At 40.4% G+C, this 135,453-nt stretch overlaps 1 protein-coding gene across 5 annotated transcripts; it reads right to left on the bottom strand.

The window, feature by feature from the left end:
* Nucleotides 1-50,691: 50,691 nt before the first annotated feature.
* DUSP22 (dual specificity phosphatase 22) lies at nucleotides 50,692-129,768 on the bottom strand. Of its 5 annotated transcripts, XM_020976666.2 has the most exons (9): nucleotides 129,427-129,767; nucleotides 118,658-118,691; nucleotides 100,371-100,453; nucleotides 73,145-73,194; nucleotides 60,458-60,532; nucleotides 55,220-55,391; nucleotides 53,401-53,473; nucleotides 51,635-51,765; nucleotides 50,692-51,318 (listed from the first exon to the last, which is right to left on the bottom strand). In XM_020976666.2, exons 1-9 carry the CDS (start codon nucleotides 129,445-129,447, stop codon nucleotides 51,301-51,303), a joined length of 657 nt encoding a protein of 218 aa, XP_020832325.1. In that variant the 5' UTR covers nucleotides 129,448-129,767; the 3' UTR covers nucleotides 50,692-51,300. The 5 variants fall into 5 exon arrangements, with proteins under 5 accessions (XP_020832325.1, XP_020832324.1, XP_020832328.1 ...); XM_020976665.2 differs by having other exon boundaries at nucleotides 50,692-51,765; nucleotides 129,427-129,765; XM_020976669.2 differs by lacking the exon at nucleotides 51,635-51,765 and having other exon boundaries at nucleotides 129,427-129,764.
* Nucleotides 129,769-135,453: the final 5,685 nt, after the last annotated feature.

Genomic DNA, 135,453 nt, shown 5'->3' with positions numbered 1-135,453 from the left:
CTTTGCAAATAGTAAGCAATAAATACTTCTTGTCTTCTTGTTTGTTGGATTGTTTACCTCGTAGGGTTGTTTTGTCATTTCTGTTTTTGTCATGTAATCATGTTTTAGGATAATGAACCATGCCCCTTAGTAATCATAGGTAAGTTAGAAGCCTTTAACAACTTTAGATAAGTTAGTACTTAATAAATACTTGTTGAGTTGAATTGAATTGAAGCAGGCTACATTCCTAACTATTCATTTCATTGTCAATCAACAGGTTTTCTTTGTGGTCTGCTCTAAAGCATTTATCTTTTATACAAATGCTATTCTGAATGTATGCTGAATGGAGCAACCAAAACCAATATCTGAGCACTAGACAGAGAATCAAGAGACCTGGATCTTATACCTAGCTAGGAGTCATTTGTAAAGTCACTTTCTTTCTCCTCTGTTCTTAGCTATAAAACAATGAGTGAAGTTGAAGTAGATGAATTCTAATTCTCAAAAAAAAAAAGAATTGTCTTCTAGTTTATTCTTAGAACAATCAGTCAAAATTCATATTGTCCCCTTGTTATTATAAATATTCTAAGATTGGGGGGGAGGAAATGTATTTTTGTGACCACTCTACTAACCATCAGTCTTGACTTCATTCTTTTTAATCCAAGTGTATTCATTGCCAGAATGACAGAACTAACCTAGGTCCCTCTCACTCCAAACCCAGCATACTTTCCCCCCCTCACCAAATTGCTTCTCTATTCCATATAAGCTAGGCATAAAAGTGTCAGAATTCAAAGGGAAAGGCCTCTGTTTAAAAGCTTGCCATTGCCCTACATTGGATCAAAAAAGAGAGGGAGAGAGACTAATAATGGTTTAAAAACTGACAATTTCAAAAGCAATCCAAATAAGCAATGGTTTTCTTACAATAGGGTACACGTATGTAACTTTTTCAGATAAGGGTGCATTTTGTGTATAAGTGTACACTTAGAAGTTTCTCTGAGATTCCTTGATGCAAGACTTTTTGCAAAAATGCAACAATAAACATTCTCCAGAATACTTAGGAAGTTAAGGAGGTACATTAATGTTTTTAGACTTCTACTTTTGTTGTGATGGTAGCGGTTGGAATGGGCAGGGGTGTTTTGGTTTGTTTTGGGGGGAGGTCCAGATTTATGATTTCATTTGCGCAGAAAACTCCCAGTATCAAACACCGCACCCCCCCCCAGCAATTCAGATCAGCAACTCTAGCTTTTTTAGACAGTTAAACTACCAAATATTGGTCCTCCTTAAGTGCCTAACCTACTTAGAGTAATTTAGACATGTAGGGAATTTGCCTCACATTTTAATCAATTCAGGAACAAATGCTTTAAGCTGATGGCACAAACAAACAGTTTCATTTTGCTTTCTCTTATTTATTTTCTTCTATGTTTATAAAACAACCATTGCTTTTTTTCCTCCTCCTGCCTTGTATTCTAAGAATTTTTCTCACAATTCTTTCTTTCCATTTGAATTATTACGTGCTCTGCATAAGTAGTGCCAGAACTCCTAACTAGAAACAACTTGACATTGCCAAGTCATTTCACCAAGCCATTGAAGAGCAGGTACTTGGCAATCACTCTGGGCAATGTTCTAGACACTGAAGCAACAATTTAAAAGTAAAAGTAGGGGAAATGCTGTAGATAAAGGAGACTTAGATTTCAGCAAAGCATTTGACAATCATTCATGTTATCCTTAGGAACAAGATGTGGACCAGATAGATAGTACATGTAGGTCTATTAGGAACTGGTTGAATGATCAGATGAATTATAATACCACCCAAGTACTCATGTTAGCTACATAAACACCCCTGGGAAAATACACACACACACACACACACACACACACTATACCCTCAGCATATATACACCCTGCCTCCAAATCACCCCACAGCAATGGCTGTACCTTGGCCAGCTCTGGGCCCAGAATTCATTACTGGTAAGAGCTTCACATCCTGCCCACCACTCCACAATGAGCAGTATTGTCCAATATTGAAATTCACCTGATGCAGTTCCTACATGATCAAAGGTAAGGCAATAAGGATTTGTTAAGCACTTACCCTGTGCTAAGCTTGGAAATACAACCATGAGCAAAAAGAAAGAGAGTGCCTGCCCTCAAGAAGCTTACATTCTAGTGGGGGAAGGCAATACCCACAAGGGAGCTGAAGAAGAAGTTTACTGCATTGGGGCATGATATTGAAGTTCAAAAAGAACATCTGGGAGGGAAATGAAGGTTGGCCAGCTGCCTGGATTCCTCCCCAAAATGGAGTCACCAGAGGAAATCATGAGAGAAGGGGCTGGCATGATAGAGGGACATACCACACTGAGAAACTCAAAGGGATGGATAAACATTTCAGAGTGAGGAGAGCCCTGGCAGAGGGAAATTCCAGAATGAGATTGTAGCTGAAGCATGGTGTTGAAATTGGGAAAGATGTGAATTATCAGTGTCTAACAATGATTATTTATAAGTCTGCCCTATCCCTCAGGACATACCTAAGGATCTGAAAAAGTGAGAGGACTATTCTTCCTGGCTGTGGATTATAGTAATAGTAAAAATAGCTATTTATCAACCTGCTGAGAACAGTTTTTAAATTTTGCCCTTTTGATTTTGCTATTTATTTGGTTTCTTATCTAGAAATAAGAAAAAAGTGACTCATGTTTAATATGCAAATTGACAGCGGTACCTTTACTCAGTCTGTATGTCCCCAGATCACAAGAGTTGTAAGTGTAATGGAGAGGTGACCAATGAAAGCCTTCCCCTCATGAGTATATACAGTGTGCTGAGCCTGATGAGATCCCTCACATGAATTGGAAGGCATATGTGAGCATTCTATGACTGTTTCCATTCTACTCACGTGCTCTTGAGCAAGAACCGAGCATGTAAAGCCCCCCAAACTAGACCTTATTCTCTTTGCTGCTTGGCTGCATTCAAGTAGAAGACAATTAACTCCCATTTAAGTCAATGGCTAGGGAGAATTCTAATAGCTTATTCTCCCCACTAGGACTACACAAAGAACATGGTCCTGCTGTTGCTTCTGACCCTGTTGTTTCTATTCTTTCCTGCCTTCAGCGAAAGATTATTGGTGATAGAAAGGTATAGGCTGTGACCTTGCGAGCTTTGAGAGGTCTGGAGAGCAGGAAGGATCCGGACACTAGAGTCCATGCCAATATCTTGGGCAGCCAGTCTTCAGGAAGAGCAAAGTCCTGAGCATTTTGGTTGATCTAAGCCAGGCACGCCATGAACATGGAGCACACAGAGATGCTGGTTTCTGCAAGCAAGCAAACATCTTCATTCATCAGCTGTGCCAAATTCAGATGTGAACTTGGTGGAGTGGATGCCCTGTAACAACCACTTTAACTATAAGCCAACTCTTCCCAGGGATCAAGAAGGTAGAAGGGAGATTGTGCCTCCAGTTCAAGCAGGAGGATGTGTTTGCACTTCTGTGCTTTCTCAGTGACCTGGGTTTGACCTTAGCTTAAAAAGGCCAGAGTCTCCCACTGAATCCAGAGTCATTGTTAATTGTCTTGACCCACTTCTTGCCACTGGACTCCCATGACTGAAGGAGAGAGTGAGGCTGATGACTCTACACAGCTCTGCCTCATTTCAATCCAATTCACTTACAAGTCAAGACATCACCCTCCTGATGTCATTGGTCCTCTTCGAGGACCAAGGAGGAACAACAATTTTCTCAGTAGATATTCCTTTAAGTAAAAGCTGATCGATTTTAACTGATTAAATGATGGTGGGAATCACTGGGGATTGATACTGCAGAAATCAACAAGCACTATCATGTGCCAGGCACTGGGCATACAAATACAAGGAAAAAGAAAGACAGGCTCTATTCTTCAGAAATATGCATTTCAGTGCAGGAAGATACATATAAAAGGGCGCTGAGGGGAGAAGAGAGAAAAGGTATTGGAGGCTAGGTGGAAGGTCCAGAGAATCAGGAGTAGAGCTGAGAGAGGAGTGGGCTGTGACTGGCCAAGGCATTTCCTTGCATGGAAGAGCTGAGTAGGTACTCACCAATAGGGGGAGGGGGGAGCACAACTGTAGGGGTAGTCATTTGCACTGGTGAGAAGGCCACTGCAGTAGAGGTAGAAAAGTCCAGACTCAGGAGCAGATGTGGGAGAGAAGTGAGAACTTGTCAGAATAGGATCTCAAGTTCATAGTATTAGAAAATAATCCCAAGGCCCTCAAAGACACACCTAGGTCCCTGAAGGGAAGATATTGCCTTGCTCTCAGAGACCTAACTCATCAGTGGAAATGAGAGTTGGGAGAAGGGTTTACAACAAGCTACACTTGGAGTCAAGATACTTTCATGTTATTTTGATGTTGAAACCCTTTTTACACTTAGTGGATACGTGAAACCTGTGACAAATATTAGCAATAGAATAATCAAATACAACATTCAGAACTATCCCAGATCAGTGGTGAATGCAAGCATGGATGTAGGAGGAAAACAAGAGAGAAATCGGAGACAGAGGAGACCTGACTTGACTTCCTACCTCCAAGGCACTGGATGATCACGGGCAAGTCCCAGTCTCCCCAAGTCTTAGACTTTCCACTTATAAAATGGATGAATAATTCCTATAGCATCTGGCTCACAGAGATGTTGAGATGATCAAAAGAGATAATATGTGCTAAGTGCTTCGTAAACCTTTCTTCATGCCAGCTACTATTATACAGCTCATATCCTGCTGTTTTCAAAGTTAAGACTGTGAAAAAATACTTTTGCCATATGCAACCAAAATTGCCTGATGGTTCTTAATGATTTATTCATGGCAGCATGCATAAATTCTTAGGTTTTGCTCTTTTAAATTGTTTGGGTAAAGTATGCCCAGCCTATGTGTTGCACAGTTTAACATGTAACTTGGAAAAGGGGGGAAGATTGAACTTAAAAATTTTACCAGGACTTTTCTCCTGCTAAATGTAATACCCACTCTTCTCTGTAAGGCTGTTACTGTTTCTTGGCTTCCTATTTTTGGCATCTACTATCTGAAACAAAAAGTCCCTAACACCCACCCCCAACCCTGTAAGTTATGGATGAGCCGTCTTTTTTTGTAATAAGATTTTTCCAATACCCTTGTGGTTTCTTTCTCTTTTTAATAATTAAGATTCAGGTCCATCAATAAAGTCAAGTTCCAGAATTTGAGATTTACTCATCTTGAAATCCCGCTTTTAAAAATCAAGTGGATCCATATGTATTTCTGTGGGTGTCATTGTTACATTATCCTCTTGAAAAGCATCAAAACGAAAAAAAAATCTAGTCTTGAATAGTTCACTTGTGGTATTGAGTGCCAGAAGCGCTATCTTTAGGAGAAGCATGATGCTCTTCATCTCAGGCCTTTCTATGACAGGGACAGATGTATAGCACCAAAGTTTCCCTCAACTGAAGTAGCCTCTCCTCAGCAACCACGCTGCCCATACTGAGGTGTCTCGGGCTGCTTTCAAGAAAATTAGGAGTTATTTAACAATAAACTAGGATTTGTGTGTTGCCTAGCAGGAGACCCTCTGTGAAGCTGACTCTCAGAATGTGAGTTCTGTTCAACTGTCATGTACGCAGTTGAGAATGTCTCCATTTGAGACACTCCTTTGATGTCCTGACCTCAGATAGAACAATTACAATGGAGGTGTAGCATTCCAGTGGACACAGATGATAGTTCTACCTTACTCTACCCTGGCCAGGACACATCTGAATACTGTGGTCACTTCTGGGTATTACATTTTAGGAAAAAAAACCAGAGGAAGATGACTGGAAGGGTGAAGGGTGACTGGAGATCACGTCATCTATCCCAAAGGTGTACTTTTCTTTTATGTATTCTCTCCCCCAGATAGATTGGAAGCCCCTTGAGGGCCAGAACTGTCTCACTTTTTCAGATTTTATTCCCAGCACTTGGCACATAGTAAACACTTAGTAAATGCTTTTTCCCCCCATTCATTCATTCTTTCTTTCAGAGACATTTAGCACAACAAAAATATAATTTAAAAAGAAAAGCAAGGAATTTGCCTTGTTTATAATAAACACCAAGACTGTGCTGTTCTCAAATGCTATTTTACTATGCTAACTGCTCTCACTAAAGATGCTATATAGTAATAAATAACTACCTCGATTCTAGAATGCCCTAACTCTGAGAGCCAAGAGTTTGGCCCCTTTAAATTCAAGAGGGAGCATGGCTGGATGTTTTGGTTTTTTTTAAAAGGAAGATGCATCATATATAGTATAAGAAAAAATGGTTTCATTTCCCCTTATTATCCTGATCTCTCATACCTTATTAAGTGATCTCAATTTGCTTTTGGCTTTTTGTTTGCTTATCCCCCTTCCTGATTTCCCATGCATTTATATTAAATTGGCTTTGGCTAACTTGTATCTCTGTTATTGGTGTCACTGTATTACTGTACTCTTTCACTGCTGCTGGCTTTGACGTGATTTGGGGGTATGAGCTCCATTTCTTCTCTGCTCATATTTCCTGGTGTTCCCACTGGCTGATTCCATCATTCTATCAGTAACTTTTATGTCCTAGTACAAGTAAATTTTTATAGCTCCTTCTGGGACCAGAATCTTCTGATATCCTTCCTACTGGCAGCCTATAGCTTATTCTAAGTTCTTCATGATTATAGATCAACTAACAGAGAATCCAACAGTCTACATTAGGCAGGATAGCCCTGTCCCTACTGAAGACTGCTAAAACAGTTCTCAATAGAGACAGTTGGTTCCCTAATGGCAGCTAGGTATAATAGTGGAGAGACTACTATGCTGGATTTGGAGTCCAAATCCTATCTCAGGTACTTATTAATTGTGTGACCCTGGGCAAGTCACTTAACCTCTGTCTGCCTCAGTTTCTTCATCTAGGCAGCTAGGTAGCTCAGTGGATATAGTGCTAGGCCTGGAGAAAGTAAGACATGGGTTCAAATCTGGCCTCAGAAATGTACTAGCAGTCTAATGTTGGGCAAGTCATTTAACCTCTGTTTGCCTCAGTTTCCTCAACTGTAAAATGGGGATAGTAATAGCAACTACCTCATAAGGTTGATGTAAGGCTCAAATTAGATAATATTTGTAAAGTGCTTAGCATAATGCTTGGCACACAGTAGGTGCTGTGTAAATGTGATGATGACGATGATGATTATAGTCTATAAAATGGGGATAATATCTACTTTACAGGGTTGCTGTGAACATTAAATGAGATAACATATGTAAAGAGCTTTGTGGACTTTAAAATATTATTTAAATTCTGCCTATTATTATTCCCTAATGGACCCTATTCTCTTTCCTTCTCTCTTTTCCTTTGACATGTTATTTCTTCTACCATGACTTGTCATATTATGGAATTTTAGAACCCATATTTTAGCCTTCCAGGTGAACTTCATGGTTAGTTCCAAGTGTAAGAAAGCCCCTTTCCCCCCAAATGATAGCAGATTTGGGGGTACTTTCAGTCTGCCTGGAGACAGGGAAATTGTAGAGACGCCAATGTGAATTTCTTCTTTGAGAAGAAATAGTAACAGGGAGAAAGGAACTTGGAACAAGTCTTATTGAGTCATGATACTCTAGAAGGGAGTGTCACAAAAAAAACTGGGGGGGTCTGTAAATGATCTCTGGGTACAGAAAGCAGGACAAGTTGGCTGATTCAATTAATATATGAAAGACTGGAAAATTCTGCTTCCTAGAAAAACCTTTAAAACTGAGAGAAGACAGAAGAGATTAGAATTTCGAAGGATGCTAATGGAGAATGAGAGTTCATATCAAGGATGTTATGTATAGGTGTTTTGTGTGTAGAACAGAGGAAAGGTCTCTTTAGAGAATTTCTATGAGTAGAATGGTAGACAACCAGTTAAGTTAGCCTTTAAAGAAGAAGAATTTTCAGGGCAGCTAGGTGGCGCAGTGGATAGAGTACTGGCCCTGGATTCAGGAGGACCTGGGTTCAAATCTGGCATCAGACACATAACAATCACTAGCTTGTATGACCCTGGACAAGGCACTTAACCCTAATTGCCTCACAAAAAAAAAAAAAAGAACAGTTTTGACATGAAGCCAAAGGTTTACATAGTACCGGTCAGAAAAGGAATTTGCTTGTCCAGGAACCAATGCTGTATAAATGTGAGCTATTATTATTGGGAGAAAGAATTTAATGGATAGATATATTTAATAGATAGTTTGATGGCTTTCTCTTATACCTCTCCTACCATGACTGTGGATGTGATGAGGCAAGCAAAGTCAACAAGCATTTATTAAGTGCCTACTAAGGCTACAAAGAAAGGCAAAAACAATTCTTGTTCTCTAGAAGCTCACAGTCTAATAAGGGATTCAACATGCAAACAAGAATGTACAAGCAAGGTAAAGCCTGATTTAATCGGAGATAATCAATAGAGGGATGACACCATCGTTAAGAGGATCAAGAAAGTGTTCCTGTAGAGGTGGAATTTTAGGTGAGACTTGGAAGGCAGGAAAGCCAGGAAATAGAAATGAGGAGGGAGAGGGGCTATCACTTTCTGGGCACATGCAACACACAAAAAGGACAGGGAACAGCCTTGATCAACAAAGGAAACCAAGAGGCTGGGTTTAGGACAATGCAAATCAGAAGGAGATGATGCTACTGAACAAAAAGAAAGCAAAACTGGGCATGCTAGTGTCATCGTTGAGGTGTTTCAGTCACGTCCAACTCTTCGTGACCCCATTTTGGTATTTTCTCGACAAAGATACTGGCATAGTTTGCCGTTTCCTTCAGCATAAGTGACTTTCCTAGAGTCACACAGCTAGTGTCTGAGACTAGATGAGTCTTCCTGGTTCCAAGCCCACTGTTCTATCCACTGCGCCACCTAGCTGCCATTCTATGCTGGTATACTTTTCCTAAAAGAAGTCTCTCGAACCCAAGTGAGCAGACATTTTGAGCTATTATCAGACTGAATGGGGAACATAAGTGGCTAGGAAACACTCAACTCAAGAAGTATTTATTAACTGCCTTTTAAGGCTTTGCGCTCGACATTGAGGATGCCAAGATGAAATCCTCTTTCTTCAAGGAGTTAAAATTCTTCTGGGGCAGTGGTGGTATACAATATCTACACAGATAAATCAATACAAGGAGATTGTGAGAGTTTGAATAATTTAGGGGGTGGGGTATCAGATCATCTTCCTGTAAGTGAAAGAGGGGGCATACGCTGAAGGAAGACAAAGATTCTAAAAGGTGGAGGTGAGAAGGGAGTGCGTTACAAGCAAAAAAGGACAGACAATCTGCACAAAGCTATGGAAGCAAGAATTTGAATGACTTAGTTCAAGTAGCAATTACTAACCCAATTTGACTGGAATATAGAATACATAAAGGGATATAATGTGAAATAAGTCCAGAAAGATAGGTTAGATTTAGATTGTGAGGGATTCTAAAGGACAGGCTAAGGAATTTTTTTTAGAGGGTTGAGACTTGAGGCAAGGTGACCAATTAGGAGGCCACTGCAATGGTATAAGAAGAGGTGATGAGGGCCAGAACTAGGGTGGTGGCTGTGTCAGTATTGTGGAGATAGAATCAACAATATTTGGCATCTAATTGATTATGAGGCAGAAGGCAGCAGGGGAAATGGAAGAGACAAGGATGACACCAAGTATGCAAACTGGGTGACTTGGAAGGATGGTAGTGCCCTTGACAGAAACAGGGAAGTTAGGAGGAGGGTGGATTTGTAACAGATATGTTGCATGCACAGTGTCTATGAGATATCAAGTGGAGATGTCCAGCAGGTAGCTGATGATCCAAGATTGGAATTCTTGAAGTCAAGAGTCAACCTCATGGAGTGGATAATATTCTAGACTTGGAATCAGTCACACTTGGATTTGAATCTTACCTCTGATAAGAGGTGCATGACCATGGCCAAATCACCCTCTGAGCCTCAATTTCCTCATCTCTAAAATGGGGATGATAACTGAGATGATTTCTTTTCCAGGTGGATTCCATGAAAGAAAGCAAAATAAAGAATGCTTCCATACATGACAGTCATTCTGGGGTGAAGAGACCTCCAAACCCCTTCTAACAGAGAGTCCAGATCCAGAGCCCAGGTCCTCTCAAATTCAGCAGTGTTAATAATGATAGTTATCATTTACAGAATGCTTTAAAATATACCAGACCACATTAACATTCTACATGTTATTTCCTTTGATCCTTACAACAAACCAGGGAGGTAGGTGCTATTGTTATCCCCATTTTACAGATTAGGTAACTGAGGCTGAGAGAGGGTTAAAATAATGTATCTAGAGTCACATAATTGGTCTTTCTGACTCCAAGTTTGTGCTCTAGACACTGTGCCTGTAGCCCTGAAGAGAGATACTCACCTGTATCTGAATTTCAATTCTCTAAGTTTTTGGAATCTTCCTTTATTGGAGACAGCTCCAGATGCTGCCTATCACGACTGGAGCCTCTGGGTTTATGCCCACTGAGAGAGAGGATGTGGAGGGCCCTAAGGCTGGCCAGAAGGAAGATCCCTATAGACACAATGCTTTGAAGCACCATCTCTGAATTACACTTGCTGTTTACCAGAAAGGAAGAAAGTGAGGGTACTGCTTAGGCATTGCCGTCATTTACTGCACAAGTAAACAGATATTTCATCTGCATTTCCCTGAACCCCCTAGCTGGTGTACAATTCAATTCCCAGGGCTGTCTTTGGACTAAGCAATCATGCAACATGTCCTTCAAGAGGACATCTTCCCCTCCCTTCCCTGGAGAGTGTAGGGAGAAGACTTGTGCCGAGAACTGGTTTTGCAAAAGTAAAATTGGCCAGGAGCACCACAGGGTAAGTCTTATGCTCCTTTCAAGCATTAGGTTCTTTTTAATTTTTTTTCCAGTCTGAAAGACGCACCATTTAAAGATTCTCCATAAACTGAGAAGTTGATCATGATAAATACATCGGATATTGTAGTTGGTTGTGAGCCTCTCTATTTTTTACTTTTGAGATTGGATGGCTAGGGAAAAGTTAGAGGGAGTTAGATAATTAGTGATTTCACGAGAAATCACTTCCTAATAAATACAAGAGTAAGCAAAGGATTCCCTCTTTTTCCACTGTTATTTGATATAGTTCTAAAAATGATGGCAGTAACAGTAAGACAAGAGAAAGAAATTAAAGGAGTAAAGAAAGGCAAAAAGGAGACAAAATTATCCCTATTTGCCAATATCATCATGATTTGCTTGGAAAACCGTAAGGAATCAGAAAAAAAAAAACTGAGACGATTAAAAGCTTCAGGAAAATAACAGGTTACACACAAAATAGACTCACAAAAATCAGTAAAATTTTTATTCAGCAATTAAAAGAAAATTCAGAAGGGAATAAAAGAAGGGCAAGATACCATTCAAGACAATTACCAAATGCATAAGACTCAATCTACCAAAGCACACTCAATATCTATATGAATACAATTTTTGAATGTTCCTCAAAGAAATAAAGAATAAATTGAATAATTGGAGGGATTTTTAGTGTCTTGGTTATGATAATGCCACCTAAATGATAAATGCTACCTAAATTAATCTACAGACTTAGTTCTGTACCAATCAAATTACCAAAGAGATACTTTATATAATTAGACAAAATAATAACAAAATTCATTTGAAGGAACAAAATGTCTAGTAAAGCTCCTCCTGGTAGCATAATCAGTAGGCATTGCAGCCAAGTTCATGGAAGTTTGAGGTCAGGCTGCCTTAGGACATGAAAGATAAAGGGTCTCCCCTATCCCACCCCAAACATTTCAGAACACATATAGCTATCCTCTGATTGCTTATTGTTGGCCATGATGTCTAAGAGATTCAAGCCAGAAATCCACAGACAAACCCTGAAGCGTAAGGATGACTGTCCAAGCTGCCCATGTGCTCATGGTCTCAGTGGAGCTGACCTCCTGACTGTTCCACCCACACATCATCTCTTGGCTCCTGGCATTTTCACTGGCTGCCCATCATCCCTGGAATGCTCTTCCCTCCTCCTCTCCCACTACTGACCTCCCTGACTTCTCTTAAGCCCCAACTAAAGTCCCACCTTCTACAGGAAGCCTTCCCCAACCCCTCTTAATTCTAGTGCCCTCACTTTGCTAATTGTCTCTTATTTATCCTGAATATATCTTGCTTTGTATTCATTTGTTTGCTCGCTTTCTTCCACATTAGAGTGTGAGATGCTTAAGGACAGAAACAACCTTTTGCCTTTCTTTGTTTTCTAAGCACTTAGCAGGGGTGTATGAGGTGTTCAAGAAGGACTAGCACCTCTGGCGGAAGGGCTTGCCCAGCCCTTTGTAGGACTGCGGTTCCACCTTTGGTATCTACCTGGCACTCAGCACTCACCTGTGGTTCCAAGAAGATATAGCATGTGCATCAGCTACACGCTGGTAAACACGCTGGGTAGATGGGCTAAACCAGGTGGAGAGTGAGCAACAGGCGTCCAACCCACTGGTGAGTTAGTGGGGTGTCTACGCCAAGCATGGCAGAACGGCAAGTGAGAACGATTTGTTTCAACGGCCATGAAGGCAGCTGAAGCAGGCACTGTGGAACGTTTAGAGCTCGGGCAGACATCGAAGATGTCAAGGTCATCTCCTCCATTCCAGACCATCAGCAGTCACCCTGACTTTTGTCTTGCCAATGGACTCGGATGACTCTGGAAGACAGCGTGAGACCGATGACTTTGTGCGACTCTGCCTCACTTAAATCCAATTCACCCACGAGTCAAGACATCACTTGTGACGTCATTGATCGTCTTCAAAAACGAAGGACAAACAAGAGGAAGGACTTAGCACAGTGTCTGCCACATACCAGGCACTGTATCTGGAATGGAGCCTCCTCCCATTGGGTTCTTCTTTCTTTGATACAGGGCTTTGTGAGATATTTAAAAAGCAGCTAACACCTTTCTCTTCCAGGCACCCAAGCAGGGCAGTGTCTACCGAGCAATTGCTGCAGAAATAGCCACAAAGGAAAACCATACAAAAGAAGGAAAAGTCACTACCAGAGATGGTGCCCACCCTAAAGAATCTGCTTGGCATTTAATTGGTCTGTACTCAGTGAGGTAAAATGTAAACTAGCTAATTAGCAGCCCGCACAAAGAAACTGCAAACCTTTCAATGAGCCGCGAATATCAGTAACCATTCTGTGATTTTAAAAAATTGCTTAACATTCCCTTTTCTGTGTGGAAATAAAACTACCTGTTCCATACCTGATCATTTCTATATTCTGGATACCTTTTCTTTTCCCCTGACCATCCCCACCCACCTTGATGGGGAGAATTCCTTAGACTAGAGCCAAAAATAGAATTGCTCTTCAGGAATATGAGCGAGGGGAGCAAATGTGACTGGGGACCTTGATTTTTCTATTGAGAAGACAAGGCAAACCCTGAGGGTAGGTAAAGGACAAGGAATGGTGAAGTCCCTTTGACTTCAGCCCAGTGGTGTCACCAGGCTAAAATCTGAAGGAAAATAATTTCTTGAAAGCAGGAAAGAGGAGAAATAGCACTTTTAGACCTCAGATTATATTATAAAACATAAATCAACAAATTGCTGGGAAGTACAGTGGATAGAGCACTGGGCCTGCAGTCAGGAAGACTTCAGTTTAGATCCCACCTCAGTCACTTAACTAGCTTTATAATCTTGGACAAGGCACTTAACTTCTGTTTGCCTCAGTTTCCTCAACTGTAAAATGGGGGTGATAATATCAACTTCAGAGGGTTATGAGAATCAAATGAGACAATAATTGTAAAGTGCTTGGCACATAGAAACCACTATATAAATAAATGTTAGTTATTATTTGTACTTAGCATAGTGCCTGACACACAGTAGGTACTATATAAATGCTAGCCAATTTTATTATTAATTGGTGAAAAAATAGAAATGTTAATTAACAGAACAGCAAGGAGGCTCCTCTCAGAAGTTATTTGGCTCTAGGGAGTTGGGCCTTGAATTATTGGTTTGGCTTCCTAACCCCTTTAGGCACAAAAGGCTCAGCCTATGGGGAATTGGTTACTCGACAGGTTTCAGCGGATCTCCTGTACCATAAGAACACCTTTATAACCAAGTGTAGATAATTGCTGGGTTGAATGTGGAAGCAGATGGAAGTAAGTGTTTCATTTCAATTACAGCATTTTTTTTAACCTAAATTATATCCTTTTATATTTCGTTATTAATAAAGTCATTTTAATTGTATTTTATGGCCCACAAGTTTCTCAGTGCCTTCTAATCCTAAACCTAAATCACTGGACTAAACTCAAATATACTTGGCCTAGAATAATAAGATTATAATAATAGAATAATAATAATAGAAGAAGAAGAAGAAGAAGGAATCAGAAGGAATTGAACTCATAATGCAGTGCTTAATAAACCTGGAAATGATAATTTGCTTAGGAAGGAACTCTATTTGGTGGAATTTCTGGAAAATTTCTGGAAAAACAAAAAGGCAATTGGACAGAAATTAGGCCACTGTCTTACACCACTACTAGGCACATGCCCAAGGAGGTCAATGAAAAAAAAAAGGCCAAACAGACACCAAAAGATTGATAGTAGCACTTTTTGTTGTAGCAAAGAACTAGAAATAAAGCAGCTGCTCATACATTGGGGCACAGTCAAATCAGCTGCGGTGTGTTGTTTTTGTCGTTTGTCCATTTTCAAAGAGAACCAAGGACAGGTTGTGGTAAATTAGGATAATGGAGCACTACTGGCTGTAAGAAACAAAAAATATAATAATACAGATAAGCATGGAAATATTTCTAAGAACTGATACACAGTGAAATAAGCTGAACTAGGAAAATGACTTACACACTGACGCCAACAATATAAAGGAAAGACCAACAAAATCAAAATGATTGAAACTAAAGACAGTGGGCTCTCTCCCTCATTAGTGGGAGATCTTCAAGAAGAGGCTAGATAACTGCTTGTCCACCATGTTAGGATGGGTATTCCTTTCACGTATGGATTGAACTAGATGGCCATTGGAGTCTCCGCCAGCTCTCAAATTCCGTGATTCTACAGTTCTGTGAGTGCTGTGAAATGATAATCTATCAATCAGCAAGCATTTACTAAATTCCTACTACGTGCCGGGCACTATGCTAGATGTTGGGGACCAAATATAAAGAAGGAATCCCCATTCTTAAGAAGCTTTCATGAAAATAACAAAGTTGGCCCCAAAGAAGAGTTATGAGAAGGTACTTCCTTCCACTTTTTTCTTATAGGTGGAGAACTATGAATGTGGAAGACTGAATACATCATCAGATTTTTTAGTTTTGCTGGGTTAGTTTTGCTGACCTTTACACACACACACCCCCAATTTTTTTATTCTTTTATTCCTTGTTTCAAGGGATTAGTCTATGGACTTAGGAGAAGAGATATATTTGGAAATGTAGTCAACATAAAAACAAGAGATATCAAATTTTAATTCCTTTTTTGTTGTTTTAAATCCTAATTTTGCTTATTTTTTGTTACATTTTAAGTTCCAAACTGTCTCTCTCCCTTCCTTTGCCCCCAGGCCAGCATGAGAGAAGGCCACCATATGACATACATACACACACACACACACACACACATATGTATATATATGTATGTATGCATGTATATGTATATATAGATATATATATAAAACCATACTATGCATACTTCTGTTTATCAGTTCTTTCTCTGGAGGTGGTACTTGATTTGATTACTTATAGTACTTAGAATTACTTAGTAACTTCTTTACAGTTTTCTCTAACAATATTACTGTTACTGTAGCCAATGTTCTCTTGGTTCTGCTCATTTCACTTTCCATGTTTTTTCTAAAACAAACCTGCTCATCATTTCTTACAGCACAGTATTATTCCATCGCAATCATATACCACAGCTTGTTTAGCTATTCCCCAATCAAGTGGCATCCTCTCAATTTCCAGTTCTTTGCCACCACAAAGAGAGCTGTTAGGAATACTTTAGAATACATAGGTTCTTTTCCCTGTTCCCTGATGACCTCAGGAAACAGATCTAATAGTGGTATCGCCGGGTCAAAGGGTATACACAGTTTTATAACTCTTTGGGCATAACTCCAGATTGCTCTCCAAAATTGTAGGATCAGTTCACAGTTCTACCAACAGTGTATTAGTGTCCCACAAAATGTAATTTCAAAAAGGAAAAGAAGATACTTCTTACTAGATGGATAAATAGATAGATAGACTGATAACAATTTAGAGCTTCTTGGTGATGAGAGTAATACAAGCTGAAATTGTCTTAAAACATTCTCCATCGTCTTTGCACAGGTGAGGGACTGTGGGCATAGAATATCAATTATATTGTCAAACACAGTTGATGTCTTGGTTGGTATTACTGAGTTTTTGTTCTTTTTTAGTTAGGGGAGTGGCTCACTAGTTAGGGAAGGAGACATCAGCCAACAGGGGAGTTCCTCATTTCCAATCTCTTTTTTATCCTGGTCTTCAGGGACACCTGAAGGACCCCAACAATCCTAATTAACCCCATAGCTCTCTTATTCTAGTATTTACTCATCATCATCTCCTCTTTCATTAACTCTTATTCTACAATATATCTTGGACCTGTCCCCTTCCTCTTTCTTTAGATAAGAAGAGTGTGACATATTGGAGAGAGTGTTGGACTTGAAGTCAAGAAGATTTAGCTTAGGATCTTGCCTTTCACACTTACTGGCTGTGTGACCAAGGGAAAGGCATTTAACCTGAGTATCAATTTCCTCATTTATTTATTTGTTTGTTTACTCATTTATTTATTTAGTTAGTTAGTTTTTGTTTTTTGTTATTTTAGGCAATGGGGTTAAGTGACTTGCTCAGGGTCACACAGCTAGTTAAGTGTTATGTGTCTGAGTTCGGATCTGAACTCAGGTCCTCCTGAATCCAGGGCTGGTGCTCTATCCACTGCACCACCTAGCTGCCCCTAATTTCCTCATTTATAAAATGGAAAAATCAAGCTCAGAGTACCTGCCTCACAAGGTTGTTGTGAGCTACAACTGAGAAAATGGATGTAAAGCATGTCATGGACCTTAAAAAGTTACACAAATATCAGTTATTATTATAGCCACAGTTTTGGACCAGGGCCTAGCCACATCAAGCTTCAGCTAATATAATAGCTTTCTAGCTGGTTTCTCTTCCTCTAATCTATCATAACAAAGTTTTCAGAATCATCTTCCTCAAGTATTGTTCCCCCTTTTCAGAAGCCTGCAATAGCTCGATTTCCACTTGATTTAAGCAAAGGCTTCTAACCACAGGCTTCAAATCTCTCCAAAGATCGTCTTCACCAACATTCTATCACCAGCTCTCTAGACCCTCCTTCATCTCTGTTACATAATGGCTTAGACCAGTGGTTCTCAAAGTGTGGTCTAGGAATCCCTGGGGATCTCTGAGAGACCCTTTTAGGGAATCTACAAGATCAAAACTATTTTCATAATAACACTAAGATGTTTACACTTCTAATGTGGAAAATGCTGATAGATATAGTCCACATAAACAAAAGCTCTTAAGGGTCTTTAGTAATTTTTAAGAGTGTAAAGGCATCCTGAGACCAAAAAGTTTGAGAATTATTGGCTTAGACCTTTTCTACCATGAAAACTTAATTGGTGCTCCTCTGTGTCTTTCTAAATAATTCTCCTTTCCTGTTTCCAAGATTTCATGCATGCTAATCTTCCAGATCTGAAAGCTTTCTACTCAACCACATCCCTTTCAGTCTTGAAAACACTGTTCCCCAACTTATCTTCCACCCAACTTCCAGATGGTTATACTCACCCAAGCCCTGATAGCCATCCTCTGAGCAGAAGTGAAACCTATCTGAGTAGCCGTGATTGGCCATGGGCATGATTTCATCTTTGCTTTTATATTTTTATGTTTTTCCCTCTGTTTGCCCTATGCCTCCCATTAGATTAGGGAGCACATCCCTTATGTCCCATATCTGGGCCTCATCTGTAAAATGAGGATGTTTGACTAATAGGTAGTCACTGCAGTCCCTTCCAGCTCTAGGGCTGGTGACATAAGACTTACCAATTGATACAAAAGGAAGAAAGTAGGACCAGGAAAACAGTATACAAGATAGCTAAAATAACATAAATCTAAAAGACACACACACAAAAAACTGAGCAAATGTAATAATCCATCTTGGTCCAAGAGAACAGGCAATGAAATGAACTTCTGTCCTTTGGCCAAGGATGAGTGGACTACAGGTGGAGGGTTCATATATTATCTTTGTTAAGGGGTCAGTTGGTTTTGCTTAATTTTTCTTTGTTGTAAGGAACAGTTTGATGTGGAAGGCACCATGATGTAAAATGACTATGATGTAAAAGGGGAAAGTATCAATAAAACTTACTTAAGAATTTTTAAATGCACCGGGTGGGTGGGTTAAATGACATCTAAGTCATCTTCCAACTCTCCATCCTTTCAGTACTGAATTAGCCAACAGACACTCAGTGGTTTCTTTCACCTTTACTCCATCTTCCTATCTAGCATCTGCCAGAATTTAAAAGCACCTCTTCATCCATGCACCCTGCCTACATCCTTAGGAAATCCTACTTCATGATCACATCTCTAGGGCTACAAAAATCCAGTGGAGATAGTCCACTCTGGCTTTTTGCTATCTGGCTGGATGGGTAATGGTGAGTGAAATTCTTACTCCCTATTTCCCAGAGAAGCCTGCTCCTTTTGAAGCAATTCCAGGTCCTGCCAGCCTGGGGAGCCTGAAACCAGGAATCAAACCTCTGTCTGAATTCTGTTAACAATAGTATCTAAGGAAAACAGGCTCTACAGAGCACTCTGCAGAATCCCAGCCAACCTCCCTTACTCCATGGACCCCAGTGAGGTGATTATGATGAAAGCTGCTGTGGATACAAATTCCAAGTGATTTACTTCCTTGTGCTCAGTGAGTAAAGATGGCAAATTAGGTAGTGTGCCATTCAATAATAAAACATAGAACAAGGTTATAAAGGAGCTATAAGATTGAAATTTTGAATCCCCTGAAAAATGCTTAATCTGGAAGACTGAAGCATTGTGCCTGTGATTAAATACTGTGTATTACACTGAATAAAAGGTGCAAATACAGAGTATGTTTTCATGCAGGCAGACGGATATATTCTGAGCTAAAGCAGGCGAACTATCTCAATTTCAGAAATGAGATCTAAACTACATAAGCTCAGAAAAAGTTCTTCTTTTATTGGCTTTTGCTAGAAATGAAAAATAAAGGGGGGAGAGGCAGAATTCAACCCGAATTATTGGACTTAGAAATAGCATAAAGGTAGAAAGAGCCATAGTTTGCAAAGATGCATGAAATGTAGCCTCACTCCTACACACTGAATCTTTTCTCTTGTGAATGCTCTTCCTTCTTCATCTTTGCCTCTTAGTTTTCCTGGCCTCTGTCAAAACTTAGCTGAAATTCCACCTTCTGCCGGAGACCTTTTCTAGTCATCTCCCCTCTCTCCCATCCCTCAGATTATTTTCATATACTCTGTATATGTCTCATATGTACCTAGATATTTTCCATGTTGTTTCCCCAATGAGAATGTCTGCTCCCAATTATCTCAAGATATGGAGGTGATGGATTCACATTTTTTTCTGGACACAGTCAATGCAATTTATTTTGCCTGATTCTACATGTTTGTAACAGGTTTTTTTTTCCCTTGCTTTCTCAAGGGTGGGGTGAAGTGGGAGGGAGAGAATAAAGACCTGAAAAGAAAAGAAATTTTAATTTAAGAAAATAAATAAAAGAGGGAAGGAAGAAAAAAGAAGAAGAAATAATGCATGCTTCTGGAGAGCAGGGACTGTGGGGTTTTTTTGTTTGTTTGTTTTATTTTGTTTTGTTTTTGCCTGGCACATAACAAGTTCCTAATAAATGCAGGTTAACTGACTAAGAGACAGAGGGGACAAGGGAGTGCATTCCAGAGATAGGGGCTAGTCTGGATAAAGGCAAGGAAACACAGTAGATAGAATTCCATGGGTAAAAAATAGCAAGTATATAATAAAGCTGGAAAGGTAGGTTGGGGCCAGATTGCGAAGGGCTTCAAATACCACACGGAGAGTTTGTATTTGAGAGGCGACAGAAAACTGCCAGAACATCTTGAGCAGAGGAATGAAACAGATACATGTTTTAGAAATATCATAATTAGAAGATAGAGCAATTTTCCTAAAGCCCAGATCTGACCAAGCCAGTTAACTCCAGTCATTTCCCTAGCACTTCTAGGAGTAAGTATAAACTCCTCTGGTATTCAAAGGCCTTCACCACCTGGCCCCAACTTACCTTTCCAGTCTGAAGTCTCATCCCTTTACCTCCCATATTATATTTTCTACATAACTACATATGAAAAGATTGTCTCCCTCTTATTGTTTTTATACTGTATTACTGTTTTCCTTTTGTCTTTGTATTCTCAAGGTACAGCATAGTGCCTGGCATATAATAAATATTTAATAAATGCCTGCTGATTGAGTTCTTGATTACAGGCACTATGACTATATTTTTCTACCAGACATATCATGGCCCTCACTGTGTCTCCTCATGGCTTTTCCCCAGCTCCTTTCAGGATATAGATGGTTAGTGTGCCCCTTCAGGCATCTGCATTCTGAAGGGGGTTGGAGACAGGGCATAAGGAGAGACAGTGAAGGCTATAAGCTATGAGGAAAGTTACGAGTCTGTAGTATGGGTCCATCAACTCCATATCACATTGGGGAAACCTTGTTCTTCATCCTCAAAGAACAGAAACTCTGAGGATGGGGTTGAACACCATGGAATCTTTGGACACATATAAAGGAGACGCCCTTGGCTAATGCCAAGTTTGAGGGTTGTGAGTGAGAGCTCATAGAATGTTAAAGCTGGAAGGGAGCTTAGAGATTATGTAAATCCAACCCCTTTGCGAATGAGGAAACTGAGGTCCAAAGATGACTTCCCAGATAGTAGGGGACCTTCATCACATAGGAAGATATTAATACTGGAGAGCCATCTACCACCTTTTCATTCCTTCCTTTATGACTAGAAGACACAGTTAGAGCCTGGAAGAGGAGTTTCACATCTAGCAGGGGCACAGGAACCACAGAAGCACAAAATTTTAGAGTTGGGAGTTCAAAGGTCATTGCACTTACAGACTGTTCTAATTATTAGGGTATTTTTCTGGGATCAAATCTAGGTTTGCTTCTTTGCCACTTTCACCCACTGCTCCCGATTCTGCCTCTGGGGTCAAGCAGAACAAAACCAATCCCTCTTTAACATGTCAGCCAGACTTCAGATACACAATATGCTTCCCCAAAGTCTTCTCTTCTCTGGGTTAAATGCCTCCAATTACTCCTTATATGACATGGACTTAAGACCTTTCACCATTCGGATTGGCCTCCTCTGGCTGCATCTCTAAGAGATGAGAAATATTCTTAAACTGGAAAAGTCCAAACCCTGGAATGAGAAATGCTTGTGTAGACAAGCAACTCAGGCAAATCTCGATGATTCTTACCTTCCCCATCTTCTGTTTTGCTGCATTCTCCCCATGCTACTTCAGGTTGCCTGCTTAGAACTTTTACTCTAAAGGAGCTGGACACCTTGTTATAAATGCCAAATGAGTCTTTCAACATGGCCAGGGAAGGTAACTGACTCCAAAAGTACATCACTACTATTCCCATTTTAAAGAATAAGTTCACTAAATACAGACTTCTCAGGTGATTGATATCCCAGCTCTACCCACCCCATTTGCCAACACGCACACACACACACACACACACACACACACAGAGCACTCTACTGAACCTCCAGAAGTCAAAACCTTTTCAGGTGACTCTATACCAGTTAGAGCCAGGTGGAAAAGTACATATAGCTGTAGGTTTTCTGATCTAACCCCAGTGGGAAGGCTGAACTGCCCCTGAGAGGTCAATCTAGGTTGGAGACAGAAGGACTGATTCAATTTGAGAATCCTAAAACCAACCTATAACTATTGTAATGCTGACCTGAATCCTCAGATTGTCACAGGACCTCTCCTCTCCCCCAATTTCCTTGCCTAGAATCTGAATAAACCTTGAAAAAGAGACCAGAAATCTCAGGTAGAAATAGACTGATTCAGACATTAGGGTCCTAAATCTCTAGGATGAGGCTTGGATGAATCTGGTCTAAACTGTAAGAGTTAAAAATAAGAGTTAAAAAATTTGCTGCAATTAAACAAATTTTATTAAGTGGTTAGTATGTACAAAGTACTGTGGTAAGCCCTGTGGGAACAAAGAAGAAATAAGTCAATCTCTGCTCTCAAAGTTCTTCCAATCTGGTGAGGGAGAGGCAAGAGAAAGATACAGGTACACAAATAACTATAATAGCAGAGAATATGATCAATTCAAAGGAGTAATCAAAACAAAATGCCATGATGAATAACATGGAGACATCATTTTAACCTGTAGCAATGTAGTAGAAAGATCACCGGCTCTGGAATAGGGGACCAGGACTCAAATCCTATTTCCATCACTCCCCTATGCTGCCTTGGACAAACGCCTTCTTTCAACTTTTCAGTCCTCAGTTCCTCGTCTGGAAAATGAGTTGGTTGGACTTAGTGGCCTCTGAAGGCCCCTTTGAGTTCTAACTCTCTGATATAGGGGATAAGGAAGACTCTGTAAAAGACATGGCGCCTGGGTTGAGCCTTGAAGAAAGAGAAGCATTTCAGCAGTGAAGATGAGACAAGAGGGAGTCTGTTCCAGCTAGGAAAATGAGACAGGGCAGGTGACGTGAATATAGATTATGTGAAGCAGGCTTGATGAAATTCAGTTCCCTTAGTGCTCTTCCATGCTCTCTTAGATACAACCAAAAAATAAATGGAGATTATGTGAAGGGGAGAATATAAAATTCTTTTTCTGTAATGTATTTCTCTGTTCTCTTAAATGCTACCCTTCCAATTTTGGTGTCTAAAGTACCTCACAGACTTTGGAAATAAATTTAAAAAAAAAACAACCAGAACACTCCTTCACCTAACCAAAATAAATTTAAGCGTTAATAGGACTACAGCTTTAGTGCTATTGGGACTTCAGAGATTATCTAATCTGATCTACTTAGTTTACAGAAGAGGAAATAGGCCCAGAGAATTTTAGTGACTTGCCTAGGGTCACACAGTGATAACACAAATAAAACCAGGAAACCCTAAGGTCACACAATTAATGAATGCCTGGGGTGGGATATGGATATTCAACAGATCAACAAATATTTATTAAATGCCAAATATGTTCCAAGTGATGGGTAGGTATACAGTATACATGGTATGAACATATTATAGATTCACAGCTGGAAGGAGCCTTAGGGATCATTAGGCAATGTACCATCATTTTACAAATGAGGAAACTGGGACACAAAGAGGTTACATGACTTGCACAGGGTCACACAACTCACAAGTATCTGGGTAGAATCTGAACCCTGAAAGTCTTCCTGACATGATACTTTGACAAGAGTACTTCATGCTTCTTTGGTAGAAAACATGCCATACAAACACAAAAATGTGTTTGTCCTGTTATTTTTTGACAGAGGAAGTTCAGTATCTGCCTCAACCCCCCTCTATTTCATCATTTTGTCCTGATGTAACTTTTTTTTTTCCTATTTGTACTTTAGGGCCTCCCAAGTTTTATCAGTGACAGATTTCCACTTAAAAAGAATAATCGGCTCTGATTCTTATAATCTAGCCACTGCTCAGATTTTTACAATCTAGCCAATAGCTCACAGGTGCTCAGATTCCTTAAGAGTCTGGCCAATATGGCGGATCTTTAATAAACCTTATCTTTGGCTGAAAAAAAAACACATTTAAAGAACTGATTGTCTCTAAAGTAAATCCAAACACTGAGACAATGACCACAATGAATTGGCTCAAAGAAGCCAACACCATGAACACAGGAATGGATTTCAGGTAGCAGGTCTTCCTGGGCCAGCAGCTTCTGAGAGCCTTCACCAATTTGTGCCTTGGGAAGGAAGAGTGACATTGAAATTGAATGGGTGTCTCTCTCTGGCTCTGGCTCTGGCTCTGGCTCTCTCCATGTCTCTTTGCCTATGGTTTACTCTCTAAAGTGGTTGTTAGAACTTAGCTGGCAGCCAAAATATCTGAGGGAGCCAGAGGAACACCCAATGTGGAACAATAGATACATTCTTGGTGTCAATAGTAACCTTTTTTTTAAATAATAAAAAATATTTCCTCTCTGTGATGTGACATTCTTCATCTATGAGTCAATTTTGGAGTGATAAGATGAACAAAATGTTATCTCCCAGAATCTCTCTCCCACCCACCACCCCTACACACACATACACAAATTCAGTTAAAAATAAGAGCTTTTTTCAAAAAAGTAAAATATGAGGACACTCACCTGAATCTCATTTAAAAACATATCTAAGCAAGAACCAATGTAAAGCTCCTTTGTGCAGCCTTTCCCTGGCATGATCATCAGATCATAGCTGAAACTGAATGGGATCTTAGAGGTCATTTGCTGCAATCCTCTCATTTTATAGATTTTTACACTGACGCTAGAGTCAGGAGAATCTGAGTTCAAATTTGGCTTCAGACACTTACCAGCTACATGACCTTAGGCAAGTCACTTAACTCCAATTTAAAAAAAATTTTTTTTAAAAGGCCCAGTGACTTTCCCAAGGTCACACAGGTAGCAGCATCAGAAATAATCTCTGAACCCAGGTCCTCGGACTCCATAACCAGTGCTCTTGCTGTGAGGTGGATAAAAGGCCAGAAAGACCCAGGTTCAAATGCTACCTCTGCTAACTCATAGTCTGTGTGACCCTCTGCAAATCTTTAACCTGTCAGTCAATGCCCCAGGCAACGTTATAAGACTATAAATTGCAGAAGCTGTCCATCTGCACTGGTGGGGGAGGTTCCACATTTAGATGGAAATTTATTTTAAAAAAATTTTTTGAAATCTTTCATTATTTATTTCCCTTTTCCCTTGGAATTTCTTTCCACCCATCTTCCCCTCCTTCCCTCAGTTTAGTTGATCTTTACCTTTTATTTCATATTTGCCTTGTTGTCATGCAAACAGGGTGTGTTGACGGTGCTAAGAAAAACACTCCGAAGCAAAAAAAAAAAATGTGATTACAGTTACGTCTGCTCTCCTCTTGCAGGGACAGCTACTGTCCCAGTCCCTAGGCCCTCCCTACTTCCCCCGACTTTCCCCTGGCCACTTCCTTTGCCCCAGGGTTGTTGCAGCTTTGGGACGGAGGCCAAATCATCACTGCCCACTGGAGCAAAGGAGGAGTCAGGACCGGGGGCTGCCTGCTTCCTAGGCTGCAGCTGCAATGCCACTATTTGTTTGCAAATCCCGGAGGGCCCATAGCTACGTTCAATTTACGGAGTATGAGCACATCCACCTCTCCTTACGTTATTGAGCTTCAGAACTGAGGACTTCAGCTCTAAATCCTGGAGGAGACAAGACCCCAAGGTGGGGGGGAGGAGGGAAATAATTCAGTTCCAACCTTTGGAATCAATCACATCCACCCCTGAGAGAAACAGCCAACAACAGTCCGCGTGTCCCTGGTTTCAGATGAAACAAAACATTTTAATATTGACCTATTTCTCCTTGCTCCCCCGAGATTCTCCGTGGTCAGTAACTCTGGGTGATAAGGGATTCTTTTGTTTTGTTTTTTAGATTTTTGTTCTCTTAACCCTTGACCTCCAAACAAACTTTATTCATGATTTTAGGAAAGAATATGAAAGAGTCAGAATTCTGTAGCAAAACTGGCCCAAGACACCCAGAGTGCATGGTAAGGCTTCAAACTTCAGAAGTCTCAATGAGATAAAGACAGGCTGAGGAAAACTCCGCACAAGTATAGTAGAAAACAACCTATATACTGTATTTTAGCCAAAATCTGTCAGAGACAATTTCTTAATATAGCAGAATTTCTATGTGGAGTGAGGTTCAGATGAGCTGAGATCTGACAAAGCAGAATACCCTCTGACCTAAGCACCATAAAATGATATTTTATAGCAGGGAGATGGCCTTGAAGCCAGGAGAGACCTACATTCAAGTCTCACCTTTGACATACCCTGGCCATGTGACCCCAGGCCAATTATTTAACCTCAAAGTTTTCTAAGCTATCTAGTTCCTAGGTGATTCTAGATCTAGCTTTCTGAGGCGATCAGTTACAGAAAACAGGTAGTCAGTCAACAAGCATTTAAGTGCCTACAACCTGTCAGGTACTATGCTAAGCCCTGGCAAAAGACAATCCTTGCTTTCAAGGAGGGAGAGACAGCAGGAAGACAAATATGTTAAACAAGATAATTACGAGATAAATGGAAAGTAATCAATGGAGAGGAGGCACCAGAATGAAGGAGGACAGAGAAAGTCTTCTTACAGAAGGTGGAGTTTTACAGGGGACTTGAGAAGCCAGTAATGCCAAAAGGTGGAAATGAGGAGAGAATCCCAGGGATGGGGTGGGTGGGTCGGGGAGGTGGAGGAAGGGGAGCCAGACAGTGAAAATGCCCAGAGTTGGGAGGTGGAGTGTCTTGGGAGGGTGGGGAGGAGTAAGATGTAAGAAGACTGGGAATGTAGAAAAGGGATCCCTTTTATGAAGGTCTTTGCACGCCAAACGGAGGATTTTCTATTTGATCTCGGGGGTCATAGGGAAGCAGCAGAGTTAACCGACTAGAGGGAGTAAAGTGGTGAGAATTCCCTACAGCACAGGTCCAGCCACTGTTTCTATCCCTGTAAAACAAACAAACAAACAAGATTCTGCAGCAGCGTAAAGCAAAGACAGCTTAAGTTCAAAGAAACGATGCTGACTCTGGAGCTCAAAGACCCAGGTTCAAATCCTGACTCTTACATTTACTACTTGTGTGACATGTCAGTGTTATATGCTTTTATGTGACATACTGAAAGTACCTTATTAAAGGTTAATAAGTCACTTCTCCTCTTGGGGATACAGCTTCCTCCACTGATGGCTGCTGAGGCACCTTTCTGCTCTATGATCCTATGATTTATTTAATTGACCAAAGCAGGAAATGTCTTCCAGAAACTACAGACTCCCATTTAGCTGGTCCAAAGTAAACCAAGGTAAACCTCCTTTAACTGAGTTGAACAAAGACTCTCCCATTCTCATAGGCAGCTAGGTGGCACAGTATATAGAGAGTCAAGCCCAGAGTCAGGAATAAGTGAGTTCAAATACTACCTCAGACACTTAGTAGCTATGTGACACTGGCCAAGTCACTTGACCTCTGTCTGCTTCAGTTTACTCAGCTGTAAAAATGGGGAAAATAATAGCATATATCTCACAGGGTTGTCCTGAGGATAACATAAGATATTGTAAGGCACTTATCACAGTGTCTGGCATGTGATAGCCTCTATACAAAAGTTATTACTGTTTTTTTCTAGTTTTTGACCACCAATAACCTGTCGATGATCTCATCTAGGGAATTAAGATCTTTCCCTGACACTGATTAAGTCTTCCATTCAAAGGAGACTGACTAGGTCTTCTATTCAAGTGATTCTCTTCAGACCAGGGCACTGTTAGAATATAGTTTCTTAATTTTAAAGAAACTAAGGACTTTAAACTGAGGCCTCAGTATTTTATGCTTCCACACGACATACTAAAAATACCTTATTAAATTGTTTTTGTTGTTGTTCAGTCATGTCTGACTCTTCATGACTCCATTTGGGGTTTTCTTTGGCAAAGATACTGGAGTGGTTTGCTATTTCCTTCTCCAGCTCATTTTATAGATGAGGAAACTGAGGCAAATAGTGTTAAATGACTTGCCCAGGGTCACACAGCTAAAGTGTCTGAGACAAGATTTGAACTGAGGAAGATAAGTCTACCTGATTCCAAGTCCAGTGCTCTGTCCACTGAACCACCCAGCTGCCCCTCACTTCATTAAATAGCTTAGTTCTAACGTCCCCACCCCCTATATTGCTGACTAATTCTACTAGCCATATTCTTGTCAACACCCCCATAGAGTATGTTGTTCTCCATTGCTGAGATTTGAGAACTAGGTACTCAAGTTTGGAACATGTATTGATTTCCCTCCTCCCACCCCACCAAAGAAGGTGTCCACTTAGGGTCTAGTGTTCTCTTAGCTTGAAATTTATCAGCATAAGTGAAAAAATAAAAAACCCCACACCCTGGGGCAGCTAGGTGGCGCAGTGGATAGAGCACCGGCCCTGAAGTCAGGAGGACCTGAGTTTAAATCCCGACCTCGGACCAAACACTTGACACTTACTATCTGTGTGACCCTGGGAAAGTCACTTAACCCCAACTGCCAAAAGAAACAAACAAAAACAAAAAAACCCACACCTTAAAACAAAACCAACCTATTGTGACCTTAATACAGGTGTTATATTGGAAAAACTCAACTGATGTCTGTGTCCCTTTTAAAAAAAAAATCCAAGATACATGTATGTGTGTGCATGTGTGTGTGCGTGCAAGTGTGTGTGCATACATACATACACATATATGAACATACATATGTTTGGATATTTCTATATATGTGCATGTATTTCTATGTGTTATAGAAATAGACATATCTATATACATACATGGAATACATATATATAAATATAACCTTGTATTTTTTTTAAAGGGAAACAGACATCAGTGGAGTTTTTCCTAATAGAATACCTATTACTATCTATCTATCTATCTGTCTGTCTGCTGTCTATTTTTCTTATATATAATATCAATAAAACACATATGTCATACTTATATCTATACCTTATATATAGAAATTTGTGTATATGTATGTATGTATTTTAAGCATTTGGAGATAAGATCTGAATGCAGGTCTTCTGACTCAACTCTGTGATTTTCCCATGTTCCCTGAAGCCTTCTACTCAAATGAAAAGAAGCTAGGAAGAAGAAAAAAAGAACAGGAGAAGAATGAAAACCTAAATGCCATCTAACAATCATGTGCTTAGCTAGAAGCCCTAGATCTCTAAGCACTGTGATAATTCAAGGCCAAGATTCCCAAGCCTGCCTTTGATTTAAATGACCGTTGGTGTCAGCCCACAATATTTTTGGCAGATAGGCAGCTGCAATGTCTGTTAACAACTGATGTAATTCAATGGGCCATTTTTATTAGCTTTGGTTGTTTGTCTATGGAAAAAAAAAAGCACGTATATGCATGGTTACCCGACTTCAACACTAACAGGAAGGAAAAGGCTAGGTAATTAGCATGGGCTTTTCTTTTAATCCATAAAACAGTTTTTCTTTTATTATACAGAGTGATTCACATTAATGATAAGGCATGCTTCGTGTTGCATGACATGTAAAAGTTTATTAAAAAAAAATACTATCCAAATTCCCCCCACCCACTCACAATTCAAACATGGCAAGGTACAGTTTGTCATTACATGACAGCTGCTAGATGTATTGAAAGAAAGAAGGGCTCTTGTCACTTATTATAAATGTGACCCCAAAGGTCAATGTGGCTGTCTTTGGTGAAGAATGTACAGATCCTGTCAATTTACTGTCATAAATGTTATATATTGTGAAGGGAATTCTGATTTTTATAAAAATCTAATCTATTAGCATATTCACCACATATATAATATTATCACAAAAATCATACCTATATAAATATATTAATATTATAACCAAGCATACACTATCATTTTATTAATTATATGATTAATTATAATATGATAATATATTAATATAAATATATAAAAATAAATCAATGTTGAAAATTAAAAATAAATTTTAAAAAACAAAATTAATGTTAAAAATTGTTTTTACATGTGATTGGAGAAAATAAAATACTAAATAAAACTAAGAAATGTAAAAAATATAATAGAAAATAAAATATTCTACCATATTTGTCCAATGTGCTCATCCAAACTGCTAAAAAAATCTAAAGGCATTCCAGATTTACTTTTTTTATCCCTCTCTTTAAATATAACTTTTGATTGCTTAGAGGTGGAAATAGGGACTGTACCTGTGATTTCATTGGGAGAGGGAGCTCCCAGTGAAGAACTTCCCTTACCAATGCAGGTCAGCACCTTCTCTCCACCTGATAGTCACAGAGAATTTCCTGGGAGTGCTGAGAAGTTAAATGACTTTACCCAGCCATTGATACGTGTGAGAATAATGATGATAATTATAACAATAGCTAGATTTCACAGAGTCCTTTAAGATCTTGCAAAGTACCTTACATACTTCATCTCATTGGATACTCAACAGCTTTGGGAGGTAGATATCATCATCATCATCATCATCATTATTCCTATTTTACAAATGAAGAAATTAATGTAGGCAGAGATTAAGTGACTTGTCCAGGGTTACACAGTAAGTATGTAAGGCAGAATCTGAACTCAGGTTCTCCTAACTCCAAGTCCCACACCCTATCTAGTATATTACCTTGCTGCCTGTAAAATGAAACTCCTCCATCTGCCTCAATTTCTGAAGCTTTCTTTTGTACTAGGGTTCCTGTGGTCCCAGGCCTCACAGATGAATCCGAATCCTCCCAGGAGGGAATCAGAAGCAGGACCTGAGTCCAATTCTTCCTGGCGTTGAGCCCAGTTCTCTATGAATTATACCATTCTGGAAGGAAAAAAAAACCAACCAACAATAATTACAGACATATATTTCTATAACACTATGAGGCAATTAGGAGGGACAGTGGATAGACTGTTGGGCCTGGAGTTAGGAAGACCTGAGTCCAAATCCAGCCTCAGTCATGTAATAGTTTTGTCACCCTGGGCAAGTCACTTAACCTCAGTCTGCCTCAGTTGCCTCATCTTGTAAAATGGGGAGATAATAATGGCACCTACCTCCCAGGGTTGTGTTAAGAATCAAATGAAATCTTATTTCTAAAGCTCTTTTTAAACCTTAAAGCAGTATATAAATCCTAGTTGTTATTATTACTGTTGTTTTTAAATTTACGAAGTGTTTCTGTGAAGTCAGTATTACTGTTATATCCCTTAGTTTTCTCATTTGTAAAAGGGGGAATTGGACCAACTGAGCTTTAAGATCTTCCAGCTCTACCAATTATGATTTCAGAGATGAGTGAGCTGAAGCTCAAAGAGATTATTATAAGTGTAACAGAGGTCTGATGCATGTATAAAGCACTGGAGATGATATCTCTTCACGTGAACGACCTGGAAGTCGTGCTTCTGGGAGAATCTTAATGACAGGCCAGGGACACTTTGGAGAGAACGACTATGCAGTGGCGTTAGACCTTCTGTAGCTGGCTGTGGTCCGCTCGCCACGTAAGGAAGACAAGGCTCTTTGGCTGCTGTGGGCCTGTCAACTTCCGGCACCATCTCAGCCTCGCTCAATTCTTGGGGTGACCCCTCTGCTCATGGTGGCTGGTAAAGGGAGTGAAGTCTCCAACCACAGGTCCTGAGGGTGAGCCACAGGAACCCAGGAGTTGGCACCCAGGCCAAGTGTCAAAGCTAGCCAAGCATCAATACCCCAATCAATCTGCACCAAGAAGCAGAGTGATCTTCTTTGGGAGGACCTTTGGGTTCCCCGTGGAAAGACTCATCTGGAAGAGATGCTGTCTGTGGACAGGAATTTAGTGAGACCCACGAATTCTACAGAGGAACTAAACTGAATTGTACCTATCCCCCCTCTTTGCCCACCTCCCTCTCACCCCAGTAGTTACCCAACAAGGGTTGGGTGAAATGTTTGTATGTTTGTTTCAGCTAGAGTTTTGAAGTAAATATCTCTTCGTAAAAGTTCATCAATGTTAAATAGTTAAATGGAAATGGAATGCTGATCACTGGCCCTTTAAAATGGGAAGGAGGCACAGCTAGTAGAGGCTTGAGCTGATAGTAGAGAAAACAGATATCCACAATGCCCTAAGGGCCCTGAGACAGTGGGGCCAGACTTAATATGCACCATTCTGGTTTTTGTTTGTTTGTTTGTTTGTTTTGCGAGGCAATCAGGATTAAGTGACTCACCCAGGGTCACACAGATGGTAAGCATCAAGTGTCTGAGGCCGCATCTGAACTCAGGTCCTCCTTACTCCAAGGCTGGCGCTCTATCCACTGTGCCACCTAGCTGTCCCAGGGCAGATTTCTATCCAGTGAGCCAGCTTGCTTCTCTCTACGCGGTTTAAAATGTAAATAAAGGGGGCACAAGATCATAGACAGAGACCTCAGAGGGACCTCAGAGGAGAGACCTTTTATTTTTACAGATAAAGAAACTGAGATCCAGAGAGGTTAACTTGTCCAAAGTCACACATGGAGTAAACATCAGAGGAGAAATTTGAGCCCGTGTTCTCTGACTCCAGAGCCAGCATGCTTCCTCCTCAAACAGCGCAATTCTGCATGCCTAAAATAATTCTAGACACTGCTCTCTAAAAACCAACAGGGCCCCAAAGCAATATCATTTCATAGACAGACAAGTAATTTATTAAATGTTTACTATGTGCCAGGCATTGTGGTAGGCAATAGAGATACAAACACAATCAACCATGACGGCTCCTCTCCTCAAAGAGCTTCCATTCTAACGGAGAAAGAGGACATGCAGGAAACATGGTGTGGAGATGTCCATGGGAAGCAGTGTCACAAAAGCCTGGTTCTGGGTAAAATAAGGCAAAAATTCACCTAACAGAACCAGGTTACAGCTGACGAGGAACAAACAGGACCATGTCAGTTTCTGAACTACACATTTATGTTTTTTTCATTTGTAAATTGACTTTATCTTTTTTTTTATATACCTACCCCATTATTTTTGCAAAAACTTGATGTTTGGTGAAACCACATTATAGGGAATGGGTAGTCCTACAGAAACAATGTCATCGATGGATGGTCCATAGTGACTGGGTGGGGTTTGGTTAACAATGTTGTCATGAAATGACATTAGTTGAGGCCACTTACACATTGCTGGATTAGCTGAGGCTTTGCCATGTAACACAGAATTAAAATGCCCTCTTCTTTCTAATGTATCTCAATTATCTTGTATTGCATTGTTCAAGCAACCGAATAAAGGGGTAATATGTTCAGTGGAAGAATTGGTTTCAGAAAATCTACATTCCCATACTGGATTTTCTCACAAGGCATCTCACCTCCGTGGGCTTCAGTTTCCTCATGGGTAAAATGAGAGTGGTAGACTAAATAATCCCAAAGACACCTTCCAGCTCTAGACCCTAGAAGTGATTGTTCTGATTTTTTTTTTGGTTTATTTGTAAAGAATTGAATTGACCTAAAGTTCTCCTAACTCTGAAGGCAAATTATGGACTTTTCCTTTTTTTTTTTTCCAGGAGACAGAGAATTCCTCCTGAATGAATGAAAGCACTTATTAAGCACCTTACTAAGGTTATAAGGTTATTAATGCAAAAGTCAGTCCCTGGCCTCAAGGAGCTTATATTTTAATAGGAGGAGGCAACAGGTATTGGGGAGTGGTGGGTCCGGGAGGAGTGTTTAGTTTGGGAAGTAACAGGGATGGTGAGTGATGTTAACTGACATGTTCTTTCTAGAAACAAATAGTAGTATTGATTTGATAGGTTTTTTAAAACAAGAGGTAGAGGTGGCTGGGCAGGTGGTTGGGGTTGATGGATAAATAGGATGTCAAGCAGGGTTTGGTCTTTGCACCTGTAACCTGTATACTATAAAGTCCTTGTTCTAGACTTTTGGGGTATGAAAAAGTTATGATTTAAAAAAAGCAGGAGAAACTTACAAACTCTAAAATATTGCTTATCACACTCTAGTAATAACAAAACAGAGTGTAAGCATTGAATTGGACCATTGTGAACTTTTCCTGGCAACCAGCAACTTCCTCCTTGTTTTTGGGTGAAATACCTAACCACACTAAATAGCAAAAAGTCTTAAGGGCTCATTAGCACCTAGCAATCTAATAACTATTTTAGTAACAAGCACTATCTGCTTCTACAGATGCCTGTAACTCTAAAGAAGGTGAATCACCCATTACTCTGTAACAATTTTTTTAAAAAGTATTTATTGATATTTTCCCTTTCTTAGATCATGAAAGTTATTCCAAGTTTCAGAGATTGGATTATTTAAGATCTCTATCTGATATTCTGAGAATTTGAGTATTTTATATTTTTGAAGGTATTTTGCTGTTTCTTCTGTGTTCTCAGTTTTAACATATAACTGCACAATATGTTCTGATTATTCTTTAAAATTTATTCTAACTTAGCTAATACTTCCCCTTCTCCATTTGCTATTTTAATGATTTGATTTTCTGCTCTATTTTTTAATCAGATTAGGTAAGGGTTTATCAATTTTATTAGTGTTTCCAAAGAACAATGTTTTAGTTCTATTTGTCATTTCTATGGGATTTTTTTGTTTCCAATTTATCTATTTCCCCTCCAATTTTTTTTTTTGGTGAGGCAACTGGGGTTAAGTGACTTGCCCCAAGTCACACAACTAGTAAGTGTTATACGTCTGAGGCTGGATTTGAACTCAGACCCTCCTAACTCCAGGGCCAGTGCTCTATCCATTGCACCCCCTCACTGCCCCCTCCTCTAATTTTTAATAACTCATCTTTTGTACTTACTTTAGGTTTATATGCTGACTTTCTAATTTTTTTAAATGCACACACTCAGTTTATTAATCCTCTCTTTTTTTTATTTTGTTATTATATATTTGTAAGGATATGATTTTTCCCAGAGAACTGACATACTTCAGAAATTTTGGTATGTTGTTCCATCATTATAATTTTCTTTTACACAATTATGGTTTCTGTGATTTGGTCTTTGACGCATTATTATTTAGGATTTCATTTTTAGTTTCCACTTGAGTCTATACCTTTTGTTTGTGGTCCCTGAACCAATTACTACTTGTGTTACAGTCTATAAAGGGCGTATTAACTATTTTTATTTACATTTGTTTACAATATCTTTGTAAAAGTTCCATGTGGTACTGATATGTATATATATATATATATGTATGTATGTATGTATGTACATATACGTGTATATATATATATATGTCTGTGAGAATATATGTATACATGTATATATATACATATAAATATCTCTTGCTGCCCCATTTAGAAGATGCCATAAGTCTTTTAACTCCAATTTCTCCAGCACTTTTTTCAGTTTCACATTTTCCTTTTTGTTTGTCTTTCTATTAGACTTATCCCAAACTGAGAGAGGGATAATCAAGTCTCTTGTCACTAATGTATTCTTGTCTATGTCTTCTTATAGCTTGGATAACGTTTCCTTTATGAATTTAAATGCTTGGGCATTTGGAGTATATACATTTATTATCGATATTGGTTTGTTGTTGGTGGTTCCTTTCAACATAACATAGTTTCCTAGTTTACCCCTTTTTATTTTTTGAATGTTTGTTTTTGCTTTATTAGATAGCATGACTAAAACCTCCACTTTGGAGTTTTGCTTATCAGTTCCTTTTTCTCCCTTGCCTTTATTTTGTTATATAATTCTTCCCCTTTTTTTCCTTTTGGTCAAGTAGGTTCCCCCTCCCTCTCTACTTCAAGCAATGCTGTTCATTAGTTGTTTTTTTTTTTAATTTCATTTTGGCACCCCTTTCCAAAAAGGACTTCTCTCACTTATCCATCTTCTCTTTCTGCCTACTCTAGATCCTCATTATCTGATTCATGATGCTAATAAATATCTGGTCTCTCTTTTTTCTTTGTATTTCTCATGCAATCAATGCTTCCACAAGGTAACCAGTTGAGGCTCTCCCTTCGAGGCGGTTCCTGCTACTACCCTGTAGAGCTTGCCCCATGGATTCCCCTTTTCCATTGTGCCTCACCCCCAGAACAATGCCAATTATTGCAGGTGTCAGAGAGGACACTGTCCCATGGTAGGACTCTTCCCCCACCATATCCCTGATTATTCATCATGAATCTGTAACCTACCTCTCCTGGTTACCTTTTTTTTCCCCAGTTGCCTCAAAAATCTTTCTAGGTCCATGCTCTACCACTCCAAGTTCCTGCTACCTTTAGGAGTTAAAACTCCTCCCTTCCTCCCAAGCAGGCTTTTCAAGCACTAAATTCCCTAGGCTACACCCAGTGTAAGGTCTTTATCCATCTTCACAGACCATCTCTCTACACCCATAGCGGCATTCATCAGTAGAACCACCTGCCACCACCAAAGCAAAGCCTCCTTCCTTTCCCCCAATCCTTCTCCGTCCTCCTCACCTATTCCCCTGTAGGCTTTTCTCTTTCTGAGACCACAGAGGTCACCTTCCCCTCATGCTAGCCACTAATTTGTCCTTTGCCCAATAGAAATTCCTCTCTGTCTCCCTCCTCACTTTTATGTACCCTCCCATGTTGTAATGTAGTCCCACAAAATAACACTGCTTCACCTGTAGGCAGGTTTTGTCCATAATGCACCAGGCCCACCTTTTCACTGTTATCTCCATCAGACTTCCCTTCTCCCCTCTCTCCTTGTGTACATTCAGAAAGAAGTTTCTTACTGGTCTCTCCGTGGTCACTCTGTTGCTGTTGCCGTCCTCATCTGCTGCATTTATTCATTCCTCCTTCATAGACTATTTGTGCCAGACCTGTCATACAGCACTCCAAGCTCGTACTGGTCCGATCAGCCCCAGTTGGACGCATTATAACTTGACTCTAACATAGTGATGTCATTTTGGTCTTCTTCAAGAAGGAAGGACAACAACCAACCAGCTGTCATGGATGAATGGAGGGATGGATGGATGGTTGGACATAGATGGATCCATCTATAGGTGAATAAAGAATCTGGAAGAATTATTTTATGATATTCACATTGAGGAGCTTAAGGAAAATACAAGAGTTTAAGACAGTGAACTTTGGGAAAGAAGAAAGAAAATGTTTCTATTTCTGCTGCTGATTGAGTTGGGGTGATGTTGAGTAAAGGCACTAGACTTACTAATGGAATTTGTGGGTTCAACTCCTGGTTCCACTGCTTATTAGCTTTGTTTTCTAAGGTAAGTCATTTAACCTCTCTGAGACATGGTTTCTCATCTGTAAAAAGAAGGGTTCGGATTCAGGGATTGCTTAAGTCTCTTCCATCTTTATTGTTGTTATTGTTGTTGTTCAGTCATTTCAGTAGTGTACAACTCTTTCTAACTCCATTTTGGGTTTTCTTGGCAAAGATACTGGAATGGTTTGCTATTTCTTTCTCCAGCTCATTTTACAGATGAGGAAACTGAGGCCAGCAGGGCTAAGTAACTTGGCCAGGGTCTCACAGCTAGTAAGTGTCTGAGACTAGATTTGAACTCAAGAAGATAAGTCTTCTTGACTTCAGGCCTGCCCCCATCTCTATACTCTACCATAAATGAGATGATGATTTCTCTTTGAAGCCTTTACGGTGATATAGGATCTGCCAGAGTTGATATAACCTACAAACCCAGGGTCATTTCTATGCCATAATGAGGTATTAGAGTAGGACTTCAGTGGAGGAATGTAGCTATCTAATTATCATTATTATTATTATTTTTAATGTAAGAAGCAAAGATGTCTAAGAAATTTGGTTTTTCTTGCAAAATGACAGTTCTATAGGGTCAGAAAGAAACCACTCCTATCTACAAGAAGGTCAAGAATTTTTTAAAAAATCCCAAATTGACTGAACCAGAACTTTCGAACCTTTTTTCATTGACTTATATGTATGGAAGTGGTCATGGCACACTGGGGTGGGAAAGGAGAAGAAGCTCCAAGACACCAGATGAAAATTAGCACAGAACTAAGTGCTAGGACCATGGCTTGAGGAAGGGGAGTTCTCTTTTAAAAAGAATAATTTGGATCAGAGTTAAGAGAGAAGGGAAGAAGAAAGAGGAGGAGGAAGAGGAGGAGGAGGAAGAGGGGGAGGACATTTATACAGCTTTTATGGCTTGCCAAACACATTTGATCCTCACAACAGCCCTATGAAGTAAATGATATTATCAGACCCATTTTACAGATGAAGAGACTGAGACTGAATGAGATTACATGATCTGCCCAAGGTTACACAGCAAAACTGAAGTGGGATTCGAGTTCAGGTCTTCTTGACTCCAAATCCAGCACTCTGGCCACTCTAACGCTTTGTTCCCTGTGTCCTAAAGGGAGCTCTCTTATAAAGACAAGACTCCTTTAGACCAAAAACTCTTAAAGAGCAGGAACTGCCTTTTTTTTTCATATTTATATCCCCAGCACTTAGCATAGTGCATAGCACATAGTAGGTGTTTATTACATGTTTATTGACTGACTATCACTCTATAAACATTGATCTTTCAGTCAAAAAAGATTTATTAAGTATCTGTCATATGCCAAGTATAGTTCTAGGCACCACAAAGACAAAAATAAAATATTCTCTACTCTTATTCTATTACATGAGCTAGTTAACACTTTTTTTTTTTGCCATTGCAGAGTTTCACATATTGAGTTTCTTACAGTAAGGTATAGTTATACATAGGAATAGCATAATGGTACAAATCACTAGATTCGAACAATTAAAACTAGAAATGAGATGTGCTTTGGCAAGAGACATCAAAAAACAACTCAAGCATTTTTTTCAATTATCTTAGGAAAAAGAGGACCAGAGAAAATTACACACCCTTTTATAGACAGGAAGGGAAAACTAATAACAGAGGACTGTGAATAGTCAGAGGATTTTAATGTCTTTTTCACTTCTGTCTTTACGGAGATCAAATATAAACAGCTGACCAGTCTTAGTTGTGAGAGAAAAATGAAAAGCCAAATTAGAATAAGGGAAAAAGTAGAGTCTTCACAGAAACTAGCAAAGCCTGATGGTATTTCATGAAGCACTAAAGGAATTCTTTATGAAGAATATGTTGAAAGAATTGATGGTTTTTGGTCTGGTGAAAAGGTCACGGGACACATTGATTGCCACCTTCAAGGACATAAAGGCTATTTTTAGAGTCCTCTAACTAGTTCTCTATGTCTGACAGGAACTAAAGGAATGAATCAAAAGGCATTTAATAAATTCTTAATATGGGCCAAGTATTGCACTAAGCATGGGGTATATAAATACAAAAGCAAAGACGGTGCTTGACCTCAAGAAGCATACATTCCAATGGAGGAAACAACATATATAGGGGAGTGGCCTTCAAATGTAGTCTGAAGGTTGAGATGTATCTCATCCTTCCCAACCTAAATACAGTTTCCCAAAATATCTGTTAGCATATTGAATCCCTCTGCTAAAGCCCTGCTCTACCAGGGCACCACAGCTCAACACTGTGCCTGAGTATTCAGAGCTAAAAGAGTAACCATGTTACACATTTAACTGCCTTTCAAGTATCTGAAGACAATGAATGGATCACCCCATGTCTTCTCTTTTACAGGCTAAACAATTTATCCTGCATATATCTTGTTTGTATATAGTTGTTTTCATGTTTCATGTTGTCTCTCCCATTAGACAGTGAGCCTCTAGAGGGTAAGGCCTGTTTTTTGCCTTTCTAGGACTTATGACAGGTCTTGGCACTTAATAAGGTGCTTAATAAGAGTTTCTTGACTGACCCAATGGCCTGATTTTTTTCATTTAATCTTTGCATGGTTTGATCTCAGTATCCTGGTCACTCTCCTCTGGCCACTCTCCAGCTTGTCAGAATTCTTCTTTTGGTATGGATTGTGACACGTGGGAGACACTGGCACAGGACTGCCCTGCCTGGTGTATCTGCATCATAAAAGGTGCTGTGCTATCCCAGCAAAGCAGAATTGTAGTAGCTCAAAAGAAGCATGAGATGTGCAAACTTAGAGCCATCTCCACTCCAAATGTTCACAGGGACTATTTGTGCCCAACCTGGGAAGAGCCTTCTGACTTCATTGGTCTGATCAATCATAGTCAGACACATTGTACACTGACCTCAATGTAGTGATGTCATTTTGAGGGGCAGCTATATAGCGCAGTGGATAGTGCACCGGTCCTAGAGTAAGGAGAACCTGAGTTCAAATCCAGCCTCAGACACATGATGCTCACTAGCTGTGTGGCCCTGGGCAAGTCACTTAACCCCAATTGACTTGCAAAAAAAAACCCATAGTGATGTCATTTTGGTCCTCTTTGAGTACAAAGGACAACAGATTCTTTTTGTCTCACACTTTGCCCTTAGTACACAGTGTCTAATCAATACTTGTTGGTTGATTTATCTGTTGTTTACTCCCCAAGGACAATGAAGACCCACAGGTCACAGGATCACACAGCTACAGATAGAAAAGAACTCAGAGGAAATCTTGTCCAATGCCTCATTTACAGATGAGGAAACTGAGGCCCAAACAGGTTATGTGACTTAGCCAAGGTGACCCAGGTAGTCAGCTTCAGAGGAAGGATTTGAACCCAGATCCTCTGACTGCAGAACTAATGTTCTTTCCATTTTACCACGTGGAAACAGATTTTCACTCCATATAAAGGAATTCTTCCTCACGACTAGATTTACTTTGTTTGGTGCCCAAGGGCAGTAGTTAAAAGTTACAACTGACATATAAATATATATGTGTACACACACACACACACACACACACACACATATACATAAAATTTCACTTGAGTCTCACAAAAACCCTACGAGGTAGATGCTTTTATTTATTCATATTTTATAGATGAGGAAACTTGTTCACTTGTTATGACTTGAGGAAACACGTCAGAGGTTAAGTGCTTTGCCCAGGGTGACACAGCTAGTGTTAAAGTCAGGATTTGAACTGAGGTCTTCCTGACTCCAAATCCAGATTTCTATCCACCACGGCGGTCTACCTGCTTTAGCAGTTTTTGATACTATGTAAGGAAAACCTTAGAACTATTCAAAAATCGAATGGACAGACAGCCTTGGGGGATAGTGGGTCCCCTTCACTGGAGACCTGCAACTAAAGGCTGGATGACCAATCTGGGATTCTCATTCCAGATACTGACTGGATTAGATGAGCTGGGGTTCTTTCCAGTTCTTTCGGAATTCCTCTTCCATAGGATTTTGTTGTTGCCAAGTCATTTCATTTGTGTCTTACTCTTCATGACCACACTTGCGGTTTTCTTGGCAAAGACATTAGAGTGGTTTGCCGTTTCCTTCTCCGGCTCATTTTATAGAGGCGGAAACTAAGGCAAACAGGGTTGAGTGACTTGACCAGAGTCACACAGCTAGTAAGTGTCTGAGGCCAGATTTGAACTCAGGAAGACGAGTCTTCCTCTCTCTAGGCCTGCCACTCTAACCACTGTGCAACATAAATGCTGACTATAATTATTATTCTGAAAATGTCACCTTTGGTTCACTCTTCCCTATCTCTTAAATTCACTGGTTTCCTTCAAGACTCAACTTACAAGCCACTTTCTACATGAGGCCTTTCATAATCCCGAGTTGATAATGTCTCCTCCTTCTCCCTGAAATCACTTTGAATGTATTTGTGTATTTGACTTATACATTTCGTATAAATTTATGTGTAAGTTTTCTCTGATAGAATATAAACCCCTTGGGAGCAGGGACCATTTTAACTTTACTTTTTTATCTCCCACATCTAGCACAGCATCTAGTAGGCCCTTAATAAATAATTAATAATAATAGTGTTTTTGTAGCACATTACTATGGCTACATAAAGTGCTAGGCACTTTAGAAATATTATTTCCTTTCACTCTCACAATAACCCCGGCTGGTAGGTGCTATTGCTATCCTCATTGACAGTGGAAGAAATGAGGCAAACAGAGGTTAAGTGGTTTGCCCAAGATCTGAACTCAGTTCTTCCTGACTCCAGGCTTGGAGTCCACTGTGCCATGTTGGTTGACCGATTCCTAAAAAAGCCTTCACTAGTTCCCTACTGTCTACGGGATAAAATCCAAACTCCCCACTCTGACATTGAAAACCTTCTACTTACCTTCACTATTTTCCATTATTCCTCTTTCCCAATCTCACCCCATTTATCCTCTGGCTCCAGCCAAACTGTCTATTCACTGACCACTAAACATTTCACTCATCCTTGCCTCTGTACCTTTGTCCATGCTGCTTCCCCTGCCTAGAAGGTCCTCATCTCTCTCTTCCTTCCATGGTCCAAAAACTAATTACCCTTCAAGGCCCAACAGAATTTCTGCCTCATCTATGAAGGTCTCTCCCACCACTCCTGCAATCAGAGAGTGCTCCTGGATCCTCCAAACTTTCTGCCTTTCGTTTCTATACAGTCACATACTGAATTGCTAGTTCCATGTCCCATTTGCTTATGGCTGTCTCCCTGACTAGACTGCAGGCTACTTCAGGGAAGGACTGACACTTGTAAAAAAAATTCTTGGCAGCATCTAGCAGTGAAGTGCTTGAGAAATACTCATTGAATGAACCCAATAGTGAACCTGCCATAGGATCACAGGATAGTCTACTTGTATGTGTATAAGCATGTTATGCCAGTGGTCAAAGTTTGTGTGGTTCTTGGATTTGCATTCATCCAAAAGTTCATGATGATGAAAATGAAAGGGGTAGGGGGCAGGCAGCCAAAGGCCTGATGGTGCATGTTCCATTTCTAGGCTCTCTATAGCAGAGGTAATAGTAAATTTAAGAAGCATCACACATACCAGCAAATTCAGTTCAAGAAGAGCTGTGTACCACTCATTCCTTTAGTAAGGAAGCTGAAAAGTCTTTTAGGCCATAGTTTCCTGTCACCTAAGCCAAGCACGTCCTTGACTTTTAATTTTTTTCCCTCCCAAGAATATTTGCTCCAAGGAGTGAGGACACTTCAAGGCCCAGGAAAAAAAGAGGAAAATCTGTTTCCCAAGAGAACCCAGCTGTGCATCTCCAGTCAGAACTTGCAGCCTGGCAACTTTTCAGAGGCTGCACAAGTAGCACTGAAGGGGATTCGGTGACTAAGATGGTGACCCCTATTTTCCAGGGAAGACAGACCCCAGATAAGATTGAAAGCAACATGGTACTACCTTGTGTGAGCTAGTTACTTAATATCCCTGGGACTCAGTTTCCTTATCTGTTAAATGAGGGAGAGGACTAGCTCATACCAATGGTCCCTTTCAACTCCACAGCTATGATCCTATGAATCCCAATGTCCTTCTATACAAGTCTCTAGTTCATGAGGAACTTCAACACTATACATACAAAGTCAAGGGGCCAACAAGCATTTATTTATCGGTCATTAGCAGACACTTGGAACAATGGGGAAACAAATAGTAACGTGACATATTTCTAAAAACTGTCTCATGCTTCTTGATCATGGACACTAGACTCACCCTTGAAGGGATTGTAAAATGACAGGATTGCAGATTTAAAGGTAGAAGGGAATTGAGAGATCACCTAGTTCAACTCCATTTTACAGACAAGAAAATTGAGGCCTAGAGAGGAAAAAGTGACTCAACTGAAGTCACATATGTAATAAGTGCCTTAGGCAGGATTCACATGTAGTCTCTTGATTCCAAGGCCAACACTTTCCACTGCACCAAACTGCCCTAGTTTCTATAGCCTAGCACCTAGCACTGGGCCTCATCCACAGCCAGCACTTCATCGTTATGGGCTGGACTGGGGGAAAGTTCATCTGAGGAAAGAATTTCTTAAATTTCTTAAAACTGGACAATGTATAGAATAGCTTGGGGACAGCTAGGTAGGGCAGTGGATGGAGCACAAGGTCTGGAGTCAGGAAGAACTAACTTCATATCTGGCCTCAGACACTTATTAGCTGTGTGACTGGGCAAATCACCTAATCCAGTTTGCCTGAATTTCATAATCTGTAAAATGAGCTGGAGAAGGAAATGGCAAACCACCCCAGTATCTCTGCCAAGAAAATCCCAAATGGGATCACGAAGAATCAGACATGACTGAAACAACTGAACAAAATAGAAAAGCTTAAAAAGTGCACCCCCCAATTAATCTAGGATACTACCCTCAAAATGTGCCTTTTCTACTTAATAGGTTTTTTAGCAAATAGCTGGGTACCACACAAAGACTGAGAATTGTCCAATAATCTCAAGACACCTGCTAAAACAAACGCTAGAGATGTGCCCATAATAATTAGACTAGAAACTCCAGAAAAAGCAGGTAGTTTTGCAAGTGCATACCATTAACTCTTCATGATCTGAAATTTGCATGATGAGCTAGGACAACTATAACCCCAAACTCGCAGCTGTTTGTCTGCTGATCAGTGAATTCTTGTTCCTTGGAGAGAAAGAGTCACGGAACAGGCAGCTGCAAAAGTGCCTTGTCTGTTTACATAAGCTGGTTATTCCTGTGCAGTAGAACAGATGCCTAATTCTGGTCCTGGGTAAACCTGTGTTGTAGTCCCATCTTATAACCTCTCCTGAAGGGCCTAGAAAAATGTGGAGTCAAGGGTCAATAGTTTGACCATTTAGACCTTTGCAACAAAATATTTCCAATACCTGAAGCTTGTCGAGCCCTCAGCTGCCTTCTGATGAGCCATAAAACCACACTGTCCTCCTTTCCATATCTTCCTTACGGCTGAGGGTGGGCCACACTTAGAGATTATCATGTGAAAGGAAGCAATCATGCCTAAAACACCCCACCCCAACTCCAAGACCCCTAGGAAACTGGTTTCTCCATTTCTCCCTTTCCCTGAACATTAAAAGGAAAGGGAAGAGGAACTTCCTTCTGAAGTCTTGGTGATTTCTTGTTAAGGATATAAATACAAGCATGTTGAAAGCATATTCTCAATAAGATTATTAATAACTCTGTCAGAATGGGAGGAGTCATCCAACGTGGGATCAGAGTTTTGGTTCTCAATCTGTTCCCTATTTTTGTGGTCTAGATGTGGGTATATACAGGGTAACCCTTTAAAAACAGATTCTTTAGTGCAGTGAGTACAAGTGGGCTTATGTGGATGTGGCTGTGGATACACATGTAAAGCTTGTTGTAAATTAACCTAAACATTGTAAACATGACATGTTAAACGCCAAGGATGACTTTGAAGCTTAAAAAAAAAGTTACTGGGTACTACAACATCACTCAAAAGTATAGAGTTGTACCACGTCAGTCCTGGGAGAGAGCTTAGGGACCATCTAGGCTAGTCCCCCTCTTTTACAGATAAAGAAACTGAGGCATGGGGGCAGCTAGGTGGCGCAGTGGACACAGCACTGGCCCTGGATTCAGGAGGACGAGTTCAAATTTGACCTCAGACACATACCCTGGGCAAGTCACTTAACCCCCTTGCCTAACCCCTTCCCCCCAAAAAAAATCATAAAAAAAAAATTGAGGCACGAGGGCTAAAATGACTTGCCTGGGTGAAAGTGTTATTAGTAACTGATTCCAGCCTAGAATCAAAGTCTCTTAGTTGCTGGTCCATTGAACTTTCTACCAAACCACACTGACGGCCTTAAATACACACACATACACTTTCCCTGTGCATGTTATTGAGGTCAGATCTTAATATAACACAATAAAATGGAATTTTAATTTTTAAATCTTGAAGACAGTGTTTTTTTTCTTTACTCTTTCATAATTCTTTCTCACCAAATAATGACAGAGTTTGATTAGCTCCCCCATCCCCTCTTTCCAGATCTTCGTATTCTTCACGTTACTATATGGAAATGCTGCAGATGTGCTGTTAAAGACTGAACACTTAATAGCATGTAGAAAATTACCTCCAGTTCATAGAGGGAAAAAAAAATTGACAGCAGCTCAGTTCATCCGAGTACTGCAATTTTGCATTAATAATTTGCAGACTTTTATCCAATGTGCACTCATGTATATGTTACAAAGCTTTCAAGTGTAACTGATTAATCAGTACTTATTTAACCATTTCTTGATTTTTTAAAATTAAAATGTCTATTTCTATTCATGTTTTTTTAAATCAGAGGGAACTGGTACAGCGAATGTTAATTTTACTTAAGGTATTTTTCAGGTAAAGCTTTGTAATGATGTCTTGTAAACTAGCTAGTTTAATAAGTATTGTCTCATTTGAAAATCTTGTGTATTGTAACTGATTTTATGCAAAACATTAAATAGTGAAAATTGTATGCCTAACACCATGTACAATTAAAACTATTAACCAGAAAAAAATAATTTTTAATAAATGGAATATTGAGCTAAAAATATTGCAAAAAAAAAAGCCACTGCAGTCAAGAATCTAGTCCCTGCTCTTCCACTAACTACTTGAGCCTGTGACCTGAGACAAGTTTCATGCTGACACAATGAATTTCAGTTTTCTCAGTGATAAAATTAGGGCACCTAACAAGGCAATCTCTGAGGTTCTTTTACAGGACTGACTTTATGCGATGCCTAACTGGAAGAGTCCTGTGAAGTTCTGAGGGTAGGTAAATACAGATGTCCCAAATGAGATCCTATTTACAGACTCAGAATTGGAGATCTGCAAGAAACCTCAGGAGCTTCCTGAGATCAATCCCCACCCAATTCAATGAACACTGCCATCAAGTACTCACTATATACCCACAAGTAACCCCTTCCTTATCTCTTCCTCTTAGAATCCTTAGAAGGAAAGAGAAATAAGAAGAGAAAAAATGAGAGAGACAGACAGACAGAAACAAAGACAGAGAGAGGGAGGGAGGAGGAAAGAAGAAAAAAGAAAGGACAGAAGGGTTACCACAGTAAAAGTTAAATTTCTTAAATGTTTAAAATGGGGGCAGCTAGGTGGCGCAGCGGATAGAGCACCGGCCTTGAAATCAGGAGGACCTGAGTTCAAATGCGGCCTGAGACCGAACACTTGACACTTACTAGCTCTGTGACCCTGGGCAAGTCACTTAACCCCAATTGCCTAAAAAAAAAAAAGTACACTTATAAATGTTTAAAATGATACAGTCCCGGTACTCAAGGTGCTTATACTCTAGCAGAGAAGAATGAGCTAAGGACAAAAATAACTCTAATTCAAGTTGTTCCCTGCACTCAATATTCTATCTCCTCCCTCCATGCCTCTGCATAGGCCCTTTTCTATTTCTGGAATGCACCCCTTCCTTATCTCTACCTCTTAGAATCCTTAGAAGAAAGGAAAGAGAAATAAAGAGAAACAAAAAAGAGAAGAGAGAAGGGTTTTATCTATCGATATTTACCACAGTAGAAGATAAAAAAATTTTTAAAATGTTTAATTCATTTAAAATAACAATAAACCCATTACATGTCAACATATTTTTAATGAAAAATGACTATTTTCCAAATAAAAAAAATAGTGAGAAAGGTGGCACTGTTTTACATATTTTTGCAAACATTTTAAATGACTGGCTTAATAGAAGACCATTGGAACCTCGCATTTGCTTCTTCATTAGACCTGTTTCAATATATTGTTTTGATCAAAGTCTATGTAGAAAATTGGGCCTCACACAGGTATATAGTTGGAAAAAGGAGTATCTTAACAGGCAAATAACATATTATTATGAAAAGTTTTGACTCCATAATCCCCCAGAAAGGGTCTTAGGGGATTCTCAGAGAGTCCTTGGAGCATACCCTCAGAACCACTTGTTAGACGGAACTCACAAGTGGAGAAATTGCTTCTACCAAGGCTGGTCCGTATCCTTTCTGCAACTTACCATCTCAGGGCAGCAGGTGGTTCTTTTTAAATTATTCATTTTTAGTTTTCAACATTCATTTCCATAAGATTTTGAGTTTCAAATCTTCTCCCCATCTCTCCCCTCCCCCCACCCCAAGACAGCATGCAATTTGATATAGGCTCTACATATACTGCCATATTGAACCTATTTTCACATTAGTCATGTTGTAAAGAATTAGAACCAATGGGAGAAATTATGAGAAAGAAGAAACAAAAAAAGAGAGAGAGCAAATAATATGCTTTGATCCGCATTCAGCCTCCATAGTTCTTTTTCTGGATGTGGACAGCATTTTCCATCATGAGTCCTTTAGAGTTGTCTTGGATCCTTGCATTGCTAAGAAGAGATAAGTCTATCAAAGTTAGCCATCGCACATTGTGGCTTTTTTGTGTACAATGTTCTTCTGGTTCTGCTCATTTTACTCAGGATCAGTTCATATATGCCTTTCTAGGCTTTTCTGAAGTCTGCCTGCTCATCATTTCTTATAGCACAATAGTATTCCATTACATCCATATACCACAACTTGTTTAGCCATTCCCCAACTGATGGGCATCCCCCTCAATTTCTAATTCTTTGCCACCACAAAAAGGGCTGCTATAAATATTTTTGTACATGTGGGTCCTTTTCCCAGTTGTATGATCTCTTTGGGATATAGACCTAGAAGTGGTATTGCTGGGTCAAAGGGTATGTACAGTTTTATAGCCCTTTGGGCATAGTTCCAAATTAAAGCAGTAGTTTTAACTTTTTTTTTTTGTCACGGACTCATCTGACAATCTGTTAAATCCTATGGACCCTTTTTTCTTTTTTTTTTTTAAGGCAATTGGGGTTAAGTGACTTGCTCATGGTCACACAGCCAGTAAGTGTCAAGTGTTTGGTCTGAGGCCAGATTTGAACTCAGGGCCTCCTGCCTTCAGGGCCAGTGCTCTATCCACTGCGCCACCTAGCTGCCCCATGGACCCTTCCTTATCATAATGTTTTTAAATTCATAAAATACAAAAGTTTAAAAAGAAACCAATTATAGTGAAACACAGTTATCAAAATTGTTCAAACAAAAAACAAACAAATGTCATGATCCCCCAAGTTAAGAACTGCTGTTAGAGTTGCTTATTAGCCCACACAAAGGTTACATCACTTGCCTAAGTCACACAGCCAATATATTCAGTGTTGGGACTTGAACTTGGGTCTTCCTGGCTTCAAGGCCAGCTTTCTATTCATCATACCATATTGCATTTCTAAGAAAGGGGTCCATTTTTTGAGCCACGATGGACTGTGAAGCAGACTCTTAAATTTGAGGACCAAGAGGCTAGTCCTGAACACAGGCTTCCAATTTCCACAGCCATGCTAATGTTCATGCTGTTCTTTTGGGTCTGTAACCTCAGAATCATTCACAGTGTTACAGCTTTGGGACAATAAGCCTAGGTCAGATTTAGACTAACTTATAATAACTGAACTCCCCAGCAACATTCTTCCCAATAAACAATACTGAGTCCCTACTGCCTCTTTCCTAATATTTCATATATAAGCAGAGAGAAAAGCTCGGCAGAGACCAAAGAATATGTACTGGAGTGAAACGTGATGGAAACAGGGCAAGTGACTGATCCTAATAGATTGGACACTTAATTTCAAGTTAGGACTAGCAGGGACAGAACTAAGTCAGGGACCACATTTTAACTGAATTAATAAGCAGCTGCCTACATGACAACATCCACATGCAGAAGATAAACACATTGAAAGTGATGACACCTTAATCCATCACCAAACTTATCAGTTGCTTTGATAATGACACCTTTCCCTATGTAAAGTTTGCCTACAAATTTGAACTTGGATTTGATGGCTTCCCCCTACTCTCCACCCCCCACATAAAAGCAGGTTCTGTCTGCCCCAAATGCTATGGTAGCTAGGGATAAAATCAGCATCATTAGCTATGCTGCTCCAAGCATACCTTTGGGGAACCTAAACCAGCAGCATTTCAAAATTTGCTAGAGAGTTGTTTGGGTGTTTGGTTTTTGAGAAATGCACCTTGAGGAGCTGTCAGGTGCCATCCCTATCAGCATATTCCCAATCTCCTTCCATTTCTCTGGATAAGCCAGTTTTCCCATGGATTACGGTCCCATGAGTTCAGGGGAAAATGAGAACAAGTTTCTATTCATCAATCAAGCCTGCCACCTACAGACCAAGGGCCCGAATCCATCAGCTCCTGGCCTCACCTGCCTTGGATATAATGACCGTGTTGACCCTGAGAGTGCCAGGAGAGGAAATCAGGCACTGAATCTCCTTGCTGCCACAAGTGAAGGGAAAACATAGCTTTGGGAGGCACCTTTTGACATTTTAAAAACATCACATACAATGAGAATGATCGTGCCAGTAGGCCAGAGTACATTCTGAGTTCCACAAGGAACTAGGGATGTAAGGATGAAAAATGACAACTTCAGCTATAAAGGAGCTTATAATTTATTTTTCAAGGGAAGGGAGGGAGAACACAACCTCCATGGGATTAAGTTAAATATAAGGCAGTCTAAGGACAAAGTGCTCTAGGAAAATTCAGGAAGAGATCCCTTTTACCTGGAAGGATCAAAAATTGCACAGAGATAATTCATGAAGGAGGATTTAGCAGGTAGAGATGGGGAGAGAGGGAAAGCTTCAGGTATGAGGGACCACTTGCAAGGAGGTGGCAGACAGAATAGGACTAGGGAATAGCCTAGAAACAGTCTGTTTTGCTGTAGACAGAGCATGAGGAAAGCGAAATGAAATTAGGTTGGGAAGGCAGATTGTTAGACTATTTTGTGGTTTAGTCATTTTTCAGTTGTGCCCCACTCTTTATGGTACCATTTGGGACTTTCTTGGCAAAGATACTGGGGTGCTTTAACATTTCCTTGCCCAGCTCATTTTACAGATGAGAAAACTGAGGCAAACAAGATAAAGTTACTTGCCCAGGGTCACTCTGCTAGCATCTGAGGCTTTGAACTCAGGAAGAGTCATGTGGCTGACTTCAGGCCCAACACTCTATCCACTGTCCCACCTAGCTGCCCCAGTCAGGCTACCGCGGGCATTAAATGCCTAGTCAAGGTGTTTTTACTTTATTCTATGGGAAAGGGGGGCTGAGCCAACAACTGTTTTAGAGCAGGGGAGTGGCATGGTCAAAACTGTAAATGAGGAGGATTATTTCAGCAACTACTGTTCACCCATACTAAATGAATCAATTCTGGGAGCCTAAGCTACCCCTTTGTGTACTGAAGAGGGGTCCTACTATTCTGATTCTCTCCATTCCTTCCAAGGATTCCACTCCAAGTTGAAATTAATTCATACCCCACAGCTCAGACAGATTCCATACTAAGAGATATAATAGAAATAGGGACAACATAAAGACAAGAACTCCAAGATGTCATGACCAAACCAACCGGAATCCCATTCTGGAATGTCTTACCTGTAAAAATGGACATGACTGTCCTTCAATGAAGAAACAGTACAGAAGTAAAGTTAGGAAAGGTAGTCTTTATTAATAAAAACATGGAGCTTTGATTAAACACACATCACTGATGACATACATCATGGAGAAAATACAAATGGAGTGAAAAGCTTTTCACAGTGCCCCTCTGAGGTGTCAAAGAGCTCACGGGATGAAAGCCCCCAAAGGTCATCAACCTCTCCATTCAAATCAAGTCTAAGAAACAATCAGCATTCTACCAGAAACTAGAATGGGGAAAACACATCTAATACTTTGAATTGTTGTCTCCTCCCTCGCCTCCCAAATCATCCAAATTTAAATCCAGCAATTTTTTAGTGTGCAAATAATTTTCTTTTGGCCAAATAGTAACCCCAGTTCCTAAAAGCATATATCATGGCACTATAAAGCAGCCATTTCAATCAGAAAAGACCAGAGCCTAAGCAAGATCAGTAGACACTTCAAACTGGAAATCTAAAAAACGGCCACAGGTTCTTTATTTTCAGTTTTTTTGTTTTTGTTTTTTGGCAGTACAATCCACACCCCTGAGAGGAAGCTCAGAAACTACAGGTATGCAAAGAATGGCTCCCAGCAGACATCTTCAACTGTCCACTAGTCTTCTTAGTAATGTCAAATATTTCAGAACTCCGGCTGTTGCTGTGGAGAAAGAGTATTACTGGCAACCACTATTTAAGATGGCATTTTGGGTTACACGTGATATCTAGATATTTAAAAACATATACATACATTTACATACTTAGAAACTAACAACTCAATACTCTAACTTAAATAAAATTTCCTTTTTGGTTTGACAAAAATGCTCTTAAAAGGCAGGGCTTTTGTTTTTCTTGTTCTTATTTGGAGTGCAAAGTTCTAACTGCATCAATAGCATCTCTCTCCTCCACTGCTTGTGGCAAATAGCTTCTATCTAGAAATGCAGCATTCCATTCTGTCCTGTCCCCAAATGGCTCACCTTGAACACAGACCCTACAGTGCACTGGATAATTTCTCTTCGCATTTTGTGGTGGCATTCAGAGGAACAGGGTTGCAACATCTTTTTAGGGAGAGGACAGGCACATTTTTTCATTCTCGGAGCTCTGCATGCTTAAAAAAATCTGAGTTGGCATATGGGAGTGGAGACCCCCCTGGAAGACAGCAGCACCCAGCACATGATGTCTACTGCTGCTCCCAAGTGCACACAAGGCAGAGGTTATACACCTGCACCCATATACTGCTGTCTTCTGCGTTAATACTTAAGTACAGACCCATCAGAAGCATCATTATTCAAGCCAAAGTTAGAAACTTTCAAATGGCTTGGGTAGGCATTGAAGTCCTTCCGTTTTTCTTCCCAAAAAGACTAAACATGTCTATTCATCAGTTGAAAAACAAAAACAAAAACAAAAAAAGCCCAAACAAAAAAACCAACCACTTTCTATGAGGTAGCTGAGGTCAACTCCCTAGTCCACAGTACAAACAAAGTGCTTAATCAATGCTCAGGCATTTATTAATGAACACTGTCCTGGTGCTTAATAAACTCTTTCTTTGGACACAATACACAGATCCCTACAGATGCACAGGAATCCTGAGAGAAGCCTATTACAGAGTGAGGGGGAAAAATAAACCTACGCATGAAGGAATCTTTGAAGTAGTCCTGGTGACAAGGATGATGCCTTGTGGTCAACATCTAACAGTCAACATTCAGCAAAACTCAGCAGAGTGAGCAGCCTGCTCAAAAGTGCTCTGACCTCCCACAAAGATGTGAAGACCACCTAGACCAGGCCAGGATGACTGGAGGATAGCTCTAAAATCCTCCAGAACAAACCCTGGCCCTCCAGGGGCCCCTGGCTAAAGGGTAACTGGGGACCAAACCTTCTCTAGGGACCACTTTCCACTGATGCTCTTCTATCTCGTTACTCCTTTTCCTTCTGGCATCGACCCCCAAATCACCCCAAACCAGGCTCCCAGGGAAGAACACTGCTCCCTCCAGCCCCCCAATTTATGTAGTTGAGTTCTTTTCAATGTCAGCTCACATATATACAATGCTATTTTCTTTCAGAGTGTTTTGTTAATGAATGGCTTAAATACTTCTGCATAGAGGCCTGGACCCACAAAAGGCTATTCATGATTCTAATACTGGCAGCATTATACATACATATATATATATATATATATATGTATATATATATATATGTATATATATATATATACACACACATATACACATATATAATAATCATTATCATATATACAAGGACACACCTTTGTGTACACACAACAGACACACGTGTGAGTGTGTGTGTGTGTGTGTGTGTGTGTGTGCGTGCGTGCACACACCCCTCCTCTCCACAGTAGTATCCCTTTTACAAGGCAAGCTAAGACTGAGGCCACTTGGGGGGAGAGTCTGAAATTGCAGGGCAAGGAGAGGATGCCCAGAGAACGAATATTTGCAGTAAGGAGAAGCCCTCGATTCCTTCCCCACCACAACTACCAGACCTCCACCACCATCACCCCACCACCACATGGACTGCAAAGGGGTCCAGTATACCACAGTGCATACAGAAAATATGAAAAACAAGCAGGAAGAAGAAGAGGAGGAAGAAGAAGACTGCATCCCATCGAATTATGTCTCTGTAGTATAGTTATTGTAGGCTAGTGATGGCAAGGTCGAAAAGCTATTCCACCGCCTCCCACTGGCATTCTGCTGGGGTGGTTCTGCACGGGCTTGCTCTTTGTAATTACCCAGAATGTTTTTGGCTTCTTCTGCATCCTTCAAAGGGTTTTCTCCATACTCGTCTTTTAGCCACTGCCGAAACTGGGGAGGTTCAAAAACAAAACGATCACACACACACACACACACACACACACACACACACAGAGAACCCAACAGCCCAAATTGTTTAGATATTCTCAAACAGCAACAGGGAGGCATGTACAGTGCCCTCTACACACAGTAGTAGGGGCTTAATAAATGTTTGTTAAATAAATACCACCACCCTGGTGCAGGCCATCATCATCTCAAGGCTGGACTACCCCAAGGGCCTTCTGGTTGTTCTTCAGCATCTATTTCTCCCCACTCCACTGCCAAAGTGATCTTCCTAAAACACAGGTCTGATCATGTCACCTTCCTCTTCAATAAACTCCAATGGCTCCCTATTACTTCCAGATCAAATGTAGAATCCTTTGTCTGGCTTTTTAAAGCCCTTCATAGCCTGCCCCCTTCCTGCCTTTCCAGTCTTTTTGGATACTTTACTCCTCTCAATGTACTTACTGGCCAGGCCACATTGGCTTCCTTAATGTTCTTCCATATCCTGCCATGCCCTTCTCACCAATGCCTAGAATGTTCCCCTCATCCTTACCACTGCTTCTTGGTAGTCCTCACTCCTCATGTCAAACACCCCCTCTCTGAGAACCTTTCCAAGACCCCTAGAGGCTAGTTCCTTCCTTCCGTGGTCACCTTTCTTTCAAAGGTAAAAAGTGAAGGTCATCACCTTCCATTTACACCGTATATATTTTCTATGGATATCATCGTCTGAATGGTGTGTTCCCCACCAGAAGATGAGCTCCTTGAGGGACAGAGACCATCTTTTTTGCCTTCTTTTGTACCCTCAGAGTTCAGTACAGTGCCTGGCACACGATGCTTGTTGACTGACTGACTGAATGATGAATAGCTGCACCATCTACTGTTCCAACAACAAAATGTTGAGAGCATCATCATCATCATCATCATCCTCGAGAGGTTTAAGAGTGAAGTCATTGAAAAAAGCAAAATAAAGCAGTACTGTCAACGACCTGAGTGTGAGAAAACGAGCATGTAGAATACCTGGGGATTGGAACAGGATGGAAAGAATTGAGAAACCTGGAGCAAATGGAGAAAGAAATGTTCTGCAAGTTGTCCTCCCTGTAAATTCAAAGTAGAGCGGAAATGCTGACTGCTCAATGTCAAAAACTGTTTGGGCTCCAGGTTCTCTAGTATAAGCTTGCAAGAAAAGGACTTTTCTATGTCTGAAACTGTCAATGTGCTTGTGGGTTCTCACTGAATACCATTTCATAAACTGATTTTCCATTTCCAGTGGGTCCAAGAATATCCTCCAAACCATGCAACAAATAAGGCTGTTCCTGTAACCCTCTCTGTTCCTAGGCTCACCTCATACATAACTCCACTCTCCACCCTCCATGCAAGGCTTCTTTATTCCACGGGCCCACTGCAGTAGAAACACTACTAAAAGAAGTCTTGACCTATCAGGCTGGAACGTGAGCCAGAGCACTGCAGGAACCCATAAGCCAAATACCCTCTAAGTATTGGGTAAGGAGCAAAGGATAGGCAGGAAAGGGACATCACATGGTAGTTCAGTCACTGCTACTCTCTGTGGGCCTTTGGGCAAGTCATTTCCCCAAGTCTGAGCCTCAGTTTCCTCATCTGTAAAATGAAAGAGTGGGGCTAAGAGATGATCTCTATGGCCAAAGGGTGCCCTAGAATTATATGCTTCCAGAGCTTTAAGAGCAGAAGGCCCTGGAACAGAGGCTTCAGTCGACACACACAGAAAACTCCCACAGTTACCTGGTGAACTTCATTCTTCTCAAACTCCTGGAGCTGCTTCTGGAAGCCCAAGTTGGGATTGGCACAAGACCTTCCTGCCCGAACCATGTGTAGTGCATCTTCCCAGCCAAAATCAGTAATCGTCATAATGTAAGCAACCACCAAGGTCACACTTCTGGAAACGCCAGCCAGGCTGAAGAGCAAAGAACAAGTAAGTATGTGTGGGGTTCCAATTGCATTTTTTTTTGAGAAAGGAGAATTTTTTAAAAATGTTAACTTTTTTCAACTAACAAACATTTATTTTCGCTTCTTATCTCCCCCCTTGGGGAAAAAAAAAGTAAAAATGAAACCTCTATAACAAATATGCACAATTAAGCAAAATAATTCTTATGTTGGCCATGTCCAAAATTATGTCTTCTGTGTTCTGAGTCGGTCAGGAAGTTGGTAGAACACTTCCTTAGTGGTTCCCCAGAATTGTGGTTGATCATGGAATTAATCAGAGTTCTTCAGTCTTTCAAAATTTTGTCTTTACAAAGTTGATAACAGCGTTGCATTAGAAATTGGAGTCTGGATTTTGCTCACTTCACTTTGCATCAGTGCATACAAATCTTCCCAGGTTTTCTCTGAAATCATCCCTTTTATCATTTCTTAAGAGTACAATGGCATTCCATTACATCCATACACCATAACTTCTTCAGGCATTCATTCCCCAATAGATGGGCACTCCTTTAGTTAATTTCTAGTTCTTTGCTACTACAAAGACAGCTGCTATATTTTTGTACATATGTCTTTTTTCTCTTTCTTAGATCACCCTGAGGTAAAGATCTTGTAGTGGTATACTTCCTGGTCAAAGAATATGGTAGAGTTTAGTAACTCTGAGTGAACCAGTTCCAAATCACTTTGGAAGGGACCAACTGGCTGTATGACTCTGCCAACAGTTCATCAATGTGCCTGTTTTTCCATAGCCCCTCCAACACCTGTCATTTCCTCACCTTTTTTTTTTGGTCTAGTCTGATGGATTTGATGTAGAACCTCAGAGTTGCTTTAATTTGCATTTCTCTAAGTATTAGTGATTTGAAGCATTTTTTCATATAATTATTGATAGCTTAGACTTCCCTTGAAATTTGGCAGTAATCTTTGACCCCAACTGCAATTTAATACCAACAATCCAGTAACACAACAAATCAAAGGGGAGGGAGCAACAGGAGTCCTGCTCTCTAAGATTTACAAGTAAGCTTTATTTTGCCCCACAAATACATTACCGAAATGATATAGGCACAGAATTCTATTTTTCAAAGGATCTGAATTAGAATCAGAGAAGCTTCTTCTCCATTTCTTATTGATATTTAATAAGCAACATTTTAGCTTAATTTGTTCAATCTCTTCTGTTTCCTTGGCCTCTGTTATTAAGCAGTTCATGAACCATAAAGCATTTAAATGCGTGAGGAAAGTATGAAATGTAAAGTAATGCAGAAGTGAATTTGCCAATTGAAGAATTTTTGATGCCCATACCAACATCCTTGATCACTTCTGATAATGTTCCTTTTATTTCTATGTATCTGGTTTCTGAAGGCATTTCTTGATAGAGCTACTGTTTGTTACAAATTAAATGTAGCCAGCTTAGTCTATAAAAACGCTTTCAAGAACCAGTGTTTTCACTAGTATGGGTTATTCCCTTCACTGCCAGAAACGGAAGCCCTTCCATGCCTGGCATTTCATTCTGGCCTTTTTTTTTTTTAATTTTCCCAAATATTCTTCACAGAGGATTTACTCAAGACGGACCTCCCAAGCTGGCCGTTTTGTTTTCTCTCCTTCTTACTCTGGACAGCTGACCTGCCTGCTGCTCTTGCACAAATCACTGATGTCCACAAACATGTGGTAGCTCACACACACCATGTGGTTCTTTGGTTTTCTTTTGATTTATACATCATTTTAATTCCAGGATACTCACCTCTATGGTATCACTAGAAGAACAGAGGTACAAATGACAGTCTTTTGGGACAGGAAGTAGTTTGGCATCATACAAAGATCTACACCATTTCTAAAATGCAATACAACTCGCTCTCTTGTAATGTGACTCCAAATCCAATTAATTATCCATCTCCAATACTTATTTAATAGTAAACATTGACAGATTCATTCAATAAAATACCCATCTAGTTTTATAATATGGGCAAAATGTATCTTTCAGTGTGGATGGTTAAACTGATACATATTACTATTTCACTAAGTATGCTTTGAAGCATTCTAGTACTTGATTATTAATCATAATTATACTAATTATGCCATTAATGTCATCTATAATGAGGAACACTTAGAGAACTTCATCATCCATAAAGAATCCTTCTTTTTCTTGGCCAATCCTTCTTATGCCAGGACATGTTCCATGATGCTGGCAAACATCTTTGGTGAATCTGCCCTGCCTTGCTTTAACACTTCATTTGCTGTCTATACTCAGATAAAACCACCTCTGCCTTTGCCTCCACTGGGTAACTCTGCTTTAATAGTGCTTTATCAGTAGACATCTTTGCAGGGTGGGATTTTGCTCAATGGATCCAAATACTTTTATGTTGTCAATAAACAGGCAGGAGCCTATAGCTTCCACACCTCCTAACTGAGAGGCTTTTAAAAACCAAACATTTAATTACCTCCTCCTACCAGCAGGGCAGTTTAAAACACAGATAAGGCAAAAAGGGGCAGCTCAGTTTAGGCTTAGCACCAGGAGATAATGTTATCTCAAGTACAAAGTAGGATTGTGAGGGTGTAAGATTGGGAAACTGGACTAAATTCTAAATCCCAAGACTCAGAGGGCATTCTGCCTACAGTATTATGAATGCCCATGCCAACAGGTGTAATCATATTCAAATACAGGTAAAAACATAATCTAAAAGGCAAGAGTATACAACTTTCTGATTACCTGCCATTTTTCAGTAATTCTATCGAAATTTCCATCTGCCCACGTAATCAAAAGGCAGCTGAAGTCTGATTTTTAAATTAAATATTAAGTCACATCATATTAAATATTTTCTAAAAACTAATAAATATGTCTTCCCAGAACCTATTACGAAGCAACAAAGCTTTCTGGCTTCCTGCCTTAATCATTCTTCTTCTGGCAGGGTGGAGCTACAATCACCACCCTCTGCCAAGAGGGAACTGTTTACATTTATAAAGAGCTGTTCATTCATTAATAAATACCATTTTACTCTTAAATAGAAACTTCATTCCAGACATCTCAAAAGCAGGTGGAGCTCCTACCTCATGGGAGTTAAGAAGTGTCAAATATTTTCTCTACTTTCAACAGACAGAAAGGCTCTGTTGAGAAAAAGTCACTGAACTGACAAATGAAGTCAGTAATGGTATTAGGTATGGTCATGGGAAACAGCAAGGGCAGCCAGGTAGTACAATGGATAGAGCACTGGGTTTGGAATTAGGAAGACTCCTCTTCATGAGTTCAAATCCAACCTCAGACACTCCCTAGCTGTGCTTAACTCTATTTGTCTCAGTTTCTTCATCTGTAAAATGAGCTGGAGAAGGAATGGCAAACCAGTACAGTATCTTTGCCAAGGAAACCCCAAATGGGGTCATGAAGTCAGATACAACTGAAAACAACAATAATGGGAAATAGCACTATAGTTCAAGTTAAACAACTTCAACAAAATGGGTCTGACACTTATTATTTTTGTAACTCTAACTAGTTATATGACTGTGGGCAAGTCACTTAGCCTTTCCAGGTCTCAGTTTCCTGATCTGCAAAAAGATATATAATACCTAGAGCACTGTTTACAAAGCTCTTAGCAATCAGTAAATCACTATAAAAATGTTGAGCCATTACTGCTATGATTTTGTACATGTAGGAGGTAAAGGGTCAAGAGTTATGATGAAATTTCTTTTTTTCCAGGTATTGTTGTTCAGTCACATCTGACTCTTCAGTCTGACCCCACTTTGGGGGTTTTCCTGGCAAGGATACTGGCGTGGTCTGCCATTTCCTTCTCCAGCTCATTTTACAGATGAGGAAACTGAGGCAGACAGGGTGTTAAGGATTTGTCCAGGGTCACACAGTTAGTGTTGGAGGCCAGATTTGAACTTAGGTCTTCGTGACTCCAGGCCAAGCTCACCTTGCGACCTAGCTGCCCCTATTATTTACCTATAAAGTACACAATAGTACTCAATCTCATTACTGTGTCTGAATATGTAGTATATAGTATCTGCAATATAAAGCTGAGAATGTTCTTTCACGTTTCCAAGTTAAAGTATTTTGAAAATATGGTTAAATCCACCTTAGTTTACTGACACCTTTTATATAATTGCTCTCCCCCCCCTTTCATATATATAGACACACACACACACACACACACATACACACACACACACACACACACGTGTGTGCATGTAGCTACCAGTAAAATGAATCAAATTTTGCAAATACCCAAAGCAATGCAATTAATCATCAAAAACAAATAAACAAAACAGTTCATAATTAGAGAATGTACAGAAAATAACCCAGTGGTATCTTAGTAACACAATGCTAAATAAAACGAAACACCTACATATAGGACAAAAATTCCCCAGCAGAGAGAAGGAATAGCATTCAAGTTTTAGGGCAGAAACTCACTATCCATAGGTACCTGTAAGTATTCTATTGGAATGCTAAGGGGAAGCTTAGAAAGAGCATTTTCTTTTGTCATGAAACCTCAAGGGTCAAAACAATCCCTAACAACAGCTCAGAAAGAAAAACAATTGGGATCCTGGGTGCAGTCTTCTGTGAATGAAAACATCAATTAAGATAAATGTATAAAATGGCAGGGGGTGGGAAGGAGGGAACAGAGAAGGGCAGCAGAATATTTAATTCCACAAGAATTTGTTAAGTGCGTACTATGTACCAAGCACCCTGACAGGTACTGGGGAGGAGATAATAGCAAAAATGAAAACAGCTGATTACTTGGGTTTGAAGGAATGCTGGAGATCATTTAATCCAATTTAATAATTTTCAAAAGGATGAAACTGAGGCTTACAATCATTTAAATGATTTTGCCCAGAGTCACAGATATTAAATAGGCAAAGCAGGAACTAGAATACAGTTTTTCTGACCCCCAGGTCCACGGCTTTTTCTACTCTCCCAATATTCAGGATTCATGCACAGGTAGAAACTCTGACTAAGGAACCAATCTAATAATTATATGGAAAAAACAGGTGGCCAGAAAACTGGCAAAAGTGACAAGCTTGTTAACAAGAATATTCTTAGGTAGTAGATATACGTACCAGTGTACAAGACAGCCCTCACCTCTAAGCCGGCATTCATGAATGAACCTGATACTCTCTTTAAAATGTCTTGTCCTGGGCAGGGGAGAAAAAAACAAGACAGGGAAGAAGTAAATCTCAATGTTTAATTAAGCAGCCTCGGAGTGAAAGAAATATCTAATTGAAGCTTCTTGTAAAACCTCAAATTCTCAAAAATGTGAACCAAGCTGCCCAGGTCTGTGGAACTCACAAGAGTGCCAGGGATTTTAGAAGCCCCTAAATGCTATTTTCCTGTTTTCCACTGAACAACGTATCCATTGTCCTTCTGGTCCACCCCAGAATCCCAAGCCAGAATCTATGACAAAGAACCCCGTGGATGAGCTCACCACACCCTCACTGCCAAGCCTAAGGTGACAAATATGATAACCCAGACTAAGCACGGCCATTCCTCTGTGCTGCTACGATTACCTCTCTGGGAAGAGGCATAGGGCTTAGCTCCCCAATCCGTAAGAATCAGTTTGTTGAGAGCAAGGTGTAACAGAAAAAGTATGAGACCTGAGGGCACCAGCCCTGGAGTCAGGACGACCTGAGTTCAAATCTGAGTTTCAGACACATAACACTCACTAGATGTATGACTGGGTAAGTCATTTAACCCTAACTGCCTTACAAAAAAAAAAAGAAAGAAAAAAAAGAAAAAAGAAAACAAAAAGAAAAAAAGAAAAGAGAGCATGAGACCTGGAGTCAAAGGTGATTGTTGTTCAGTCCTTAGTTGTTTTTCAGTTGTGTTTGACTCTTTGTGATTGGATTTTCTTGGCAGAGATACTGGAGTGGTTTGCCATTTCCTTCTCCAGCTCATTTCACAGATGAGAAAACTGAGGCAAGGTGAAATGATTTGCCCAGGGTCACACAGCTAGTAGAAGTCTGAGGCTGGATGTTCCAGTGTTAATCCACAGGCACTTACTGAGCACCTACTATGTGCCAGGCATTGAGCTGGGGAACAAGCCCTAGGGAAATAAACGATACCTGCCCTCAAAGAGTTTACGTTCTAATGAGGGAGATAACAGGCAAATAACTACTTATAGAAGAGATCTAAGTAATCTCAGAGGGAAGAAGTTAACAGCTGGGCCATCAGGAAAGATCTCCTGCTTAAGATGGGTGGAGTCTCAGAGGAAGCTAAGGGGCGGAGGGGAGGAGGAAGCACTGTCCAGGTAGGGACCAGCCAATGAAAAGGCAGGGAGACCAGACACTGGAATGCTGCAGAGCTAAGAATAAGTAGAACTAGAAAAACCAACCTCTGCCTCCTACTCAAATTCTCTCATTAACAGAGGCCTGGAAAATGATGCTTAGCTCTCTGCAAAGTTATAAGCATTAATCAGGAGTACAGGAAAATGGCTGAACCTCTCTCCCTCTCAGTGTGAACCACTACTTTAAAAGACAGAGTTCTCTCAGAAAGGAAAGAGGAATGCCTGCCTCCCTGTACCCTAGCTCCAGAATGAGCTAGAAAACATGGAAGGAATCCAGAGCTGAGAAGTTCACCCCACCCCGGGCACCTCCCCTGTACTCTGGGGCAGTACAGTAGTTACTGGGGAGGAACAGTGGAATTGGCATAAAGGGGCATGGGTTCAAATTTAATTTACTTCTTGGGGGAAGTCATTTTTCCTCGGTTTTCTCATCTGTAGCATTCAAGAGATTGGACCAGATGCTCTTTAAGGCTCCTGTTCAGAAAAGCCCTTACCATTCACCCTGTCCACCTCATATCATCTCCCTCCAGCCCCCCACCCCCAAACCTCCAGGTCTGAGTGTCTTTCCCCTTCTTTGTGGTATACTTTTCTAGTAGAGGGGAGATCTGGGTCAATGATAAGGGGTATGTAAGAACACACCAAAAAAAAAATCAACAAATGACAATCACCTAAAGCAGAAATAAAAGGGCCTAAGGACGCACAGATGCCAAGGCCACGTTTAAAATTATGCAGTCATCTCAAACACAGCCACTACCACGTTCCTAGACCAGGCCTTACAAAATCTCAGTGAGCGCCGTCAAACTCTAAGGCAGGGAGCAAGCATCTAAGTACAAAGATGACGATGGCCTAATCCTTTTACTGAAACCTTAGACTGGGGACAATTTCTTACATCTGGTTCTTACACCTGCACTTCCCAACCACCCACACTATGAAACCCAGCTTCTAGCAGCTTATTTTTGGGTACTGTGTGTATTAAAGTCAAGGCCTCTTTCATATGTTGTGACCCGGGGGGGGGGGAATGTCACAATCAACACAGCAACATCTCCCTGAGTTAGTAACAAACTAAACTTGGCCAAGGCCAGAAATGAGAAGGCTTTTAGAAAGACAAATCATCAGATCCCAGGCACATTAAAACTGGAAGGTTCTTGAGGAATCATCTTGCCAACCTCTTTGCCTTACAGATGAGGAAAACTGAGGCCCAGAAAGGCAAAGTGATTTACCCAAAGTACTATCAGTCAGCCCTCAGACTCAGACCCAAACCTTATGCTCATTCTACTATCTCACTTAAGCCTACAAGTGGGTCTACCATGATGGATGAGAAAGTATCGTGACCAAGGCTACATGGTGGAGCTCTGAATCTTTTCCACTGCTTGGCTGCCATATAAGGCAGCATTTGGGACCCCACAGTCAGGACCCTTTGCCAAGACTACTTGCTATATGGTTTCTCCAGACCTACTAAACAGGCAACAAACAGAAAATGTTAGGGAGGGAAATGTTCAACAAGTTCCTATGACTCACAAGGCATCAGACTATTTTAGCCTAACCAGGCACTACATTCCTAGAAATGCCTTTTCCAAGAAAATCAGGAGATGGGAAATCACGTTATGATTTTGGTGCAGACTTCTGTTGTTCGTGTGTCTCAGAGCAGGGTATTTCCAGGGAAGACTGTGACATAAGACCAAGCTATGGTCATTAAACCCCCCCTCTTCTCCACCCTGGGAAAAACCCCAGACCTCAAATCATTATTATTACTGAATTCAAATTTGGAGCAGAAGCACAGACTGCCAGCACAATGCCTAAATGCAAGGTTCCCCTTTTCATGGCTCACTTCACTGGCAGCCCACTTCTAGGGCAAAGAGAAGTTGAGCGTGAAAGAGGATACCAGGTCCACTAGAGGGAAACACCTCCTTCAGGCTCTACAGTGGCCATCCATACGAGTCCCACAGAGGAAAGAACGGAAACAATTAGCTAGATAAATCTGGGTAAAACACATAAACCTTCTGCCACCTAAATCTTTTTTTTTTAAATTTTGTTTTTATTTTTTAAGATTATTTTCTGGTAAGATCAAAACTGGACTTGATAAAGACAATTTACGAGAGAGCTGACAAATCTGGCTCGAGAATAATTTTCAACATTTTTTGGTCTATTAAAATCTTAAACTTTGGAATAAATTTGTCAAAAGTGTCCTCACTCTTCATTCTCTCTTCTGTCTTGATATACATATACACATATAAATACATAATGTGTGCACACACACACACATCCCTAGTCTCTTTCCTGAAGTCCAGTTCTACATCACTAACTGCGTAGTCACCATTTCCAACAAGATGTCCCCACACGCATCTCAAGCTCATCACATCCCAAACTGGACTCACCCATACCTACACCCCACACCTTCCCCTCTTCTGAACTTCCTTATTTCTGCCCAGGAGAACACTACTGTCTTTTCAGTCACCCAGATTCACAATTTCCGAGTCAACCCCGGCTCTTTGCTCTCCCTCACTGTATGCATCCAATCAGGGGCTAAGTCTGGGATACTTCTAGCCCCACAATATCTTTCCCATCAATCACTTTTTTTTTACTGGTGCCATTTTGGCCCTTATTACCTCTCAATCAGATTACTAAAATAGCATCCTGTCTGGTCTCCCTGATTCAAGTTTCTCCCCCCTCCAACCCATTTTTTTTTATAGCTACTTAAGGAATCTTCCAAAACTAGGGTATGACTGTGCAAATTAAACTTCAGTAGCTCTCTATTACATCTACAACCAAATAGGAAGTCCTTTGCAACTTGGCTTCAACATACCTTCCCAGCATTCTAGACCACTTTGCTTTGTATACTCTCTGGTCCAGTCAAAGTGGTTTTCTTGCTGTTCCTATGAGTTAGCCAACAAGCATTTATTAAGCACTTACTGTGTACCAAGCACCATGCTAAGCACTGAGAACACAAATACAAGCAGAACGAAAGACAGTACCTACCCTCGAGGAGCTTACACTCTAATGAGGGAAGACAATACAAAAAAGGAAGCTGAAGTGGGGTAGGGGTAGAGGGTGAGCCACAATAAATCCAGAGTGTGGTCTTGAGAGGAATGAGATATGGCTAGTCTGGCTGCCCTCCTTAAATGAAGGCTCTAGAAGAAGTCATTCAATCAGAGGTAGAGGCCCAAGGGGATGAAGGGCTTCCATTGTGCCCTTCATTCTCCCAGAGGACCAGTGACAACAGGAGGGTGATGTCTTGACTCCCAAGTGAGTTGGATTTAAGTGAGGCAGGGCTGTGCAAAGTCATCAGCCACACTCTCTCCCCCAGGGTCCAGTGGCAACACTTTGGTCAAGATGATGGGCAATGAGACCTTTCCTGATTCCCCTCCCCTCCCCCAGCAGCTACTGTTTACCAAATTACCCTGAACTTATTTTCAATACATTTATGTATATATATAAGTTGTATACAATGTCTCTCCCTATAGAATATAATTTCCTTGAGGGTAAGGGCTGGTTCATTCTTTGTATTTGCATCCCTAGCACACAATAAATATTGATGTCTACTGATTCCTCTCTCACCAAAACATTACCAAGTCTTTTCCCTGCCTAGCCATCTTCTGCTGCAGCTTGCTCTCCCTATCTTTAGACTAAGAGAATGCAAGCATTTTTTTTTTGGAGGGGGGGAGGGCGGCAGCAGGGCAATCGGGGTTAAATGACTTGCCCAGAGTCACACAGCTAGTAAGTGTCAAGTGTCTGGTGTGAGACCAGATTTGAACTCAGGTCCTCCTGACTCCAGGGCTGGTGTTCTATCTACTGCACCACCTAGCTGCCCAGAGAATGCAAGCATTTCTTTCTATAATGAGCACATTTTTATAGAAGTTCAATATCAAGGTGCACAGACTAGCAAAATCTATGACGATCCTGCCACCTTTAGGCTCTGCTTCATTTAGACAGGTCTGTTTTCCCAAATCACACAATAAGCTGTATTCCTGGCCCCTCTCTTTTCTGGTTCACTAGCACAGAGGTTCACAGAACTGGGGATAGTCCCTAAATGGCTTGGCCAAGCTTTGTGAGGGGCACTGAGGCTAAGACTAGAAACACACAGGGTCAATAGCTGAAAGGGCCCTTCGAGGGTATTCAGTCTAATGCTCTCCTTCCACACATGCAAAAGGCACAAGGAGGCCGCCCATTGACCAGCATGGGGCCATGCAACTCAAGAGTCCTTTAAACTCGGTCCAATTTGAAAGGAGAAGTGTGAAAGGATTTTAACATTTCATTGTGTGACTGAAGAGATCGATAGTTTGACCATTCTCTTGAAGGTTAGCAGTTGTTCAGACTGCCTTTTTTTTTTTAAATCATGGTCATTCCCTTTCTTACCTTAGTTTTTTTTTCCATTATGTACTTGACAATAATCAACAAACATGAACAGAAAAGGGAATTGCATAGGAAAATGTGTGTACATCTGTTACTTATGGTTTGATTTTTAAAACATCTATTTAACTTAACATGATAATAACAAAACCACCCTGTTTTTGTCTGTCTCTTTCTGAGCTTCCTTCTGCACTTTTCTCCGTATTTTTAAAAATGTTTCATTTTCTTTCTTTTCTTCTTGTTTTGTGGCATTACTATCACTACCCACCAACTCTCCCTCCCCAAAACAGGAGCTCCCTCCCTCCCTCCTACCACTTCTACTTCCCAATGACTCTCTCTACCCCTTACCAGCCAATAGAAACCTCCCTTATAACAAACATGAACAGGTAAACAAAATAAGTCGACCCTTGGGAACACAGAGGATAGACTGCTGGGCCAGAAGTCAGGAAGACTCATCTTCCTAAATTCAAATCTTGCCTCAGACACTTACTAGCTGTGTGACCCTGGGCAAGTCACTTTAACCTTGTCTGCCTCCGTTTCCTCATCTGTAAAATGAGCTGGAAAAGGAAATGGCAGTATCTTTGCCAAGAAAACCTCAAATGGGGTCAGGAAGAGTTGGACAGGACTGAAACAACTGAACAACAACAAAATCCACAGTTCTTTCCCAACGGACAGGAGAGGCATACTTTACCACCAGTCCTCTGAAGTCACAATTTAACTTGCATTCACCAGAATTCCAAAGTCTTTCCATGTTGTTTAGTCATTGTGTAACTACCTCTCCTTATTCTGCTTATTTGCTTGATAGCAGTTACATTAAGTCTTCACAGGCACCTCTACACTCTTCATTATTCACAATTAAGGCACCTTCATTTGCCACTACTGGTTTGACCATTCCCCAGTCAAAGGGCATTCGCTTCCCTTCCAGTTCTATTCTACAAACAATTCTGCTTAAAAATACAGTGTGTATATTCAACATAGGGACTTTTCCCTTTACTGCTGATCACTGTGGGGTACATTCATTTTAACATTTTCATTAACTTAGACAGATGGCATGCTCATCACATCTGCAAATGATACACAGCAGAACACTTCACTGGGCACTGTTTGTCCCTCGGTTTCAGAAGAGGACTGATGACATCACAATGTGATGTCTTGACTCGTGCGTGAATTCGATTAAGTGAGGCAGAGTCGCACAAAGTCGTTAGCCTTACTCTCTCTTCTAGAGTCGTCCAAATCCAGTGGGGCAAGACAAAAGTCAGGATGCAATGGCCCAGGAAGCGGTGGAGACCTTGGCATCTTGGATGTCTGACCAAGCTCTAAACGTTCCACAGAACCTGCTAAAGGTGCCTTCATGGCTGCTGGAACAAATTGTTCTCATCCGCCCATTCCCCTGGGGAGGCCTTCACATGCATGGGGTAGATGCCCCTCTAACTCAATGACAGCTTTGAGGCTGGTCAGTTACCCTCTCCCTGGCTTAGCCTGTTTGAGGAGATGGTTGTACCAAGGTCTGGCCACAGTGCATACGAAGCCTTCTTGGAGCCACAGCTAAGAGTTGGGTAAAGGTGGACATCAAAGGAGAGTGAGGAGCCCTGAAAAGGTCTCTGCAAGCCCTAGTCCTCCTTGAACATGCCACATACCCCATACAAAGGGTACTATGCATTGAAGTGGAAGGCACAAAGATAAATAAGACACAGTCTCTACCCTCATGGATTTCATAATCTAATCTTGTAGATAATAAATTAAATTCATCAGATATGGAAGAAATATGCTGCCTTAGCAACCACTGTGAAATAATATTTTAAATATAATCTTTCTGTACTATTAGAACCTAAACCAATGGTGGGAAAAAAAAATAAACAAAACCCTGAAAAACTTAAGAGACTTACTGAAGCTTGGTGATAAATGTTATAAGTACACTAAGGCTACAAACTTCATATTTTGAATTGAATCAAATTTCCTTAGGGGGCATGGGGGGGGGGAAATTCCCTTTCTAATATTTAAATATAAATCATTATGCAGCATGCATTTATGACATACTGGAGATATTCTGACATACATTTATGTAACTAATTAAATCTAATACTTGTGGCATAATAATAATGATGACAGTACTTACATATCACCCACTATGTGTCAGGCACTGTGTTAAGTGCTTTACAAATATTATCTCATTTGATCCTCACAACAACCATGGAAAGTAGGTGCTATTGCCATCCCTGTTTTACAATTTAGGAAACTGAGGGAAACAGAGGTTAAATGACTTGCCCAAGGTCATACAGCTTGTAAGTGTCTGAGGCTGAATTTGAACTCAGGTCTTCCTAACTCCAGGCATAGTGTTCTATCCACTGCACCACCTGGCTGCATCTGAAGCAAGCAAAAAAGATCTGAGTTCAAATCCTGTCTCACATGCTTAATAGCTATGTGGCCTTATGAAAAAACCGCCTAATATTTTTGTCTCTTTCAGCTTTCTAATCTGTAAAATGGGGATAATAAAAACATCTACCTTGTAGGGATGGCGTGAGGATCAAATGAAAATATACATACACACACCCACACATACATATAACATGTTATATATAGCATGTTTTATAACAAGTTTTTATATACACGTGTATATATGTGTCACACATACACACACACAAACACTTTATAAACCTTAAAGCATTACTTGTTAATGTTAACAATTGTTATTACATAAATAAAACCTTTTCTTGTGTTGGAAAAAGCAAATATTTCTAAAACCTTAAAGTCTCACCCCCTCCACCCTAACCTTTACTACATCACGCAATAAATAATACATCCAATCACTCATACAACTGGCTAGTTGGAAGACGTAGCCTGTGAATCAGCCATCAATTCATTCTTTCCTTCCTCTCCTTAGCTATGAGGTGTTCCTGTAACATTCTTCCTGCCTTGTCCTCCCCCCTACCCCCGACTTGGGTTTATGAGGTTATTTAACTCTGAGAACTTGAACTTTCACATTTCCTGATTCTGAAGAACAAAATATTGGCAGAACTGAGGTAAAACCCTGAAGTCTTAATGTTATGTCATCAGGGGTTTCTGCATTTTAAGTTGCTGGAAAGACTTGGGGAAATGATTGGGGACTAAGGCAAAGACACAGACTTAAACGACCTTTAGATAATTAATCACCCTCCCCTGGCAGTAAATAACAGCTGAAGAACCAAGAAAAAGCAGCTAAAATACAACATTAAACAAATATTCAAAGGTCAAATTATGTTGCACCCAGTCTAATAACAATCTCCTTTGGCCTAAGGTTTGCTGGAATTCTGGGAGATGAAAAAGAGTTCAGGACAAAAGAAACAAGGGGACTATCAGATGACATTCAAAGCTGAAAATCCTTACTTCTTCATCTCATTCCAATTTGAAAGCAGAAAGAGTAAGAGCCTTTGACATTTCATTTGAGATTGGGATTGAAGAGACTGATAATGTGACAATGATGAAGAAAAATGAAGTCAGACCAAGGAATAGATGTCAACATGTCTATTGCATTTCTAATCATTAGAAAGGTTATGCTGCTTCTTTGTCAAACACTTATGTGAAAGTTATTTATCGGCTTTTATAAATATGCCTTTAATGTGTTTGTCATTATATGTACTGCCAATGTTGTCTGGATTATGCTAGTAATTACCAAGTGAACCAACGTATTCATTCCATAGATTCAGAGTCAACTGAGGACTACTGATCCATTATCAGCAGCTACCTGGTACAATGGATAGAGTGATGGACTTGAGATTCAGAAAGACCTAACTTCAAATCCTGACTAGATCTGGGAAAGTCACATAACCTCTCAGCCTCAGTTTCCTACTCTGTAAAATAGGAATGATAATAATAGTGCCTGCCTCATAGGGTTGTCATGAGAATCAAACGAGACTACAGTTGTAAAGTGCTCTCCAAATCTTAAAATATGATATAATGCCAGTTGTGATTAGCATTAGCATTATTAACTGAAAACATATAGATAGGTGTTATCCAATTGTTTCTGACTCTTTGTGACCTCATTTGGGATTTTCTTGGCAAAGATGCTGGAGTGCTTTGCCATTTCCTTCTCCAGCTCATTTTACAGATGAGGAAACAGGGGTTAAACGACTTTGCCTAGGGTCACAAAGCTAGTAAATATGCGAGGCAGAATTTTTTTTTAAAAAAATATACGATAAAATTTAATTTTCAAATGTAAACAACATTCTTAGCTCATGGGCCCTACAATGACAGGCAGGCCACATCTGGCCTACAGGCCGTAGTTGCTAACCCCTGACATAGACTATGAGAGTAAACACTTCCATAGGGTATTAAAAAAAATTCAGTGTATTTCATAAGCTATGTATTAACACTACCAGGCACATATATAGCAAAATAACAATAATAACAATGATAAACTGAATTAAACTGGACTACAGCAATGTAAATGAAAAGATCAGCAAAAGGAAAGGTGATCACCTGAAAAAATGAAAACAAACCAAAAAAATTGTCTCAGGCAGCAGATAATGAAACACAGCACCCCCACCACACACACACAGCCGAGGATGACTGGGACAGAATGTATACAATCAGAAGTGGTCATTCTATTGGATGTTTTGCTTCATTGTTTTTCTTTGCCACAAGGGAAGAATCAAAGGGGAGTTGGTCGGGGTGAAAGGCTGATGTCAAAAACAAAAACCTTCAATAAAATATGTTTTTTGTTTTCTTTTTTTGGTTTTGGTGAGGCAACTGGGGTTAAGTGGCTTGCCCACGGTCACACAGCTACTGAGTATTATGTGTCTGAGGCCACATTTGAACTCAGGTCCTCCTCACTCCAGGGCTGGTGCTCTATCCACTGCGCCACCTCAAGAAAACGTTTTAAAATGATTTCAATAACCTCTCTATAACAAGAAGAATGGAAATAGTGATAGAATGGTTGTCTTGTGCATTAAAGGCTACAGTGTGCGTGATTTCAATCTGATTACTAACGGCTTAAAAAATTCAAATTTTAACTAAGTGTCTTTTAATTTAACAAATGCATAATATGAAAAAACTACCTTTTCTCCATTAGCTAAATTATGTTCTTTCCTTCCTCCCCAACCGAAACAGAAGACTATCTGTTTACACAAGATTTCAAAGGAAAACAGTAAATCTTTTTGGTTGTACCAATCAGCTGTTGAGTTGTTCTCTGTGCACATGCTTCCTCCACATAAACCCTACCCCCATCAGTGCTGCTATAAAACACACCATCTACTACAACTTGAAACCCTAATGTGAACTCTCACCCATCCACCATGGTGGAATTACGCAGGAAGGCAGGCAATCAGATACAGCGTGACCCGTTTAGATCACTGGTGAGTGGGTGATGTATGGACAGGAAAGGACTCACACCCAATAAAAGAACCATATAGGATTATCAGGCTTTGCATGTGCTTATGTTTCAGGAACATGATTTGACAAATAGTGCATCTGAACCCATGTAATAACAAACCAAATTCACACACTGGCCTTATGTGTTCATCGTCACTGAATGAATTGTCTCATATAAGTGAACTCTCCTAATGGCTAACACGGGCCCCCTCCTTCAAGGCTTGAAATTTTTTTTTAACCATTTTTGATCAAAATCTTTCTACAATGTATCACACACTCTTCTGCCTTATCATAACGTTCTGAACAGAACTTTACCTTTTTCTGCTGACACAGATGCATCATGATGAGTGCCAAATTGCCAAGATGTGAGATAGTAATGCCCTTAGTAGTTCCTGAGATGGCTGCCTGACCTTCTAAGGTTCAGGCCACTTTACAGATGGGGATTCTGCCAAAGATTGCACAATGAAAATCAGAGAAATAGATTTAGGTTCATGAGCATGGTAGAATCTCTTGAGATTAGAGAAATACTAGCTGGCTAAAAATAGCCACCAAAAACATCAGCCAGAACACTGCTATGATCTTCAGAGAAACCCAGAGCTCTACTTCCTTCCGTACACAGCATGCCCTTTCAACCACTTCTGTTTCTCAGCACAGCTAGTTACCAGGGAAGTTCTGAAAACCTGCCTCTCTTTCTTCCTTCTAAATCCAGGGCTTATGTGCATTGGGGATTATTACTCTTGATCAATGATTGGACTCTTCCCCCATGGCAGATGGTAGATAATGGGCCATCCTTCCTACCAAGAGTCAGTTAGGGGTGAAAATGAGCTGACGGGTCAAATTCTCCTACTTTCTCCTAACCTACCCATGCCTCCTCTCTGCCTACAATGCAATCCTAGTCACTTTTCTCTTAAAAAAAAAAGGGCACGCGCACGTGCGTGTGGGTGTGGGTGTGGGTGCGTGCGCGTATGTGTGTATTGATAGAACAGTATAGCCTAGTGAATAGAGGGCTGGCCTTGGCTAGGAACCATCCCAGCTATGTGACCCTGGGTAAGTCACTTACCTTTCTCAATGCTCTAGGCAATCTCTAAGACTAAAGAGAAGGTAATTGCTTGCACTGGTAAAGTTTCTTCATCCAGGAGATCCCTACAACCATCTTAGGTCTGATCCCTATCTCTATATATGTACATGTGTGTAGTGTACATACACACACACACACACACACACACACACACACACACACACACACACACACACACACACACACACTATGGCCAGCTTGGAGAGTCCATAAACTATTGTCCAATCTGTGGCCTCTCTATCCCAAAAGTTTCACTGAAAGAGTGAAATCAAAGTTGACTGACATGGAAGTATTTGATAATCTTCAGCAACCATTTGTATCTACAGTGAAACATAGAAACTAGAATATTAAAATTTGTATAACTGCTGTTGATACTATTAATATTTTAGATTCACATAATGATAATGATAACAACAGCAACAACAATAACCAACATTTATACAGCGCTTCATTTACAGATGAGGAAACTGAGGCAAAGAGAAGTTAAGTGACTTGCCCAGGGTCATACAGCTACTAAGTACCTGAGGCTGGATTTGAATTCAGGTCTTCTTGACTCCACTGGTGATGCTTTATCCACCTGCAACCTAAGAGTTTATCTGAATAATCTCTAAGATCCCCTTTGGCTTTACTAACCTGTAATTGCTTTGCAGTTATTTATTTAGTTTTTAATATCACAAAGTAGCAAGAAAAACTTACAAGTTCTGAGAGGGCGAATCAGCAGCAGGAATACACAGGTACTTAAGTCCCTGTAGAATAAAACACAATATTGTTACCCCGACTGTAAAACACACAGACACACAGACACAGACACACACACACACAATTTAAAGGAACCATTTACTCAGGTCAAATAAAAAAAAACAAACAGAAAAGAAGAAGTTTTTCATGAGCATTTTGTTGCCAAGAAACAAACCAAATTAGTACTTTTATTCATATTCCTGGTTATTTTCCATGACTATAAAAACAAATGCTCCTACGCCATCATGTAAACATTCAAAATGTTTTTTGTTGTTTTTTTGTTCTTTTCTTTTTTGCCAAATCCACACTCTGCACCAAAAAGCAAAATGCTGAGTGGTTTCCAATTAGGTTATCTAAGCCCTAGGTGCCACTTTGCATTGTGTCCATCCCATTTAGGATGCAAAATTACCAAAGAAAGGAAATGATTAGCAAAAAGCTTTGAGCCTTAAACTAAAGGGCTGTTGCTATGTTATACTGCTCTTTGCTAATGAGCATCACTTTTAACTGCTTCTACAATCAAAACTGCTTTTGCTTAATTTGTTAGCTTTTAAATATTTAGTTTTGCTTTTGGTACCAAATCAGTGATTCATTTAGAACTGTGCATTCTGAGGAAAAAGCCCCTTTGCTATTCCTGCTTCACTGTGATGCCCCTTTGAAGCCACACTGCACATCTCTGAGGGGAAGCAGGGACTACCCTGCTTCCTTCAGTGAGGTTTAAAGGAGTTCCTAAAATGAGTTCTGAACATGCAAAATAATACCTGAGTTGTCAAAGCCTCAGCTCCTATGGCTGTGCTCAGAAGACAGGACTTTTGGAAAAGTTGGCAAAGAGCCTTTAAAACCCTCAAAAGAAAAAACTACGCTGACTGATCCCTCAGACAGAACCGTGAGGCCTCCCACATTGTAACTTTTATGTTCTGTATTGTCTACAATCAAGAAGTGGAAAAAGTTATCATCATGAAGTTACTGAGATAACTCTGTGTGAATAAAGAAAATACAAATGAGGCCCAATGGTTCATGCCGTGGCCATGCTAACAGGTCTGGGAATGATTCCTGTCTCAGGAGAAAGAGGATGCTGTACTCTAAAGTCCTATGCCTCAAACATACAATGTTGAAAACCAGACATTCCAACAAGAAAGAGGCCAGTCCCCCATCCTTAGCATCAGGGAAGTCCAATCACTGCCTCATACAATGCCATTTCTCCGCGATATTTAATTAGCTTTTGAGGCACACGCCAGCACCAACTCACCCGTAAATCCTCAGGCCAGGGGCGGAGAACCTGTGGCCTCTAGGTCACATGTGGCCCTCTAGGTCCTCAAGTGGGGCAGGTTCTCCACACCTGCCTGATGGGACACTGTCCCATTAGGAATTCTGTGACACATTTTCCCCAGAGTATTCCTTCCAATCTGCTTCTCCCCAATTTTGAGAAATAAAGAAAAAATGTTCTCCCTGCACTTTCATCCTTCCTCATAGAGTATTTCTGGCTTTACAACAGCAAACAGCAGCCAGCAGAGGCTTCCTGGGGGGGGGGGGCGGTATGACATTTAGTTTCATAGGAAATGTGTGTCTGAAATTCCAATGTACCTCCAACCCTACAATGTGATAGTAGGACAGTGAACTAGCAGCCTCATTCTCCCAGACTCAAAATACTAAAGCCACAAACCTGAAACTTGAAAGGAAAGGAAATCTTGAATGAAAACTTTACCTTTTAAACATTTGTTTTCTCTCTCCCGTCTTCTCTCTTAGAAACATGCAGGCATACAGACAATGATACCTTCCCCTGGTTTTCACGAGAATGCCTCAATTAAAGGTATCTTGCTATAACTTGAATGGCAGGGTAACAGGAATAATCTAATTAAAAATACTTTATGCTTCAGTTTCTGCATTTGATTTAAACTTTCTGAGGAAAAAGGGGAAAGTTAATCAAGCAACTATAGAATGTCTTCTTGGCCAAAGACCTAACTCCCTGGATAGATGATACAACTCATTTTTACTGGAAAAAACTAGCCGAGTTACCAAGGTGGACAGAATTTGGAATCATTCTATTGGGGGTAACAATAGTAATAACTATTAGTCATAATGTAGTATTTTACTTTTCACCATTTCTATGAGGTAGGTAGTATATTATTACTCCATTATTATCTCCACTTCTCCATATGAAATACTATACACAACACTTAGGACTGCTAAAAATTAAGGTTGAAAAAACTCCCCTGTCCCCTGCTCCCCAGGACCTCTGGAGAAGTCCAGTTTACTCAGCTCATTTGTACCAAATGGACTACCTCCACAAGAAGCTGAGAAGGCTGTTATTACCTGTCACAAGAATCTGGCTATGAAGCCTGAAGATGTCTAATAAATAATATCTGGATAATTGTAACTGTACCCCTTCCCTGAATCCTGATAAAATCTAAAATTTGCCTTAATTTGGAGAGAAGAAGAGAAGAGGGAAAAGTTGAGGAGGAAAGGGACAGCTCAAAGAATCCTACTTAGGAACATTCATTGTGAAACATCGCAGTGAAGTGACAAGAATATGTAAGGAGGTTGGTTTCCTTTAGGTACTTTCAGTAGGAAAGAGGGTTGGGGTGGGGGAGAAAAAGACATCTGCATTGACAGCACCTGCCATACAAGAGGAATGTCTTATACTTGTTCAAGGTTTTTTTTTCTGTTTGCAAAGACTTTCTCAAAAATTATTTTATTTGCTCCTCATCACTCCTCTGAGATGGACAGGCCAGGTATTCTGATGCCCATTTTATGGCTGCGTAAATGAGAGTTTGAAGAGGGTAAGCCTGAAGTCACATAGCTAATAATCAACAACGCATTTATTAAGCACCTAGGTGTTGTGGACATAAATTTTTACAAATCAACTACTCTCAACAAGTTTCTATTCTATAGTAAGCAGCCTAGCTGGAACAAGAACCCCACACATTCTGAGTCTTCTTTCAATGCTTTCTGCCTTAAGGCAGGGAATACCGGGGTATCCATGTTTAATCACAACTGAATAGCCAAGATCAGGCTAGTAATAGGTGCTATCACACACCCCTCCACCTACAACTTTATGATATTTCAAGTGGTAATCTTGGGGAAGGTGGAATGTTGGAGTTTGAACCTATACCCTCTGTCAAAATGGAAGAGCCAGAATTCACCCAGTATCAGGCAAAGAATAGATATTCTGAGTAATATGCTCAGGGGACCCCGTCTTTCCTGTGCACAAATAGGACACATATAAGCGGCGCCCGTGGGAGGATTCACATAGGTACAAAACATAAATGAGAAGGGAGTCAAAACTACCTACATTTGAGTCACTGCTTATGGCCTAAGAATGCCCATTGAGCCCAGCTTAGTCATTAAATCAGAGCCTCCCAAAGTCAACCCCTTCAAGACTCCAGACTATACCAGCCCTGGTGTTACCGGGCAGGCGGAACAGTGGGGGAAGAGAAAGTCTACATTAGGGGCAGCTAGGCGGTGTGGTGGTTAGATCACCAGCCCTGGATTCAGGAGGACCTGAGTTCAAATCCGGCCTCAGACACATAACACTTATTAGCTGTGTGACCCTGGGCAAGTCACTTAACCCCACTGCCTAGACAAAAAAAAAAAAGAAAAACAAAGTCTACATTAGTTACTCATTTCTGAAATTTAGGACCCAGCAGTTAATGGCTAATTCAGAAAGGACAAACATAGAATACAGTAAAGATTCAGTTAATCTTGGTATGAGGGAAAGGAAAAAGAGAGACTGACTTCTGAATTTTTTTTTATATTAATAAGAATTTAGATTAGATTTTTCATTTACTAAGCCTGCTGAAGGCCAATATTTTTAATGCTGGACATCCAGTGCCTGCAATTCATACCCATCTAGAATCAAATCTGGCCAATTTATGAGCTGAATGTTAACACCTAAAAATCAGAAATTTTAAAATTATTATAAATTCTAGTATAATCCAAAAATTTCATAATCACCAAAAATTGAGAACTTTTTATACTTTAAAAATCCTTTGTGTATTAGCTTTCTGTTCAGTACACAGTGTTGATGTTTATTACTTCACATGATTTCAATCTGTTTTTTCCTTTTTTTTTTTTTAAAAGAGGATGGACATTTTTATTCTTTATTTTTCAGTTCCAAATTCTCTCTCTCTCTCTGACTCCCCATCCTTTACTCACTGAAAAGCAAAAAAAAAAAAACCCAAAAAAACATTACAAATATGTATGGGCAGCACAACAAATTTCCACATTAGCCATATACACACATATACACATATGACTCACAATCTCCAGAAAAGGCCCCCCCAAAAAAAGACCAAAAATGTACTTCAGTCTACCCTACGAGTCCCATCAGTTCTCTATATGGAGGCTGATAGCATGTTTTATCATAAATCACTTGGAATTGTGATAGATCAATGTGCTGATCAATGCTACTAAAGGTCTTTCAAAGCTGATTATCTTTACAATATTGCTGTTGCTGTATATAATGTTCTCTTGGTTCTGCTCACTTCACTTTGCATCAGTTCATATAAGTCATCCCAGATTTCTTCTGATGCCATCCTCTTCATCATTTCTTGCAGCACAGTAGCTCTCATCTTCCATCATATTCATATACCATAACTTTTGCAGCCATTCCCCAAGTGAGGGGCTTCCTCCCAGTTTCCAATTCTTTGCCCTTATAAAGACAGCTGCTATAAATATCTTTGTAAATATGGGTACTTTTCCTCTTTCTTTGATCTCTTTGAGGTATAGATCTAGCAGTATTACTGGATCAAAGGGTATCCACAACTTAATTAATAGCTTTTAGGGCATCATTCCAAATTGCTTTCCAGAATGGTTAGAGTGTTCACAGTTTCAACAAAAGTATATTAGTGTGCCTGTTTTCCCATATCTCTTCCCGCATTTATCATCTTCACCAATCTGAGAGACATGAGGCGGTCCCTCAGAAATATCAATCAATTAATTCACTTTCACATGATTTCTAATACCAGCACACTGATATTTCTTCCACGAAACAAAATGAATGAGGAAGAAGAAACGAGGCACTGGGAAATGTAAGTTATGTAAAAATAAAATATATCAATAAAGTTTTATTTTAAAAGAAACTAAAAGAAGCCCTTGAGTAAAATGAAAATACATTACCTGCCCTAATCTGTTTCTCAATGTTCTTGGCTTGGATATTAAGGTTGATTCCAGATTTTCCATGTTTATTCAACCACAGACAAATAGGAAAGGAACTATGCTGTCCTTACGATGACATACAAATAAAACATTACAGATACTTCCTTTCTTTCAACAGACAGGACCAGAAATAGTTCTAACTTGCTATCTTGAGATTGGAGGGTAACTGATGCAGAGGACTTTACTATATGAAATACTGGGAGTAGGGAATGGAAATGAGAATGAGGTACAAAAGAGTCTATCCTTAGGTGCTCATAATCTACCTGGGGAGTGTCCATGTGATACCCAAGGAACAACACAAAAGAATCCATCTCCAATAATGCTCATCAAGAAATAATGGGACCCAGAACAGAGGGGTAATGAATTACTATGTCATATCAGTCATGCTTTCTGGAGCAGGTCAGCTCTGAGTCAGGTTTGGAAGGTAGCAACAGACATATATTAACAGAGAAAACAGTGGAAAGTGAATTACAGAAGGGCCTTCTCGAAATGTTATTAAAGTAATTTGTAAGTCAATATTTTCAAAATTTCTAATTTTTTCAGTTTTCTGTTTCAACAAACACAGTAACCACCAAAACTTAAGGTTTTTTTCTTTTCTCTGCCCCTGAAACTAAGAGCTACAGTTAAAACCATACAGTGAGAGCCTGAAAAAGCAGGGCAAGTATCCTGATTTCAAGGCACTCAAGAAATGTAACTCTCGCTTGTTTCAAGTACAATTTCTGAAATTTACTGTCCTCAACTCTCTGTGATATCACTGCTAGTTAGGGAGCTATGAAAATATTGTTGAGCACCAAGCAAAAGTCTTTCCAAGAGGCTAAAGGGACTTTCTAAAAATTAGGAAAAGAGAACATTTCCCCCAACTTACCTTGCTTCTGTAACAGAGGCTCACAAAACAACAGTGACTACATGAAGATGATTACAGACAAGGCTGACAACAAACACCTTCAGAAATAGCTCTAACAGCTTTAGCCTATGCTAGAAAGGAGGAAGCAATATCAAAGACCCGAGTGGAATGTTAGGAGGAAGAGAATGAGGCTGAGGGGACAATCCTGAGAACTGTGTTCTAAAGAGCTGCGGATGATGCAGCTCCACGGAGAGGCTTTACCCCTTAGCACTGGATAACTCCACTTCAGCATAACTGTGTCTCAATTTATACAGGAAGGCATTTTCTAGACAAAATCTATACTAAAAAAAAAGTTTCATAAACTGAATCAAATTAGAAATGCAACAGAGGTCCATTGTTTCAAAAAAACCTGCAGTGAACCTTCCTATAAGGTAAAGAAGCCTCCTCACCCCAATTCATTTGCTCTAAAAATTCAAGATGTTTAAGTACTGAGTTTCCTTTAAGTAACAGAAAACAGGATGATACAACCTATTCCTATTAGGAAAAAAAAACACAACTAGTGGCACTACCAACTCGGACAGAATTTAGAATCATTATATTGGGGGTAATAATAGCAATGATTATTTTTATTGTTAGACTATAGTATTTTACTTTTCACCAATTCTGTGAGTAGGTAGTGTATTATTATCTCCATTTTTTCAGATGAGGAAAGGGAAAGCATCATTATAAATTCTATATTATTTTCTCTCTCCCTCTTTCAAGAATCATTGCATGAAGATAAAGAGGATTGTTCAACTGTGTAAGTCACAACCACCTTTCAAAATCTAGTTCTCAAATAGATTTCCTTTATTTAAAAAGCACACGTGACCCCAATACTTTCAACATCTGTCAAATTTCTGAAACACTACCAATAACAACTTCCAAGAAATATGTGGGTACTCAATATTGGGGGGCTGGGAGGATTAGTGGGGAGATTTAGCCCCTGGCTTGAATTTGTAAGCCCAGATGCAAATTACAAACCTCCAACACCAGTTGGCTTCTTTCAGGTTACTCAAAAAACGATGTGTATTTTACTTGTCACATCAACAGATGGAGGTCCAAAGACTTATTTTTGTTTAGGGTATTTCAATGAAAGGCCAAAAGTAGGAGCAATCAGCATGCAGGGTTTCATCAAGTTGGTGAGGAGTTATTGAGAATCAGTGGAGGATGTCCAAACCAACCAGAGAAACACAACTGAAAACCCTCCTTCCCTACTGTCCTTTCGGTTAAGTTTCTGGATTGCAGTGCGAATATATTAATGACTCATGAAAACAGGGCCAGAGTTTCAACAATCAGTCCTGCTTGCCTGATTTTACAGAATTATTTCACGAGTTCTGTTCAATACACATAAGAAAGAAAACTGTAAAAGTTGAAATGGGAGCCTTATAGGAAAGCAAAAACAAAACAAAACAAAACAAACAAAAAACAAAACAAAACAGAAAACAGTGAGGGGCTCAAGAACCAAATCAAGATGCCCCACTACACCCCAAACCAGGAATCTTTCCCAAGCATAAGTCTCATCTTACTGGCAGAAGAGGATTCTGAATATATGGTACAATAACAGAACCACGGGAGTTTGCAGTCATGAGGGTAAGGGTTCCAATCTCAGCTTGGACAATTACTACTTCTTTGACAGTGGGCAAGTCACTACCTCTCTGGGGCTCAGTTTCCTCATCTATAAAATAAAATATGACCTCTTATGTCCCCTCTAGCTTTGAATCTATGATCTTATGAGCCCATAGGGCAGCTAGGTGGTGCGGTGAGTAGAGAAAGTGCCAGGCCTGGAGTCAGGCACTGTCAGGCATCTTCCTGAGTTTAAAATCTGACCTCAGACACTTACTAGATGTGTGACCCTGGGCAAGTCACTTCACCTTGTTTCCCTCAGTTTCCTCATCTGTAAAATGAGCTGGAGAAAGAAATGGCAAACCACTCCAGTATCTTTGCCAAGAAAACCCCAAATGGAATCATGAAGAGTCAGACATGACTGAAAAAAAAATAACATGAGACTTACTTCTTGGAAGTGATTACAGGTACCATCCTCCACATCTCAACACAGCTGGAGGAGATGGGGCAGGGGGAGCATCTTTAGGGTCTTTTATTTTTAGCCCCCAACTGTTACCACTAGCAATCCCAAGTGCTACCTGAAAAGATCACAAGAAGACATGATGGGCATGTTTAGATCACGACAGATAAACTACTGTGTAAAAATACCCTCATCTTGAATCTCTGCAGGCTTTCATAGATGGTACAAAACAGAATGGCATGACCAGATACCAATTAAGAATGGAAAAGTACTGAATCACTTAAGGGACTGCTATGACCTGGGAGCACTCAGATCACAAATCACAAAAAGAGCTAATTTATATTTCACTCTGCTCCTTCTGAGATAGGAATTTCCAAGTTACAACTGGGGAAAACTCATTTAAATTACTCAGTCTACTTCACAAATAACAGTGGCTACTGAGGTGCCAAGGAGAAAAGTGATATCACTTATTAACTAAAATTGCAAAAATCCTAATTTATTTCTTGCAATTTATATTCTTTCACTCTTGACAATGCATCCCCACAAGAAAGAAAAAGAGAGCTTAATGAAATAATCTGTTAGCATAGGAGACCTTTCTACCAAGAATTGTGAGGAAGAGTATTTCATATACATTCCTTCATCAGACTCCATACTGACCTACAAAATTGGGATGGGTGCAATGCAGGGATGGTTAATCAATTACACAAGATCCCCCGTGAGTCAGTGGAAAAAGAACCCCAGTCAGTCCCAGGCTCTACTTCTTTTGAACCACAGTCCCTTGAGCAAAGGTAATTAGCATCAGTCACTCTCCCTTCTTAGCAGATGATTCAATTCCTTTTAAAATACAGACACAGGGACATGAGGCCACTTAGCAGCAAAATGGGCAACCCTGTTCCATCCACTATTCTTCCCATTAAACTTCGCTACCCACTAAATGAAATTCAGCACTTCACAAGGGAAGGGCTTCACAAGGCAAATTTTTGTGAAGCAGGGGGAGGGGCTGGCATTTCCCTGATATACAGAACTGAAGCTGACAGTCTACTTTGCAGAGGATAAATGTTTAGGTCCTTGACTTTCTAAACCCCTTCCTGAGGTATACACACTTTGGAATCCAGCCTTTAACAAGTCACAATATTCCTCTCCCCATTCAACATTCCATTCCTTGGGTTCAATTAGCAGAAATGTGCTTTGTAAATGACTCACCAACTTACTATCTTCCATGTAAAAGCCACTGCCTTATATCCAGACGGAAAATGCTTTCATAAGAACTATCTGATTTAGAAGGCTTCCTTAAAATAGTAAGTAGCATCTACCTAAAACCTTCAGCAAGCATCACAAGTAACAGGGACAAACTTGAAGTACTTCCAATAAGATCGGGGGGGGGGGAAACAAGAATGTCCATTATCACCACTGTTTTCAATATCGGACTGGAAATGTCAGCTTCAGCAATAAAAGAAGAAAAAGAAATTGAAGGTATTAAAATAGGCAAAGAAGAAATAACTCTATCACTCTTTGCAGACGATATGATGATATATTTAGAGAATCCTAGAGAATCAAGTAAAAAACTACTTGAAATAATTAACAACTTCAGCAAAGTTGCAGACTATAAAATAAACCCACATAAATCATTGGCATTTCTATATATTACCAAGAAAGCCCAACAGCAAGAGATAGAAAGAGAAATTCCACATAAAGTTACTGACATTATAAAATATTTAGGCATCTACCCACCAAAATAAACCCAAGAACCATATGAACACAATTACAAAACACTTTCCACACAAATAAAATCAGATCTAAATAACTGGAAAAACATCAGTTGCTTATGGGTAGGCCGAGCTAATATAATAAAAATGACAATTCTACCTAAGCTAATTTACTTACTCAGTGCCATACCAATCAAACTACCAAAAAATTACTTTATACAGCTAGAAAAAATAATAAGATTCATTTGGAATTACAAAAGGTTCAGAATATCAAGGGAACTAATGAAAAGAAATGGAGGGGAAGGTGGCCTAACTGTTCCAGATCTTAAATTTTATTATATATATAGCAGCAATCATCAAAACTGCTTGGTACTGGCTAAGAAATAGAGTGGTGGATCAGTGGAATGGGTTAAGTATGCAAGACACAGTGGTCAATGACTATAGTAATCTATTATTTGATAAACTCAAAGACCCCAGCTTCTGGGATAAGAACTCATTCTTTGACAAAAACTGCTGGGAAAACTGGAAAAGAGTATGACGGAAACTAGGCATAGACCAAAATCTCATACTATATACCAAAATAAAGTCAAAATGGGTTCATGATTTAGATATAAAGGCTGATACTATAAGCAAACTGGGAGAGCAAGGAATAGTTTACCTAATCAGATTTATGGAGAACAGAAGAATTCATAACCAAGCAGGAGATAGAGAACATTATGAAATGCAAAATGGATGATTTTGATTATATTAAATTGAAAAGTTTTTGCACAAACAAAGCCAATGCAACCAAGATTAGAAGGAAAGTAGAAAATTGGGAATTTTTACAACCAGTGTCTCTGATAAGAGCCTCATTTCTAAAATATATAGAGAATTAAGTCAAATTTTTAAGAATATAAGTCATTCTCCAATTGATAAATGGTCAAAGGATATGAACAGGCAGTTTTCAGATGAAGAAATTAAAACCATCTATAGTCATATGAAAAAATGCTCTAAATCACTATTTATTAGAGAAATGCAAATCAAAACAACTCTGAGGTACCACATCACACCTATCAGATTGGCCAACATGCCAAACAGGAAAATGATAAATGTTGGAGAAGATGTGGGAAAATTGGAACACTTAATGCATTGCTGGTGGAGTTGTGAAATGACCCAACCATTTTGGAGAGCAATTTAGAACCATGCCCAAAGGGCTATAAAAATGTGCATACCCTTTGATCCAGCAATAGCACTTCCAGGGCTGTATCCCAAAGAGATCATACAAATGGGAAAAGTACCCACATGCACAAAAATATTTATAGCAGCTCTTTTTGTGGTGGCAGAGAACTGGCAATTGAGAGAATGCCCATCAATTAGGAAATGGCTGAACAAGTTGTGGCATATGAATGTAATGGAATAGTACCGTGCTATAAGAAATGATGAGCAGGCAGATTTCAGAAACATGGACTGATGCTGAGTGAAGTGAGCAGAACCAGGACAATGTTGTACACAGTAACAGCCATGCTATACAATGACTAATGTTGATAGACTTAGCCCTTCTCAGAAATGCAAGGATCTAAGACATCTCCAAAGGTCACACGATGGAAAATGCTATCCATAGCCAAAGAAAGAACAATGGAGTTTGAATGCAGATTAAAGCATACTATTTGCTACTTTTTTTCTTCTGTTTTGTTTCCTCTGTCTGATGGTTCCTCCTATTGGTTCTAATTCTTCCTTACAATATCACTAATGTGAAAATATGTTTAATAGGAATGTACATGTATAGCCTATATTAATTGTGAGCCATCTTGGGGAGGGAGACTGAGAGGGATGGAGGGAGGGAGAGGGAGAAAAATTTAAAACACAAAAGCTTATGGAAGTCATTGTTGATAAATCAAAATTAATTAATAATAAAAAAGAACTGATTTAATAGAAGACATGGGTCTCTGCCCTCAAGAAGCTCCTGCTCTAATTAGAGCTATCAAATATACAGACCTAGGCAAAGTTCTATAAGAAATCCTGAAGATGGAAAGATCACCTTCAGTGGGAGGCAGTATTTGATCAAGGAAGACTTCATGGAGAAAGTGGCACCTGAGCTGAGCTTTGAAGGAAGAATGAGATTTCAACAGGTAGAAATATAGATGGAGATAACTTACAGGAGTGTAGAGAGGCAGAAGGAGGCAGCAACGTGGGTTCAGTGGATAGAGCACTAAGGTTGGAGACAGGAAGACCTGAGTTCAAATCCAACCTCAGACACTTACGAGCTGCGATCCTGGGCAAGTCACTTCACCCTGTTTGCCTCAGTTTCCTCACCCATAAAATGAACTGGAGAAGGAAATGGCAAACCACTCCAGTATCTTTGTCAAAAAACCCCATCGACAGCACTGACATGCTAGGGTCCACGAGGTCATGAAGAGTCAGACACAAATGAACGATTCAACAACAGAAGCAGAAAGGCAGGCTGAGAAAGGAGTGCAGTGAATCCAGTCTGGATAGAGTGTCAAGTGAATCAAGGAAAAGTAGTATAAAGTAAATATGGAAGGTAGGTTAGACTGCAGAAAGCACTGACTGCCAGGCCAAGGAAGGAAGGCTTAGCAACCTGTACTCCTCCCCCCGGAGAAGATGAAAACTTGGACAATGTAATGTGTTCAGAGAAAAAGAAACGTAATGAACCTAAGGGGAAAAATGTAAATTGGAATAAGTATAAACAAGGGGAAGTGGCTACACGTTCAAAGATGTCAGCCAATGTACACTATGACAGGTAAAGGTTATTTTATTCCCAAAACACAATCACATGAATAGTACTGGCTATTTTTTTCTCTGAAGAATCCCTAGGTCAGCACAGGAGAAATGCCCAGAATCTTCTGATCACTAACAAATCCGGGACTTCAAAATGGTCCCTTTAAGACACACCAACTCACTACACACTCTCCTCCTCCACCCACTTCTCTGCAGACAGATGGACCCATTAAAAAAAATCTGACAAGACTATTTTTGGTTTCTACAGCTGCATCCTCTTCTACACAGTGCAGGAGGAAGCCCCAGACCACCTTGGTCACCAGCTAGGTAGAAGCCTCCACCATCATCACAGAGCTCAAAAAAAGCTCTGCCTGGGGATTCAGGATCCTGTGACTCTGCAAAAAAAAAAAATTAAGAGAGTGGGGAGCCAGGAGGAAGGTATTTTAGGAAGAAAATGGCAGCCTCAAAATAGGTAGGAAGCAAGTGGAGTTTAACAGAGATGATTTTCCCAGTGCTGATGCTACAAGAAAATCTTGTTTCAGAGTCAACGCTGGTAGTATCAATGTATTTAAACAACTGGCAAAGTCAACTCAGGTGGGTGACTGTGGAGCTGTATTCCACAGAAATCCTAGGGTGTCATGGGACAGAGATCATAGGATCATTTATTTAGAGTGACTGGAGTCAGGAAGACTCATCTTCATGAGTTCAAATCTAACCTCAGATGCTTACTAGTTGTGTGACCCAGGGCAAGTCACTTACCTCTATCTGCCTCAGTTTCCTCATCTGCAAAATGATCCAGAGAAGGAAATGGCAAACTGCTATGGTATCTTTGCCAAGAAAACCCCAAATGAGGTCATAAAAGAATTGAGCACAACTGAAAAAACGACTGAGCAGAAAGGGCCTTAGGAAGTTACCTAGATCAATCCCCTCATTTTACAGATGAGGAAACTGTGAGTTGCCCAATATCATATTAGGTGGCAAATGCAGGTTTAGGGTTTGAACTAAGGTCCTCTCCAAATCCAGTACTCTTTCCATTCTTTGCTCCTTGAAAGAAAAATACATGGGACATATGTTAATTTGTACTTCTGTTACTCTCTCCAGATCTCCAAATAATGCTATACCATGTAGAAGCAGATGAAAAAATGTAAAACCTTAAATTATATGAAAACCTCCTGAGTGAGTATAGTTTCCTACACCAGAAGTCAAGAGACCTGTGTTCTTATACAGACATTCTGACCAAATCATCCCCTCCTGTATGTTTGATTTCACTCCTACAAATATAGGCAAAGTTACAGAATGATATCTACAAGGGACAGTAGAAATCATCTGGCTGAACCTCCCTCATTTTATAGAAGACAAAATAGGAAACTAGTGAAATGAGAATCCATTTAGAGCACCACATTAGTTTATAGGTACCACAGTTTTAAAAGGACACTGAGGAGCTGAAGCATGTCTAGAAGACAACCAGTAGGATAAAGGGCCTTGAGTCCAGGCCATACACGAACTGGGCATGGCTAGCCTGGAAAAGACAAAGCTCAGAGCAGATGAGCACTAATCTTTAAGTATCTGAAGAGCTGTCATGTTTGGAGAAAGGATTATATTTGCTCTGCTTGGCCTCAGAGGGCAGAATCTGAAGCACGGGGTGAAAATTAAAAAGAGGCCAAATTGAGACTTAGTGTCCAGGAAAACTTCCCAACCTCTCCAAAAGTGGGATGGGATGCCTCAAAAGGTAGTGAGTTCTTCTCTCCTGAAGCTTTTCAGGCAGAAACTAGATAACCACTTTTCAGGTAAGTTATATAAGTGGGGATTTTCTTTGTGTCTTGGTTGGACAAGCTGGCTGCTTCCAAACCTAAAATTCTCTAATTCTGTAACTTGCCAGAGGTGACAAAGTCAGATCCAGAACTAAAACTGAGGCCTCCGGACATCAAAGTGCAGGGTTCTTTCAATTCAATCACACCACCTCCTTTTGCCCACTTCCACACCATAATGGGAACATGAATTTGTGATTTCTTCACCTACATTCCCGTGGTCTCTAATCTCAAGTTGTGTCTCTCTCTGCACATGGGAAACATGGCTACAATGTTCACACGATGGCTCTTAAGAAAAAGACTCTAAATCAGAGTTGACATGGAGTGCAGCGGTCTTAAGGAAACTAAGGTTTGGTCAGACCGTGCTTTCACCGCTCATTTTATGAGTTACCCTATCAAAAAGTCGTCATTAGGTAGCTGGTAAATAAATGCTCATGTCTGCTGATGAATGCTAACACAGTTGTTCCCGCTGTGATGGTAACTGAAAAAGTAGAGAGATAATTTCTTATTTCAAACACAGGTCTCGGCCTCACAGCACCATGCCTACTACCCTCCACCACCGCCACAAGCTTTCCAAACAACCCAAAATACCACAGAGAGGGGAAAGATGTAAAAGTAATAATTAAATGAGTCATTGTAAATACTTATGCCATTCATATAGAAAATTAAAACTTAACTCTCTCCCCTTCCAGATGTGGGGAGATACACTGCCCTTATGCTCCCACCTACTGGGTACAAGGATTAAGAGCAAATGTGAAAGTCAGATTCATCATATAAACCAGTACTCAATAAAGCCAGGTTAGGTATGAAACAATTTTTTTTTTCCTGTAAGTGGCCAGGAAATTTAATCCTTTTAACTTTTTGAGCGATGGGCCCTACATGGGTTCCTAACCAATGACTATTCACATCATATTCACGGTAGGTTTGGAGGTCTCCCATCAAGCACTGTTACTTAACCTAAATGGCATCATACCCCATCTCCACATCTGGAAGGTGAGTGCATCAAGCTTATTTTAATTTTCTATATTGGACGGCACAAGTACTGAGATTGACTTATTTCAGCAAACATGTGTACTCCAAATGAGGCAATATTTGTCAAATGCTTAGCACAGCACCTGGCATATAGTAGGAGCTTAATAAATGCTTATTCCCACCCTCTTCTCCAAATGATTCTAGTGTGTCTAACTGTTTTACGCTTCACTGTCTCCAGCCCCCAAATCAAGAAACATATCAGTTCCTTCCACACACACTTCCATACCTGTCTTTACCAAATTAATGTTCCTCACCTTCAGAACTTCAAGACATACAATCTGCCATGATATTTACAAAATAATCTTTACTGACCAGAAAGTGTATTAGATTATCTATGGACCAAATTGTCAAAATTTAGACCCTTAATATAAATGTAGAGCCAAAATTATGATTATGCAAGGATAATTACACCACCTGACAATATTTTTTTTTGGGGGGGGGTATAAAATAAAGGCTGTTTTAGCCATAGGCATTGCTACCTAGAGTGCTTCAAGAGTGGCTAGGACTACATTGGGGGAAACCCAGAGAGGAGTCAAATGGGAACTATCCTTGGAGATTTTTCTAGAGTAGCTTCAGGTTAGGCCATGGTTGTAGCTTTTTAAATGCTCCTTCCTCCACCCATTTCTAACATAGACACCACCCACTCACAGACACTCTGGCTGCTGACTGCCAGGGCTATCCCAAAGCTTAAGAGTTATTCAGCCACAAGGAAATTATTTCTGTCCAATGCACAAGACTGACAGAAAAGGGCTTGGAGGTCAATAGAAGAAGAAACAAAAGCACGCATCTATTAGATGTATATGGAAACAAAACCACCCACCAACTGCTCAATTAGAACAGACATGGTTAGACCTTTGAGAGGCCATGGAGTTCATGCCTCCTTCATTCAGGTTAAGATATGAGGAATAAAAGTGGGCCTCCTCCTACTGACTCACCTTCTCTTCTCATTCCACTGCTCCACTCAGACCCATCTCCTCGCTAAGGCTTGCCCAGGACCAGCTCATTGCTGCTATCAGTGTTAGGTTACACTATTCACTCTATCGTTCTCCTCTTGTACCCACATCCTACCCTTTTCAGTATGCACTTTTAAGGGCATTACAGAGAGTACCAGAGCCAAGGAATAGTTTCAATGTGAGCTTTTAGCTTTATGAAGACACAGGGGAAGAGATATAAATACAGGAGAGAAAGGACTGAGTACCATGGGATCTCTAAGGCAATACAAAAAGGACTCTAACTTTGGTTATTTCATTAGCGATTTAAAGAATCAGCTTTTCAAGAACAGAGTTTTAGCCTCCTGGAACAGCTTGAATGAAAACCTGCCTGAGCAATGGTCAAAGTCTCTTCTGGTTCTTTGAAAGCACTAGGGTGCTCCATTTCAAGGTAAGGTTACTCTTCAAAACCTTAGGTAGCCAGACACAGGAAACCTTTCCATGCACTTGACTCCTTGAATACAAGAAACTCAGATACAACTTAATTCAAGAAACAGCAACGACTAGACAGCTTCCGATACCTGCTATCATTATTTCCATTTGAGTCATTTCTTTTGAATCTCAGCTGGCTTCAAATAAATTCACCTACACACATCAAAGCTGCTACAAGCCTTTGGTCTTTAGGGCAGAGATGGCACTGGCGATGCCACAGAGTTCAGGCTGTAGAGAAAGGCTTTTTTGAGGGCAGTGAATCTCACCAAGCCACACAACAGAAAAAGTCACAGGCATTCTGCACACCCATACAATGCAAACCTTCCACTTTTGCCTTAATGGTTCCTCAAGCACCTCTGAAAATCTGAACTCTCCAGACCTCTCTTTAAAATACTATTCTTAAAAAAAAAATACTATTCTTCTGTCCAAACAACTCATCAACAGTATGATTCAACAATTCCTCCTTGAGTCATCTGAATGAAGAAGCCTAATTGGGGATGCTTGGATGGAGCCATGTATTAGTAAGGGGGCTACTTCCTCCAACAGAACCATCCATGCCTGCTCCTCTGATGTGATTCTTGTCCAAGTTCTCCTGGTAAGCCTCTTTGGATGGAGAGGTTCTGTTCTTCCAGTCCTGGAATTCTCACCCTCTTTGTGTCATGAACCCCTCTGGAGAAGTCTATGGACCCCTTTTCAGAATAATGTTCTTAAATGTCTAAGATATAATACAAAGGGTTACAAAGGAATTTAATTATATTGAAATAGTTGTCTTTTTTTTTAAGTTAGCAGACCCCAGGTTAAGAAACCCTGGATTCAATAGCTATTGATTAAATGCCCACCGTGTAAGAGGCACTAGCGATACCATAGTGGGTCTCTCACATCCATCCATCTATCCATCCATATTTACTGCAACCACCCTCTTGAAAGTCTTGGACTATGGTAGCTACTCTTCTGCAATGTTGCCTTAAGTCTTCTCTTTACAATCCATCTCTTTCACTGCTGCTCAAGTAATCTTGCTAAGGCAGCCACTTTCATCACCTTATGATTCTTTTCCATAACCTTCACTGGCTCTCAATTAACTGTAAGTTGAACAATTCAATATAATAACAAATTCAATCCAATATTTATTAAGTGGTAAAGACACTGGACTAGGTACTGGGGTTATAATAAGAAATAATCGCTGCCCTCAAGGAACTTACAATCGAATAGATCTGGATACAATGCAGAATTTGTTGGGCAGAAAGGAAAAAGTTCAGAAAAGCTAATTAGTGCTGTCATGACCAATACATGGATGTTGACAAGCAGAGGCATGTGAGGTTGGAGCTCAGTGGACAGGTCTGGGCTGGAGAGTCAGACTTAGAAGTCATTTGCACAGGAGTGATAATGGAAGCCATGGGAGTAAGGTCATCAAAGCAGACAATCTAGAGAGGAAAGGAGAGTCAAAAACAGCATCTGGGGGGGGGGCGACGGGGTGGAGGGCAGTGTCATTGCATATTTAAGGAACAGAAGAAATTAAGGAGCAAGACCAGAGTGTCATAGAAGTCAAAAGAGGTGAGATTATTTTAAAAAAGAAAAAAAGGAAGGGGGTGTTAACAATGCCAAATGATGCAGGGGATCAATAAAGGCAAAAACTAAAACCGTATTAGGTGATAAGGAAATCATTAATAGCATCTTTGGAAGGAAGAGTTTGGAGAAAGCCAGATAAGACTGCAAAGGGATAAAGAGAGATAACAAGTATAGATAAAGAATACAGACTACTCATCCTAGAGGTTTGGCCACGAAGGGGAGGCGAATGATAGCATTATAGCTTAAAGAGCCAAAGGGTGGAGGAAAGGTTTTTTTTTTTTTAAGGATAAAGGAGACTTGAGCATATTTAAAGACACTGGGAAGGATGCCAATAAAAAAAGTTCATTTTACAAATAAGGAAACTGAGGCACAGAGAGGTTAAATTCCTTATCCAAGGTCACACAGTAAGCCTTTGAGACAGGATTTGAACTCAGGTCTTCTGATTGCTCAGAATCAATTGTTCTTTCTACTGTACCCCCAGGACTAATCAGGCGCTAAATAAAGACCTTGGTGGGGGCGAAGGGAGGAGATTCCCTAAAGTCTTTAAATTCTGGTAAATTCTAGAAAGAGCACTGGTTTTACAATCAAAAGAAATAGGTTCAAATCATGCCTTTGATACTACCTATGTGACCTGGAGCAAGGTACCTCATCTTCCTTGTCCTGTTTTTTCATCTGTAAAACCAAGATGTTAGACTAGTTGGCTTCTGAGGGCCCCTCCATCTCTCTCTACATGATCTTATGATTTTGTGCCTTATAAGTTCAATTCTTTGGCCATGTCATCCCATCTTCCAAGTGAGAGAAAAAAAAACCGCAACATTACTTTTGGTATCTTCAAGAACAGACACTGTCAAAATCATCTCATTTTTATTTAAGCTTAATTCTTCCTGCTACACAATTTATAAGTTACCAACTTTTCAAAAGAAAATGACAGAGCTCAACCCAGCATCTCACAAAACCTGGCATACACCCTGTACATTGGTTTGCATAGGGGTACATTATCTATGGATACCAGAAAACCCACAGTATGGACATTTACATTCTAATGGCTATCTTAGCAGTGCATAGGAAATAAGGATACTTTAAAAAAATTATGTCAAAAGTAAATAACTCAGCTTTCTGCAGGTGCTCTGGTAAAAGGCAAAGAATGAAAAATGAAACATACTCTGAAAAATTTACATTAGAAAGACATATGGGGTGGGGGGGTGGGGGAGGAATAACCTTTTACTGGCAGGGACCCAATATTATTTCTTCTGCACCAACAAACAACAGATGATACTCCACATGTACAACAGTGGGGTTTTGACTCAAAAAAGCACCTACTTTGGTAAAAAGGAATGACTATTCCCCAAACCAGTGACAAGATATAGGTCTTGACCGAAACAGCACCATGCTCACACCTGTTCACTCTATGATAAGACAAATACCATTTAGCACATTCAAAATAAGGAATAACAGTGCTAAACAACTCCATAGCACAGGGTCTGGAATTAATCTTGAAATTGTTGCCTGCCTTTCAAGTGATCTGTCAGTTATCCTAGTGGGCTGCTGTTATCTCATCATTTCTCTATTTAAAAATAATCAGTGCCTCCCCATTGCTTATTAAAGTATAAATTCTCAATCCTGGCATTCAAGGCTCTCCACAATCTGGCACTTAGCTACCTTTTCAGCTTTGTCTTACACTGAGCCCCTTCACATAGTCTACATTTTAGCCATTCCCTGGCTGATATTCTTGTCCTGCTCTGCTCTATGTATCTTTAATTAATGCTGTTCCCATGCCCCATGACTACAATGGACTCTACTGGACTTTACCCTGTCTGGGTTTGTCCTGCCTTTCCTCCAAACCCACATTCATTTGCCACCTCTTCTATGAAGCCTTCTCCTTCATCCCTCAGGCAAAAGGTTCCCTTCTTCTCTCTCTCTCATCCTATAGTCTCCAAATGACTCAAATTTGACAAATATTTATTCACTGCAGATATTCTGTGCTCCAAAGAACAATTCCCTAGGCAAGGGATTCAAGGGTGACCTGGAAAGTGCTTTCATGATAAAAAACAAAAAAATTTGAAATTCAAAAGAAAAAAAGACTTAAACTGCTTCTCCGGCCCAGGCTGGACCCATAACTAGCTCTACATGATTTTATGTCAGAGAAACACCCAACTGTATGCCCTAGCTATGGCTGAAAACTGGTAAGACAGTTCTACAGGAATAACTGTTTCATTCTGTATGTCCTTGGGGCTGCTAGGTGGCAAAGTGAATAGAGCGCCAGGCCTGGAGACAAGAAGACTCGTCTTTATGAGTTCAAATCTGGTCTCAGACACTTATTAGCTGTGTGATCCTGGGCAAGTCACTTAACTTTCTTGGCAGAAATACTACAGTGGTTTCCTCATCTATAAAATGGCAAACCACTGCAGTATTTCTGCCAAGAAAACCCCAAATGGAGTTACCAAGAGTCGGACGTGACTAAAAAAATAACTAAACAACATCTTCTTCCCCTGAACTTCCTACTTAGAAAAGGAAAATCTTGATACAAGAAAAATTCTGTTTGTTTGAATTCCAAATCCAGATTTTCATAATGACTCACCTTTAACTAGGTTACACAAATTTACTCTCATGTTCTAGGAAGGCATCACACCCAGCAAGGTTTAAGCTGGAGGAATGATTATTTTTTTAGTAGCCAAGTCATGAAGAACAAACACTCCTCTTGAAATCAGGAATACATTAGGTACCCTATGTAACAATCAGGCCAGAGGATACACAACAGAATTGGAAAAGCATTGAACTAGGATTTGGGGAGACACTAACTATGACCCTGGACAAGTCTTGTTACCTCTCCAGGGCTGTCTTCTCAACTGCAAAATGAGTCCATGGGCTCATGGGGTCCATGAGCTTTTTGTGTGTGTGTATACACATACATACAACACACACACACACACACACACACACACACACACACACACACACATATTGATAACTATATTTCAAGAATTCATTTCCTTTGTAATCCTATGTATTGTATTTTATGCACTGAAAAACATTAACCTAAGAAAGGATACACAGGCTGCGTCAGATTGCCAGAGGGGCATATATTTTTTTTTTTAAAAAAAAAGGTTAAAAATCCATGGCAGAGATGATTTCCAAGTCCCTTCCAATTCTATAATACCATTTTCCCATATGACTTTTTCAAGTATGTGGTTTACCTCCCCCCTGGATATACTGTTGGAGAATCTTGGGTGGCCCTGAAGATGGAAATGATGTGCAGAATTCTTTGAGGGGGCTTATTAAGTCATAGTAAAATATTATATTCCCCAATTTCCCCCCTCTATCTATCTACAATTCTAGATAGGATTATAGAATTATGGATTTAGAGGCAGAAGGGACTACAGGGTTCACCAAATCCAATCCTCTCATTTAAGGAAGCTAATGGAGGCTAAATGACTAGCCTATGTAATGCTACCTAAAGACAGACCCATCTGGAAAGGCAATATTTACAATATCCTTTCTATTTATAATATTGGGCCTGATTCTACTCACAACATATGGTTAATTAACCTTATGTTCAAAGAGATTAACAAATCCTTTACTGGTCCATTAAAAAGCCTGCCCAGATCTTGAACCCAAGACACAGTGATGAGGTTCCAAACCACTCTATATCTCCAGGTTCACTTTTGCCTCAGGTTGTTAGAAGAATAATAGTCCTGGCCAGCACTGCAAAGGGAAGCTGAGGATGAAAACCAGTAAGAATCAGTTTTCTCTTTAACAGTTATAATCCCCATAAGGATGGGACATTGGTGATATATCTTCTGGTATCCCCTGCAGCACCTAGTAATTCTGGGCACAGAATAAGAACTCAATCAAGGCATGTCAATGAATAGGAAAGCTTTTTAGAATACCAGGGATATTCAGACATCCCTTATCCCTAGGGTATCTCCAGGCCTATCCCTACTGCCCTGGGAATATCATAGTATTATTACTTGACACTCAATGTTTAAGTTAAGTGAAACTGGACAGCCCACCATTCTACAGAACATATGTTCTATAGAATTCACATTTTAAAACAAGCAAAATATCAACAAAAGCAAGAAAGAATCATGCTTGGTGGATACTCCTTAGTTCTCCAGTTGCTAGAGCTTCCTTGCACATCACTTAATTATGCCTATTAAATCCCATCCAAATAGATTAATGAATCTCTTCAGGCAGAGCTGTGACAGCCTAGTTCAGGCCCTCACAATCTCTTGGCTGAACCTAGCTGCTTCATCGTTGCATCCTCAGCAACAAGGCACTATTAATCATGTAATAAGCACTCAAATATCTGTTGAATGAATGGCGTTCAATGCTGTTAGATGGGCTGTGATCTCTTAGTTGGCCCAGGTACAACAGAATCATGAAGATGCAGGGCTGTACTAAACCAGAAGAATCTGAGGACACTCAATTCAATTTTTTAAAAGAGACATTTATGAAGTGCCTATGAAGTGGGCAAGATGGTTCTAGTTCTCTCTCTTTCCATCTCTGACCCATTTATTCTCCTGACCAATTGACCGGGCTGCTCGTAATCTGTGTACTGCATTTACTTCAAGGAAGAACATCAGATACCCAAGGAACTCTGTCTTATCACCTTGCTCCCTACACTACTCATCCCCAACCCCATCCAAACCTACAAAAACATGGAGCCCTAGCCCCATACCCCATGGTCTTGAAAAAGGCAGTTCATCAGACCAAACAACTTGACGCTTACTAGCTGTGTGACCTTCAGCAACTCACTTAACCCCAACTGACCCCCCCAAAAAAGAAAAAGGCAGTCCAGACATCATGGGCCTATTGGGTCTGAGCACATCTTTTAACTCACCTCTGCTCTTACATCATAGCCTTTGTACCTAAGCTTGAAACCGAAGCCAGAACAGTGGTTTGGAGTATCAAGAATATGGTTCAGTGAGGCAAGCAAAGAACTAGAGCTAAAGAACTCTACCCCAACAGTCTTGAGGGGAAGGCAAGATGGTGATGCAGAGAGGATATTCAAGCCAAACTCCCTCAATTTTGGAGGGGAATTCTTCTCCAAACAGCTCGCACTGTGGAGCAGCACAGCCTACAAAGGTCAAGGAGAGACATTTTTCCAGCCCAAGAAACTTAGGAGATCAGAAGGAGAGGCCTATGACACTGAGGCTGGGGCTGGCCCAGAGTACAGTTAGGTGGCCACACTAGTGGCAGACCTTGGAGGCAGTGGCAACAGCAGATGAAGCAGTTTCAGTAGCTCTCACCGACCAGAGACATGGGGAATGGTATAAGGGTCAGAAAGAGATTACAGAGGACCCCTGTGCTGGCACTGGAGACAGGACCGGATGCTATTTGGCAACTCTAGAGCCAACAGAACTCTATTCCAATAGTCTACCATATCACTTCTTCTAAAGTTAACTTGTTGGAGCCCTGGCTTCCCTACTTCTAAAATAAGACTAACTGTCCTGTGCTGTACCAGAACACAAAATCAGGAGAGAACCTTTGGTAAATACTGAGTATCTTCTAAATGCTTAATAATAATAGTGCTCGTGCAAGATGCCAGGATTTTACAAGACTATTCAAATGGAGGGGTGAAATAAACAACAACAACAAAAAAAACCTCAGAACTTCCCTTTTTAAAGAAGGCAGATATCATCTTTACAGACCATGATATTAATAAGAGAGAAAAACATACGTAGCATAGGGAAAAAATAGTCAGCCCACTGTTTTCTGATCTGAATTCTAACCCTAGTAATGCCACTAATCAGCTATGTAACCTTAGGTTCCTCAACTGTTTAAAAAAAAAAAAGAGGGTGAGGTTATATAATAACAGCTCCAATTTATACAATGTTTAAGATTTACAAAATGGTTTTGTCCACACAATTTTAGTAGGTGCTATAAGCATTATTATCCCCATTGCGCACATAAGAATACTGAGGCTCCAACAGATAAAGCACATACATAAATAGCTATGTTAACAAAGAAATTATAAGGTGTGCTAGGTTTTTAGGAGAATTAGAACTTAAATGATTCTACTCTCTATTGGATATACAATCAGGCTCTCATTGCTGCTACTTTACTAGGTATAAGGACTACCTACAAGACAGGAAAATGAGAGACAGGGATTTACAACTAATAAAAGAGAGACAGAGACTCATACCCAGGTCTCATAACTTCAGACCTGGCCCTTTTCCCATTATATCCACCATATTGCCTGTTATCATAGACTAGATAATTCCCTCTCCAGCTCTAAGATTCCCTGATTGTGTAATTCAGGGTCCAAATAACACCTGCATAGTTACAGACCAGTCTCAGACTTTGATCTGCTCTCTTAAACACCACAGAGATGGTCAATCTTTGGGATCTTCCTGACATTTGTCAAAATGAAGAAAATCCCCTACCTCATTCTGTGAATTTAAAGGCTACTCACTGCAGCTGAACTAAACAGATAACCCCGGTACATCTTGGCTACTCTTTGGACAGTGAACTATTCTCAGCAAACGAAAATTGCATTGCCTCTGCCATGAGAGGGAATTACAAAGATGACATTATCACCCATCTGCAATTTACCTTCATTCTCTCCCTACCTTCAGTTCTTTCTTTATCATGCTCCCAGGTTAAATTACCTTTGGTAATGTCAATGTTTCTTCTTGTCAAAAATCTCCAATGGATCTCTACAGTCTATCAGTAAAGCTTAAATTACTTCAAAAAAAAAAGCATTTCTTGACAAAGGAATTGTGGGACAATGCTGAAATGTTCTCAGTTAAGACTAGGAATGGCACTGCAATCACAGCACCTGAATTCAAAGCAAAGCCATGTAATCCAGGAAGACACAGGTTCATCGATTTTAGAGATGCAAGAAACTTTGCAGCCAACCAGTGGCTGACTTGTCCCCATGCCTCCCAAACCAGATTTGGTCACTGGGAAGTATTTAAGAAAATAAACAGAAATATAACAGAACACAGAGAATGTTAATATGTGGCTTTCTAAGTCAATATGTTTATGGTTCAGTGGCCCCCTTCCCCTTTCTATGAGGTTGATACCACTGACCTAGACCAACCCTCTACAGAGAACTAAAGTGATCTGTCCTAGTCCTTATACCTAGTAAAGTAGCAGAAATGAGAGCCTGATTCTATATCCAATAGAAAGTAGAATCATTTAAGTTCTAATTCTCCTAAAAACCTAGCACATCTTATAATTTCTTTGTTAACATAGCTATTTATGTAGCACTTAAAGGCTGGCAAAGCACTTCATAAAAATTGTATCATATGATTCTCATAACAACCCTGGGGGAGAGGTGCTATCATTATCCCCATTTTACAGATGAGGAAACTGAGGCAGGCAGAGAGTGACTTGCCCAGATCACACAGCTAGTGTCTGAGCCTAGATATAAACTTAAGTCCAAGTCTAGAGCTCTATCTCAGGCCTGCACAACCTGCAGCCTGCCGCTTATGAACCACCGGCCAGCGCCAAAGGATGTCCTCTATGTACAAAGGATGTTTTCCTCTACATTTTTTGATGGCCGCCAGAACTCCTTTGGCATACCAGCTATAAGCCACCCGAAGGCAGCAGTTGTGCAAGCCTGCTCTATCCACTGGGTGACCTACCTAACAGTTCACATGTTAAGTCCCTGACTATACAAAGAACAAATAGGTGGCACATAGGATAAAGCGTCCGGCCTGGAGCCAGGAGGACCTGAATTCAAATCTGGCCTCAGACACTTACTAGCTATGTGACCCTGGGCAAGTCACTTAACCCTGTTTGCTTCAGTTTCCTCATCTGTAAAATAAGCTGGAGAAAGAAATGGCAAACCACTCCAGTATCTCTGCCAAGAAAACCCCAAGTACAGTCACAAAGAGTCTGACAAGACTGAAAATGACTGAATATACAGAGAACTAAAGACTCATTTATTACTCTATATTCAGATAAGCTTCATGCTTATAGAAACTCTGATGCAGTACCTAAAGAAAACAAGAAAATTTTCAGGCAAAAGCTACTTAACTCCTGCCACATTCGAATTTCAATGAAAACAGGCTAAAGCAGAATTCTCAGAGTAAGCTCTCCTGGTTCCCCACCCTCCAGCCACCCCACCCTAAAAAAAGAACAACACATACCTTTAAAAAAAAATGGTTTTGTGGCTATCATCTGTAAGTTAGATGGTCAATGCTAATTCACAGAAATAGATTTTACTCCGGACCAACCGTTCAAACGGTCCATCAGCTTAAACTTGAAAATGTTTTTAGAATTAGTGTACATCAACAGGCAGACACACCCTGTTTACCCTGATACACTTGAAGTACAATAACAGCTTCTGCCCCAGCCTCTTCTGGGAGGAAAATGACACGTTTTAACTCACCTTTAATTGCCTTTTTCCTAAATGCCAACCATGGATAATTGAGTCTAAGCGGGAAAGATCAGGAAACTGAAGTGCCTAAGCTTTTCTGAGCACTACGCACAGGAGGCGACTTTGGAAGAGACAAAAATGTGTGTTTTTAAAGTGTGCTTTAAATTCAGAGAAAAGTGCTGAGAGCCAGGTTTCTCTCCCTTGTCACTGAGTCAATGGGAACAGAGTTGCTCCACCAGGGAAATATTATGAGGCTGACTTCATTTGGTATGAAAAACACCCAAGAGGATAAATAAGGATGACCAGGTGGAATTAACACTTCTAATGATTTCACAGCCAGAAGACAGAAATCTGTAGCACTCAGTCGTGTGACAGATTAACTTTGATTTACACATTTAATGCTACAGAAATGTTAAGTTTTCACCATCATTACTGATAATGGTTGAAGTAAAGGCTTTAAAACATGCTCTACATGTAGACATATACGCACAGGCAAGGACAGACATATACTGATGCACACAGGACAAGGCTGCAGTGATCTTACCTCGAGCATAGGCCTGGCGCTATCATGGATGGAGAGAATGTGTGTAACCTTATTTTTGCTCAGCTGCTCTGCATCTCTTGCATCTGCAGCCAAAAAGGAAAGAAAAGAAAAGAAGACAAAGCACATTTACAATTTCTAACAATTCATTTGAAAGCTCAAGACAGAATAAAAGAAATATTCATATGAACTTGGCTCTCTTAAAACTTCATAAATTGAAGTACTCAGGATATATCTGGTTCTAAAAAAGAAAAACAACTTAAAAACTGATGTATGGTTTTACAGTTTTTTTACAAGCTTTCAAGGATGAAACTGATTAAATGCTTGACTGTTTTTAGGGAGAGGCAAAGTCTTCAGATGGCATTTGTAAATTAGAGATTTTGCTAAAATACTACAAACTGACAATTCAGATGTTTCAAAAGTTAAAGCAGGTAGTTATCTTTTAATGAGAGGACCCTTAGTTAATACTAACAATAAAACAGCACCAGGTGGAAAGGACAGGAACCTGTCAAGCAATTAGTTCTCAGGGCATGAGTGAACAAGTCCGCATGGGGATGTGGTTTCTTCTATATTCTATACTTCTAGTCACATTAGAGCTGTGGTAGAAATAGAAACTCTCCAGTCTGAGAATCCCAAAGGAATTACTGTGAAATCACTTGTTGGCTACTGAACAATTTGCATCCTGGACCAGTAAGGTGCTAGGACCTCATTCCCCCTTGAATCCCAGTAGCTTAAAGAAAGAGAAATAAAAGAACCTTGTTTTCATGGAAATCAAGGCTGCTCAGGTGCAGGAGGAACTGGAACCTTCTGCTGGGTCCCAGAACAAATGAGCACCCCACAAAAAAGGAGGCAAGGATGTGAGTTGCCACAATGCTCCTCTCCCACCTTGGATAGTAGCCATCACTTAAAGACGAGAGAAATGATTATTAACGACCAATGATTGGGGAGAGTCAGAGTTCCCCCCTTTTCTAAAGCCCTGATTTTAAAAGTTTAGTCTCTTGAAAGAGGACACTGCTGATGAGATTGGACTAACTTTCTAGTTAGTGGAGGTGGAGGCCCGCTGTGTTCTACTCAGGCTTGGGTGGGGATAAATTCTTTGAACAGATTGCCTAAAGCAACAAGTGGTCTCCAAAGATGACATGATGTCACTGTTCAGCCCATTTTGATATAGACCACCTCCCACTGGGGTCAGAATTGACTTCCACCCCTCAAGAACAACTACTCTTTAAAGAGTATATAAACAATGAGCCTGTCACCATGATTGTCTTTGGTCTAAGAGAGATGGCCAAATGACCATCCTTTTATTAATAATGTGCTAGCCTTATTAATAAAATGATTAAATTACCCAGAAACTATGCCTCTTGAACCTTTTTAACCATCACAAAGACCAAATCAGTGTCATGGATTTTGGTACAAGATGGTAAATGGCAAGAATTATTTGAATTATTAAAGAATTATTAAAATTCAAATGCCAATTTACTTTATAGCTGTCTACAAAGACCACATCTCTTTTTAAATCCACAGTGCCACCAGCCACTATTGCCGTCATGCTGACGTCTCTCCTTGACCATTAGTAATTTTCAGTTGGCATGTCAAAGCAAGGACAATTGTGCGTTCATCCAACACTAAAATCACATGGATCTAATTGGGGTTTCCAACACATACATGTCATCGGAGGCTGATCATTAAAGATGATGTTTCAGACAAGCAAGTACAACAGATGCTGTCCTCATTTTCTGGGAGCTTACCCCACTGAAAGGGTGTGATACTAACAAAGGTGAATGTAGGGAGAGATGTAACCAAAAGAGAAGCACAAAAGTAGGGTACTAGGCACACCATACCAAGCTGCTTGACCAAAAGTAAGTAATTTAACTTCTCCTAGCCTCCCTCAATCTTCTGATCTGTAAAATGAAGGCACTGCACTAGCTAAAGCAGTTAACCTGGGATCCATGAAAATTTTTGGTTACTATAATTCCACATAATAGGTTTCCCCTATAATCCTATGTATTTATGTTATTCATTTAAAATTATAATTTTGAGAAGAAGTCCACAGGCTTCACTGGGCTGCCAACAGGGTCCATGACACAAAAAAGGTTAAGAAGCCTTGGTCTAGAGTATCCAGAAGGTCCCCTTCAACTCTAGATTTTATGACGCTATGTACAAGGATTTGTATCATATGATTCTCATAACAACCCTGGGGGAGAGGTGCTATCATTATCCCCATTTTACAGATGAGGAAACTGAGGCAGGCAGAGAGTGACTTGCCCAGATCACACAGCTAGTGTCTGAGCCTAGATATAAACTTAAGTCCAAGTCTAGAGCTCTATCTCAGGCCTGCACAACCTGCAGCCTGCCGCTTATGAACCACCGGCCAGCGCCAAAGGATGTCCTCTATGTACAAAGGATGTTTTCCTCTACATTTTTTGATGGCCGCCAGAACTCCTTTGGCATACCAGCTATAAGCCACCCGAAGGCAGCAGTTGTGCAAGCCTGCTCTATCCACTGGGTGACCTACCTAACAGTTCACATGTTAAGTCCCTGACTATACAAAGAACAAATAGGTGGCACATAGGATAAAGCGTCCGGCCTGGAGCCAGGAGGACCTGAATTCAAATCTGGCCTCAGACACTTACTAGCTATGTGACCCTGGGCAAGTCACTTAACCCTGTTTGCCTCAGTTTCCTCATCTGTAAAATAAGCTGGAGAAAGAAATGGCAAACCACTCCAGTATCTCTGCCAAGAAAACCCCAAGTAGAACACATTTTTATGGGGAATCTAGACAGCTCAACAGATAGAGAACTGGGCCTGGAATCAGGAAAACCTGAGTCCAAATCCAGCCTCACACATACTAGCTGTGTGACCTTGGGTAGGTCACTTAACTTGGTTGCCTAATCTACTAGAGAAGAAAACAGCAAACTACTTCACTTATCCGTACGAAGAAAACCCCACAGACAATATGGTTCGCAGGGCCGTGAAGAATCAGACATGACTAAACAACACCACATTTCTACAGAATTTTAAAGTTTACAAAGTACTTTCCTCACTACCAGTGAGGCAAATAGCTCAAGTATAATAATCCCCATTTTTCAGGTGAAGAAACAGAGGCTTTAATAAGTACAGTGAGTCACCCACAAACACACAACTAATAAGAGTCTGAGACAGGGTTAAAATGCAGGACTCCTTACTCCAAATCCAGCACCACATCTCAAAGATCTATTTGTTCACAGCTTAACTCTTTCCACGTCATTTTTTAAAAGGTGTTGTCCCCTTCTCTGTCCACATCTTTATCTGCATTGGTACTGCTGAGCTGGTGAGTGAAGCACCATGACTACTTCAATTCTCTAGGCAACAGCACCAGACAGGCAGCCCGAAGAGAAGGCTCAAGGGGGCTATGAAAGCCGTCTTCAAGTACTTTAAAAGCTGTCATATTAAAGAGGGATTAGACTTCTTTTGCTTGGCCCCAGAAAACCCGACTAGGAGCAGTTGCAAAGGAACTAGGAAGTTGCAAAGAGAAACTTTAGGTTAGACAGCAGGAAAAACTCCTTAAAGAAGCTGGCCAAAAGGGAATGGGCCCCCACATCAGGGTTAGGAACCTAGTGGGTTCTCCCTCTCATTGGGGATCTTCAGACAGAGGCCACATGACCACTTGTCGGCTGTACCATACACTAGCTTAACCTGGCTGGCTGCTGACGTTCCTTCCAACTCTGAAATTCTATGACTCTGTGATTAGTAAATACTTTTTCCTCATGACAGTAAACCTCACATACTTCCAAATCCTGTTCACTCAGTTAAGGCTCCAAATCTTAGTACTCTCATTCAGAGGCAATGCGATTAAATACTTTTTAAAGGTCTTGAAACACCCACAGACTACAAATCATTGGCACGTGCAGAAATTACACATGGACCCTGAAGTTTCGAGCAGGTTCCCCCCTCAGCATGAAAACAGCAGTGGACAAATTTCTAGAGAAATGCACGAATTGAATGGTATCTTTGAAAGCAAGGCATTCCTCTCTACTACCAAGTTTTTTTTTCCTTTTTTAAAACTTTTATTTATCTTATTTTTAACTTATGGAATCAAACAGGCATTTCCATAATATGGTATAATTAAAAAGATGATTGCATTACCAAATTTCAATACCATTTCTAAGTCAGAAAATGAAATTTACCAACATAGTCATAGCTTCAACATGTAATAAATGTAAACATTTATGAAGAGTCTACTGTGTGCCAAGATACTGACTATAAATACGATCAGAAAGGCTGGTTTTTTAAAAATGACATTCACGGTCTCAGTGACATATACACCAGCCCACGCAACTGTTTTTAGCATACCATCTTTTTCTGACATGAGAGAGAACAAAAAGTCCTTCTGTAAAATGCAATTCGACAAACATTTATTAAGCATCCACTAGGCAACTAGGAGGGGCAGTGGATAAAGCACTAGGCCTGGAGTTGGGTTCAAATCTGGCCTCAGAAATTTAACTAGCTGTGTGACCCTCCACAAGTCACTTAACCCTGTTTGCCTCAGTTTCCTCATCTGTAAAATGACCTGGAGAAGGAAAAGACAAACCAGCGCAGGATCTCTGCCAAGAAAACACCAAAATGAGGGGCAGCTAGGTGGCACAGCAGATAGAGCTCCAGCCTTGGAGTCAGGAAGAAAACCCCAAAATGGAATCACAAAGAGTTGGTCATGACTGAAAATGACTGAACAACAAATCCCAGGTACTGTAGTAAGTGCAGGGGATTCAAAGGCAAATGAGCCTATCACTGCCTTCACAGAATTTCTATTTTCTAGAGAATTTTCTATTCACTGGAGAAAAACAAAATGCGGAAAAGTCCCCTGGTTCTAGAGGTAAAAAATCAGGATTCAGAGCCCGTTTTTTATGTTTAGTGCTTCTTTGACTGTGAACACATCATTTAACCTTCCCCAGCCTCATCTGTGAAATCAAGTGGTTGGAGGAGATGGCCTTTGAGGCCACTTCTAGCTCTAAATCTAAAATCCTATGATCCTACAAGTGTTTCCTCATACAATCAGATGATGTTCAATTTGGTGGATGTCAAGTTCTGAAAAAATGTTAAGGGGGGCTAAGTAAAGAGCTGACCTTTCTCATTCCCATTCCCTGCCTTGCTGTTTGTTTTCAAATAAATTCACAGTGTGTAAGCAGAGCTGGTGACAGGATTATTATTTAATATACTCTAATTAGATTGTATATAGTAGACTAAAACATTGTCACCTCTTGGACCCTCCCAGTCATGCTTTTAAAAAAATCACGATCTCTATGGACTTATCATATTTTAACTTTCATCAGAGTTCAAGACACTGGACTGTAGATTTTGATACTGGGACAAATCTGTCCCATACTGCACCAGCTCCTTTTCTCTGCTCCCTTGCTGGACCACGCCACTTCTATGCCATTCTTGGGCTGCTAGAGCAATGTGAAGCTATTTCAACAATAAACAGTTCCCTTGATTGAGAGAACTGCAAAGCTCCTCAGATCTGCTCTCTCGGCAATACTGACAAGCCCAGACTGCAGTTCACACAGCAGGATTCTGCTTCTTCAATGAGCTCCCAGGAGTTACAGGGTTCTCATCCAATCAGAACAGCTCCTAAATCAGCAGCAGGGCTTGCCTACCCCAGTCAGTTCTCAAACTTTACATGGCAGTAAATGCAATCAAGCCAAACCATACCTCACAGAGCAGGATTCTGCTTTCTCCAACAAAAGCTTTCAGCAACTATCCATTTCCCCTCCAAACAAAGCAACTCCTAGAGCAACTTGAAAGCCTACTAGAGTTAAGCCTGAGGCAGCTACTCTTCTCTTCTGATCCATTTTGCTCCCCAAATAGCAAGGGGTAGCTCTGCTTCAGTCTCTAGTTAGCTTTCTCTTCAGGAACCAGCAACTGTGTGTGTCTTCTCATTCTCCCCATCTCCAGCATCTCATTTTCTCTTACAACTAAAACACAAACTATAAGTACAAAAATGTACTTGTAATTTTCTCATAGTCCTCGAATAGTTCTTTTGATTTATAGTTTCTGAAATGGATCCTTCAAAAGCCTGAAATTAGTCCTATGTAAATAAGGTGATAGACAACAATGCCTTGCAGCTGTTCTTGCCTTAAGTAAATGTGACTTTAAGGGGCATGCTTTCACTCAAGTCCTCTCTGTGTCTCTTCAAGCACTCAGATCTGAGGGGCTGTGTTTCTCAAGTTGCTTTGACTTGTATTCCTCACATAAATGTCTTTTTTTTGCTCCTTTCAGGAAAGAAAATATCCACATACAAAATTAGTGGTATATTACAGAAGGAAAGCAGGAATTAAGTAGCTCTATCTCCTCTCTGTCATCAGTGTCTTAACCATTCTAAGCATGAGTCCTATCCTTTTGATTCTCTTTCTTCCCCAAAACCATGAGCTTTTTTTTTAAAGGACTTTTTTTTTTTGGTGAGGCAATTGGGGTTAAGCGACTTGCCTTGGGTCACATAGCCAGTGTCAACTGTCTGAGGCCACATTTGAACTCAGGTCCCCCTGACTCTAGGGCAAGTGCTCTATCCACAAAACCATGAGCTTTTTAAAAAAATCTTTTGCTAACCTTAGTTTTTCTCACTAGCTTAAGTTTGAATGTTAGTACTCCTGATACTATTCTTACAGAAGTACACCACATTTGGCAGTCATCCTCCATTACTTGACCTTGCAAGAACCCTGTTTTTTTAAGCTCTAAGCTGATTTGTGAGTTCCGATGCATCCACATCAATTTCTTTAGACAGCTTTCCTTTTTGCTCCTTGATCTTCTCCCAAAATCTCTCTCTTGTGCTCTCTCTGCTCTAGTTCCTGAGTTCCTCACATGAGCATTTTCTCTTAACATACAATGCTTCTTTCTCTCCTTTCTTTTACATATCCTGTTTCTTTTAAGCAGGTATAATATCAATTAGTAAACATTTATTAAGAGTCTACTGTGTGCCAAGTCACTGACTATAAATATGATCAGAAAGGCTGGTTTTGTAAAAATGACATTCATGGTCTCAGTGACATATACACCAAAGCACTACTTATGGGTCATAGAGAAAGTGAACTAGAAATCCTAACCTGAGACAGTAAATATGAGCTCACAGATGTCACCAGAGATCAGGCAGGACAAACAACATGTCTGGAGTTCAACAATGGAAAAATACATCTCACTCTAAAGGAACAGGTTAGTTAGGGAAAGAACTAGGGTAATACCGAACAACAAAAGTATTATTTGGTGAATTGAATATAAAAAGTACAATCAAGAGAATCTGGCAATTGATTGGATGTGGATGGACAGAAGAAGAGTCAAAGACACCTCTGAGATTATCTGTAAAAGGAAAGAAGCAAGGAACAGGTAACCTGCATGAAAATCCATAAACTTTAAGTGAAAAACATGGTGGAAAACATTTGGGTAAAGATCAAAAGGGGGAGAAATAGAATGGTACTTGGTAAGAGGATAATATTCAACTCAAAAAATTTATAAAACATCTTCCATGTTCAAGGTACCATTCTTGGCACTGTAGAGATACTACAGACCACTAGGGTAAATAGCTGATGTACTCCTGAGGCAGACTGAAAGGCTGGAACAGAAGTAGATATAGGGGGAAGGGAAGAAGTATGTATTTAGTACCTACAATGTGCCAGGCAATTTGCTAAGCAATTTACAAATAGCATTCTGTTTTACACCTAACAAATACCACTGTGTACACAGTCATTTGTGCTTTTTTCCTCTTTTAGACTTTAAACTCTATGAGAGCAGGGCAGTATCTTATTACCACTACCACTATCCCACTGCCCCCTGCCCAGAACTGGACGCACACAACAGGCACCCAATAAATACTTCTTGAATCAACTGAATGTAGAGTCAACAGAATCTGGCAATTGATTGGATGCTGGGGGTTAGAGGAAGGGAAGAATAAAAAAATGACTGAGGTGATCTGTTCAAGACAAAGAAGCAAGGACAGGTAACAGGATGAAGAGAAAAGAATGGCAAGGTCCTGTAAGAATAGTGTCAAGAATCCTAAAGCCTAACATGAGCAAAGAATTATGATAAATGCTAAAACCACAAAAGGCCTTAATTAAAGCTGTGTTGTGACCAAGAGGAAAATCAGAGAAGGGAAAGAACTCTTTAGAGTGGCTGAGGAAATAAAGGACAATGAGAAGGTAGAAAAATTCAGCTCCTTTGTTAATTCAACTTTCCCTACCAAGAAGAATGATCTTCAGACTGCTTATGATAGGGAAAAACAGATATTGGAATAGAGGAGACTACGAAAATGTCCAGCTGCCTCAATTAGTTCATATCACCTAGCCCAAATGAATGATCCTTGTAACCACAAAAAGAAATCACAAGTGTGATTGTTGAAACAATAATGGTTATCCAACAGGAGAGCTATCAAAGAACTAGAAGTAGCAAATCTTATCCAAGAAAATTAGTGAGTTTCATGTAAAATGCTGGTAAAAGTCTGGGATAGAGCCTGAAGGGGGTGGTTTGTAAGCACCTAGAAAATAAAGAGGTGATTACTTTGAACTTCTGTGGGTTGACTAAGAAAAAGTCATGTCCAACTGTATGACAATGTTAATAGGCTAGTTCATCAGGGAGCTGAATGAATGAAAACGCATTTATTAAGCAATTACTACATGACAAGGAGAGGCTAAACAGTGGAGATACAAACAGAAAATCGAGCCAGTCTTTGCTCTGAAGAAGCTCACATCTAATAAAGGGAGACAACACATACAAGAGGTTTCAGTTACAAGTCAGAAGGAAACTTCCAGTGGTCCTTAGGGTGCAACAGCAAAGCAGATGGTAATGCATTTTCCTTAATGTCATCTCCATTAATGAAAACCATATCTATTTCTGATGTTGCATCATTTGACAGTGCCAAGGACTTTGGTGACAAAAGCTTTCTTCTCTGGGCCTTTAATAACTGTGGTTGCTGAGGATGCAGGGACCACAGCACCTGCAGACAAAACTGCCAGGTCACATTTTCACAAGAGCTGCTTCCCCGAATTATGCCTTTGAGGGCAGGGCTGGAGACCAAGCTGGTGGTCTGAAGGCTGCTGCTGATCTCAAGGCTCATTTGCATACCTGCCAGTCAGTGGCCGTTAGATCACAGTTGGTATTGATAGCGGCAAGGACAGTGGGTCCCTTCTTCACAAGGGAATGGCTACAAGAGCTAAGACGGGGGCAGCTAGGTGGCGCAGTGGTTAGAGCAAGTCACTTAACCCCATTGCCTAGCCAAAAAAAAAGAGCTAAGATAGAATTGGGTCAGTCATTTGGGGGACAGAACACTGATACTTCTTGGGCTCAGCATCCTGGAATGGTTCCACCAGGGTCAGAGGGGAGGTAATGACTGAGGTGGCTTGACCCACCTGGTACCTCTTGTCTCTCCCTCAGGAGACCTTGATGCTTCAACCAGGTTGGCTTGTCTGCCCCACCAGTGGTAGACGTTAGATGGGTGGCTGCAAGGATGAGTCCTTCTTCTCAAGGTTTGCTCCTCTCTACACGAGCTGCAGGGGCTAAGCTGGGACACAGCAAGAGGTCTAGAGAACACTGCCAGGGCTTTTAGGTTCAGGGTTTTGCCTGTCTCAATCCCTACCTGAGGGGGGAACAGTAGTCCAGCCATAGCAATAGCTTAACCTACTTGGTACATTCTACCTCTTGTCTCTCCCTCACGACAGGCTGCTTTGCCTATTACAGTTCTGCTCCTGTAGGAGCATTTAACAAAATCCGTTACAACATCTCTATAGAGAAGAGAGAGAAATGAGAACTCTACTCCTGACTCTCCCAACTTCACCATTATTTCCCCCAGCAGTTTTCTCACCCCAGAGAGGGCCTCCATTCCTGCGACCCCCTCCTCTCATTGGGGAGTGCCTTTTAAAACCTCCATTTTGAGAAAGTGTCCGGGTCAGCCATGCTCACTTCCTCATTCTGCTTCAGACTAGACTTCTCCACCATGCCCCTGCACAGGTACCTGCCTTTCCCCAACCCCATTTGCTGTTCCCTTTTACTTGTCTTCCCCCATTAGAATGCAAGTTCCTTGAGGGAAGGGTCTTTATTTTTACTTGTGTTTGTATTCCCAGCATTTCACAAAGTGTCCAGCACATAGAAAGCACTTAATAAATGTTCTTCTTCATCCATCCACCCATCCATCAATCTATCTATCTATCTATCCATGGCTAGTGAAATGCAAACTCAATATGAGTATGTTGTGGCTGCTATATAAAAAAAAAGGTGATATAATGCTATTTTAAAATAATGAAGGGGCAGCTACATGGCGCAGTGGATAGAGCACTGGCCCTGAACTCAGGAGGACCCGAGTCCAAATCTGGCCTCAGACACTTGGCACTTACTAGCTATGTGTCCCTGGGCAAGTCACTTAACCCCAATTGCCTCGCCAAAATAAACAAATAAATAAAATGAAATGAAATAAAGATAATGTTATCTTAGACTTCATTAACAGAAGTACAAAGTCCAGAGCCAGGAAGCAAATAATCCCATTTTACCCTGTCTTGGTGGGACCACATCTGATATACAGAATCTAGTGATGAGCACATTTTGGAAAGCACACGCATGCGCACACGCGCACACACACACACACACACACACACACACACACACACACGACCCTATCTGGGAAACAATGGCATGTCTGGTGACAGCATTGAAACCATGTCACCCTAAGGACCAGATAAATGAGCTGGGCATGTTTGGTTTGGAAAATGTGTCGGGGGGAGGGAGGAGGTTGTGGGCAGGAGGGATGATGCAATCATCATCTTTAAATTTTGAAGGGCTACCACATGTTCTGCTTTGCCCTGGAGGCACAAAAGTGTAACCTAATTATAGGAAAGCAAATTTCAGACTGACATAAGAATTTCAAATAAAGTTCAAACATTTCTTAATTAACAGTTAATAATTAACCATTGGAGACCTAGCCTAAGGAGGAATGAGCTTCCTTAAGAAGCAGTGGGTTAATCACTTAATGGTTTCCTCACTGGGAGCCTTACAGCAGAGGGTAAACTACCATTTATCAGGGATGGCACAGACAAGACTCATGCCTTAGATGGGCACGAGGCTTGATTTCTATAAAACCCTTCCAATCCTAAGATTCTATAATTTTTAGTGGGCTCTCCATTGGACAACATTGAGCTACCTCCAGAAGGCAGTCAAATATTTATCCAGTGCCCTGGAAGATAATCAAGACTCTCTATATTTCCTAGAGAGGGTTCAAGATGGGGGCTGGGAAAGAGAAGAGGTAAGAAGAACAAGGATTACCAGCCAACTAGCCAAACCTTTAGGGATTTACCTGGACTCCACTGTGAAGGAAATCTAACCTAGTACCACCATCCACATGATATTTTAATGATAATAAAATGGAGTGGGGAAAGGAAGAATATTCGTTAAGCACCTAATATATGCTAGGGACCATGCTAAGCACTTTTCAAATATTATCTCATTTGATCTAGGAGTCAAATTACAACAGCCCTATAAAATGAAGATAGATAGATAGACAGACATCCATTTTACGGTAGAGGAAACTGAGGCAAAGGTCAAGTCAACAAACATTTATTAAACCCTTACTAGGTGTCAGGCACTAAGCTCTAGGAATACAAATATAAGCAAAAAAGATAGTTCAGGTCCTCAAGGAGTTTAAGTCCTCATGGGGAAGTTAATACTTAAAAGGAAGTTTCTGAAAGCCGGATGGGGTCAGGAAAGGAGAGGGAAGGAGAAGATACAAGGCAATGATGGAAAAGTCCAGAACGGTGCAGTCTGACAGGAAATGAAGAAATCACTGGCCTTGGTGGAGGCCTTAAATGGAGATTCTGGAAGGAATTCTCCCCTTTCCAATCAGATGGAGAGGCCCGAGGGGCAGAGGGTTCTTCTGAGGCATGAGTTTGTGAGTTGCAGGGCTGAAGTGATCTGATTTGAACTCCAGTCCTCCTGACTCCAGGCCCAGAGCTCTGGGTCACCTAGCTGAATCTTCTCCCATAGAGGCATCAAGGTTAATGATTCAGACACAACGGCTAATAGCCAAATCCAGGAAGATCTGAGGTCAAGTCAGGCTGCTGACCCTGGGAAGTCACTTAACTTCTCAATGCTCTAGACAACTCTCTTAAGACTCTTAAGTTGCTCAGGTGATGTACCAGTAAAGAGACATTCCTCAACCAAGAGTTCCCCATACCAATGAAATCACTGATTTGGTCCCTATTCACAATCTTCTCCTATATAAAATGGCTAAAGGGGAGGGGGAGGGAACAGTTGTATAAAGGACTTCTTAGCAATATCTCTGCACCTGTCAAAATAGAAATGATGCTCCTTTGAGTCCAGACCACATCCAACTGTATTTAGCTTGTCAAATCAGAAAAGAATCGGCCCTTTGTTGAATACTATAATTACACTGCACAGATAAATTCATAGAGTTTATTTTCAGTAATGCAGTCCGGTCAAGTCAGTAACCTGAAAGGTTTTGAGAGTTCTGCCTTTTGTGGTATCTAAAATGTTTAGTTTGTCAGTACTGATGTATTACACATATCAGCGTTAACACCAACCCTTCAGCTTGCTGTTAACAGTGTTCACAACAAGTGCAGAATTTAAATTAAGACAGAAAAAGTATGAGGTATTTTCAACCTAAATTGTTTTAAATGTCCCCTTTTAGCTTTGTTATTGATTAGATTGAAACTTCAAGGTTCCAACTGGTTTTCACCACAAGAGTAGTATTGAAATCTTATATGGAGTTCTGTTTTTGCAAAAGATCTTAGCAGGTATGTCCAAGGAGTCTTTACAAGTCACTTGGAACCAGAAAAGAAGTTCACTGAAGTACTGCTCCTGGGGACATGATATTTTCCAGACTGCCTCGAGGAAAGATGTGCCAAGGACCAGATGACCACAGGGGATGTCTGAGACCAAAGAAAGAATGGGCTAATTGAATGGACACTGGGAAGGGTTACCAAATTTCAAGGCGACTTAATGTTTGTTAGTAGTGATGTCCATTATCATATCCTTTTGGCTTTTATTTTCTATATCTGTATACTAAGTTCTCTCGATTATCTTGATGTTGTTTTGACTTTCCCCTTTAGATTAGTCTCTGGTTTTGGACTTTCTTATTACAGCTTGTACTGTGTTTGATTAATGGTTCTGATCTCACTCTAACTGGGGCCATCCTTGGTAGAATCCATGGTAATGTTTTACCAAGTGCACTCTCTGTGGTCATTGGTGTACCCAGGAGTCACCTTTGACCAATGTGGGGGTAAGGGGAGGGAATGTTAAGGGGTCCCCTGAACTTGTCTTTCTGATTTGCCATATTTTCCAGAAACACTGGACCTGCAGTATGCAGGAGGCCTAAACAGGTCAAGGATGAAGCCCCCCAATGACATAATTTATTGTCTGCACCCCAAACCGGACTCCCTGTGTGTTCTTGTGATTCAAGACAGGCTCCAGTCAGTCTACACTAGAGCACAAAACTGCTTGTGCAGCTAAGACTGTCGTAGATAAGCAGACCATTCTGTCTTCATAGTCTAGTAATTTCTAAGGGAAAAGAATTCAGTGTTTGCCATCTTAATTATTCATGATTTCTCCTCCCCTGCCACTCCCATTTAGGTGGAGATTTCTGTTTCTCCTCTGTCTCAATTTCATAAATGTCCAAGTTTGTTCGAATAGTAAACTCTTTGTGCCTGCTTAAGGTTCCACCCGCATGTTCGTTTCTCTTGTAATGAATCTAGTTGCAATGCAATGTCTCATAGACTTGTAATATTATTTTTGCTTAACAGTCTTCAGTAATGCAGTCAGGTCAAGTCAGGTTATCTTTTTAAAGGGCTGTCCCTAAATGAAAGTGGTCTCATAAAGTAGGCTCATCTTATGCTTCATAAAACTTAAATACTGGTTTTCTGAATTACCCAATGACAAAGAGGGCCAGAGCTCTAAGCCAGAAGGGACAAGGAAGAGTCGGGAAAAGAGTGTAAAATAACCAAGGCTGCTCAGAATGCCAGGCCTCAAGGGCTCTCCCACATCCTCTTTTAGGAAAAGCCGAGAGACAGCAAAGGGAGAGAAAAGGAATGTAACAATTAGGTAAGCATGCTGAAGAAAGGTGCCAGGGACCAGGCTAATGTACCTAGAATTGATCACCTATTATGTGTAAAGTGCTGGCTCTTATACTCAGAGAGCTAATGGGGGGGGGGGGGAAGAGGAGGATAAAGAGAAACAAAAGGACAGACAGAAACACACCCCAACACCAAGTTAAACAATGAAAGTGTGACGCAATAATAAGACAACACAACAACCCAAGAAAAGTTTCAAGGCAGTAAATGATTAATTTAAAATGCCAAGTGAGTGATAGAGGATAAATGCTCTCAGTTCTGGTAGAAAAAGAGATCTCCTTAAGGAAACAAAAGAATCCTTATATGCAGAGAAGTGGGGACTTCAAGTGTGGAATGTAGTATACACTGTCACTTGGTTTTGTTTTTCTTTTTTTTCTTTTCTTTTCTTTTTTTTTTTTTGGTGAGACAATCCGGGTTAAGTGACTTGCCCAGGGGTCACACAGCTAGTAAGTGTCAAGTGTCTTGTCTGAGACAGGATTTGAACTCAGGTCCTCCTGACTCTGAGGCCAGTGCTCTATTCACTGCACCACCTAGCTGCACCTGTTTTTCTTTCTTACAAAAGAGCAAGGTGTACCCACAGAAGAGTGCACAGAGCCTGGAGTCAGGAAGGTCTATTTTTCAATCCTACTAGCTGTGTGATCCTGGGTAAGTCACAGAATCTCTCTCAGCCTCAGTTTCTCTTTTGTACAATGGGGATGACAATAGCACCTACCTTACAGAGCTGTTGTGAAGATTAAATAAGATAACTCACATAAAGTACTTTGCAAACCTGTTAAAGCACTAAGTGCTAGCTATGATTATTATTATTATTATCATTATTATTATTGTTATTATGAAGGTTCAATTGAGAGGGATTCAAGGAAAATAACTATGGTGTGAAAAAACACAAAGATAAACTTAATAATTAAGATTATTATTACAACAAAGTTTCCGTTGAAAGGGATTAACATGGAAACAAAAAGCAATGATAAACTTAAAAATAATTATTGCTGACATTTACATAGCACTTTAACATTATCTCATTCACATCTGTTATCTCCTTCGATCCTCACAGAAGCCCTGGGAGGTAGGTACTGTTATTATCCCCATTGTACAGATGGGGAAACTGAGGCCGAGAGAAGTCTTGACGGCCCAGAGTCACCCACCTACTGTCTGAGATAGAATTCAAACACACATTTGACTCCAATCCAACACTCAATCACAGCTGTGCACAAAGTTGGGCTAGGACAGCTTCACAGAGCTGGTAGGATTTGAGCTGAGCCTTATAGCATTTATTGGGAGATTTTGAAAGTCCAAAAAGAGAAATGAAGGGGGATGGCCAGAAGCAAAGACCCAGAGGTACATAAAGGTGGCCCACTCTGATAAGGGAAGTGAAGTCAGAAAAGGTAGGTTGAGGTCAGACAGTGACAGGCCTTACACCCCAGACTGAGAAGCTTGGATATACGGGGCCTTCCACAATCTGATTCTAATTTACTTTTTTAGCTGTTTCACATTACTCCACTTCAGGAACTCCATGTTTCAGTTCAACAGGATTAACTGCTCCCCAGACTTCCAAAATCCATCCCTACCTGTGTGTATTCATCAAGGCCACCCCAACACACCTGAAATATGCACCTTCACCTCCCTCTCTCTGGATCTTTGTGGTCCTTCAAAGCCCAGCCAAAAGGCCACCTCCTCTGGGCAGACTACCCTGATCGCTCCCCTCCCAAAGTTGTAAGTGCTTTCTCCTTTCCCAAATTACCTCATATTATACTCCTTGGTGTACGTATCTGTGTGCACTGCAGAAGCTGTATACCACCTACCCCAAAGGGTAGCTGTGCAAACCTTTAAAGCATTATATAAATGGAAGTTCTCATGATGTTGTATACATGTCCTCACAGGGATCTAAGCTCACTGAGGGCAGGCATCCTCTGCTTTTTGTCTTTATAGTCTCCCAGCTCTCAAATAGGCTGGCAACTAGGTGGTAAAGTAGATAAAGCAATGGGCCTGGAGTCAGGAAGATTCATCATCCTGAATTCAAATCCAACCTCAGACACTTACTAGCTGTATGACCCTGGGCAAGTCACTTAACCCTGTTTACCTCAGTTTCCTCATCTGTAAAATGAGCTGGAGAAGGAAATGGCAAACCACTCCAGTATCTTTGCCAAGAAAACCCCAAATGGGATTATAAAGAGTCAGACAGGACTGAACAACAACCAAACAACAGCCCCTAACTAGGCCCAGTACCCAAGGCACAGAATAGCTTCAAGCAATGCTCCTTGAATTGAGTAGGCAACAGGGCACCATTTCTGAGCAGAGCAATGAGATGCTAAAAGCAGAGATTCAGGAAGATTAATCTGGTGGTGGTGTTCAGGATGGGGTAGAGACAAAAGAGACTGGAGTCAAGGAGACCATGTCAAGGATGCTATACAAGTGTGGACCTGAAGCAGAAAGGGTCTGGACAAATAAAGTGCCAAGGAAAATAAAATTCCCTACCTGTACAATTCAGTAAGTGAGACTACAGTGGTATCTATATAGGCATCCCCCACGCCGTGGCTGCTTTTTCAGAATTTCACAGCTTAAGTTAACAATTCAAAAATAATTATAAGCGGTACTATTTTTAACAATACGCTCTAATAGCAATTAGCATCTGTCAGCTCCCTGAGCCGAACTCCCTATGAGGCCAATTAGTTGGCACTAGAAGTCTACAGGGGTAAAGAGGAGAAAGTAAATATTATGTAGGAAAACACTAATGATTTTTTTAAAAAAATCATTCCAAGAACCTGAAAGCACACAAATTAAAACAGTAGCTAAAAATGCCTAACAGCAGTGACTGTGCCGCCCCTAGCCGGGTTATATTTGGCTTCTTCAGGAGGGAAGGGGGGTGTGCTAGGCAGGCGTGCGTGGAAAAAAAAGGCCATTTTACTGTAATCTGTGTGGCAACATGCCCTTATCGAGTTTTTTAATCTAGTCCACCCCTGTTAGTCACATCATCTCTGGTTCTAAAGAACTTCATAAATACATGGCCAGGACACTCTACTGTGGGGATGTAAGGATACACCTACTGGGTGGGGATGACAACAATACCTAGCCCACAGGGCTGTCGGGAAGATTTCATGAGATAACTCACATAAAGTGCTTTGCCAGCCTTAAATGCTATATAAATGCTAGCTATTATTATTGTCGTTCTTACAAAGATTCAATTGAGAGGGAGGAAAGAACTATGGTGTGAAAAAAAGGTAATGATAAACATAGTAATAATAACAAAAGTAGCGCAGCTACGTGGCGCAGTGGATAGAGTGCTGGGCCTAGAGTCAGGAAGACTCATTTTCCCAAGTTCAAATCCAGCTTCAGACATTTTCTAGCTGTGTGACCCTGGATAAATCACTTACTCCTGTTTGCTTCCGTTTCCTCATCTGTAAAATGAGCTGGAAAAGGAAATAGCAAACCATTCCAGTATCTTTGCCAGGAAAACCCCAAAGGAGATCACAAAGAGGCAGAACACGACTGAAAATCGGAACAACAAATCACAAAAATTCAGTCAAAAGGGAGTAAAGGGAAATTCCCTAAATGGAAATAACTATGGTGTGGAAAAAAAGGCAAAGATGAGTCCTTGTCATGGATTTAGGGAATTGTCAAGAATTCAGGGTATTTTATAATCCAGGAACAAAAACTAAAGAGACAGACAACACCCCACCAACCCCTTTCCAATCACTGCGTATTGGATATGTGTGTGTATGTATCCAGTGTTTATCCACGTATATATCGTATCCCCAGTAGACTACAAATTGCTCTTTATCTCACTTTATATCTTCAGGGACTAGCACAAGGCTTAGAATACAACAGGCACATAATAAACACTTGCTGACTGACTGACTGAGGTAGCAAACATTAAATCAATATAGATGGTTGACAATGAGTATGCAGGTGAGGCAATGTAAAACAAATCCTCTAGCAGAGTTAGCATCAAAACCAAGTTCTCGGTGGTGAAAATAGGCATCTAGGAATTTGAAGCAGTAACTAAAATAGGGATTCTTAACCTGAATCTGTGAACTTTTTTTTTAATAAAGTTTGATTACTGTATTTCAACATTAATTAGTTTCCTTTGTAATCTTAAGTATCTCATTTTATGCATTTAAAAACATTTCCTTCATCAGGTGAAAGCTGCCCCTAAATTCCAGATAAAGATCCTTAAAATGTTCTTTTAAATCAGGCACTCACCTTTAAAGTTGCCAATGTAGAGGCCAGGAAGGATCTAGGGGAAAGAGAAGCACACAAAAATATAAATGTTGGGATAAAGGTTGACAAACGTTCATTGGCATTAAGGAAAGGATAAAGGAGGTCGTTCAGAGTATATTTGGGCTCCACAATATTTAGCATCAGCTCCCAGTCATCCCTTGGGGCAGGCCTAGTACTCCATGGCTCCTTTAATCACAAGGTGTTTTAAGGAGTCTGGGATCTGACCCTCAGACCCATTAGAAACCCACTCAATGGGCTTTATGGAAGATCAAGTGTCACAGTCAAACTTATGAGAGCTAAAGGTCAGGGAAATGGCCCCACTATTTCCCAATTTTTTCCCTCTAGGTGATCCACTTTCCAAGAAAAGACCTTGAACTTGAGAGGGGGCCCTGCTACCATCCTCTGGCCTTCTCTTTAAATCTGTAACCCGATGGCAACCCTGGGCATAGGAGAAAATGCATCTGTTTTGGATACGGCACTGGACCGGGGAGTCAGAAGACAACTCTCTAAGTAAGCAGTGTAGAACCATGACGAGGTAACTTTATCTTCCTGGCATCCATCTTCTCCTTTATAAAATAAGGAAGTTGGACTAGATCAGACAGTCTTAACTTGTTGTGTCATGCACCTCTCTTTGGCAGTCTGGTGAAGTTGACGTACCCCTAAATATTGTTGCCAACATTCATAAAAATGTAAGTTACATGACGGAAAACGCTATCCACATCCAATCTGAATACAGATCAAAACATATTATTTCCCTCCCCCTTTTTTTTTGGTTTCTTCTTTCTCGTGGTTCTTCCCATTAATTTTAGTTCTTCTTTACAACATGACTAATGTGAAAATATATTTAACATGAATGTATATGTAGAGCCTATATGAGACTGCACGCCGTCTTGGGGAGGGGGAGAAATTTGGAACTCAAAATTTTACAGAAGTGAATGTTGAAAACTAAAAACAAATGCATTTTTAAAAATAAAAATAAAATGTAAGTTAGAAGATAGTGAAAATAAAGATCTAAGTTTTTTCTCCTATCCAAATTCACGGATCTCCTAACACCTATTCATGGACTCCAAGAAATCCTACACTCGAACACTGCTAGGGTCCCTTCAAACTCTGACATCCTATTATTCTAAGCACAGGAATTAGATTGGTATGGCTATCTTGCCCTTTCTCTGCCCTTTCTCATCAAGGTGATGGAAGACAGGTGTTAACAAGAGTCCCTCAAAATTACTACTACTAACCCAACTCTCTTGGCTTTTCTTCTCTGCCCATCCTGCCACCTTAAATTCCCCAAATCCTTTTTCTTCTCCCTCATTCAATTTTCTTGAATCTGGAAATTCAGATGAGCCCTGAACAGGTACATAAGAGCAGAATGTCACATAAAACACCAAGGGCTTTCCTCCACTCTTCCAAAAATCAGATTGTAGATACAATTAAGACTCCAAGTGTATGTTTTACACACACACACACACACACACACACACACACACACACACACACACCCCTTAATTTCACATCTGAGAAGCTTTCTGATTTGCCAGCACACCTCACTAGCATTCTCAAATCCATATATGTCCAACAGTTTAGGGTGGCTAAAAATATTCCAGCTCCAATGTATGGTATGATGTTTTTTTAAAGTGCATACCGAACATGCCAGCATTAATGACATTTCCCTCCTGACATCCCAGCAACACCCTCCTGTCAGCACAGGGGCAGCACAGACTCTTTCAGACATTACTAGTTCCAAGTGAAAACCTCCACTCATTTTATTCCAGTTCAACCCACTGAATGCTGTGTGCTGGCTTCCTGCAGGACTTCCTGATGAGATAAAGATGGTCCCTGCCTCAGTATACCATGCAGAGAATCACTACTAGAACAACAAAAGCCACCTCCTCCAGTTTTATCAAACGCATGGTAAGATGCCTACTTTTCTAAGTTTATTTCACATTATTCTCTGTCATGCAACCTGGTTTCAAGTCCTCACTGTTATTTATCACCTGTGTGATCCTAGTCAAGTCACAACCTCCCTGGACCTCAGTTTCCCCATCTCTAAAGAGATAGGTTGGATTAGATAGCCTGTGGGGTCCTTTCCAGCAGCAGAACTTTGATCTTATAGGTCAGGTTCCAATCATGTCTCAGACACTTAGCAGTGTGACCCTGGTAAGTCACCTCACCTCTCCACATCAGTTTTTCTCCTCTGAAAGAAGTTAGACTCACTGGGTTTTTAAAGTCCCTACCAGCTCCAAATGTCTGACCCTGTTTCCCCAAATCTGCCTTCCATACCTGGAGAATCTTCCCTTCTCACATCTTCTCACCCCAGCCCGCGTGACCAACGAAAAACCTGAGAGACAGAGTTTCTGGGTAATTAATAATCATTTTATAAATAGGGCTACCTAATAATAAATTGATGGTAAATGGTTTCTCCCGGTAGCCAAAGACAAAGACATGAAGAGACTGGAAGCTTTAACATACTTTTAGAAAAGGTGGTGCCCCTGACAGGTGAAAATCAACTCTGATTGGTGAACAATTAATGAGGGGGTAAGCTAGAAGTCTTCGGCTCTTCCTGCTGAGAATGTGGCTTGATCATGAGACTCAGACACCTCCAACAATACGGACAAAGGAATCTACTCTACCCAGACCACTCTAGTGGGTTTTCTCCTTCCTGAGCTGGGTCACCCTGAACTCCAATGGAGGGGTGCAAGGGCATGAGATTATTCCGGCAGGGCAAGAATTCACCTAGATTAGATTCTGTTTATACTTCAAACAGAAGTAAGGTCTCCTGGTTGGGTGGAATCTGGCCCAAGATAGAGAAGCAGATAAACCAGCCCAATTTCCTCTATCAGCGTGGCCTTCAGACAGTGGTTGACTGACCTACAGGAGCTGGTCCCTGAATGAGGAAATAAAAAGCCCGGATCCTAATTAAAAATGGGTTATTAATATAATAGAAAATAATCCTTTCTCTCAACTCCTTTAGGAGAGCTCAAACGCCACATCATAAGGGAACTCTTCTGTTCCACTGGCTCCTTTTTCTCATCCCAGCTCCCAAAGCTAGTTCCCCAAGGTCCTGCTCTCAGCCATTTTCTCTAGCTAGAGCCCTGTCCTGGAGTTTCTATCCCCACCTCTACTGTTGATTCTCCTGTCTAAATGTCTAGTGCATACCTCTTTACTCGACTCTCATCTCCTACTAGATTTATAAACTCCCAGAAGGCTGGAACTGGGCTGCCCAACTATGAATGATGGCTTGCACACAGTAGCTAATGAATAAATATTTGTTGAATGAAGGAACAACCACTACAAGAGGAAAACACAAGGTACAAGAGATGCCAGACAGATAAGAGAAGCAGGAGGGTTTGATGACCAGGAACTGACTAGACTTTCTCTCTTGCTTCAATCCATGGGCATCCACAAGGAGGTCACTACACAAAGCCACATCAGAGCAGAGGGACAAGTGCTAAAAGCCAACCAGGGATCCTGAAAAGAAGCGGCAAGTCAGATTTGAAGAAATAACTGAGAAAGAGCAAAAAGAAAATGGGCACTTCATATGCAGTGGAAAGACTTTCATTTCTTAGTGTAAGTTGTTAGAAGATGAAGCTGTGCTAAAACATACTAAAAACATACTAAAACATGTATTAAGGCCAATAAGGGGAAATTATCCATTGTTCAGACTGGGAAATCAACACAGACTTTCAAGAGTCAGAGATGGAATTATGATGGCCCAATAATAGCCAGTCCAATACTCAGGTCACGGCTCCCTTACTTCTATATATGACAAGATATCAAGTTGAGTGGTATGATAGAAAGCTCTGGAGGCAAAACACCTCCAGCAACTTGCTATCTATGTGACCTTGGGCAAGTAACTCATCCTTCCTAAAGCCTCAGTTTCCTCATCTGTAGAATGAAGGGACTGGATTAGATGGCCTACAAGAGGAGGGAACCTGTGGCCCTCTAGGTCCTCAAGTACACGAATCCAGACTTCACAGAACAAATCCCCTTAATAAAAGGATTTGTTCTGCAAAACTTGGATTCAGTCAAAAGGCCCCACCCAAGGACCTAGAAGGCCACATGAGGCCTGGAGGCCACAGGTGCCCCATCCCTGGAAGGTCTAAAGCTTATGATCCTATAATCAAACTAAAAGACATGAAGGCAGTTGGCAGTAGATACCTTTTAAAACTTACATTCTCAGGGAAAGTGAGAAAACCACCTCACCACTACTTCATCAGTTGAGAGGCATTGTGTGACAGCACTGGACTTGGAGTCAAGAAGACCTGGATTCTAATTCCAACTTGGAAAATGCTGTGTCAACCTAGGCAAGTAGATCAACCTCTCTGGGCCTCAGTTTCCTCAACTGTAAAATGAAGGGTTTTGGAATCACTGAGTTCTAAGTTCCTTTCTAGCTATCAATCTATGATCCTATGTGCCTAAATGTCTGCAAAAAAAAAAATCTCATTATGTGACAATCTCAGACGCTATTTATACAAGTAAATGCAAGCAGCCTTACCAAAAGAAAATAAAAAGGAAGACAATCTTCTCACAGAAAGATAGCTTGTACTGAACGACCAGAGGAGGGATGAAAATCTGGAGCAGTAGCTAGTGAATAGCCCTCGAAGTGAAAAAAAAGATGGGCCCCCAAACTAAGTATGGGCACCTCGAGAACTCTTCCATGACCGTTATAGAAATAAACAGCAAGGCCCTGAGAGTGGCTGAGACAAAACCTTAGCCCATGCTACCTCCTGGACAAAGAAGAAGCTCTAACACAGTACCAGTCAGAAAGGGACAAAGAGTTCTCGTCCCTATAAAACAATGGTTGGTGGAGATAAATAGTGAAGGCACTCGCCTTCCAAGGGAATGGCAGCACTTATTAATATTTTGAGCTCTTCCTAATGATTCTTAGCAACAGATGCCTGAATCCTGAGCAATGTTTCCCATTCTCAGAGGCTGTATACCGTTATTAGAGTATATGGCAATTAACTGACCTACTCTCACAGAGATGTTCAAAGCAGACCAAGTGCTTCAAAAAGAAGAAATACATCTGGCTTATCATTAAAAAAACCCCCACCTTTTTATTCATACTTGATGATATTTGCATTCCCCTTACCCCAATTCTATCTGAGGCACACACACAGCCACCCCCAATTCTCAATTCAACTTTGAGGCTCTGGGATACCAAGTCTAATAATCTATCCAAACAGGTACAAGCTACAAAATATCTCAATAAACAAAACTGAGAACCAGAAAGACCGGATTTCCTTCCTCAAAGTCAAGAGGGGCTGTACGACTTCCTGGGAGCTCCAAGTCACCATGTATAAATGCAGGAAGAAGATTTATCCGTCTCTCCAAAGGATTACATGTTATAGATGATTACTTGATGCCACTGGACCTCAGATCCAACAGGTTTGCAAAAATACAGAGAAGGATCTCAAAGCTGACGCATGCAGAATTTTAATGTTATGCTTTTCAAAAAAAAAAGCTTTTAAATGGAAAGGAAGGAGGGAGGGGAATGGAACTAAAAACCAAAGGTCATCCTTAGAAGTTGGGAAAGTAAAGGGGAACCTTACCAGTTAACTAGTGACAGGTGAAGGAACTAAACCACTGAGAATGTAAGTGACTTGCATAAAGTCACAGTTAGTAGTGGGGAGGGAAGGGGAATAAGCAGTTATATAGCGCCTGTTCTGTTCCAGGCATGGTGCTAAGCACTTCTTACAAATGTCATCTCTTTTGATCCCCAGACCAACCCTAAAAGGTAGGAGCTATTATTTTCCCCATTTTACAATTAAGGAAACTGAGGCAAACAGAAGTTAAGTGACTTGTCTGAGGCTGGATGTGAACTCACATTTTCCTGACTCTAAGCCCAGTGCTCTCTATCCGCTGGAACAAGCAGCCTCTAGTAGGCAACAGAGACAGAACTCAAACTCAGGTCTTCTGACTCCAGGGCCATCATCACTTTCTCTACCATACCACGTGGCCTCCCATGTGTTGGGACGCCACACTGACAGGACCATGACAGTTACAAAGAGGAATATGTCCCTTTTCCTTCCTGTGTCTTCCTGTGACTCATAAATAGCTTTAAGTTTATCTACAGCAGGAAAATCTTGAAACCAAGAATGCTTATAGTGGTAGTAGTAACAATAACAAGGATAATAAAGATAATAATTGCTAGCATTTAATAGTACTTGAAGGTTTGCAATTCACCTTCTATGAATACCTCACTTTTTCTTTAGAACAACTTTGAGAAAGAGATGCTATTATTATATCCATTTTACAGCTGAGGAAATGGAGGCAGACAGAGGTTAAGTAACTTACCCAATGTTGTACAGTTACTAAGTATCAGCCCAGACAAGAACTCAGGTTTTCCTGACTGGTGGATTAGGCACTACAGCGACCAGAAAAGATGTCTTAGCCTCCTCTGTCTCTACTCTAGCTAGAGCCTTGCACCCTGCCAATCTTCCTAAGGATGACAGAACCACTCCATGTGTCAAAAATTGGACAGATGAAAAACACTACAACTGCAATCATTTTGGGGGGACAAACTGTTGTGTGCAACCTTGCACACAATAGGTGCTTAACAAATGCTTACTGGGGGCAGCTAGGTGGCACAGCGGATAGAGCACCGGCCCTGGAGTCAGGAGGACCAGAGTTCAAATCTGGCCTCAGACACATAACATTCACTGGCTGTGTGACTCTGGGCAAGTCACTTAACCCCAACTGCCTTGCCAAAAAAAAAAAAAAGACAACCCCAAAACAAAACAAACAAACAAAAAAACCAAATGTTTGTTGGATTCATCTTATACAAATGCACAATTTGGAAAAAATAAAATGAGCAGACCCAGGAGGATAAGTTATACCACAAAAATACCATAAAGACAAACAACTTTACTAACAACTGTAAAGAATTATATCGATGCAATGCCCAGCCATGATTGGGGAGGATTAATAATGAAACTAGGCAATAAGAGGACCATGAGGTCTTTGTTCACGGACTGAATGAAGCACCACCCTACGATGGAGTGAAAAGAACACTGAGCCTGTGTTTCTGCCATTCATCAACTATGTGACCAAGGAGAAATAAATTCTCTGAGCCTCCTGTACTTCACCTGTGAAATGGGGATAAAAACAGCTTAACTATCTACCTCACAGGATTGCTTCAAGGAAGCCCTACACATCTTTAAAAGTTGTGAGTTATTTTTATTACTCAAGTAGCCATCCCGCTCACATGCAGATGCTCAGAGACTGAAGGGGTCGATGGATTATAGACTTAGTGCCAGAAGTAACCTTAGCCATCCATCTAGCCTAATCCTCTCTCTTTATAACCAACGAAGCTAAGGCCCAGATAGGCAAAGTGACTTGCTCAAAGTCACACATATACAATCTGGGCCAAGATTAGAATCCAAGACCAATGCACTTTCAACTCTTATCACAGTCTTATCAGATTTTTCCAGGGTTATCACAAAGTACTGTATTTACCTACAGTACAGATTTTGAATAAACTTGATATTCAGCAAATATATACTTCTAACAAGATCAATCATTAGGCAGATAGGTGGCCCAGTAGATGGAGTGTTGGAGTTAGAAAGACCTGAGTTCAAATGTTCAAATCTTGCCTCTTGCTGACTCTCATAGCCGTGTGACCCAGGGCAAATCATAACAACACACCCCTCTCTCTCTTTATCTCTCTCTCTTTTCCTCCCTCTCCCTCTCCTCTCTTGTTGTGAGGATCAAATGAGATAACATGTATAACACTTTGTAAACCTTTAAGTATTATATAAATGATAGCTATTATTACTACCAATACACTTCCTGGAAGTTGTCTACTAACTTCTAGTCTGCATGAGGACTTGAGAACAGCACCCTTATGGTATACATTCAGATAATGCATTCCCTCCATTTTCTGTCTATATGGTCTCTTGGTAACGTCATCATTTCCCGTGTTTAATTATCATTTCTACATTCCAAATCTGTGTTTCCAGACCAAATCTCTCTCTTGATCATCAACTGCTTATTGGACATTTCAAACAGGATGTCCTATTGGCATCTCCAACTCAACATGTCCTAAACAGAACTCATCGTGCTTCTCATCCAAAACCACTTTCCTTCCAAACTTGCATCTGTTGAGAGCATCACCACTGTTCTAATCACTGAGGTTCACCACCTCAGAGTCATCTTCAATTCTTCCTGTACTTTCAAATTTAATCAACTGCCAAATCTTGTTCATCCTATTTCCACAAAATCTCTTCATCCATCATCCCCTTCTCTCTACTCACACAAGCATTACCCTAGTTTAAACTCATTAGAGTCTCTCACTTGGACTATTACAATAGCCTTCTAAGTGGTCTCCCTTGCTCCAGTCTCTCCCCTCTCCAAACTGTCTCCAAACTGATATACCTAAAGCAAAGATCTAACCAACAGAATCATTGTCAGGGAGTCAGGAGATGAAAGTTCTAATCCCATTTTGGGCAATAACTATTCACGTGGTCAAATCACTATGTCTTCATTTACAAAATGTAGGTGACTGTCCTTACCTAGTGCTGCTGTTGCTGGGAAAAATTAGTAATAACAACAATAACAGACTTGGAAAAAGTTTAGGAAGAAATGGACAAATAAAAAAAACCTGCTGTTCACTACAGACTAAAACTACCAACTTGTAGAATGTCTGAATCCATTTTCATCTGTATATATTTTAATACATAACAAACAGTTCTATCAATTAAATATTCAGAGGCAACAAGGGGCAATTCAAATAAGAAACATTTTAAACTGGAACCCAAAGTCTACTAGAATGAAATCACTATCAATTCAAAGCCTAACCTATCCCAAAAACTGGTGACAGCACTTTTTTTTTTAAAGCAGAGAATCAAAGAACTGAAAGGCATAATAAAGAATATCCCAATTTGAGAAAGTATTCCTGTCTTATTTAAACTTGTTCTCCTGAGAGAAAAAAAAAAGGTCTGATGCAGTGGAAAGGATGCTTAACTTGGAATGGTTAAGACCCTCCTTTCAAAATTCAACCTTGCTAAACCCTGAGCCTCAGTTTCTCTATTTTTAAAATGAGAGGGTTGTACTACATGATCTCTAAGGTCCCTTCCAGCTTTAGATTCGTGATCCTTGAACCAAAACCAGGGTGATGATACCCTGGACCAAATACACAAAACGATTTCTTCCCACACTATTTCTCAGTAACAGTCTCTGAAACCAGGTATTAGTTTGGAAGGTTAAAGTATTTAGACAACTTATGCTATTCATCATTCTATGCTTGTTTCTCTCATTCTAGGATCCTATTTGTTGTTTTTCCTTTCCACTATTTGGTATTTCCACTGGTGGCACTTATGGGCCAAAGGATGCTGGCCCCTGAGTTAAAAGCAGCAGAATCTAAGCAAACAATTTCCACTTAATCGGACCGCGTGAAAAGTGGAATGAATGCACTTATCCAGGGGTGTAAGACTAACTGGGAAAGGGTCGTTTCCTTTCAAGGGATTTCTGGCTACCAGTTCAACACAATCCTTCCAGGGAGCAAAAGCAGAGCCTGAATTCCACCACCTTCCTGAGACTTCAAAGAAACAGCCAGACCACAGGACCAGAGAGGAACACCCGCCTAGGGGTGGGGCAAGGGGAAACTGGACAAGCCCAGGGTGGGGCTGACAAGCCGGAAGACAAAAGAGCCGAGCCGGAGAAAAATGGGTCCTATTCAGACCAAAGCAAGCAAGGTTCCGATTTTCTGGCCCCTGTCATCAATCGGAGGATGGAGAGGGGCTATAGGGAGAAGGTGGGGGTAGGGAGAAGACAACAGGTTTCCCTCATAGTGGAGAACCCTGGCACAATCTGTGGACAAAAAGCTGATTCTGAATTCGATTCCTCTAAGATGGGCAGCTGTCTTTTAAAAAAAGTCCCACCCACAACCAGCCTAATAGGCAGCTGTCCCATGCAACTTCTACAGGCACATGGGGGGAGGGGAGGGAAAGGGCACGGGCGCACGCACCCCCCCCACATATACACACATGCAAAAAAAAAACAACCTCTAAGGGAGTGGAAGTTAGGGAGGTACCCAAGGAAATAAAGGAAATGACAGCAGAGAAGACTCAGAGAAGACGCCCAGATGACCCATCAGATGGGTGGGCGATGTTTAAAGAGCCTCTCAGGGGAGGGGAAGAAGAGAAAAGGAACCACAAAGCTCTCAGCTCCACCGCGCTCCCGCTGGGGACTGGTCAGAACCACGTCCTAGCCCAGCAAGTGTAAATAGCTTTTAAAAGGGCACTGTGGTTGGGGAGAACAAGTGGTCCTCAGCCACAGAAGGCATCCAGCGTGCAGGGCAAACGCCCGGGGGCTGTTTGCCGGGAAGCCTTCCCAAGAGGGCGGGGGATTTTCAACAGCATTGACCTCTACCCGCCTCCCCCCATAAAAAAAAAAATTTGCAGAAGCATCCGTCTCATCCTAGGTCCGTTCCCCACCGCTTGTAGCACCCACCTCCCGGCCCCAACCAGATATTAAAAGTATTTAGGAAAAAAAAAACTACAACAGTCTTAAAAATGCAAACATTTGTCTGAACGAAGAAGCAAAGCACGCTTTTTTTTCCGACTACTGGCTGAGCACAATTAAAGGAGGAAGATGCAGGGTGGAGGGTGGCAGAGTGGGGAATGAAACCAGGGGGAAGGGGCTAAGAAGGAAGGATTCAAGGCTTCCTACACCTTTCCCAGTTCTTAATCCTAAAGAGGCGAGATGAGCAGACAAACAAGCAAGCACAAACAAACAGAAACGTACATTACCTTGTTCATCCCATTCCCCATGGTGGCTATAAGCGAAATGCACTTTAGCACCCTTGGAAATGTGGCTGCAGGATCGCTAATTGCATGTTACAACAGGAGGAGGAGAAGCAGGAAAGGGAGGAGGCACTAAGGAGGAACGGATTACACGCAAGATAAATAATAATAATTAATAATAGAGAGGGAGATGTTCTACACTTTTTTCTTTTTTTTTTTTCTTTTTTGGTTTTCTCCAGGCGCCAGGAGATTGGCCGCCTAGGGACTTCCCTAGCCGGAGACCAGCTGAACTAAAGGGATCTTTTGCCAGGAAATGGGTTCTAAGCTTGGCCCTTCTCCGCCCCCACGTGTGAGTCAAGCAAAACCTCCCCCTTAACCTCTCCGCGGTCCTCGCCGCACCCCTCCCCGGCACGACTCTCGCTCCCTTCCACGGGATTTGTAGTCTCACTCTACGAGGCGCCGAAGTCTCGGCTCCAAGTTGCAGAACTACAACTCCCAGAGAGCAGCTCGGTCGGGAATGGGGGGGGGGGGGGGAGGGGAGCGGAGGAGAAGAGGCAGTGACATTCACACAGCCTGAATCGCGCAGACGCCGCAGTTGCGCTTGCCCTAAACGTGTTGCTGCTGCTTTTGATTCACTTTCATTCCTGGAAGGATGCGTGAAGCTCAGGCTTGAGTAGGTGGCAGAAGCCAGTGCTGTCTTTAGTGATCCGCAGACAGGGTGCCCAAAATAAGGTCACAAGATGCTACGTCTAAGTCTGTGTCTAAGTAAAATGCAAAGCCACATTGGGGGCTTTTTTTTTTCTTTCTGGCTCGCCTGCTTTGGTTAAATCCCCTTTGGTGAAATGCAGGGAGGCCTGTTACCAGAAATTGCTGCTCTGACTTTAATTAATGCCTCAATGAGCAAGGTGTTAATCAGAACCCCTGGGTCCTTGTGGCTAAACTGCTTGGGTTTTCTTGGGATTGTCCCGACTGGGGCATCGGAGATCCCCCTGCACGGCCCCCTTTGTGATAAATGAGTTAAGTGGGGATCCAGGGTCCCCACACTAACTTTATGGCTTTGCGGCATTTCCATTCAAGAAACGTTTTCCCCCCTTTAAAGTAATTTTTCTGAATTATCAAAAATATTTTCTCCCCCACTTAAAAAGTCTAATTTAATTTTCAAAAATCAAAAATATTTTTCTCTCTCTCGTATTTCCCCTCCCTCCATTGAAACAAAAAAATCTTAAAACAAATATGCGTAGTCAAGCCAAGCAAATTACTTGAATTGGACCCAAAAAAACCCAAAACGACCTATGGCTCATTCTGCACCTGAGGTCTATGGCCTCTCTGTGAAGAGGTGGACAGAATATTTCATCATCAGTTCTGTTGAGTTTCTTCATAGGTATTCTTAAGTCTTCAAAGTTTGTCTTTACAATGTTGTTATGTAAATTGTTCTGGTTCTGCTTACTTCACTCAATCAGTTCATGCAAGGTAGTAGAGGAAGTTGACACCCAAAGAAAAGCTGAAGGGGAGGAACTCTACCTCAAAAGGAGATTATAGACTTCTTGAGGGCAGAGGCCAAGCCCTACAAATAGTGCTCCCCTGGTAATAGATGTTTAATAAATATAAGGCTAACATCTTGAAGGGCAGCAGGAGGACCCCACTTCAAATCTAGCCTCAGACACTTACTAGCTGTGCAACCCTAGGCAAGTCACTTAACCCTGTTTGCCCCAGTTTCCTCATCTGTAAATGAATTGGAGAAGGAAATGGCAAACCATTCCAGTATCTTTGCCAAGAAAACCCCAAATGGGGGTCACAAAGAGTGGTACACAACTTAAAATGACTGAATAACAACAAAAATGTGCCAGGCACTCTGCCAAAACACTTTACAATTATTATCCAATTTAATCCTGATAACCCTGGGAAATAGACACTATTATTATCTCCATTTTACAAATGAGGAAACTGAGGCAAAAAGAGGTTTAAATGACTTTCCCAGGTCACACAGGAACAAAAAAGGTCAAGAATTTCAAGGGAAACAATGAACAAAATTTTACCAGATCTCAAACAGTATAAAGCAGCAATCAGCAAACCATTTGAATTAAGAATGAGGACTAGACCTGTGATTTCATTGGTCTACAGAACTCCAGGATGAGGAAACTTCCTCCACCAATTTAGGGGGCACCATCTCAGTAACTGAGATTCCTAGAGCTGCATCTAAAATACCATGAGGCTAAATGATTGGCCCTACTTCACACAGCCAACATGCATCAGAATTTAAATCCAGGTCTTTCTGTCTATCCATTCTACCATATTGCCTCTCTAAACTACTGGGTACTGGTTTAAAAATTTAAAGTCAAGTCAATGGAAAAAACTAGGTAAGTAAGGCCCAGATGCAATCCTACCTGATAGCCTCTTGTTCAATAAATCCAAAACCACAAATTACTCTAACAAGAACTCCCCCCCTTTTTTTTTTACAAAAAACACTGGGAAAACATTTTGATGGAAATTAGGTTTAGACCAACATCTCACACCATATATCAATCAAGTTCTAAATAGATATGTGACCTACATACAAAAGGTCACATCAAAAACAAAATTAGGGAAGAATGGAGGAAGTTCAGTACCTTGTACAACTATGTGTAAGGGGACAATTCATTATGGAACAAGGGACTTCATTGATAATAAAAATAAAACATAATTAGGATTAGGTTAAATTTTAAAACTTTCGTAAGACCAAAAACATTGCAGAAGAAAAGTCATTAATTATGGGGGAAAATTTCCCAGTAAATATCTGATAAGCTCTGATACTCAAGATATATGGGGAGTGATGCAAAATAAAAGAATAATAACCCTTCTCCAATAGATAAGTGATCAAAGGACATGGATCAAATGGATAGTTTTCGAAAGAAGAAAGACACATTGTCAACAACACTGTCAACAATAGATGTTTCAAATCACTAATAATAGAGAAATGCAATTTAGAACAATTCTGAGTTTTTGTCTCCCATTAGATTAGTAGACGTGGCAAAGACCTTGGACGGAACTTTGGAAAAACAGGCACAGTAATGCACTGTTGGTGAAACTGTGAGTTGGTCTAACCATTCTGGAAAAGTTTGGAATTATACTAAAAAAGGCACTAAATTTTTAGTTCCTTTATATGTTCATTGATCCAGTGATACCATCACCAAGCATAGACCCCCAAAAGGTCAAAGATGGAGAAAAGAGTCCCTTTTCCCTGTAAAAGAATATGGCAGCATTTTTGTGTAGCAAAGAACTGGAAACAAAGTGTATGCCCATTGATTGTTGAATAGTCAAACAGATGGTATTGTATAGATGTAACCATAGGGCAGCTAGGTGACAGAGTAGAAAGAGTGGACCTAAGTTCAAATTCAGCCTCAGACACTCACTGTGTGACCCCAGGCAAATCATTTAACCCTGTTGGTCTCAGTTTCTTCATCTGTAAAATGGGCTGGAGAAGGAAATGGCAAACTACTGTAGTATCTTTGCCAAGAAAACCCCAAATGGGGACACAAAGAATTGGACATGATTAATTAATCACTTAGAAAGAAAGAAAGGAATCATGGTTATAGAGGTAAATATTTAACAACCAGTTCTCTAAGGGGAAAAAAATTGACACAATGAACTTTTAAGTTTAATCTTCATTATTAACATCTCCTTTACTTTCTTAAGTCTAGACAATCAAAAAACAATAAATCAAGAACTGATTTGCAGCTTTGCTGATTTCTGAGATGTAAATGGTGATAGTGAAAATTTAACAGTCATCTCTCAGGAACCGGCAATGAGCTGTTGCCAGTACACAGTGCACCCCTGAATGTAATGAAAAACTTTGCTATAAAAAAAAAAACAGCACACATCAGGGAAATCTGGGAAGACTTTGTGGACTGATGCTAAGCAGAGTAAGCAGAACCAGGAGAACAGTCAGCACAATGTACACACACACATAAAAGAAAACATCGAAAGACCTCAGAACTTTGGTCAATGCAATTGCTGGTCTGGACTTCAGATGACTGACACACAAAAAAAAAAACCCTTTTCTTGGTAAAGGAGTGGTGAACTATAGGTCAAAGTGAGACATCAGTTGTCAGATATGGTCAATGTCTTGATTATTTTAAATACCTCCCCAGTACTTTGTAGGCTTCTGTTGGACTGAGGCAGGGAGTCATAGGGAAGTGACAGTGATAGTTAAAAGAGGATCAGTGCACATCAATTTAAATGAAAATGATGCTGTAAGAATACCGACACTTTATTGTCCTTGTTTGATAACATTGTTTTTCTCCTGGTACTTTTGAAGTCTGCTTCAGAACCAGTCTGTAGAAGTATATTTCAATCTCACTTATAGGTGGTCCTCTACCTTTATAACCTCAATTATAATGATAATTATTATTGATGATAATAATGATGATAGCTAACATTTGTATCACTCTTACTATGTACCATATACTGGTATAAGCACTTACAAGTATTACCTCATTTAATCCTCACAACCCTAAGAGGTTGATATTAACCTGAGGTGATATTATTATCCTCATTTTACAAATAAGGAAACAGAGGCAAATAGAATCCCTTTTATTATCTTTAAAATGGAGGGATTAGAAGGGATCTTTAAAAAGAAGGGATTAGACTTTATTCTAACATTTTGTAATTCAGTGGTAGTTGGGTTAGGTGGGCTTTCATGTGGAAGTTTGTTGGTACTGGCCTCTAGCTCTCACAGCCCAACACCCATTTACAATCCTCAGTTCCTTTTTCTCTGAATACAGAAAGGAGTGTTAGTATGGACCTGAGTTTTGAATTTGAATTTTCTTTTTTTCTGTACTGCTGTCCAAATGCTCCATCAAATAATCCTTATGATTACAAATAATATAATTTTTGCATTTCTTATGATTTGATGGTCCTATAATGAATATATGCCTTTAAAATTTGAAAAGTATAGGTCTATCAAGTATGGAATAGTTGGACAAAATGAAGTATATGAATGTATTAGAATAATGTTACATTATATGAAACAACAAATATAAGGAATTCAGAGAAACACAGTAAAATTTGCATGATGTGGTGCAGAGCGAAGAAAATGGAACCAGGAAAACAATACACAGAAGTTATGATAATATAAATGAAAGCAATAGCAAAAGATAACAAAATTCAAACTATATGCAATGTCAAATCTTCCCTCCCCCTGCAAAAAAAATGACAGAGAGACACACTCTCTTTACCAATTTGGGTAGAGAGAGGTGGTGGTGGCTTACAGGTGCAGACTGTTCATATGCTTTCTGGGGACTGATTGGTTTAACACTTTTTCTTTGTTAGGAAGAGAGGGTTCTATGGTGTGGGGATATATTGGGAAGTGACAATAGTGTAAAACATAAAAAGAAGTCTCAATATCATATTTTTTAAAGAGTGCACCAAAGAGAATCCAGAGAGAGAGAGAGAGAGAGAGAGAGAGAAAGAGAAAGAGAGAGAGAGAGAGAGGAGGGATAAGAGAAGAAGGAAGGAAGACAGGAAAAAAGGAAGGAAGGAGGAAAGGAAGAAAAAAGAAAGGAAGGAAGGAAGGAAGAAAAGGAAGAAGTCAGGGAGGAAGGGACAGAGGGATAAAGGAAGGAGAGAAAAAAGAAGGGAGAAAGAAAAGAACAGTGGGAGGAAAGAAGAAGGAAATAAGTCCTTGACCCTGTCGAATAGTTTTAAATCAGAAACAGATGTGATTTTATCCGTGGAAATGATCTTTTAAAAGATTAATTATCATCTATTTTGAATGAACAGCAAATAGGGTGTCAAGCCTAAAGTCAGGAAGACCTGAGTCCAAATCTAGCCTCTGATACTTACTAGCCATGTGACCTTGGACAAGTCATTTAACCTCTGTTTACCTCAGTTTCGTTATCTGTAAAATAGGAATAATAATAGCACCGACCTCTCAGGGTTGTTTTGAGGATCAAATGACATAATAATTGTAAAGCACTTAGTACAGTGCCTGTTACATTAGCAATGGAAATATAAATATTCGCTATTAAAGCTATTAACTCAATCATTTTAACCTGT

This window comes from Phascolarctos cinereus, unplaced genomic scaffold, assembly GCF_003287225.1.
Source record: "Phascolarctos cinereus isolate Bilbo 61053 unplaced genomic scaffold, phaCin_HiC Scaffold_4;HRSCAF=312, whole genome shotgun sequence".
In the NCBI taxonomy this organism is placed as follows: Eukaryota; Metazoa; Chordata; class Mammalia; order Diprotodontia; family Phascolarctidae; genus Phascolarctos; species Phascolarctos cinereus.
Note: the sequence above shows the minus strand (reverse complement) of the source record. Positions and strands in the feature narration are given on the sequence as shown.

Bases quoted from the DNA above. Each gene is read 5' to 3' on its own strand.
- DUSP22 (XM_020976665.2), bottom strand. From the start codon at position 129,447: ATGGGGAATGGGATGAACAAG. The intron at 55,392-60,457 runs GTACGTATATCT...TTTGCTCTTCAG, and splicing joins GAGGGCTGTCTTGTACACTG to CCTGGCTGGCGTTTCCAGAA. The intron at 53,474-55,219 runs GTAACTGTGGGA...GAACCTCCCCAG, and splicing joins AGAAGAATGAAGTTCACCAG to TTTCGGCAGTGGCTAAAAGA.